The following is a 140,659-nucleotide window of genomic DNA, read 5'->3' on the forward strand; positions in this document are numbered from 1 at the left end:
AGCAGGGTCACGGACGCTCTGTACACGTCCCTCTGGAAAGGAGGGGAGGGACTGCCCTCTGTAGGGGGCCATCTGGTCTCTGTGCAGCGCTACTATCCTCCCCCTAGGAGGCAACTGCACCCTGTAAACAACCTCCCCCACTCGCTCTAGGACGCTGCAAGGCCCCACCCAGCTGCTATCCAGTTTAGGACACCGTCCCTTCTTTCTCTTTGGGCTGTAGACCCACACCAGCTCCCCAGCACGGAAGTGCCTCCCCTTAGTGGTGATGTCATAATTCCTCTTTTGGCGCAGGCCTGCCTTCGCCAGCTGCTCCCGGGCGTAGGAATGTGCAGAATCCAGCCGGTCCTGCAGCTTCCTTGCGTAGTCCCGGCCTGGTGGTGCTTCTGGCGCGTCCGGGGGCTTCCCAAAAGCCAACTCTGCAGGAGTTCTCAGCTCTCTCCCTAACATGAGCAGGGCAGGCGTACATTGGGTGGAGTCTTGCACTGCCGACCTGTAGGCCATGAGGATAAGGGGAAGATGGTAGTCCCAGTCCCGTTGGTGTTCTGAGGTAAGGATGGCTAGCTGCTGGGCCAGCGTCCTGTTAAACCTTTCCACCAGTCCATCGCTTTGGGGGTGAAGTGGGGTGGTGCGGGTCTTCTTAATCCCAAGGCGGTCACACATGGCAGCAAATACCTTGGACTCAAAGTTACGCCCCTGGTCACTGTGGAGGGTCTCTGCTGTTCCAAAGCGGCTGAACATCCCCTCCACTAATACATCAGCGACAGTCTCAGCCTCCTGATCTGGGATGGCGTATGCTTCCGGCCACTTGGTAAAATAGTCCATGGCCACAAGAACATAGCGGTTTCCTCTGTCTGTGCGAGGAAATGGGCCCATGACGTCCACAGCTACTCGCTCCATTGGAGCCCCTGCTGGTTGCTGCTGAAGCTGAGCCCGGGACTGGTCCTGTGGCCCTTTGTGTGAGGAACATGCATCACAGCTGCGGCAAAAGTCCTCCACATCCCTCCGCTGTTGACCCCAGTAATAGCCCTGGCGGAGGCGGCGGAGAGTCTTAGAGACCCCAAAGTGGCCGGAGCCAGTGCGCCCATGGCAGGCTTCCAGCACCGCTGACCTCAGCGACCTTGGCACCACAACCTGCCACCTCTCCTCCCCCGTGGCAGGATCCTTCCAGGCACGCTCCAACACCCCCTCCTTCAGCCTGAGAGCTGCAAACTTGGCCCATAGCCCCCTGGTACAGATGGAAAACCCAGTGACCTCATCCCAAAGGGGTTGCTCCCCCTTCTCCAGCCACTGCAGGACCGGCAGCAGGTCTGTGTCTTGTTCCTGCCGTGCCCTCCACTCCGCTGCATCCACCACCAGAAGAGCCCTGCAGGCGAGCTGTGCTGCTCCGTCTATTGTCGTGAGTTCCCGCTCTATTTCCTCTCGCTTCTCACAGTAACGGCAGCCAGCTGCAGCACATGGGCGGCGAGAGAGGGCGTCTGCGTTAGAATGGTGCGTCCCTGCTCTGTGCTCCACAGTGAAATTGAAGGCTTGGAGCTCCTCCAGCCAGCGAGCCACCTGCCCCTCTGGCTCCCTGAAAGACATCAGCCACTGAAGGGCAGCATGATCAGTTCTGATAACAAATGCTGTGCCGCACAGGTAGTACTTAAAGTGTCTCACCCCTGCCACCACAGCCAGCAGCTCTCGTCGTGTGACACAGTAGCGCCGCTCACTCCTGTTCAGGACCCGACTGAAGTACGCCACCACCTTCTCACCTTCCGGCCCAACCTGCGACAACACAGCTCCCAGCCCCACATTACTTGCGTCAGTGTCCAGGACAAAAGGCAGGGTGGGGTCAGGGGGGGCGAGGACTGGGGACTCTGTCAGCGATTTGCGGAGGGTGTTGAACGCCTGCTGACAGTCCTGGGTCCAGATGAAGTCACGGTCCTTCTGCAGCAGGTGGAAGAGTGGTGCGGCTATGGAGGAAAAGCCCTTCACAAACCTCCTGTAATAAGACGCCAGTCCTAGGAAGCTTTTGAGCTGTTTCTGGTCTGCTGGTGTGGGCCACTCGGTAATGGTGTGAATTTTTTCCTCCAAAGTGCTGATGCCCTCACGACCCAGCTTGTGGCCCAGAAACTCCACCTCCCTCCTCATGAAGTGGCACTTGTCGGGATGCAGCTTCAGGCCTGCAGCCGCCACCCTCTCCAACACTTGTCTCAGGGCATCCAGGGCAGCATCAAAGGAGCTCCCGTGCACTAGAAGATCATCCAGGTAAACCAGACACCGTTGCCGTGGGACGCCAGCCAGCACACTGTCCATAAGCCTCTCGAAGGTCGCAGGAGCGTTGCAAAGACCAAAGCTCAGGACTTTGAACTGCCATAGTCCCCTGTTAGTGCAGAAGGCTGTCTTCGGTCTGGATTCCGGGGACAGTGGCACCTGCCAGTAGCCACTCCGCAGGTCCAGGGTGGAGAACCAGGAGGACCCGGCTACTAAGTCGAGAGACTCATCAATCCTGGGAAGGGGGTAAGAGTCCTTCTTCGTCACTTTGTTGAGTGGTCTGTAGTCCACACAGAAACGCATCCTAGGACTTTTTTTCTTAGGCACCATCACCACCGCGGAGGCCCACGGGCTATCAGATGGCTCTATGATGCCCGCCTTCATCATTTCACACAACTCTCTGTCTGCAGCCTCCTGATGAGCCAGGGGCAGGCGGCGGGGGCGCACTTTAATAGGCTGGGCATCCCCGGTCTCAATGACGTGCTCTACCAAGTGTGTCAAGCCAACATCACTTTCTTTCAGGGCAAAAATGTCACTAAACTCTTTTAGTACCTGCCATAGACTCTCTTGCTGCTGTGGAGTCAGCCCCTCACAGTTCTTTGACCAGATACTCCTCACTGCTGAGAGCCTCTCCTCCTCCTCCGCTCGCTGTTCTGCTGGCGGGTCTGCAGGGGTCTCTGCGGTGGAGGTGGACGCCGCGGCAGATGCTGTGCAGACCGGGGGGGGAATAAGCGGCACCTTCTTCCCATCAGGGAGTGCGAGGAAGCCTTTGCCTAAGTCCAGTACACCACCAATGGCTCGTAAAAAATCCAGCCCAAGGATGCAGGCGTCCTGCACGTCAGCCACCCAGGCAGCATAAGACACACCGAGGTCCCCCACCTTGAACTGGAACACTCCCCTCCCTCTCATTGGGGCCAGATCACCGGTCACAGTCTTAAGTTGCACATTAGTCGGTTGCACAGCAGCTCCGGGTGGGACAACATCGGGTCGGACCAGCGTTGCATTGGACCCCGTGTCCAGCAGGGCCGTACAGGACACCCCCGCAATCGTCACTGGAACATGGCAAAAGCCGCCAACCTGGGTCCAGCCCACAGCGATGGCCGCACCAGGTGGGGGTGGCGGTGGAGTGGGGATGTCGTTCTCCCAGGCCCGTGTACTCCCGCCTACACGGGCCCATGGGCGTTTCCCTGAACCGCTGCAAGCTTGGGGCACTGCCTGATGAGGTGTCCGACTTGTCCACATCCCCAGCAGCTCTGCGGTCGGCGGTGTGGGCCAGCCCGAGGGGAAGGCGACTGCAGCGAAGCCGCCTGCACCAAACTGCACAGGCCCGCTGGCGTCTCCGTCTGTTCCACAGGTGCTGACACAGCCCTCACCACGTGTGCGTCATCAGCGCCCCCAGAGGATCCCGCAAGCATCTCCCTCTCCAACGCTAGCTCCAGGGCTGCACTGAGTGTGGCCGGCCGAGCAAGCTGAGTTTGCATACGGAGCTCTTTAGGGCTCAGGGCCTGCAGGAACTGGTCCCGAGCTAACTCCGCCTGCACTGATGGTGGCATGCTGTCATACGCCCTCCGGCAAAGGCACTCGACTTCATGGGCCAAAATGCGGAGGGGCTCACCTGGCAATCTGCGTCTGTTGTGGAACTCTGACCTCAGCAGCACTGGTTGGTTATACTGCCCGAAGCGCCTCTGAAGTGCTCCGACCAGAGCATTATAATCTCCCCTCTGCTCCTCGGTTAGCAGCAGCAGGCATGCAGCTGCATCCTCACACAGGCACAAAGCCAACTGGAGAGCTTTATGTTCCTCAGACCAGCCAGCTGCAACAGCTAACAGCTCGAACTGTGCGATAAACACTTCCCATGGCGTCTTGCCGCTGAACTTAGGCGTTTTTATATGCGCTGCAGCTTGCTGGGCGCCGCCATGTTTGTTTACATCACGTGACGGCGCGCCAAGCGAGGTCGACTCCTTCCCGCCGGAATCGCGGCCGCTGTGCGAACAGTTCCCGAGCCTAGTCAAACCTGGAGAAAATCCAGCCTCGGCAGACAGCCGCAGCGCCGTTTCCCTCACTCCATGGGCGGGCGAGCGCGGACGAACCTCCCTCTCCTCCGTCTCCTTCTTAATCCTGCCCGGCAACATCCTCGTCTCGTAACGGCAAGCGTCGCCAGCAACAGGGTGTCGGGCGTTCTGGGGTTCTTTTTTCTTTCTTCACTTCTGACACCAATGTAACGTTCACAAGAACCAGACGGTTGGGTCTCAGTTCGTCCGTTTATTCGGCACATAAGCAAGCGGGTTGCTAACTCAGGGGAGAGCGCCCTCGTGCTACACCTCTCTTCAGCCTGGCACCCACACAACACAGAACCCAGGTCCCCCCTCCCCTTCCTCCACACCACCCTCCCTACTTCCTGCAGCACAACCAAACATGAATCTTAAAAGAACAACAACAGTGTGCAAAGATAACCAACATGTGCAATAACACTTAACCATCGTTACAGTAGTTTATGCACATTTCTACTGTCACAGAGCAATTCCAGCACGAATTTAAGTAGGTATGATGGAGTGCCTCTCAACGTTACCCTTCAGAGTATGATTGTAGCCCATATTCATGAAGCCAGGATGGTTTGCCACTTCATTTTACCCGATAAAGTATGCTTGTAGGTAACATTCACAAAGGTAGCATGGTTTGGCACTTAATTTTACCCGTCAGAGAATTTTTCTAGCTGTTATTCACAAAGGTAGGATGGTTCGCCTCTCAATTTCGTGTTGTACGCATGCGCAGAAACAACGGGTAGGATGATTTGTCAGGTAGGATGGATTCCCAGAACACCACTTCCTCTGGAAAAACGGGACACATTACATCAGAAAAAGTGTATTGATGAATGACTATGAACACGGTGGTCTCAATGTTTTGGATTTTACTACTCTAAACAATACATTTAAGATTAATTGGGCGAAACATATCCCTAAAAATCAGGTCTCCATCTGGAATTTTATTCCTCACTACATTTTCTCTAAGTTTGGGGGTCTAAGTTTTGTCTTAGGTTGTGATTGTAATATAGATAAGCTTCCAGAAAAGCTCTCGATGTTTCACAAACAAGTTCTATTAGCTTGGTCCCTTATATATAAACACAACTTTACACCCCATACGTATTCAATTTGGAATAATAGGAACATAGTGCATAAAAATAAATCATTATTTTTTTCTAGGTGGGTTGAGAAACAGATTGTTTTAGTGAATCAGCTGTTTAAGCAAGATGGCGCCGGTGTGCATGGCTGACCGTCTCCGACCACGTCTTCGCCTCGGCGTTGTACTTCTCGTTGTTTTATCTTTGGTTTTATGTTCTCTAGGTGATTGTACACTAATAACTTATGACAGAGACACGCTCCTGAATCTTCGGTTTTCCTGTTCTCAACGACCTGACTGCCTTGGGACCGCCGGTGCCGCTATCCCCCTGATGCCTGTCTCCCCTACCTATGTGACCTATCCTCCTCTTCCCATGCTCCGTAGGAAACGCTTCAGGAAACGGGGTAGGAGGAGCGGCGTCCGTGTCCGCGTTAAGGTTTATATCAGAGCCATGGCTATGGACTTCCCTTCTACAAGCCGTGAGCTATCCTGTTTCTTCCACTATCTCAGCAGCCACTCTGCGGCTAGACTGCTAACCCACCGTTGGATTTGCTCCGTCAGCCTTCAAACCTACCCTGCTCGCCCAGTGGCTTACCACTCTGCCCGATTTTGGATAACACCGCCTGGCCGCGGTGTTCAACATAACAACCTTTGCTCCTTGCGACGGGCTACTACAAAGGTCCTGGCCCCCCGGATTCGGATGGCCTTATTTAATGTCAGGTCTCTTTCAAATAAGGCCTTCCTCCTAAATGACTTTTTTCTCACCTCGGGACTGGATGTCCTATTTCTAACGGAGACCTGGACTTCTCCGGGTGAGTTCATCCCCTTCTCTGAGCTTCTACCTCCTGACTGTGCCTTCTTTAGCTCACCTAGGCTAACTGGTAGAGGTGGTGGCTTAGCCTCGGTTTTCAATAATAAACATGATGCACGGCTGCTATCCTCTCCAACCTATTCCAGTTTTGAAGTTCAGCTATTGGAACTGACGGGCTCTCGGACCACTTTGTGTGTCGTGGTCTATCGTCCGCCTAAATATCATAAGATGTTTATCTCTGAATTTGCTGATTTTTTGGGATCCGTTCTTTTTAAATATGATGCTGTTATTGTTTCTGGAGATTTTAACATTCATGTTTGCTGTATGAATGACCAATTGGCTAAAGATTTTCTTGTGCTGACTGATTCTTTTAATCTTATTCAGTGGGTGAATGAGCCTACCCATGTTCAAGGCCACACCCTTGATTTGGTTTTTTCATTCAATGTGGACATTTGCATTAAGGAAATCAGGAATACTGGTCTCTCTGATCATTCCCCGGTCATCTTCGATGTAGACCTGGGTGATACTGGACAATACCTAAACTCTCCTCTTTATCCTACGCGCACTATTAATGCTAATACTGTGGTCAACTTTATTACGTCTTTTGTTAACTCCCCATTTAGTATGCTGGATTGTTCTTCCCCACACACACTTGAGAACTCTACTAATACTCTTTTAACCACCTGTTCCTCGATTCTTAACATTGTTGCACCCATCAAAATGAAACGCCCTAGAACTTTCTCACAATGCTGGTTAAATGATTCTGTTCGTGCCCTACGACGTATATGTCGGCGTGATGAGAGGAAGTGGAGGAGTGATAGACTTCAGTCTTCTTATGATATTTTACGTATTAGCCGCTCGAAGTTCCAAACTGCTGCCAGAACGGCTAAAGCGGCTTTTCTCTCTAAAATTATTACCACTAATGGTGATAATCCACGAATTCTATTTAAAATTTTTAACTCTGTGGTGAACCCCCGTCCCTCTATGCCACTGCTGTCTTCCCCGGGTCTTTGTGGAAAATTCTCAAACTATTTTTTAGATAAAGTTTTATCCCTTAGATCTACTCTTCCTCTGGTGACTGATTGTATGTCTACTCCTGATTGTTCGGCCACCTTTTATCAATTTGAACCCGTTTCTCTCTCCACTCTGAAGCGTCTAATTGATAAATTGAACAATACTAACTGTGTACATGATGCTCTCCCATCCCGTATTGTTAAGGATTGTTTCAGTGTAATTGGACCTTGTTTATTGTCCATATTGAACTTCTCCTTGCTTTCTGGCTATGTACCTTCAGCTCTCAAGCATGCCATAATCCAACCTGTTCTAAAAAAAAGGAACCTTGAGCTTAGTGATTTTGCCAATTTTAGGCCAATTTCTAAGCTTCCCTTTCTGGCTAAAATACTTGAGAAGGTGGTTCTGCTCCAACTGCAGACCTACCTTGATGAGAATAATATAAATGATAAATTTCAATCGGCCTTCAAACAACATCACAGCACAGAATCAGCATTGCTTCGTGTTTTCAATGATCTCCTACTAATGGCTGACAACGGACGCCCCTCAGTCTTAGTGCTTTTGGATCTATCATCGGCATTTGACATGGTTGACCATAATATCTTATTAGCGAGACTTGAGCACACTGTAGGCATCAAGGGCGCTGCCCTGGATTGGTTTAAATCCTATCTCTCCAATCGGCTCTCTACGGTACATCTGGCTACATCCTCTTCCTCGGCTGTACCTGTTTGCTGTGGTGTCCCCCAGGGATCTGTGCTGGGCCCTACCCTTTTCTCATTATACTTGCTTCCTTTAAGTGCCATCTTTGAGAAATACCATATTGCTTATCACTATTATGCAGATGATATCCAGCTCTATTTTGAGCTAAACGACGATCTTGCTCTGTCTCTGAATAGCCTCCGAGAATGCATGTCTGAGGCCAAGAAGTGGTTGTTGTCGAATTCTCTTATCCTTAATGAGAAGAAAACCGAGATTATGATTTTTGGTAGTAATGCTCTTCGTGCCAAACTCCGGGATGCCTTTGGTTTTCTTAGTTGTTCTCTCTCTGATACTGTCAGGAATCTAGGTGTCTTATTTGACAGCTCCTTTTCACTTGACAAACAAGTGTCTGCTGTTGTCAGATCTAGTTTTTACCAGCTTCGTCTTATCTCTAAGGCTAGGCGCTATATCCCGCATAAAGATCTCGAAAAGCTCATCCACGCCTTTGTAACGTCGAGGCTAGACTATTGTAATTCACTTTATTGTGGTCTCCACTCTTCCCTTTTACAGAGATTACAGACAGTTCAGAATGCTGCAGCTCGCATTCTAACCAAAACCAGCAAGTTTGCCCACATTACTCCTGTCCTTGCCGATCTGCACTGGTTGCCTGTCAAATATCGTATTCAATTTAAAATTTTGTTGTTTACTTTTAAAATTACTAACAACACTGCACCCAGCTACCTTAAGGACCTTTTAAACCCTTATGCTCCTGCCAGGGCTTTAAGGTCATCGTCACAGTTACTGCTGGCTCAGCCCAGATCTCGACTTAAGACTAGAGGTGATCGATCGTTTGCTCTTGTTGCACCTGTGCTTTGGAACAATCTCCCGATTGGCATCCGGGCATCTGATTCTATTCATTCTTTTAAATCACAGCTTAAAACATATCTTTTTAAACTTGCCTTCTCCACCTTTTAATTGCTGGTTTGTTTGTTTGTTTGTTTGTTTGGTTGCTGTGACCTATTGACCTCTTGTATTAATTCCCTCCTATCTTTCTATTGGTGTTTTTTATTATGGTGGTACAGCTTTTATCTTGCTATTACCCATGTGCTGTAGTCATTCTTATTGGTAGCTTTTATCTATGAACATAACTCCTTATTTTTATTTATCCGTTATCAATGTTTGAACCTTTTATTGTTTTATGTAAAGCACTTTGGTATGCCCAAGGCTTTTAAATGTGCTCTATAAATAAAGATTGTTGTTGTTGTTGTTGTTTAATCCTAATGAGCAGCTTATGTCCTATTCAGAATTCTTAAACACCTATAAATTTCCAGCCACACCCAAAGAATATGCCATATTATTTGATGCAATACCTACGGGTATTATAATGCTTTTTAAAGGTATTCAACCTTGCATATCATTGTTTCTCTCCCCAACCCTTTAGATTCACACATAGGAAGAATCTGTCTAACAAACCACAGTAAAAGTAATAAGAATATTCGTGCTTTGTTCCAGACAGAATCTCTAACTGTCCCACATGTGGTCTCTTATTGGAATTCCTTTGTCAGTGACATTAACTGGAAAAGAGTATGGACAATTCCTAACAAGTATCTGGTAACGAATAAAGTGAAGGAAGTCTCATTTAAAACACTGATTTATCCTGCTAATCATTACATGACGAAGTTCAAAAGGGACATAAATGTGAGCTGTGGATTTTGTGGAAGCCATCCTGAGACTGTGCAGCACCTCTTCTGGATCTGTTCATGCGCTGGAACATTTTGGAAAGACTTCAGTAGATTCATTGCTGGACATCTCTACAAAGACTTTACTGTGAAACGGGACAATGTTGTATTTTGTTTCTTTTGAAGGCAAAAAAAAGAAGTTTACTTTATAATAAACTTGTTAGTTATCTTAGCTAAATTTTATTTTCACAAATGCAAATACAGTAACAAAAAACCTAATTTTAAACATTACTACAATGTTTTATGTTACATAAAATTGATTCGTGGATCACTTAACAAAAAGGCTGTGAAAACTATTACTGTTTGTAGTAATTACAAATTATTTTTTTTTTATAATTCAAGTATTTATTAGATTTTGCATTTTATGACAGCAAATACAGAGATGCAACAACCAAAAGCAAGAAGCAAACAAACAAAAACAAACAAGATAAATAACTAAAATAAATAAATAAATTTAAAAAAAAACACAACGAAACAAAACAAAACAAGTGAGGTTTTAACATATGTTGTATTAAGCTCAAATGTCCAAGTCAGGTAGACATGTAGGTGCAAAAATTGTCCCACTGTTCCAGCGCAGCTTCCGTCACATGGTGTATTTTTCCCAGCATCTTTTCGCATGCAACATTCCCAATCATTCTGTCTTTCCACATTTTAAGCGTTGGAATATGAGAGTCCTTCCAGTGTTCCAAAATGACACGGGCACATGTTACCAATGCAGTACTTAACAGGGACGTGCAGAGGGGGGGGGGGGGGGGGGGGGCTAGAGGGCAGGGATGTGCAGAGGGGGGGGCTAGAGGGGCTTGAGCACCCGCCCCTTTCCTGATGGGTGCCCATTTTTTATTTATTTATTTATTTTTTATGTGTGTGTGCGTGCGGAGTCCTGTCTGTGCCCCTCAACAATAATATTTAACTATTAATCACAGTTTTGCTAAATAAAAGGATCTGGCTTGCATCAGTCACATGATCACATTTAACCAATGATCGCCCTCGACGGCAGAACGCGCTGGTTACGAGCCGGGAACGAGCTCACAAAGAGCACGCGCATTTTTAGCGGTCCGGAGCTGTAGGAGAAACACAAGTTAACTCAGAGACACAGACTGATGCGACACAACCAGTAAGTAGGTGTACAGCGTACACTGTAGTGTGTAGCACCCAGGAGTATCAGCTTATTACGTACACGTTGGTAAGCTGTCTTGTTGCAACTGACGAACTGAAACAAACGAGCGTGCTGTGTGTGCAACAGCGCGACAAACATTACCTGTCCTTTTATTAACTGCACAGGTAGTGCTGGTCACAGCTGCTGGCTACCTGTGTAAGGCTGTCATGGGTCTGTAGCTTTGTCCCCGTTTTAGGGAACATATTTAGTTTTAAAGTATTTAGAAACATATTTAGTTTTAAAGTAAGTTTCCGGGCTTTTCCTGCCTTTCTGGAGGGATTATATTTCACTAAAAACGATCTAATATGCATGTCCACATAATTGTCCACATTATTATAATTATAATATATTAAAAACACACGCTGTATTTTAAAGAACATACATTAAGAGGCAGATTATATTAGATTTATATTTTAAATAAGACAAAAGTTGGATTTTACAGCAGTAAAATGATTGTATCTCTACAGTTTAAACATGTAATAAGCTTTGCCCTGCACAGAGTGGATAGTGAAACAAATGGAATCATCATAAATACATTATTTCATATTTATTACTTCCCCCTCCTCATTGCTTTATTATTGTAGCTCTAGTAATAAATAATAATGTAAGGATTCTGGATCAGCACTGTGATGCCCATAGTATATACAGTATTCTGAAGAAGGTCTAAAATGTCACTGTGTGTGCGTGCATGTGTGTGTTTTATTTAGATGGATTTTTAAAAAAAATATTACTCATGATATAACATTGTGCAGACATGGCTGGTAAGGACACGAGGAGGAAACAGCAGGAGCTGTGTGAGGCTACTAAAGGCAGGGCTATAACATTTTTCTGTCATCATTTTATTATAGATTAAGTGCAGGAGTTGTTAGGTGTGGATAATTAGATTATAGTTTATTGCAATAGCAAGTTGTGCCTTGTTCTCACATAGACAGCAAGTGCAGAGTGATATATGAAATGATGGAAGGAAGAAGAGAAGCAAAGAGTGATTCACAGGCAGAGCCTAAATTATTTCTCACAGTTTTTTGTGTCCTTATGGTTCCAAGCGCTGTCACCAATCTTTGCATTTTGTTATTATCTCATGACACTTGTTTAATCAGCTACCATCTCTCCTGTGGACTTTTTAATGTCTACAGTCTCAGATCAACACAGCCCTGCCCTTCCCATATTAGATTCTTGATGAATGTGTGTTGTTGTTATTCAGCCTGGTTCAATGTGCCCCTTTTTAACTTTGAGCACCCGCCCCTTTAAACCTCTCTGCACGGCCCTGGTACTTAACACTCTAAACTGGTGTTTACTTAATTGTGGCACCTCTCCTTTGTCTCCTAGTAAACATAATTTAGGTGATCTGGGTAGGTTACAAAGTGTCCACCCCTGCAAATAATTCAGTACAGTGTTCCAAACTGGAAAAACCAGCGGGCATTCCCAGAGGGCATGTATCAGAGTACCTTTGGCTTTTTGGCATTTCCAACACAAGTCATCTCTACCAATCCCCATTCTATACAGCCTTGAAGGAGTATAATAGTATCTGTTAAGAATTTTGTATTGAATAAATTTTCCCCTGGCTTCCCTAATGTATAATCCATTGTTCGACAATATAGAATCCCATGTATCTTCATCCATTGTACGCCCTAGATCCCTTTCGCATACTTTTTTCAGGCTCTTATTTATATTGTTTTTAATCCATGGGCAAATATTATACCATTTCGCAGCTGTGCACAGAAATGGGGGTAGTAGCATGAAATTCTCTATCGAGTTACTTTCACATGTTATTGTAACTCCTCCTTTTAAACAGTTTCTTATTTGCAAATACTTCCAGAAATGACTGTTACCCTCTAAACAAAACTTTTTTTTAATATCCTCATACGACATGAAAACACCCCCTTCAAATAGGTCACTAACAGTTCTGATACCTCTTCTCAGCCATTGTGTCCAATAAACAGTCTGCTTACCAATTTTAATTTTAGGGTTATACCACAAGGAGGCATACTTCTGTACATATGGCACAAGTTTGTATTTCTTATGCCCCTCCAACCACACCATTTTCGAAAATTTCAAAATAGGGTTTTGCGTCTTACCGTGATTATTCACTTTTTGTGATAAAATATCAATTGGTGTGAATGGAGATGCAAGCTCTTGTTCTATTAAAATCCAGTCTACATTATTTTTCCCTGCCCAATGTTTGCCTAATCTAGCCATTTCAAAAGAGATACTATAATACTCTATATTGGGCAGGGCTAGTCCCCCTTCTTTCTTAGATTGGGACAGTCGATTTATGTTAATACGGGGTTTACCACCCTTCCAAAGAAAATCTTTTATCATATTATTGTAGCTTTGCAACATCCGTCGCGGGATACACATAGGCAGCATTCCTGTATAATAGTTGATGAGCGGTGCCACAACCATTTTAACTGTGTTCACTTTTCCCCACAATGTCAAATTTAGTTTACTCCATTTACCCAAGTTTTTATTGATCTTGTTTAATAATTTTCCCGTACTGTTAGCCATAATATCCTCAATATTGGGGTCCAATTCAATTCCAAGATATTTCATTCCCTTGTCCACCCACTTAAAGTTAAAGCCCGATATAAAGTTATGACTGCAAGCCTGGGAAACTGGCATCGCCTCTGATTTATGCCAATTAATTTTGTACCCCGAAAACATTGAGTATGTATTAATCACCTCTAATAGTTTTGTGATAGAATTAGTTGGGTCTTGGTTTAATATCAGCACATCATCTGCATACAGGAATAATTTGTGTTCTCTGCCTCCCCCAAATACACCTTTAATCTCTGCATTTTCTCTGATTTGAATAGCTAATGGCTCTAAAAATATTATAAATAGCAATGGGCTTAAATTGCATCCTTGACGTGTTGATCTGGAAATACTAAAAAAAGGAGAAAGTACCCCATTTGTAAATACAGCTGCCTCTGGACCAGAATACATGGTTCTAATCCATCTGCAAAAATTGTCACCTATTCCAAACTTTTCCAGGGCTGTGAACAGAAAGTTCCACTCCACCCTATCAAAAGCTTTCTGTGCATCTAAAGATATAGCCAATACAGGATTTGTGTTATTTCTATTCAGCCACAGCAGGTGTAGTAATCTCCTCATATTATCAGAAGCAGATCTATTCTTGATAAACCCTACTTGATCTTGATGAATAATTTGTGGTATCACAACCTCCAACCTTGTTGCTAAAACTTTGGATAGAATTTTGCAATCCACATTGATTAAACTTATTGGTCTGTAATTACCTGGATCAGTTAAATCCTTGTCGCCTTTTGGAATTAGTGATATTACTGCCTGACTAAAACTTGCAGGGAGTCGTCCAAATTCAAAGGCTTCATGTAATACTTCAGTTAGAAAAGGACATAGCAAATCTATAAATTTATGGTAAAATTCTGCTGGGAATCCATCTATTCCTGGTGACTTCCCAGCTTTCATTGCACGGATAGCTTCTTTTACTTCTACCTCAGTTAGTGGAGTTTCCAATTTGTCCCTACCCTCTTGTGAGATTTTTGGTATTTTCATTTTATCAAAGTATGTACTCAGCAGATCCATACTTACTTTGTTATCGGACGTGTATAAATCTTGATAAAATATTTTTAAAATTGTGTTAATCTCTGAAGAAGATGTAACTAATTTATCATCCTTTTTAACTGCCGTAATAACATTCTGATTGTCCATTTGCTTAAGTTGTCTGGCTAATAGCCTGCCTGTCTTTTCACCATTCTCATAGAAATTAGTTTTAAGACGAAAGAGGGCATACTCTGCTTTTTTGTTATAAATTTTATGAAGATCATATTTAAGCTGGCAAATCTCTTTAAATTTATTATCATCAAATTTTCCTGCTAATTGTTTTTCCAATTTACTTATATTTTCCTCCAAAGTTTTTATCTTTTCCTTATCTTCTCTATTTTTCTTAGAACTATAGCCTATGCACTTTCCACGAATAAATGCCTTCAAAGCATCCCATACAATAGCCAGCCTGTCCGTAGATCCAACATTCACCTCTAAAAAATATCTTATATCCTCTTTTAGGGTTGATGCAAATTTTTCGTCCTGCAATATGCTTGAGTTTAGTCTCCACCTACCCGTTCTGTTCTTTTCGACATTTAGATTTATGTGCAATTCTACTGGTGCGTGATCTGTTAAAGCAATCACACCAATGTCACAGTTTACTACTAAATTGACACATGATTTAGAAATCAAAAAATAATCTATTCGGGAATATGTCTTATGCGAATGAGAGTAAAAGGTGTATTCTCTTTCCATAGGGTGAACAAGCCTCCAAATATCTACCACACTGAGATCTTCTTTTAAAGCATCTATCGCTGTCCCAGTTCTAGTACTTGAAGTTGCATTAATGGCACTTCTATCAATATATTCATCCATCACATTATTAAAGTCTCCACCTAACAAGATCTGGCCCTTCATGTTCCCTAGCATCTTGTTAACCTCATCCATAAAATTAGGTTCATCCCTATTTGGGGCGTAAATATTGCACAGAACAACCTGAACTCCATTAATGAGAGCCTGCAGAGCCAACACTCGCCCGTCTTCATCCCGGCTTTCCTTCAATAATACAAAGTTTAGTCTTTTATTAATGAGTATCATGACACCACGACTCTTGCTTGATCTTGAGTTATGAAATACTTTCCCAACCCAATCCCTTTTTAATTTCAATGCTTCATTTTCATTCGCAAAATGCGTCTCCTGGATGTATGCAATATCAGCATTATGAGACTTGAGGTAGCTAAGCACTTTTTTTCTTTTGACTGGTGTGCCACAGCCATTTATATTCCATGACACAATATTAACGTCCACATTCCCCATGACTATGCCATGTTAAGGTATCTATAAGCCTTATATCTTCCAACCCATAACCATTTAACCTGTGCTGATAACCCTGCTTGAACCAGAACATAAGTTTAAACAAGAACAGTACCTCACCTATAGAATCTCTACCAAAAAAATAAAAAACAACGAACATAAAAAAAAGAAATAGCGCCGTCCAAAAAAGGAACATGACAGCGCAAAAGCCCCGTGGGCAAAACTGTCTCTGGTCCGTGATGGTCCCGTGGACAGTGAACTGCTGTCCTCCTGCTGTCCCGTCGACACCCCAGGGAGCCCGCCCCCGTCTTATGAAATTATTAACGATGCGCTCCCATGCACGTAATTTAGCTTATTAACCCCTTACTCCACCACTTCCTGAAAGTTCTCACGCACGAATTTCTGGGGAGAAAAGCTTCCTCTGCGCCGCTCGCTCCGCGGTCATATCTTCATAAAATGACAAACGACAGTTCTCCCACAGTATTCCTTTCTTCTGTTTAGCGGTCATGATAACTTTTTGTCGTGCAGTGTAACGGAGAAATCTCACCAGCACGATTCGAGGTGACTGACCAGGTCCCAGGCGTGGTCTCGTACTTCTGTGGCATCTTTCCAGCTCATATTCCTCCCAGCTCATATTCCTCCCCTCGTAGACCTAGGCCATCCGCGAGTATCTTCATCACATAATCATTTATGCTGCCACCACTTTCCAGACCCTCTTCCAGACCGATAAGCCGAACATTCAGTAATTACAAATTATTGAATGTATGTAATTCTTTGTATTACACCCCCTGGCATATGTTAATTTTGTTCTGGTTGTATACATGTTCTGTATACTGTTTCTTAATAAAGTTTAATAATTGAAAAAAAAAAAAAAGGATTCCCAGAACACCTGTTGTTGGGTGAAAGCTAGATTACCGCGTGTGTGTGTTTGAGAGTGGGATCGGTAGAGGTGATGTGACGTCATCCTCTGAGCCGCGCCGCTCTCCGTAGTCACGTGGTCGAACACGGAAGTGGCGTAAACACGAGGAGCGGCGCAGCACAGTCGGTCCAGAAGGTTCAGCGCTCACCTGTGCACGTGTAAGAGGCTTTGATGTCATGGCGGAGTCGGCGTGTGTACCTGGGCAGTTTGATGACGCGGAGGAGGACAGGTGAGTTCGTTTGTTTGTTTTGATAATGCGCTGTAAACAGTGAGGCTGTACCTGGCTAAATCACCATGGTAACGCGTCACCACTCCATAGCAGGATTCAGTCTTATCCAGGTAAGCTCAGGTGTAGCCTGGGTTTCAGCAGCTGATGCTCTGATGCTTTCATGTGTGAGCTTTTCTGTCGCGGTTACTGACGCACCTTACACACACACACACACACACACACACACACACTCAGTGTAAGTCTCCATGGCCGTACTGTTGGTGTTTCAGTCCCATACAGAAACCAGCCTCTCACCATCAGGGCTTCTTGTTTCAGGCCAATATTTGCAGGTAAAATTCATTAATATTTACTACATAAATACAATCGACAGGCTTCAGGGCACAAGAACAGAACCACAACTTTAACCCACAGAGGAGCTCTGATAGCTTCACAGAGGGGACCAGTTCACAGCTCGGGCCTCTGCCTTCCTGACCATCGGGGCACCAGGGCTGCCTCCTCTTTCATCATTACATCTTGTTTGCTGTATGAGTAACTTTCGCAGAGATTTCAGCAGCTCTGACTGTGTTTTTGTTGTTTGTTTGTTTTTGTTCTGCAGCGTCAAATCAGTGGAGCTGACTCGCATCAGTGATGCACTGCCTTCATCAGAGCAGCAGGATTTCAGTGAGGAGGAGGATGAGGATGATGATGAGGATGAGTGGGCCTGGAGCTCAGCAGCAGATCTGGCCAAAAGATATAACCAGGCAGCGGGTGGCTTTCAGGTAAGACAGGAAGTGAGTAGAGGTGGAAGAACCAATAGCCTTCCAGGTGTAAAAGGAGATCAGCTGATGATGTATGTGTTGAACGCCTGATTATGCAACAGAGGAGCTAACAGAGGAGCTAACAGAGGAGCTAACAGGGACTAACAGAGGAGCTAACACAGGAGCTAACAGGGACTAATAGAAGGACTAACAGAGGGGCTAACAGGGACTAACAAAGGAGCTAACAGGGACTAATAGAAGTACTAACAGAGGGACTAACAAAGGAGCTAACAGGGACTAATAGAAGTACTAACAGAGGGGCTAACAGAGGAGCTAACAGGGACTAATAGAGTGGCTAACAGAGGGACTAACAGAGGAGCTAACAGGGACTAATAGAAGGACTAACAGAGGGACTAACAGAGGAGCTAACAGGGACTAATAGAAGGACTAACAGAGGGGCTAACAGAGGGACTAACAGAGGAGCTAACAGGGACTAATAGAAGGACTAACAGAGGGGCTAACAGGGACTAACAAAGGAGCTAACAGGGACTAATAGAAGTACTAACAGAGGGACTAACAGAGGAGCTAACAGGGACTAATAGAGTGGCTAACAGAGGGACTAACAGAGGAGCTAACAGGGACTAATAGAAGGACTAACAGAGGAGCTAACAGGGACTAATAGAAGGACTAACAGAGGGGCTAACAGAGGAGCTAACAGGGACTAATAGAAGGACTAACAGAGGGGCTAACAGAGGGACTAACAGAGGAGCTAACAGAAGGACTAACAGAGGAGCTAACAGGGACTAATAGCAGGACTAACAGAGGAGCTAACAGAGGAGCTAACAGGGACTAACAGAGTGGCTAACAGAGGGACTAACAGAGGAGCTAACAGAAGGACTAACAGAGGAGCTAACAGGGACTAATAGCAGGACTAACAGAGGGGCTAACAGAGGAGCTAACAGGGACTAACAGAGTGACTAACAGAGGAGCTAACAGGGACTAACAGAGTGGCTAACAGAGGGACTAACAGAGGAGCTAACAGGGACTAATAGAAGGACTAACAGAGGGGCTAACAGAGGAGCTAACAGGGACTAATAGAAGGACTAACAGAGGAGCTAACAGAGGGACTAACAGAGGAGCTAACAGAAGGACTAACAGAGGAGCTAACAGGGACTAATAGCAGGACTAACAGAGGGGCTAACAGAGGAGCTAACAGGGACTAATAGAAGTACTAACAGAGGGACTAACAAAGGAGCTAACAGGGACTAATAGAAGTACTAACAGAGGGGCTAACAGAGGAGCTAACAGGGACTAATAGAGTGGCTAACAGAGGGACTAACAGAGGAGCTAACAGGGACTAATAGAAGGACTAACAGAGGGACTAACAGAGGAGCTAACAGGGACTAATAGAGTGGCTAACAGAGGGACTAACAGAGGAGCTAACAGGGACTAATAGAAGGACTAACAGAGGGACTAACAGAGGAGCTAACAGGGACTAATAGAAGGACTAACAGAGGGGCTAACAGAGGGACTAACAGAGGAGCTAACAGGGACTAATAGAAGGACTAACAGAGGGGCTAACAGGGACTAACAAAGGAGCTAACAGGGACTAATAGAAGTACTAACAGAGGGACTAACAGAGGAGCTAACAGGGACTAATAGAGTGGCTAACAGAGGGACTAACAGAGGAGCTAACAGGGACTAATAGAAGGACTAACAGAGGGGCTAACAGAGGAGCTAACAGGGACTAACAGAGTGGCTAACAGAGGGACTAACAGAGGAGCTAACAGGGACTAATAGAAGGACTAACAGAGGGGCTAACAGAGGAGCTAACAGGGACTAATAGAAGGACTAACAGAGGAGCTAACAGAGGGACTAACAGAGGAGCTAACAGAAGGACTAACAGAGGAGCTAACAGGGACTAATAGCAGGACTAACAGAGGGGCTAACAGAGGAGCTAACAGGGACTAATAGAAGTACTAACAGAGGGACTAACAAAGGAGCTAACAGGGACTAATAGAAGTACTAACAGAGGGGCTAACAGAGGAGCTAACAGGGACTAATAGAGTGGCTAACAGAGGGACTAACAGAGGAGCTAACAGGGACTAATAGAAGGACTAACAGAGGGACTAACAGAGGAGCTAACAGGGACTAATAGAAGGACTAACAGAGGGGCTAACAGAGGGACTAACAGAGGAGCTAACAGGGACTAATAGAAGGACTAACAGAGGGGCTAACAGGGACTAACAAAGGAGCTAACAGGGACTAATAGAAGTACTAACAGAGGGACTAACAGAGGAGCTAACAGGGACTAATAGAGTGGCTAACAGAGGGACTAACAGAGGAGCTAACAGGGACTAATAGAAGGACTAACAGAGGAGCTAACAGGGACTAATAGAAGGACTAACAGAGGGGCTAACAGAGGAGCTAACAGGGACTAATAGAAGGACTAACAGAGGGGCTAACAGAGGGACTAACAGAGGAGCTAACAGAAGGACTAACAGAGGAGCTAACAGGGACTAATAGCAGGACTAACAGAGGGGCTAACAGAGGAGCTAACAGGGACTAACAGAGTGGCTAACAGAGGGACTAACAGAGGAGCTAACAGAAGGACTAACAGAGGAGCTAACAGGGACTAATAGCAGGACTAACAGAGGGGCTAACAGAGGAGCTAACAGGGACTAACAGAGTGACTAACAGAGGAGCTAACAGGGACTAACAGAGTGGCTAACAGAGGGACTAACAGAGGAGCTAACAGGGACTAATAGAAGGACTAACAGAGGGGCTAACAGAGGAGCTAACAGGGACTAATAGAAGGACTAACAGAGGGGCTAACAGAGGGACTAACAGAGGAGCTAACAGAAGGACTAACAGAGGAGCTAACAGGGACTAATAGCAGGACTAACAGAGGGGCTAACAGAGGAGCTAACAGGGACTAACAGAGTGGCTAACAGAGGGACTAACAGAGGAGCTAACAGAAGGACTAACAGAGGAGCTAACAGGGACTAATAGCAGGACTAACAGAGGGGCTAACAGAGGAGCTAACAGGGACTAACAGAGTGACTAACAGAGGAGCTAACAGGGACTAACAGAGTGGCTAACAGAGGGACTAACAGAGGAGCTAACAGGGACTAATAGCAGGACTAACACAGGGGCTAACAGAGGAGCTAACTGAGGAGATGAGTAGTTCCTTGGAGGACTGTTTCTGTGCAAAGCTAACTGAACCTTGCGTTATATTAACATAATTATAAAATGATAGATAGATGGGAATACAAATATGTCTGTGAAGGTTCTCATGGGAATACAAACTTTAGTCTATCTTTGTTTATACAGCTTGAATCAGAATAAAAAGCATAGAAATAAAAACAAGTCTCTATTTCCTGTTGCCTACATTGTAGAGGGGGACTTTGTCTCCAAACAGGAATATGTGTACAGTCAGAGGTTAATGTGGATTCAGCAGGTGGAGGAACCTTTAAATCAGCTGTCATGTCTCAGTGTGGGGGAAAGACTGAAAGTCATTTCCACTGAGAGCTCCAGTAGTTTCTTAGCGTGCAGGCTGTGATCAGCTGACCTGCTGCTCTCTGTGGATGTACACACCTGGATTCATCCAGATTTGAGCAAATGTAAAATTCATATTGTTGAGTCGGGGTTCTTTCCATTTTAATTCATTACTTAAACATTTAATTATTTAATGGGCTATTTAATTATTTTTGGTACTCCTGGCCCTCCATACCTTGGTATAAGCTAACTGTGAGCATGAACCCACAGCCACTGTGCAGCAGTCACACACTCTACTGTAAACCCATCAGTGCAGCGAACTCACCTGTTCATCCTGCAGAGGATTCTCATGCAGCCTTTAAATGACAGTCTGCCTCAGTTTGATTAGTAGCAGGTTTATGAACAAACACAATGTGACAGATTTAAAACCACGAGGACTTCCATGTGAGCTTTAAATGAGCGTCCTTCTTCCTCTCCTGTCCTTCTTTCTAATCTGTCTCCATCTCTGAGTGAAGTAGCTTTCTGTCTTTTCTCTCCCTGTCAAATACAGCAGCTGGACCTTTAGCTGCAACACACTGTGAGACAAACTGCATGTTTGTTGAGCTGATAAGTGTCAGCTAATAGAAATGAGCTGACAGCGTTGCTCCTCTTCTGTAGTGCTAGCTCGATGCCAAAGAGTGTGTGTGTGTGTGTGTGTGTGTGTGTGTGTGTGTGTGTGTGTGTGTGTGTGTGTGTGTGTGTGTGTGTGTGTGTGTGAAATCAAATCAAATCACTTTTATTGTCACATCACATGTGCAGGTACATTGGTACAGTACATGTGAGTGAAATTCTTGTGTGCAAAATACAATAATGTAAACAAGCAAAATACAAGAATGGCTACATCTGAAACTAATAAATATATGTACAATATATAATAGTATATGCATTTCTGGATGTGTATACTAAATATTTTTCTACATGTGTGTGTACATATATTTTACAAATTAAATAGAGTCAACAATAAATAAAATATATAAAATATACAGAGTGAGACATGTGCAAAACAGTGGCGTTACTGTACAGTATGGAGTGCATAATGTTAAAGTTCCAGTAGTGAAGCTGAGGTGTCTATGAAGTGTTCAGCAGTCTGATGGCCTGGTGGAAGAAGCTGTCTCTCTTTTTTTTTTTTTTTTTTTTTTTAAATGACATCAGAAACAGCAGTATGCGACATTACGTGATGGCAGAGCTTCAGTTCATCCTTTGTCATTTTTTTTTTTTTTTTTTTTTTTTTTTTTTTAATAAATAGGACAGGGGGAATGAATGAGAGAGAGAGGGGGAGAGAAAGAAAGAAAACCAAAGGGGAGAAGAGACGGTGAGAAGGGGGGGGAAGAGAGAGAAAGAAAAAAAAAACTCCTGGGTCACCTGTATGGAGAAAAAACAAACAAACAAAAACAAACAGAGGAGACAGCAAACAACAAAGAGCAACATAATAATAGAGAAAACAAAGCACCATCACAATAAACTAGCTAGTCATAGATATCAGTATTTACTAAGTAATAAACGATATTGTGCAGCACGCAAGATAGACAGCGCACAGTGTGCTTTGAGGCAGCAGCCAAGAAAGCTTTAGTCCGCGTCTGTGAATACCCATGTGTGCATACCTGTGTGGATCAGCATGCTTGCATTCCAAAGGTTTCTCCATGTAATGATCTGCTAGGGAGTGTGGGGGGGCCACAGCCCCGTCCTCCAGGGTGTGAAGCGGGTATGGAGGAGATCAAAACTCCAGACATCCAGAGGCCCCCAGAACACAAGAGACCATGGAAGACCAACAGAGGGGCAGCCGCGCCACTGTCCCAGTAAGAGCTGAGGAGAGTCCCAGATGAGGGCTCACTCAGCAGCCGCGGAGCAGAAGTCAGGGGGAGTTGCAGTGACGCGCCCGTGAGCTCCGCCGGCCCCCAGCTGCGCCTGAGTGACCGAGCCCTAGGCCGAGAGGCCGGGGGCACCCCACCTCCAAAGGGGCCCGAGCGAGCCCCAGGCCCCAGGCCCCGACAAGCGGCCGCCAAGGAGTGAGCCGGTGTGCACCCGGACGCCCACCCCCAGACACAAAGAACCACCAACACACCGACACCTGAGGGAGTCCGCCACCGGCAGGGGAAGTGGTGGTGGGTGGAGATAGGCCTCCAAACCTTGGAGGGCCTGAGGTGTCCCCAGAGAGGTGGCGTCTGATACCCAACCTGACATATAGACACAGACATACAGGCACACACAGACACAAACATCCATTCCCACCCTCATGCTCTCATATGCACTTACTCCACACTCAACCAACGTGGAGACAGACATAAAGAGACGCTGTACACACAATCACACTCCCCAAGCGTACTCTACAAACCGGGTCTAGGTACCCTTGCCCCTGGAGGGGGGAATTGCACCCAGACCCAGGTGGTGTTACCCTTTTCCCTGCGGTGGGGAGAGGCAGACCACCCCGACTCCGCAGCAGCAGGGAGGCGCCACACCCCAGACCGCAGTCGGACGGGCAACTCCTCCTACTAGCCCTCCCGCTCCAGCAGGCCGCAGAGAATGGGGGTGGGAGAAGACTCCAAACCTCCCTCCACCCGCTCATTGTAGTGTTGATGCATATGTGTTCTAAGGTGCAATTAAAACCCAGGAGGGCATGGAGCTACCTGCCAAGGAGCAGCAGGTAAGCGCATAGTCCCTCCTGCTAACCCTCAATGACTAAGTGTATTTAAAATTGAGAGGTGGGCAACGACATCAGGGGTGAGGTATACACCCTGATGGTGATTTGGACTCCGTGATTGTGCCCACCCCCAAGATCCTATATGTATGTGTGATGAGAGTGTGAATAATGTGAATGTCTAAGTTGTGGGATAAAATTGAGGCAGAGGCAGCCAGAAGGGGACGGGGGGGGTAGCCTCCTCTGCACCCTGGTGACATACCCCCACTCCAAGGCCCTGCATGTGTGGGTGGTTGTGGAGGAGCGGGAAGAGGGAGGCAGCTGGAGATGGGGAGGGAAGGAAGGGAGGGGCAGGTAACCCCTCCCTGGGGCCAGCTCCCCCGCTGACCCCAGTAGGCACTCCCACCCTCCGCGACCCGCCAGGGAAGGGGGGCCCAGGCCCATCAGACCGGGGCCCAGTGCAGTAGCGCCCCCCGGCTCCACAGAGCCCTGGACAGTCCACCCAACCCCACCACAGAGAAAACTGCACCCACCCCACCAACCACACATCTTCCAGACTACATAAGACGGTAAACGCCCAGGCTGAGATCTTCCTCCACCTCTCCTGTATCTCCCCCTCCTGCAGAGAGTTCCTAAGAGAAGAAAGCTCCTGCAAGATGTGACCATCCCCCCCACCAGTTGAAGAGCCCCCCAGGCGGCTCGATGCACCGGCGGCACCCTGCTCCAGGGCCGGGCCCCCATGCACCCACCCGCCCACAACCCCGGCAACACACCAACCAGGACCCGAGCCCCCGAGGCCCAGCCCGGGCCCCAGCCCAGAGACGGAGCGCCCCCAAAACCTCACGCCCATCCCGGACCCACCCAGGGGCAGCCAGGTTGCCAGGTCAGTAACCCACGTCCGTCAGCACAGACCCTCCCCTAGCCCCGCTGCACGCAGCCGTGAGGAAACAGTCACCTGAGAGCCAACAGAGCCCTCAACCGGATGTGACCGCTACCCCGGGTTGAGCCCCCCAAGGAAGATGCCTCCGGGGAACCCCCCGACGCCCTAAGCCTGTCCCTACCCCCTCACCAATCACAACAGTGAAGGCGGGACCAAACTATGACCCCCCACCCCCACTAGGTGATGGAGCTGATAAAAGGGGCCCAGAGCAATTGATCTAATGTGGTGGCAGAGGCTGTGTCAAGACTAATGTAATCTAATAGATAATTTCTATATTGGTTAGAATTAAGATTATTTTTATTTTTCCAGTTCATGAGGACTGTTTTCTTGGCTATGCATAGGGCAGTGAAGATCATATGGGCTATATTCTTTTCTGAAGTGACATTATCTAAGCTGCCCAACAAACACACTAAGGGGGAGGTTGGAATGTTACATTTCAGACATTTTGATAAGTCTTCACATATCTCGCGCCAAAACTTTTGCACTGGTGGACAGAACCAAAGAGCGTGGATGTAATTGTCTGGTGTATTGCCTTGACAGTGTGAGCAGTTGTTGGAAGATGTAAAGCCCATCTTGAACATCCGATGACCTGTATAGTGCACTCTATGAAGTATTTTGTATTGTATTAATTGCAGACTGGGATTTTTAATTAATTTAAAAGTTTTTAAGCAAATCTGAGACCAGAAGTTTTGGTCTAGGTTGACTGATAAATCTGCTTCCCACTTTGCAGTAGGAAGGGATATTGATTCATCTAATTTAGAAAGTGTTCTGTATATTTTAGATAATAATTTGGGGGATTTAAGAGTAAGAAAATGTGCCGCACTTAGTGGTGTTTGTAATTCAACTTGACTGAGGTTAAATTTCTTTTTTACTATGGATTTAATTTGTTGATATTCTAAAAACCTTGTCTTGTTGATCCCATATTGTTCAACTAGTCTGTCAAATGGAATAAATTCTGTTCCCTCTAATATATGTTCTAAGTATTTAATTCCTTTACAACTCCATTCTGGGAAATTAATCATATTATTGTTTTGTAATATGTCAGGGTTATTCCAGATAGGTGTACGTTTGCATGGGATTAATGAAGACTCCGTTATTTTTAGAAACTCCCACCATGCTGTTAGAGAAAAGCTGATGTTGATACTTTTAAAGCATTCATGTCTTTTGATGTTTGAGCTAATAAATGGTAGGTCTGAAATCTCTAGATCCTTGCATAGTGCCTGTTCAACATCTAGCCAGGGCTCAACTAAGAAGGTATGTTTTAACCATTCTGAGATGAACTGAAGCCTGTTGGCTAAGAAGTATTGGTGAAAATTAGGCAGATCTAATCCTCCTCTATCCTTGGTTCTTTGTAGCGTTTTTAAGCTAATACGCGGGGGTTTATCTTTCCAAAGGAATTTGGAAATATATGAATCCAGAGATCTGAACCAATCTTGTGATGGTTTGTTAGGGATCATCAAAAATAAGTAATTTATTTTTGGCAAGATCATCATTTTTATAGTGGCGACCCTTCCCATGAGTGATATGGGTAAAGATTTCCATCTAGTCAGATCGCCTTCTACTTTCTTTAGAAGTGGGATGTGGTTTAGTTTAGTTAAGTCTGAAAGCTTAGGAGAGATATTAATACCTAAATATTTAATATTTCCGGATTGCAGTGGGGCAGAGGAAGAATTATGGAAGGAGCAGTTAATGGGGAGAACTGTAGATTTTGGCCAGTTAATTGAATAATCTGAAACTCTTGAAAACCAGTTTATTAAAGTAATTACCTCAGAGAGGTTGGTTTGTGTGTTTTGCAGAAAAAGCAACACATCATCCGCATAGAGACTGATTTTATGTTCTATGTTCTTACATTTTATGCCCTTAATTGTTGTAGCCTGTCTAAATGCTGCTGCTAGAGGTTCGATAAAAATTGCAAAAAGTGAGGGGGAGAGTGGGCATCCCTGTCTGGTGCCCCTCAGGAGACAGAAGCTGGAGGATGTCTGGTCATTTGTTCTGATATGAGCCGTTGGGGAATTGTATAATATTCTTATCCAGTTTATGAAAGAGTTTCCAAAACCAAATTTGTGTAAAGTTGCGAATAAAAATTTCCAATTAACTCTGTCAAATGCTTTTTCTGCATCTAGAGATAATATTATGGCTTCGATGTTTTTATCGTATGAGTAGTCTATTAAATTAAGTAATCTACGAGTGTTTGTTGAGGAGTGCCGACCTTTTATGAAACCAGTTTGGTCAGGATGAATTAAGAGGGGGGTCATTTTCTCTAATCTCTTTGAGAGAGCTTTGCAGATTATTTTAAGGTCTACATTTAAAAGAGAAATTGGACGATAGCTTGAGGGAAATAAAGGGTCTTTGCCTGGTTTTAGCAGGAGACTAATGTTGGCAGAATTCATATTTGGTGGTAGTCTGCTGTCTCTCAGTCTGCTGGTACGGGACCGGATGCTGCAGAACCTCCTTCCTGATGGAAGCAGTCTGAACAGTTTATGGCTGGGGTGACTGGAGTCCTTGATGATCCTCCCCGCTTTCCTCAGGCAGCGCTTCCTGTAGATGTCTTGGAGGGAGGGAAGCTCACCTCCAATTATCCGTTCAGAGCACCGCACTACTCGCTGGAGAGCTTTGCAGTTGTAGGCGGTGCTGTTGCCGTACCAGGTGGTGATGCATCCAGTGAGGATGCTCTCAATGGCACAGTGATAGAAGGTCCTGAGGATGCGGGGGCTCATGCCGAATCTTTTCAGTCTCCTGAGAAAGAAGAGGCGCTGCTGCGCCTTCTTCACTGTTTTGTTTGTGTGTACTGACCACGTAAGATCCTCAGCCAGATGTACACCAAGGAACCGGAAGCTGCTCACTCTCTCCACAGCAGCGCCATTGATGGTGATGGGGGTGTGTACTTCTCTGCACCTCCGGAAGTCCACTATCAACTCCTTTGTCTTTGCGACGTTGAGGGTGAGATGGTTGTCTTGACACCAGTGGGTCAGGGCGCTGACCTCCTTCCTGTAAGCCGTCTCATCACCGTTGGTGATAAGACCCACCACTGTAGTGTCGTCCGCAAACTTCACAATGATGTTGGAGCTGTTAGTGGCTGTGCAGTCGTAGGTGAGAGTGAGTACAGGAGAGGGCTCAGTACACACCCCTGTGGAGCACCAGTGTTCATCTCCTCCACACATCACTCACTCACTTGGACACTAGAAGGGGGAATTATGTTAAAATGCTCTTCATAGACTACAGCTCTGCATTTAACACCATAATTTCCTCCACACTCACCACCAAGCTGGAGCATCTGGGACTCAGCTCATCTATGTGTCAGTGGATCTCCAACTTCCTAACTGGCAGACCACAGGCAGTAAGGATGGGCGGACATGTCTCAGCCTCCACCACTCTCAGCACTGGAGCCCCCCAGGGGTGTGTTCTGAGCCCCCTGCTGTACTCTTTGTACACATATGACTGTGTGGCCACTACCAGCTCCACCACCATCATCAAGTTTGCTGACGACACCGTCGTGGTGGGCCTGATCTCTGATAACAACGAGACGGCCTACCTGAAGGAGATTAGGAATCTGGAGAACTGGTGCCAGAGGAACAACCTCCTTCTAAACGTCAGTAAGACAAAGGAGCTGATAGTGGACTTCAGCACTAAGCAGGAGAGGAACTACCAGACCCCCGTCATCAACGAGTGCCCAGTGGAGAGAGTGGACAGCTTCAAATACCTCGGAGTTCACATCACGCAGGACCTGTCATGGTCCTGTCACATCAACACCGTGGTGAAAAAGGCCCGACAGCGTCTCTACCACCTCAGACGCTTGAGAGACTTCCAACTGCCCTCCAAGGTGCTCAGGAACTTTTACTCGTGCACCATAGAGAGCATCCTGGTGGGAAATATCTTAACCTGGTTCGGGAACAGCACCATGCAGGACAGACGAGCTCTACAGAGGGTTGTGCGGTCAGCTGAGCGCACCATCCGCTCCGAGCTCCCTGACCTGCACTCAATCTACAGCAGGCGGTGCTGGACCAAGGCCAGGAAGATCGTGAAGGACCTCAGCCATCCCAACAACAGACTGTTCTCTCTGCTGAGGTCAGGAAAGCGATTCCGCTCCCTGAAGACCAACACAGAGAGACTGAGGAGGAGCTTCTTCCCGCAGGCGATACGGTCTCTCAATCACACCACCACACAGTCCTGACCCACACATACAGTTCTTACACACACTGGACTTTCTGGACTTTGGTTTTGCACAACACTGGACATTATATTCTTCATTTCCAGTTAATACTTGTACAGCTGCTGTTATTGTGTATATATTTATTTATATTTAGATTTCTTCATACATTCTTATATAGTTCTATATTGTGTATTGTGTATTTTGTTGTACAGTTATTTTATTTTCAACTTTAATTTATATATTTTATCTTATTCTTCCCAGTTAAATTTACCCTTCATTCTAATTTGTGTTGTACAGTTATTTCATTTTTAACCTTAATTTATATTTTATTCCTTCCTAGTTAAATTTACCCTTTTTAATTTTTCATATTTATTTCCTATCTTATTCATAGCCTTTTCCTTTTTTGTTTTCTTTAGGTCACGAGCAGTTGTCCAAGCATTTCACTACATATCGTACTGTGTATGACTGTGTACGTGACAAATAAAATTTGAATTTGAATTTGGGGGATGAGGTGATGCTGCCCAGTCTGACCACCTGGCGTCTGTCAGACAGGAAGCTAAGGATCCAGCTGCAGAGGGAGCTGCTCAGTCCTAGATCCTGCAGTTTCCTGTCCAGCTTCGAGGGAACGATGGTATTGAATGCTGAGCTGTAATCTACAAACAGCATCCTCACATACGTGTCTCTCTTCTCCAGGTGTGACAGGGCAGTGTGTAGTGTCAGGGCTATGGCATCATCAGTGGACCTGTTGTGGCGGTATGCGAACTGTAGAGGGTCCAGTGAGTCGGGTAGTGCAGAGCAGATGAAGTCCCTGACCAGCTTCTCGAAGCATTTGCTTACGATGGGGGTCAGGGCTACAGGTCGCCAGTCGTTCAATGAGGAGATGGTGGAGGATTTGGGTACAGGGACGATGGTGGCCATTTTGAAGCAGGCTGGGACTACAGACAGAGAGAGGGAAAGGTTGAAGATGTGCGTGAACACTCCAGCCAGCTGAGCCGCGCATGACTTGAGGACGCGGCCGGGAATCCCGTCCGGACCAGTAGCTTTGCGTGCGTTCACCTTCCTGAAGCACTTCCGCACATCCTCCTCAGACACAGTGTGCGCACTGACGTCATCCGCGGTGCGCACACTGTCCGGTCTCATGGTGTTCGCTGCGTCGAATCTAGTGTAGAATACGTTAAATCCTCACACAGAGAGGCCGTGGTCTGCGGTGTGCTGGTTTTCCCTCTAAAGTCTGTGATCGTGTTTAGTCCCTGCCACATACTCCGAGGGTTGTCAAACTGTTGCTCCACCCTGTCCCTGTACTCACGTTTGGCTGCTTTGATCGTCTTCCGGAGTTGGTAATGTGCGTGTTTGTAGTCCGATGTGTTCACGGAGGCAAAGGCGGTGTTCCGTGCCGCGCGAACATCTCCGTTAATCCAGGGTTTTTGATTTGGGAAGGATTTAACTGTTCTGGCTGGGACGACATCTTCCACACATTTCCTGATAAATCCACAGACTGAGTCTGTGTATTCATCAATGTCTCTGGCGGCCACGTGAAACATTTCCCAGTCCGCGTGATCAAAACAGTCCCGCAGCGCAGACTCCGATTGGTCCGTCCAACAGTGCACCGCCCTCCGGGTTGGAGCTTCCTGTTTCAGCTTCTGCCTGTAGGCGGGCAGGAGCAGGATGGAGCGGTGATCTGATTGGCCGAATGGGGCGCGGGGGAGGGCTTTGTACGCATCCCGGAAAGAGGTGTAGCAGTGGTCAAGTAGCCGGTCTCCACGAGTGTTGAAATGGATGTGTTGATGGAGTTTTGGTGAGACTTTCTTCAGGTTTCCCTTATTAAAGTCTCCGGCTGTGATAAACGCTGCCTCTGGGTGTGCGGTTTCCTCGCTGCTGATCGCGCTGTACAGTTCCCTGAGTGCACGGTCAGTGTCGGCTTGTGGGGGAATGTAAACAGCCGTAATAATCACTGCTGTAAATTCCCTCGGTAGCCAGAATGGCCGGCACTTAATCATCAGGTACTCCAGGTCCGGTGAGCAGAAGGATTTGACCGGGTGCACGTTCGCATAATCACACCAGCTGTTGTTGATCATGAAACACACACCACCGCCTCTGCTTTTCCCAGTAAGATCCTGTGACCTGTCCGCGCGGTGCACAGAGAACCCCGGCAGTTGTATTGCGGAGTCCGGTACTTTGTCCGATAGCCAGGTTTCTGTGAGGCAGATCACGCAGCAGTCCCGCATCTCTCGCTGGAATGAGATCCGTGCCCGAAGCTCGCACAGCTTGTTCTCCAGAGACTGCACATTAGCCAGTAATAAACTGGGTAACGGTGGTCTGTTAGTGCGCCGTCTCAGTCGAACCAGAACGCCAGATCTTCTCCCTCTGCGTCGGCGTTTGCGGCCTCCAGGGCCAGAGAACAAAGGCGTCTCAGGTGAGATGAATGGGGGGTCTGCAAACGGAGCGTCCGTGTTGCAAAACTTGAACTCCGGAAAGTTATAAGAAAGACCGTCTTTTATGTCCAGTAAGGTTTGTCGGTCGTACACAAGGAGACAAGTGCTGCTCGTGAAAAAATAAAGGAAAAGTAAAATTAAACACAGAAGAAAGCCGTTGCTTGGGGGAGCTCGCGACGAGGCTGCCATACTCGGCGCCATCTTGTTCTTGTATCTCAAATTCAAATTCAAATTCAAATTTTTTTATTTGTCACGTACACAGTCATACACAGTACGATATGTAGTGAAATGCTTGGACAACTGCTCGTGACCTAAAGAAAACAAAAAAGGAAAAGGCTATGAATAAGATAGGAAATAAATATGAAAAATTAAAAAGGGTAAATTTAACTAGGAAGGAATAAAATATAAATTAAGGTTAAAAATGAAATAACTGTACAACACAAATTAGAATGAAGGGTAAATTTAACTGGGAGAATAAGATAAAATATATAAATTAAAGTTGAAAATAAAATAACTGTACAACAAAATACACAATATAGAACTATATAAGAATGTATGAAGAAATATAAATAAATATATACACAATAACAGCAGCGTGATTTAAGTAATGAAGTGAAACAATGTCCAGAAAGTCCAGTGTGTGTGTAAGAACTGTATGTGTGGGTCAGTACTGTGTGGTGGTGTGATTGAGAGACCGTATCGCCTGCGGGAAGAAGCTCCTCCTCAGTCTCTCTGTGTGTGTGTGTGTGTGTGAGACGTTATAACCTGAGTTATTTTTGTGCACAGAGTCTCCGACTGCAGTCCAACAGACAGAATCCGTCCAATAAGAAGCTGCCGTCATCAACGCCATCTGACAAAGCTCTGAGGAAATATGAACACAAGATCAACCTGGGTAAGAAACACACACACAAAATGCAGATTTTGGTCCTCACAAAGATAGCTAGACAGGAACATACTCACACACAGCTTTTTAGTTTCGTGAAGCTCTTAAACGACATCGATGTGGCATTTCATCCGCCTTTCAGAGCGACCTGTCTGCTCACAGCTGATTGTCAGTATTGATTGTATTGATTGATCACCTGCACCCAACGGCCTGCTATAAGCCGCTGTGGAGGTCTGGAGCCAGTGAAGCATCATCGAGTCTGCGTCTCTGGTCCAACGTCGGTGTAGGCTTTGTAGTTATGATCAGGAATCGATTGAATCGACTGATCGTCTTTGTTTTCCGGCAGACAAACTGAACTACGCAGACTCAGTGATCAATAAAGTGACGACGATGCAGAAACAGAGAGAAGCCGACACGTGAGTGTGAGAGCAGCTGATGATGCTGCCATCAGCCGTGGTGTTCCTGCTGTGACTCACATCCTGATTGGCTTCTCTCCACAGGTACAGAGTGAGGGACAAATCAGATCGAGCCACAGTGGAACAGGTGAGTTCCTGTAGCGGCTCTGGCCTACAATCTAGAGCACCTCGAGGCGACTGTTGTTGTGATGCGATGCTACCACTTTTACTGAGTTCTTTAGGAAAGAAATGCCAGGAGGTGAAAGATAATCAATAAGGTGAAGATCAATAAGCAGCTGATGCTTTCTTCTTCTTCAGGTGTTAGACCCTCGAACTCGAATGATTCTCTTTAAGATGCTGAGTCGAGGAATTATCTCCGAGATCAACGGCTGCATCAGCACCGGGAAGGAGGTCAGACCATTCACTAATCGCTCGATCAATGCGCTGAACAGTTACACGTGCGCTGATCAATACTCGTCCCTCTCAGGCAAACGTTTATCACGCCAGCACAGCAGCCGGGGACAGCAGAGCCATCAAGATCTACAAGACGTCCATCCTGCTGTTCAAAGACCGCGATAAGTACGTCAGCGGGGAGTTCAGGTGAGTCCGGCACCACAGAAGAAGAGCGCTCAGGTACACCACGAGCACTTCCTGTTGCCTCCAGGTACAGCAGGAGACTCCTTCAGGAACAGTTTGTCCTGTTGGACAAACTGGCAGGTCCTGATGGAATACATGGAAAGGTTCTCAGAGCATGTGCTGACGAACTGACCGGAGTCTTCGCTAAAATCTTCAACCTTTCCTTGTCATCAAACACCGTCCCGCCCTGCCTCAAAACCTCCACCATCATCCCCATCGCCAAGAAGACAGCTGTGGCCAGCCCAAATGACTACAGGCCTGTTGCACTTACGCCTGTAGTGATGAAGTGCTTTGAGAGACTGGTCTGTCAGCACATCAGGGCCGGTCTGCCTCCCACTCTGGACCCCCACCAATTTGCCTACAGGACAAATCGTTCCACCGAGGACGCTATCACCATAGCGCTCCACACTGCGCTGAGTCACCTGGAGCACCGAGGAAGCTATGTGAGAATGCTCTTTCTGGACTTCAGCTCAGCATTCAATCATATCATCCCGGAGATCCTGGTCCAGAAACTGTCTCACCTGGGACTCTCCACCCCCATCTGCCTCTGGATCAAGGACTTCCTGACAAATAGACCACAGTCTGTCAGACTCGGCCCCCACCGGTCCAGCACCATCACACTCAGCACCGGGTCTCCACAAGGATGTGTTTTGAGTCCCCTCCTGTTTACGCTCTACACATCCGACTGCTCCCCTACCCATCTCTCAAACACCATCATAAAGTTCGCAGATGACACCACAGTGGTTGGACTCATCTCAAGGGGGGATGAGTCGGACTACAGAGATGAGGTCAACAGACTGACTGAGTGGTGTTCAGTTAACAACCTCCAACTGAACACCACGAAAACTAAAGAACTTATCTTGGACTTCAGGAAGGGCAGAGCAGACCCGGCCCCACTTTACATTCACGGGAGCTGTGTGGAGAGGGTACACTCCATGAGGTTTCTGGGCGTGCACATCTCTGATGACCTCTCCTGGACTGCAAATACTACAGCGGTGGTTAAAAAGGCCCAGCAGCATCTTCACTTTCTGAGAGTGCTCAGGAGGAACAACCTGGAGGAGAGGCTGCTGGTGACATTTTACAGAGCCACCATAGAGAGCATCCTAACGTACGGCACAACAACATGGTATGCAGGGTGCTCAGCTGCAGACAGGAAAGTACTGCAGAGGGTCATCAACACAGCCCAGAAGATCACTGGCTGCTCTCTGCCCAGCCTGGAGGTCACTGCAAACTCTCGGTACCTCAGCAGAGCTGGCAATATCATCAAGGACCACTCTCACCCCAGCAACCAACTGTTTGAACTATTACCGTCAGGCCGACGGTACAGGTCACATAAAACCAGGACAAACAGATTCAGGGATAGCTTCTTTCCCAGAGCTATCACCGTAGTAAATAAGCACAAAAACAACTGAACCTATTCCATACCGTCACTGTCATTATATTATGCTGCTATTCATACTGTCATTATATTAATGCTGCTATCCTGTATATATTGTACATACTATTGTTTGAGTACTTACGATTGTTTTTTTGTACTTTTTATATTTTACATTTATATTTATTATTGAAACTTGCACCAAGGGAGTGGCACTCCAATTTCGTTGTACTCTGTACAATGACAATAAAGGCTATTCTATTCTATTCTATTCTATTCTATTCTATTCTGCAGGTTCCGTCATGGGTACTGTAAAGGAAACCCCCGGAAGATGGTGAGAACATGGGCAGAGAAGGAGATGAGGAACCTCATCAGGTCAGAACCTTTGTAACCACACCCAGAACCAAACAGAACTGGTTCTGACTGGTAGAACCCAGTAAAGCCTGTGTCAAGCGTTAGAGATGCTCTTACTGATAACATGGACCCGCTCTGATTGCATAACCTGTTAAAAACATGGAACCTGTCCCGTTGTCAGAACTTGTTCGGATTGCTAGAACCCAGTAGAACTCGTGTGTGTGTTTCAGGCTGCAGACGGCGGGAATCCCGAGCCCAGAACCTCTCCTCCTCAGAAGCCACGTTCTGCTGATGGGGTTCATTGGAAAAGACAACGTGTAAGTATCGGTCCGATTAATAATCGATCACATCAGCAGAGTCTTACGCTGACTTTAAGGTGATTTTACAGGTTTTTTTGACACTTTTTATTTATTTAGGAACATTTTTATGCAACAAGATAAAATAGAAAAAGAAAAAACAGAAACAGTATGAGGTCATGGGAAGATAACATACGCCCGTACATACATCTGCACATCCACACATACATACGTCAGCAAGTCTGCATTACTAATTCTATGCATCAAAGGGTGCTGCCACAAGCTGTAAAGTCCAGCCATTTTCTCCATCGTCTCCTTCCCAAATCTCCCTGCAGTCGCAGAGTGAAAGTCATACATTCCATCAATTTGACGTCTTCCACTATAGAGGTAAAAAGTGTTACAGTGGGAGGATCTCTACAGAGCCAGCGTTTTGTTGTGGCCTTCTTCGCAGAAGCCAAGAGAACTTTCAGAAGATAAACATCATCTGCAACTAAATCGTCTGTAAAATATCCCAGATACAATGAGGTAAATGTACGAGACACGTGGAATCCCAACACCTCTGAAATTATCTTTATAACTTCCATCCAGAAGGGTCGTATGAGTGGGCAGGACCAGAATATATGACCGTAATCAGCCACGTCTTCCCCACAATTCCTCCAGCAAAACGCAGGTGTAGCACTGAATTTAGACTTCTGTTTAGGCGTTATGAAATAGCGTATAATGTTCTTCCAGCAGAAGTCCCGCCACATGTCGTGGTAAACTGTGTCTCCCAGATCCGTGCCCACCCATCTTCTGTAATCACAATGTCCATTTCTTTTTCCCATTTCTGCTTTATGTAAATCGTTGAGTGCCCTTTGAGCTTAGTCATACATTTGTACAATTTACTTATCAAGGCTCTGTTACTCCCAGAGTCATAAGCATCAATGAAAATATTAACAATCGAGAAGTCTCCACGGACACAGCTCTTCAGTCTTTTGCCAATATAGTCACGGAGTTGCAAGTATCAAAAAAAGTCTTGTTTCTCGAGGTCGTAAGTCTTGCATAGGGTATCAAAAGCCATAATTTTAGATTCTACAATAACCAAACACCCAGCAGTGATTCCATGCCACACCCATGGTTCAAATCTACTATCGTGGGAAGCAGGTAAAAAATCAGGGTCATACGCTGGCCACCTCAGAAGTTTTATCTCTTCCTGGAGTTGTGTTCTCCTTTATTCATCGCTGTCTCTTTCATTCATGGGACAGTCCAGCCCCTCTGCTGAAGAACGCCTCACTTTCGGAGTCGAAGGCTCGGGAGCTCTACCTGCAGGTCATACAGAACATGAGGAAGATGTTTCAGGAGGCTCGACTCGTCCACGCCGACCTCAGCGAGTTCAACATGCTGTGAGTTGACTCTTTCAAAGTAAACTTCCTGTGGACCCTTCGGTGTGTTTGATGTATTTCGGCTGTCTGCAGGTATCACAACGGAGACGCTTACATCATCGATGTGTCGCAGTCGGTGGAGCACGATCATCCTCACGCCCTGGAGTTCCTGCGGAAGGACTGCAGCAACATCAATGGTGAGAGGGGTTCTTTCAGAATAACAGGTGAAAGTGAAGAGCAGGTTCTTCTGAAGATGTCGTGCTCTGGCCTCTGACTGCGCTGTCTTCTTTCCCAGAGTTCTTTGTGAAGCACGGCGTGGCTGTGATGACAGTCAGGGAGCTCTTTGACTTCATCACTGACCCGTCCATCACCAGCCAGAACATTGACCTGTACCTGGACAAGGTGCTAACAGCTGCACGGGTCATGTTTTTGCAAGAATGTGCAGAACTTGTTTGATTGACACTTATCGCACTTCTCTCTGATTGTTCAGGCGATGGTGATTGCAGCTGAGAGGACGTCGGAGGAGCGATCGAGTCAGGATGGTGTGGACGAGGAGGTGATGCCTCACAGCTGCTTACACTGATGAGTTTGCCCTTTCTGAGCCAGTCTCACTTCTGACCTCTGACCCCTCAGGTGTTTAAAAAGGCCTACATCCCCCGTACTCTGACTGAGGTGAGTCATTACGAGCGTGACGTCGACCTGGTGAGGACGCAGGAGGAAGAGTCGGCCATCAGTGGACAGAATGACAATGTAAGACCACGAACTCGATGATGCTGATGATGGTGATGATGATGCCGATGATGATGAAGGTATTTTGTGTCTCTCAGATCCTGTATCAGACGCTGACAGGGCTGAAGAAGGACCTCTCTGGAGTTCAGACGGTACGTCACACGTCAGGCGGCCCTTAGCGTAGCGTGGGCGTGGAGTATTTTAGGAGGAAGGTCTTGCTCTGTGGCTGCCATCTTAAAACCCCTCTAGGCAGTTAAACAGCTCCACAGCGAGGAGAGCTGATCAGATCCTGAAAGGGCCTCAACAGCTCAGGTGATCTCACCTGTCTGGTGTCTCCTCAGGTTCCCGCTCTCCTGGAGGACGACTGCTCCTCCTCACAGGAAGAGGAGGAAGAAGAGGAGGAAGAAGAGGAGGAGGAGCAGCAAAGTGAGGATGCTCAGATGGACAGAAAGGTGAAGCAGCAGCAGCGGTGTTCGGGGTTTATCTGTTTGTGCAGCTGGCTCTTCTGTTCGACAGAAGGAAGGTTAGAATTAGCTAAGACAGCTGGGGCGAGTGTTTCGCCGTCAGGTGCAGCTGACTGTGGGGTGTGTCGACACCCTGCTGGGTGGGCGGAGGTTTGCACACCCAAGATTGTGAAAGCGACAACTCGAGATTGAGACGATGTCCACCAAAAATGTCTAACGAGTTTGAAGTGACTGTGAATTCAAGGTCAGAGGCCAGTTTTCTGATGTCACCTGGGATTTTACAAACGATACCGGAGCTGAACGTACCAGCAGGCTAGGAGGGGTTGCTCCGCCCACTGCCAGCAAGGTTAAACTGCTGACAGCCTGAAGGTCTGCGGCGCCTCCGTTTGTCAGAGAGAGGCTGAGCGTGTTTACGGGTCCAGCACTGATCAATGGCAGATGATGATCAGTTTTTGCTTCAGGGCTTCGTTTGAACTCGTAGCGCTCTGTGATCGTCATGGAAACATGACTAAAAATAGACCTGCAGTAGAAGCGTGTCTATGAGTGGCGTGTGACAAGCCCACAAACACACTGATGACACGGCAGCAGCAGTGATGTCATCATTTAATGAGTCTGTCTACACACGGTGAAGAGCAAAGAGGCGGAGCTTAAATGGCACGTAAATACAATCAAAGGGTGTTTCTGAGAAGTGTGAGTCTTCTTCTCCTCTTCAGTGTTTGCCTCCTGCGTGTGGAGCAGCCAACGCTTTGTGGCACATGTACAAACACAAGGCCGATTACAGGCGTAGCTGGAGGAGTAAATAACAAACGCACATACAGAGCTACATACAGGAAGCAGCAGGAGCAGGTTACTGCTCAGAAAACGTGGTTCAAACCGTCTTTCTGAGCACTGGGAACTGTCATGTTATTAATAAGAAGATGGCTGCTGCAGCAGGTCAGAGGTCAAAGTGTTGTGCGCGTCGTTCCTGACGTCACGTCTCGCCATGTTTCCTTTCAGGAGAGGAAGAAGATGGTGAAGGAGGCTCAGCGAGAGAAACGTCGAACCAAAGTACCCAAGCACGTGAAGAAGAGGAAGGAGAAGGTGGCCAAGACGAAGAAGGGCAGATGATGAGTGCCTCCTGCCTCAACCTCCACCTAACAGCCAATCACCAGCGAGCAGAGCTGAGAGCTGCTGCTAGTGAACTTTATGAACAACAGAAACTTTATTTGTACAAATTAACAGAATAAAGATTTTTTTCCCATGATGGTGTTGTCTTTGCAAGAGTCATGTGACCAAACTGCTCTCTGATTATTCATTGGTTGAAGCCCCACCCCCTCGCTGGGTTTGGTCTATAAATAAAGTCCTCCCCACCCTCTTCCTCTGACTCCTCCCCTTCTGCATCGATTAGTCATAAGTGGTGAGAGCTGGATTTGCCATGGCGAAGGAAGATGAGTCATGTGCGGGAACAGTGTTGGGAAAACTTAAGCCGCTGTGAGATGAGCTGGATCAGCCTGAATCTGTGATCCGGATTCACCTTGGACCCGCCCCTCCGTCCAGGTGAACTCGGACCTGGTTTGTGGATCCAAGTTGACCTGCTGAGGCTGATTAAGGTGATACTCAGGTGCTTTAAAATGCAGTCTGACATCATTTGATGACTGGATCTCAGTCTGCCATCACATGTGAGCATGAAATGTAATCATATTACAATTGGGCTGTCTGCTTTTAAAGCGTAAACTATATGCCAGCTGTAGCAGAGCCTGTGCTTTAAACTCAGTCATGTGACAGGGCTGTCAGTGTTTAGCCCCTCCCTTCAATGACGCCTCTTTACACCTGAAGGTAAAAAAAACCTTTCAGATAGGACTCGGAGGTCCTACAGGAAGTCCTTCCTCCGGCTGTCATAAACACTACACTACCCATAATCCTCACACTCAGCTAATTCTCCCTAAACAGTCTGAATGGCCCAGAGGAAGCCCTCTATAATTCTGCTGCTATGGCACCAGCCATGAAGCACAGACATGAAGAGAAATGCACTCTGGGAGTCGTAGGCTGAACCTCCAGAGTCTGTCTGCCCCCAAGCTTCTCACACACAGGCTGTATCCAGTGTTGGTCAAGTTACTTGAAAAAAGTAATCAGTAACTAATTACTGATTACTTCCCCCAAAAATTAATCCCGTTACTTTACTGATTACTTATTTTCAAAAGTAATTAATTACTTAGTTACTTAGTTACTTTTTAAAAACACGATTTACAACCTGAATAGGTGATAAAGCGATAGATCTTTCAGCCCAATATTACTTTTTCTGCATAATCCATCATACAAAATGTAATCAAATGGAAAAGTCTCTTTTTTTTAACTTGTTTTATTAGTTTTAATCTTTTAACTTTATGCATCAAGCAAAAATGTAATTATATGCAACATTCTCTGACTGGAAGAAATTAGTTTAACATTTAAACCTATTTTCTGCACATAATATAAAATATTTTTTGTGTTTACACTCAGTCTTTCAAATAGATGCAAGTAAAACACAGCAGAAAATAAATAAAGTCAAAGAATCAGCGGTCCTGTTGCTCTATTTTCACCTGTAAAGCGGGAGTGGTGTAGGCGGAGGGTTACCCTGGTGCAGGTGTGCTGCAGCGGTCAGTTGAAGAATCCGCGAGTTTCTCTGTGAGTTTCTCATTACCTCGTTGCGCACTCGGTGCTTGTTTGGAAGTTTAGGGGTTTTTTCGCTGCAAAAAGAAGTTTTCTTCCCACGCACAACGGACACTAATATTTTTGTCACTTTTTATGGAATCAAACTCAAAGTAAGGTCAGTACTTCCACGCTTTAAACGCTGCACGCTCATACTCTCTCCCACAATCGATATGTGATCCATTGTTGATCTGCACACAGCTGTTGTCACTAGCGGCGCACTCGCTTACGTCACTGTCGTGAGACATTCTCGCAAAAAATCACAGTTTTAGTAACGCAGTAACGCAGCGTTCCTACGGGAAAGTAACAGTAATCTAATTACCGTTTTTGCAATAGTAATCCCTTACTTTACTCATTACTTGAAAAAAGTAATCAGATTACAATAACGCGTTACAAGTAACGCGTTACTGCCCATCTCTGGCTGTATCCCAATTCAGGGTCTGCAGCCTTAAAGTACGCAGCCTCAACGATCCTCAAGGGCCGCGTACTCAAAGACCGCCAAGGCCGGAAGTGCTAGGCTTGTGAAATGGGACGGTCTAGCCTCCGTTGCGCTGCCCAGGTTGCCTAGCAACCATGATACTAACAGCTGGAAACGTGTCATACAGCTGTGTTTGACAGAAATGAAGGAGAAAATCTTTTGTTCATTTGTTTGTTTCTACATGATCTTTGATCATTCTCTGTAGGATTAAGCTCAGCTATTGAACGGCGTATATTTTAAAGTAAAGGCTTTAAAACCAAGTTAGTACAAACGTCACTAATGTCACATAACTTTGCCGACATGTGGCCAACAGTAATGTTTTAATGTTCTTCGTTATTAAATATTTGCACATAAATAAGTGACATAATATTCAGTACTTAGTTTACTAAGTTACTCTTCAGCCGATGTGCGCGCAAAGTTGATTGGGATATGCCAAACGGTTCTGCCTGCGGAAAAGGAAAAGTTTTCAGAGGTCTTAGACATCGCTCATCGAGTGGGGAAACCAAAACAAAATGACCCGAGACCCAGAGGGATCATCATCCGGTTCATCTCAAGGAGAATTCGTGATCCGGTGTGGAAAGCTGCCAAGAACAATACTTTCCTTCAAAATAATCATCTGTGGTTCACTGAAGACCTGATGAAAGAGGACAAAGAAAAAAGACTGAAGCTGTGGCCCATTATAAAGAAAGCACGTACATATATATATAAAAAAAACAAACACCCAGCACGCCCCTGCAGGCGGTTTATCCTTCAAGCTCGGGTCCTCTACCAGAGGCCTGGGAGCTTGAGGGTCCTGCGCAGTATCTTAGCTGTTCCCAGGACTGCGCTCTTGTGGACAGAGATCTCCGATGTTATTCCCGGGATCTGCTGGAGCCACTCGCCTAGCTTGGGAGTCACCGCACCTAGTGCTCCGATTACCACGGGGACCACCATTACCTTCACCCTCCACATCCTCTCGAGCTCTTCTCTGAGCCCTTGGTATTTCTCCAGCTTCTCGTGTTCCTTCTTCCTGATATTGCTGTCATTCGGAACCGCTACATCGATCACTACGGCCGTCTTCTTCTGTTTGTCTACCACCACTATGTCCGGTTGGTTAGCCACCACCATTTTGTCCGTCTGTATCTGGAAGTCCCACAGGATCTTAGCTTGGTCATTCTCCACCACCCTTGGGGGCATCTCCCATTTTGACCTCGGGACTTCCAGGTTATACTTGGCACAGATGTTCCTGTACACTATGCCGGCCACTTGGTTATGGCGTTCCATGTATGCCCTGCCTGCTAGCATCTTGCACCCTGCTGTTATGTGCTGGATTGTCTCTGGGGCATCTTTACACAGCCTGCACCTGGGGTCTTGCCTGGTGTGATAGACCCCAGCCTCTATGGATCTTGTGCTCAGAGCTTGTTCTTGTGCTGCCATGATTAGTGCCTCTGTGCTGTCTTTCAGTCCAGCTTTGTCCACTGGTAAGATTTCTGGATATCAGCCACCTCCTCTATCTGCCGGAGGTATTCACTGAGCACTCGGTCAGTTGGGGCCATCTTCCCAATGTATTCTTGGATGTTCGTTGTCTCATCCTGGACTGTGGTGCTGACACTCACCAGTCCCCGGCCCCCTTCCTTGCGCTTAGCGTACAGCCTCAGGGTGCTGGACTTGGGGTGAAACCCTCCATGCATGGTAAGGAGCTTTTTGTCTTTATGTCAGTGGCTTCTATCTCCTCCTTTGGCCAGCCTATTACCCCAGCAGGGTACCTGATCACGGGCAGGGCGTACGTGTTGATGGCCCGGATCTTGTTCTTACCATTCAGCTGACTCCTCAGGACTTGCCTGACCCTCTGCAGGTACTTGGTGGTTGCAGCCTTTCTAGCGGCCTCTTCCTGGTTCCCATTCGCCTGTGGGATCCCCAAGTACTTGTAACTGTCCTCTATGTCTGCAATGTTGCCTTCTGGTAGTTCAATCCCCTCAGTTCTGACTAACTTCCCTCTCTTTGTTACCATCCGACTACACTTCTCCAGTCCGAATGACATTCCAATGTCATTGCTGTATAGCCTGGTAGTGTGGATCAGTGAATCGATGTCTCGTTCACTCTTGGCATACAGCTTGATGTCATCCATGTACAGGAGGTGGCTGACAACTGCTCCGTTCCGTAGTCGGTATCCGTAGCCAGTCTTGTTAATGATCTCACTGAGGGGGTTCAGGCCTATGCAGAACAGCAGTGGGGACAGAGCATCTCCTTGGTAGATCCCGCACTTGATGGTGACTTGTGCTATGGGCTTGGAGTTGGCCTCTAGTGTTGTACGCCACATCCCCATTGAGTTCCTGATGAAGGCTCTTAGGGTCCCATTGATCTTGTACAATTCTAAGCATTCCAGTATCCAGCTGTGGGGCATTGAGTCATAGGCCTTCTTGTAATCAATCCAGGCAGTGCACAGGTTGGTCAGTCTGGTCTTGCAGTCTCGGCTGACTGTCTACCAGTAGCTGGTGTTTTGCGCCTCTGGTATTCTTGCCAATCCCTTTCTGTGTCCCGCTCATGTATTGACCCATGTGCCTGTTCATCTTAGCCGATATGATGCCTGACAGGAGCGTCCACGTGGTGCTGAGGCAGGTTATTGGTCGGTAGTTGGAGGGGACCGGTCCCTTCTTGGGGTCCTTGGGGATCAGGACCGTCCGACCTTCGGTTAGCCATTCCGGGTGTCTCTCGTTAACTAGCAGCTGGTTCATTTGTGCTGCCAGTAGGCATGAACCATGTCGGGCCCTGGTGCTGTCCAACTCTTCATACTGGAGACCCTTTCTTGGATATCTGCCACTGTGATGGTTACTGGACCCTGTTCAGGGAGGTCGCTGTGGTCTGCCCTCAGATCCACTAGCCACTGAGCATTGCCGTTATGGGTTGCGTCCTTCTCCCATATGCTCTTCCAGTATTGCTCCGTCTCCAGCCTTGGTGGTGCTGTTCTCTTATTATTGTTCCCTTGCCACTGAGAGTACACCTTTGCTGGTTCTGTGGAGAACAGCTGGTTTATTCTCCTGCCTTCTATCTCTCTGGTGTACCTCCTCAAGCGGCTGGCCAAGGCTATGAGTCTTTGCTTGGCAGTTTCCAAGGCCTCAGGTATGGACAGCTTGCTGTATTTCTTATGCACCTTCTTTGTCGCACCTTTCTGCATCTCCGTTAGTTGGCTAACCTCCCTCCGTGCTACTTTGATCTTGCCCTCATATTCGTTGTGTACCCACTAGTGCTTTCAGGTTAATCTCGTTGAAATGACCCTAACGCCACAACACGGCAAATCTCCGTTAACGAGCTACCGCCGATCGCCCCGTGCATGGGGCTAGACGGCCAACACGTTAACGAGCTAACTGCGCTAACACACTAGTTCCCACCCATGTAATTGAGCATTGCATGGCACATCCAACATACTGTTTTACTTTAGTCCATGACTCGCTTACCTTCAGGGTCATACGTCACATGAAAACCAAAATAATTCCAAACGCCAGATCTGAATGAGGGTGGGGGAGGTCCATGTTGTAAGGAGAGCTTAACTTCTGTCTCGCTAGCTTGCCCTGCGCTCTTCCTTCTGACGATGCTGTCTGTGTTGAGCGCTTAGTGAATCTGCGTTCGACTACTCCGCCTAGGCTGCACTGTCGACCCTAGGCGGAGCAGTCGAACGCAGATTCACTGAGCGCTCAACACAGACAGCATCGTCAGAAGGAAAGTTGATAAAATAAATTACAAATTTTGTATTGTTCGATACATATGCGTACCGAACCGAAAGCACTGTATCGAACAGTTCAATATCGATACGAATATCGTTGCACCCCTAATATTAATATATATATATATATATATATATATATATATATATATATATATATATATATATATATATATATATATATGTATATATATATGTATATATATATATATATATATATATATGTATATATATATGTATATATATATAAATTATATAATTATGTAATTATATAATAATATATTAAATATTAAATATATTAAATATTAAAGTCAGTCATATATACAGTGGGGCAAAAAAGTATTTAGTCAGCCACCGATTGTGCAAGTTCCCCCACCTAAAATGATGACAGAGGTCAGTAATTTGCACCAGAGGTACACTTCAACTGTGAGAGACAGAATGTGAAAAAAAAATCCATGAATCCACATGGTAGGATTTGTAAAGAATTTATTCGTAAATCAGGGTGGAAAATAAGTATTTGGTCAATAACAAAAATGCAACTCAATACTTTGTAACATAAACTTTGTTGGCAATAACAGAGGTCAAACGTTTACTATAGGTCTTTACCAGGTTTGCACACACAGTAGCTGGTATTTTGGCCCATTCCTCCATGCAGATCTTCTCGAGAGCAGTGATGTTTTGGGGCTGTCGCCGAGCAACACGGACTTTCAACTCCCGCCACAGATTTTCTATGGGGTTGAGGTCTGGAGACTGGCTAGGCCACTCCAGGACTTTCAAATGCTTCTTACGGAGCCACTCCTTTGTTGCCCGGGCGGTGTGTTTTGGATCATTGTCATGTTGGAAGACCCAGCCTCGTTTCATCTTCAAAGTTCTCACTGATGGAAGGAGGTTTGGGCTCAAAATCTCACGATACATGGCCCCATTCATTCTGTCCTTAACACGGATCAGTCGTCCTGTCCCCTTGGCAGAAAAACAGCCCCATAGCATGATGTTTCCACCCCCATGCTTCACAGTAGGTATGGTGTTCTTGGGATGCAACTCAGTATTCTTCTTCCTCCAAACACGACGAGTTGAGTTTATACCAAACAGTTCTACTTTGGTTTCATCTGACCACATGACATTCTCCCAATCCTCTGCTGTATCATCCATATGCTCTCTGGCAAACTTCAGACGGGCCTGGACATGCACTGGCTTCAGCAGCGGAACACGTCTGGCACTGCGGGATTTGATTCCCTGCCGTTGTAGTGTGTTACTGATGGTGACCTTTGTTACTTTGGTCCCAGCTCTCTGCAGGTCATTCACCAGGTCCCCCCGTGTGGTTCTGGGATCTTTGCTCACCGTTCTCATGATCATTTTGACCCCACGGGATGAGATCTTGCGTGGAGCCCCAGATCGAGGGAGATTATCAGTGGTCTTGTATGTCTTCCATTTTCTGATGATTGCTCCCACAGTTGATTTTTTCACACCAAGCTGCTTGCCTATTGTAGATTCACTCTTCCCAGTCTGGTGCAGGTCTACAATACTTTTCCTGGTGTCCTTCGAAAGCTCTTTGGTCTTGGCCATGGCGGAGTTTGGAGTCTGACTGTTTGAGGCTGTGGACAGGTGTCTTTTATACAGATGATGAGTTCAAACAGGTGCCATTCATACAGGTAACAAGTGGGGGACAGAAAAGCTTCTTACAGAAGACGTTACAGGTCTGTGAGAGCCAGAGATTTTCCTTGTTTGAGGTGACCAAATACTTATTTTCCACCCTGATTTACGAATAAATTCTTTACAAATCCTACCATGTGGATTCATGGATTTTTTTTTCACATTCTGTCTCTCACAGTTGAAGTGTACCTCTGGTGCAAATTACTGACCTCTGTCATCATTTTAAGTGGGGGAACTTGCACAATCGGTGGCTGACTAAATACTTTTTTGCCCCACTATATATATATATATATATATATATATATATATATATATATATATATATATCTATATATATATATATATATATATATCAAAGTCAAAAGTCAAAGTCAACTTTATTTGTCGATTCTGCCACATGTACAGGACATACAGAGAATAGAATTTGCGTTACTCTCAATCCCTAGATAAATAGCAAATGAACATTTAAATATATTTAAATATAAAAGTGATTAAAAATGCAAGTAAAATAATTAAAAAGTAAAAATTTAAATAAATACAATTTTACATATAACAAGAAAGCTATACAATATACAATATAATGGGTAAGTGACATTGAGTGTAAACCAGGCAGAGTAGTGCAAATAGGCAAATAGTGCAAATGGAGATTTAGTAATGTACGGTAAGAGAAAGTGTAACAACAAAGTCTTATGAGGTAATGGCAGTCCAATGCTCCACAAAGTAACTGGTAACTGGTGCAGGCCAGTGAGTGAGTCAGAGAGAGTGTGTGTGTGTGTGTGTGTGTGTGTGTGTGTGTGTGTGTGTGTGTGTGTGTGTGTGACAGAGTTCAGTGAGACCGTGGAGGAGAGAGGGGAGAGGGGGCAGAATCGGGAGGGAGTTAAGCTTCCTGACAGCCTGATGGATGAAGCTGTCCTTCAGCCTGCTGGTCCTGGCCTGGAGACTCCGCAGTCTCCTCCCCGACGGCAGCAGCTTGAAGAAGCTTTGCATTGGGTGCGTGGGATCAGCCGCCATGCAAAGGGCTTTTTTAGTGAGACGGGTGCTGTAAATGTCCTGGAGGGAGGGGAGAGAGACACCAATGATCCTCTCTGCAGCCCTCACTATGCGTTGGAGGGTTCTATGACAGGACGCATTACAAACTCCAAACCACACAGTGATGCAGCACGACAGGATGCTCTCGATGGTGCCTCTGTAGAAAGTGTGCATGATGGGGGCTGGTGCTCCTGCTCTTCTTAGTTTGCGGAGAAAGAAGAGACGCTGCTGTGATTTCTTGGCCAGTGCTGTGGTGTTGTACGTCCAGGAGAGATCCTCTGTGATGTGCACACCCAAGAACTTGGTGCTGCTCACTCTCTCCACAGACGCTCCGTCAATGGTCAGAGGAGCATGTTGGGTGTGCATTCTCCTGAAGTCCACAACAATCTCCTTCGTCTTCTCCACATTCAGAGAGAGATTGTTGTCAGCACACCACGTGGCCAGGCGTCTCACCTCACTTCTGTAGTCGGTCTCATCCCTGTTGCTAATGAGACCCACCACCGTTGTGTCGTCCGCAAACTTGATGAAGAGGTTGGAGCTGTATGATGGAGTGCAGTCATGGGTCAGCAGAGTGAAGAGGAGGGGGCTCAGCACACATCCCTGCGGGGCCCCTGTGTTTAAAATGATGGTGCTGGATGTATTACTGCCAACCCGTACTGCTTGAGGTCTTCCGGTGAGGAAATCCAACAGCCAGTTGCACAGTGAGGTGTTGAGCCCCAGCTGGACCAGTTTTTGAGTGAGCTGTTGGGGGATTATAGTGTTGAATGCTGAACTGAAATCTATGAACAGCATTCGAACATATGAGTCTTTTTTGTCCAGGTGTGTGAGTGCTGAGTGGAGTGCAGTGGAGATGGCATCATCGGTTGAGCGGTTGGGCCGATACGCAAACTGGAAGGGATCCAGGGAGGGGGGCAGGACAGTCTTGATGTGTTGCATGACTAGTCGTTCGAAGCACTTCATCAGGATGGGAGTAAGTGCAACAGGACGGTAGTCATTAAAGCAGGAGGGAGAGGACTTTTTTGGAACCGGAATGATTGTGGTGGCTTTAAAACATGTGGGGACGACAGCCTGGATGAGTGATATGTTGAAGATGTCTGTGAAGACATCAGTGAGTTCCACTGCACAGTCTCTCAGTACACGACCAGGAATGTTGTCAGGACCCGGAGCTTTACGTGCATTGATCCTGCTGAGGGATCTCCTCACGCTGTCCGGTGACAGAGTCATCACCTGGTCACCAGGAGGGGGTGGGGTCTTCTGTGCAGTGGTGCTGTTTTGGACTTCAAAGCGAGCAAAGAAAGTGTTCAGCTCGTTCAGCAGGGGGATAGTGCTATCACAGGTCTGTGGTGGGGGCTTGTAATCTGTGATGGTCTGAAGGACCCGCCACAGGCTCCGTGAGTCTCTGCTGTCTTTGAAGTGATGAGATATTTTCCTGGAGTACTGTCTCTTAGCCTCTCTGATGCCACGGGAAAGGTTGGCCCTAGCTGTCCTCAGGCTCGCCTCGTCTCCATCTCTGAAGGCAACATTCCGAGCTTTCAGCAGCCTGTAGACCTCTCCTGTCATCCATGGTTTTTGATTGGCCCGGACAGTTATGGTTTTCGTGACTGTTACATCCTCAATACACTTGTTGATGTAGGCAGTAACAGTCTCTGCGTACTCCTGGAGGTCAGTGGTGTTGTTATAGGTGGCAGCCTGCTTAAACATGTTCCAGTCTGTAGTATTAAAGCAGTCCTGTAGAGCCTCTGAAGACCCCTCTGGCCACACTTGTATCCGCTTACGAACCGGTTTGGTGGTTTTAACGAGCGGTCTGTAGGCAGGCATTAGCATGACAGTGATGTGGTCTGAGGCGCCGAGGTGGGGGAGGGGAAAAGCTTTGTAAGCTCCTCTCTGGGTGGTGTAAACAAAGTCCAGTGTGTTATTTCCCCTTGTTGGAAAGTCTATGTGTTGTTGTATTTTTGGAAACACGCACTTTAAGTCTGCATGATTGAAATCCCCAGCCAGGATGAGAAAAGCATCAGGATGGGCTGTCTGCTGCTCACTGATGTGCTGGTACAGTTCATTCAGTGCCTCATTCCTGTTGTTGACATTGGAGGAGGGAGGGATGTACACAGCGCACAGGAGTATGGCTGTATATTCCCTCGGTAGATAGAATGGCCGGCACTTAATAACCATTAACTCCAGCACTGGTGAGCAGTGTTTGCAGACCGCAACAGCATCGCGACACCAGGCATCATTGATGTAAACACAAAGTCCTCCCCCGCGGGTCTTACCTCCCGCGACGATGACTCTGTCAGCACGGTAGCATGTTAGCTGGTCGAGCTGAATGGCGCGGTCCGGGACACTGTCGCTGAGCCATGTTTCCGTGAACACAAAAGCACAGCAGTCCTTTACATTCCTTTGAGATGAACGTAGCAGTCGGATGTCGTCCAGTTTATTTTCTAGCGAGCGTACGTTGGCCAGAACAATAGAGGGGATGGCGGGTTTGTGTGGGCTAGCCGCTAGCCTAGCTCGGATGCCACCGCGCTTACCCCTCTTCTGCTTCCTCTCACACCACTTGAGGCGCATCCATTGTGGGCGAAGTGCGGGAGTGGGGGTCGGTGATTGAGTAGGCCTTCGGAGCAGACCCAGATCTTTCAGCTTCTCGGTGTCCACAGAGTTTAACTTAAAAAGTTTGTTTCTGCTGATGTCGAGAAGAAGTGTTCGGGCATATCCTCGCTTGCACACAGATAGACGCGACAAAGACTTACAAAAACACTGCAACTTGCAGGACGAAAAACACGAAAAAGTAGTTTGTTTGGGAGAGAAGAAGAGAGAGAGAAGCCGCTGCGTGTGCACGCGCCGCCATGTTGGATCAATTATATTATATATATATATATATCCATCCATCCATCCATTCGCTTCCGCTTATCCTTTTCAGGGTCGCGGGGGGCGCTGGAGCCTATCCCAGCTGTCATAGGGCGAGAGGCGGGGTACACCCTGGACAGGTCGCCAGTCTGTCGCAGGGCCAACACACAGGGACAGACAACCATTCGCACTCACATTCACTCGCACATTCACACCTAGTGGCAATTTGGATTAATCAATTAACCTATCCCCACAAGCTGCATGTCTTTGGACGGTGGGAGGAAGCCGGAGTACCCGGAGAGAACCCACGCAAACACGGGGAGAACATGCAAACTCCACACAGAAAGACCCCGGCCTGATGTTGGAATTGAACTCAGGACCTTCTTGCTGTGCGGCAACAGTGCTAACCACCGTGCCACCGTGCTGCCCGTTAAAGTCAGTCATATATATATATATATATATATGAGACTGACTTTAATTATTACACATTTGCACATAAATAAGTGGCGTCATATTCAGTACTTTTGACAGTTCACTCTTCGGTCGCTCCATCTTATTGGGGAAATTCCACATACATAAATGTAAATTTCAAAACTCAACCCCATCATTTAATTTGTTTTTGATTGAAATTGAATATTACTTAAACTCTCTTAAATTAACTTCAAATAAAAAAGGTTTATCATTGATTGAAATTCATTCAGAAATGTTTAACGAATGAGCTGTCACAACTTTCAAGTACAAAGTTGTTGTAGCACCCTCAAGGATTGACGTACACACGATGTAGTTATAAAACAGGGTTTATTCTGGTCTTGGCAACCTGTGAGAACTGCTCACGGACAAAACAATAAAACAAAAACATCACATCAAAATGCGCTCTTGTACGTAGTGCCAATCAATCAAAAATCCTTAATTACAGAAAATAAATATTTAAAATACACAAACCTCGTGAGCTGACATCCAGGAGGTACTAAATAGTCCTTTATGGCCTTATTGCCTTATCTTCCATCGTCTTTGTCAATTATTTCCACTCTTAAACGATATTTTCTCCATGTGTGGAGCTAACTGTGAGCTGCAGCATGCAGACACCATGTGCGCTAGCAAAAGAAAAGTGGCTGGGTGGAGACCCAAACAGCAAAGCTGTACCCTACACAGTTCACCACCAGAGGGCGTAAAGGAACAAAATCCAGACATACAGCTTAACAAATATCAAATGCAACAAACATCAAATGCAACAAACATCAAATGCAAAAGACCGTTACAGTTGTTATGAAGTCTGTCACATTCCCCCTTTTTTCTTTTTTATCCTGTATTTATTTATCCTTCTTATTTCATTGTGCTGTATATTGTTACTTTTATTTGCCTTGTATGTCTACTGTGCAAACTGAACTGGAATGACTGACTGTTGGCTTTATAAGTTTAATAAAGTTTGGGAAAAAAAAAAACCTCTGGCCGCTCCCTTCTGCCGTATTTTGCGGCAAAATTCTCCACACCCACCGCTGCGCTATGAATTGTGGGATATATGGGACCATGAAGCGTGCACCGGACCACGCTTGATATTTGGGGAAATCGACGGCGCATTTGGAGTATGCATTTGAAGTACACTTCGAATTGGAACAGCCGTCGTCGCGTGGCGGTGACGTAACCGCACTTAAAATGCGTACTTCCAGCGTGCAGACCCTGAATTGGGACACAGCCACAGTGTGCTGTACTCTGTTCCTGATGCTGATTCTGAGCACGCTCAGTGTTAGTGCATGAGGTTGATATGAAGGGGAGGAGCCTGGTGCTCCTAGCAGAGCTAGCATTGGTCAGCTGTACTGCAGGTGGTGGGAGGTGAGCTCTGATTGGCTGTTTGTAGCATAAAACAGGAAAAAGCTGAGGTGTTTGCAACAGTTTTCTTCTTCATGTCACAGGTGTGAACACTGCTCCTCCTCCTCCTCGCCGTGTGTTTCAGTCTCTTCTTTCTTTCATCTTTTGATTTGTTCTTTTCTCTCTGGTTTCATTGCTTTCTCTCCTTCTCTTCGTGTCCTCAGTGTTGCTCCTCCTCCTCGCCAACACCGCTCGCTCACAATGGCCGACTGGACCGACTGTCTGAATTTCGGCATCTCCATTGCCAAACAGGCCAGTAAGGTAAGTGACACAGCAGCCAATCACAACACAGCACTGAGGTCACAGGTCATGGTGTGGCGTTTTTAATTGTAACAGGTGCTTCTGGTGTGAATCCTGATTGGACGGCTGCTCAGTCAGCTACAGGTGATGATGACACTGCGGTTCAGCAAGCGGTCAGGTTTCCTAGGAACATTCAGGAATGTCACGGAGCAGAGTTTACACACACAGGCGCGCACACAGACACGTGCATGAACGGACACGCGCGCACACAAACGTTTGTGTGCCTTTACCTGCGTCTTTGCTACCAGGTGGTGCTGACAGCGTTCCAACAGGAGAAGGAAGTGAAGCTCAAAAGCTCTCCGGCTGACCTGGTGACAGAAACGGACCAACGAGTTGAGACGATCATCTTATCTGCCATCAGGAGCCAGTATCCTCAGCACAGGTTCTATTGAGTTCTACTGTCACACTGTCTTTATTTTGCTTCATTGTGTCACAGTCGACTAATGAATCCAGCATGAACTCTGGGGAGGGACCCGTTACACAAACTGGATTCAGATTGGACGCCCAGGTTGTAAACTGTTTTAAAGTCTGCCTAGTGACGGCGGGCAGGAAGTTAGCAGGTAGATGATATTACACCTGTGACCTCAGGTTCATCGGGGAGGAGTCTGTGGCTGCAGGTGAGCGTGTAGAGCTGACCGATCTCCCCACCTGGATCATTGACCCTATTGATGGGACCGTGAACTTTGTCCACAGGTGAGTGGCTCCGCCCACATTATGAACTCGCACACATACGGTGTCCCCAGTTTAAAACCCCACAAAGGTTTGAGAACCTGAAAACATGAAGTCTTAGGACCGTCGTTGCCCTCGGAGAACGCGAGGTAACAGAGGTTAGAGCAGTGCTTCCCAAGGCCCCCCTTTATTTTAAATTCTTACACCCCCCCCCCCCCCCGCTTTGGGAAGCACTGCGCTGACAGATCCTTTGCTGTCTTTCATCAGGTTCCCGTTTGTTGCCATCTCCATCGCCTTCACTGTCAACAAGCAGGTAGGCTGAGCCATCGGTCTCCGGGGTCGGGGGTCAGAGTGGTCCGACTGACTCGTACTGCTGTTCTCAGACGGAGTTCGGGATCGTGTACAGCTGTGTTGATGACAAACTGTTCCACGCTCAAAGAGGAAGAGGGGCATTCCTGAACGGAGAGCCACTGCACGTCTCTGGACAGGAAGGTGACATCACACAGGACACCATGCTTGTGTGGCGTGCATTTAAGGTGGATCCGGCTTCACGCTGACCTTTGTCTCAATCAGATATCAGCCAGTGTGTGGTGGTGACAGAGATTGGGGCAGAGCGTGATGACCTTGCGTTGTCCACCATGACATCCAACATCTTCAGACTGCTGAAGCTTCCTGTGCACGGGTAAGGCCCTGCCCCCGGGCCCCCCTGCCCCCCCTGGCCCTGCTTTTTGAGCATGCTCAGTGCACCTGCATTGACTCTGAGGTTTGAATCCTGATTTTCTTTCTTCTTAATTTCATTGGTGTGCTGTATAAATAAAGTTTGAATCAGCACACCAATGAAATTAAGAAGAAAGAAAATCAGGATTCAGAGCGCTTCATTGATCACTGATTGGATCCATCACAGAGCAGCTCGAAGTGCAGCAATAGCTGAGAGGTCAGAGGTCGGTCTCGGGGTTGGTGTGGTGTTCAGGTCCAACCGACCTTCCTGTGGGCTTCACACCCAAAGCTTTCTTAAAAGATGTGAAGGTCACATGACCTTTGCATGCTCTCTGACCTGTTGGCACACATGTACCGACCTACTTTCCTCTTTGAACGAGCCTGGAAGAGACCACAGCTCTTTCTGCATTTTGAACTTTTTTGTTTTTTCGCGTTTGTGTTGACGTGTTGTTGCTTGCGTGTTTCAGAGTGCGTGCACTGGGCACAGCAGCGGTTGACATGTGTCAGGTGGCGACAGGCGGTGCCGACGCCTACTATCACATCGGGATGCACTGCTGGGACATCGCTGCCTCCGCCATCATTGTCCGGGAAGCTGGAGGAGTTGTCAAAGATACAGACGGTCTGTATCTGCCGCATGATGTCGTGTCACCTTTTTTAGCTGCGAGGCGTCGTCTAATTGGTCCGTGTGTCCTCAGGCTCAGAGTTTGACATGATGTCCCGAAGAGTCATCGCCGCCAGTTCCGCCGCCGTAGCCAGTCGCATTGCTCAGGTGATCCGGCCGTTCCCCTGTAGCCGTGACGATGATGACCAACACAGGTGTGTGTGTGTGGGGCGACCGGTGTGACCAGACTGTAGGTCAGCTGACAGGAAGTGTGCTGCTGCAGACGATAACGTATTGAAAGCGATTAGTGACACTTCTGTGATCAATGAACCAATAAAAATCTGCGTGCACATTCCTGTTCTTGATTGGTGAGCTTAAACCTTCTGAACACACGACTGATTTAGACTAAACAAGTGTGAGCTCTCAGATGACCGTGGTGATGTCAGACTTGCTCAGGCCGATCATCAGACGGAAGGCGGAGCTTAAGACGGAAGGCGAAAGCCGTTGTTAACAGGAAGTTTTTATTGAAAGTGTGTTTAGCAAACTGATATGCCAGTGCTGAAATCAGCACAATGAAATCTCCGTGGAAAGCACATCGCTGTGAGTTGCTGAGGGTAATTCTGCAGCGTCATGTCGGAACACCTCATCCACATCAGGCAACATCTTCCCTGGGAATGTGATCCAGCTGTTCACATCCTGTGTGCCACAGAAGTGTGAGGAGAACCCCGCTGTTATGCTGCAGCGTCTCCGCCTTCCCCTCGCCAGTTTAAAGCCTGCTTCATCTGTGACGGTGTATTCATGGGGCCTTTCCAGGTTTCTCTAAAACAGACGCGCAGTAGTTTCCTGTAGGTGACACAGAGACTTTACAGTAGAGGCACTCCAGATTTATGTACATTACAATAATGTTTACAGTTCAGTAAAAGCAGCAGAGGCTGCAGTAACAGGACAGACATGGATTACAATAGCTGACTAAATATCATCAGTGATGATTGTTCTTGGTCTTCTTCATTCCCCTCCTCTTCCTCCTGTGCCTCGCTGTCTGTCCACTGTAGATGCACCTGTGCGCTCTGAACTGGCTCTTATCCTGATCACCTGTTGCTGTGGGTAACAAACAAATACGCTTCATTCACTGTTTGTTTCACAGTTTAAGCAGGATGCCTGTAATCACCTTCATCACCACCAGCATCATTGTTATCACCTCCACCAATCAGGCTTGAAAATGCTGAGCGATGCTAGGGAGTTAACCTTCTTGATACTGGTTCAGAGTCGGCCATTAAAGTGGCGAACCGTGTCTGACGTGGAGCGATACGGTCGAGGATGGAACCTGTCTCTCTTCCACAGCATGTCTTTATCCTGTCTTCCTTCTCTCACCCCAACCAATCACAGCAGATGGCCCCGCCCCTCCCTGAACCGGAGGTTTCGTCCTGTTTAAGGGAGTTTTTCCTTCCCACTGTCGCCAAAGTGCTTGCTCACAGGGGGTCATATGATTGTTGGGTTTTTCTCTGTATGTATTATTCTAGGGTCTACCTTACAATATAAAGCACCTTGAGGTGACTGCTGTTGTGATTTGGCGCTGTGTAAATAAAACTGAATTAAATGGAAAATCCTGATTCACACAGATGTGTAGTTGTGAATGGGAGAAGGCGTTTCACAGCTCTCAGTGCCAGACATGGGTACTCCTTTGAGACAGGACTCCAGCCCAGGTCCAGTTTGCCCCACTGCAACTTTAGAGTGCTGTCGGTGGAAACTTCCCGAAGCTGGGATTCCAGATGTGAGGGCAAAGCAACATCATTTTCCGTGGTATTCACAGAAAATGGGTCCATAAATCCACACATGCCCTTCTCAGGGATCATCAAATGACTCTGTCAGTTGTGAAAGGTGCTGACGGGCTGAGTCACTGACCTTCACCTGAGGGGAGTTTTCTGAGGTGTGGGACAAAAGTGGAAAGATGTCCATCGTTTTCTCCTGGGCCCTCTTAGTCCACAAAGCAAGTTTCTCTCTTGAAGTGAGATGTTCAGCAGTGAGAAAACGTCACAGAGGTAGACAAGCTCAGCTGTGACCTTTGAGTTGGCATGATAATGTCTAAGAGGAGACTCCTTTCTTCTTTGTTTTCTTTTCTTTTCTCCGTGTGATAAGAGAAGACCTCGTTCCTCAGTTCAAACAAACACTTGAGGACCAGTCCTGTCCCATCTCACCTCACTGTGGTAGAGCAGCTGGACATGATCTGCTTCCATGTCCTCACAAAACATCTGGAGTTCACAGCATTGTTTTCAATGAAGTTGATTGTTTTCACTTCCATCATCTCGTGGAACTCTGGTCACATCGTTTCTAGCTTCTGGTGCACGATCAAGAATCAGCATAATGACGCCCTGACAGCTGCCAGTCATTGAAGCTGCAGCATCACTGCACACCAGTTCTGCCAGTCCAGGTCATTCTCAGTGAAACATCCTGAGTGTTGGTAGCTCTCCAAAACAGTCCCAGCAATAACGAACAGAAACCAGTGTCAGGTGGCAATGGTGACATCAGTGGACTCGCCTAGTTGCAAAGAGACAAATGGACTCTTTTTATTCTTCCCAGAAACCGATGCTGTATGTCTCAGGCCCTGTCTGTGATACGGCAGCTCAGTGTCGTTTGTCACTTTCATCTTCATCTTTTGTTTTAAGAACTTCTCCATATCTAACTGTAAATGGCAGACAGCGTCTTCTTCTGCTTGCTTATTGAGCTGATTAAACACCTCTCACCAAGCAGTGGGGAGCTGTATTGTAACTGAGATTTTCATGGGTGAGAGTAGTCCCCGGTGTCTTTGATTAGTAACTTATGATATCACGCGGTCCACAGGTGTAAAACTAAACTCACGGTGTGGCTGGCGGCCCATCCATGGTTAAGAATCACTGCCCTGCACCATTTACTGATCACAAAGTTATATCAATTAAAATAAACATATCCACCATCTCTGAACCTGCTACTAACTCTGGTTACTGGAAACCCAATAGCTCACTATTAAACAATAATCAGTTTCAGACAGAAATAAAAGACTTGATCTCCACGTTCTGGACAAAAGATACTGATTTTAGAAGGAACTGATAACTTTGTAAATTTGAAACATGGTTGTTAAAAAGTTCAAGGAAAGCCTAAGAGGCTAATATTGTAGCAAATATTTTCACTATTTCCAATAAAAGACCAGAAACTTTATTAGAGGAAGAAGAAATGGAATTGGCAAATCTTCAAGTTAAATTAGACGACCTGTCAGAAAGCGATGGGAGCTTTGAAGATGAATCTTCTCAAAAATAACAAATCACCAGGAACAGACGGTCTATCTGCAGTTTTATCAGGTTTTTGCTGCTGAGCTGGGCCCGCGTTGGGACTGCCCTCTCTCATTCGCAAACCCAATAAAGATCGTTTACTTCGAGATAATTGGCGCCTATTTGTCTGCTTAGTAATGATTACAAGACGTTTGCTCTAATTTTAGCAAAGAGGCTCAAAATGGTCCCGAGCTCCCTCATAGATGAACACAATCAGGTTTGTGGCTAACAGACATAACCAACAATATCAGATCAGTGCTGGACATTTTAGACTACTGTCAACTTTTTGATGACAATGGAGTCGTGTTATTTTAGGTTTTTGTGAAACACCAGTTCACAGTCCTGACATAAACTTGGCTTTGGAAGTGACTTCATCCGCAGAGAGACTACAGAAACGCTAACAGCTCAGTGACACTAGCTGGTGGAACCTGTCCTAGATCTGATCTGTCGACAGGCATCAGGCAAGGATGGCCTGTTTCTCCGTACCTCTTTTTACTAGTCGCCCAACTCTTAGCAGACCATATTAGATCCAGTAAAATTCAATGTATTTCTCTGCTGGACAGAAGTCTGATCATCACTCAGCTGGCTGGTGGTACTACCCTAACCCTTATTCTGAAGAACAAAAACCAAATGTTGCAGCTCTGGAGTCAGTGAAAGCGTTCTCTGGAGCTTCTGGCTTAGATCTGAATATTAACAAGTGTGAACAAAGTGCTGAAGTCTTTATTTTGGAAGGACATCTTACAGAAAACTACAGATCTACAAAAGAAGCCTGACACAGTAAATATAACTGACCTGATTATGGCCAAGTTTTATATACATAAGTGTACATTCAGAGGCACTAACCCTGCATTATGTTCTCTAAAGATGAATTCAAACAGCACATTCAGTGTGTTCAACCATCACAAAACCTGAAGGCAATTAAAGCTGTGGAAGCCTCTTTCTCTAGTCTGTTATCGCCCCCTAGTGCGAAACAACCCTGCTGTAAACTGCTCTTTGCATAGAATTATTTTATTTTACTTGTTTATGTTTGTCTTTTTTCCTCCACTACAACATTCATGAGTGTGACCACGAAGAGCGTTACTTTACATCATTCCCTTACCTTTATTTCTCATATCAGTGTCATATCATCTTTAATGTCACCTGCCTGGAGCTGGACTCTCTCAGGGTGGTGTCGGAGAGGTGGATGCTGTCCAAGATAAAGGTGATGCTGGCGAATACCTCCCACACACTCCATGACATGCTGGTCAGCCACAGGAGCACGCTCACTGAGATACCCATAATGCACCATGGAATGACACAGGAAGTCATTCCTGCCCATGGCCATCTCCCTGTGCAACTCCTCCATCTAACACACTGTGAACACTGCAATAGTTACAGCCTTTTCCACACGCTCTTTTCTATTTTACTGTAATATTCCTGTCAGTGTTCTTGATGCTTATTTATAATCACCTCTGTCAATCCTTGATGTACTGAGCCTTCTCCTGTACTCACTCTCACCTACGACTGCACGGCCACTAACAGCTCCAACATCATTGTGAAGTTTGCGGACGACACTACAGTGGTGGGTCTTATCACCAACGGTGATGAGACGGCTTACAGGAAGGAGGTCAGCGCCCTGACCCACTGGTGTCAAGACAACCATCTCACCCTCAACGTCGCAAAGACAAAGGAGTTGATAGTGGACTTCCGGAGGTGCAGAGAAGTACACACCCCCATCACCATCAACGGCGCTGCTGTGGAGAGAGTGAGCAGCTTCCGGTTCCTTGGTGTACATCTGGCTGAGGATCTTACGTGGTCAGTACACACAAACAAAACAGTGAAGAAGGCGCAGCAGCGCCTCTTCTTTCTCAGGAGACTGAAAAGATTCAGCACGAGCCCCCGCATCCTCAGGACCTCCTATCACTGTGCCATTGAGAGCATCCTCACTGGATGCATCACCACCTGGTATGGCAACAGCACCGCCTACAACTGCAAAGCTCTCCAGCGAGTAGTGCGGTGCTCTGAACGGATAATTGGAGGTGAGCTTCCCTCCCTCCAAGACATCTACAGGAAGCGGTGCCTGAGGAAAGCGGGGAGGATCATCAAGGACTCCAGTCACCCCAGCCATAAACTGTTCAGACTGCTTCCATCAGGAAGGAGGTTCTGCAGCATCCGGTCCCGTACCAGCAGACTGAGAGACAGCTTCTTCCACCAGGCCATCAGACTGCTGAACACGTCATAGACACCTCAGCTTCACTACTGGAACTTTAACATTATGCACTCCACACTGTACAGTAATGCCACTGTTTTGCACATATTCAACTCTGTATATTTTATATATTTTATTTATTGTTTACTCTATTTAATTTGTAAAATATGTGTACACACACACACACACACACACATTTAATATTAACATTTAGTAATGCATACACTCTTATATTGTACATATATTTATTACTCTCAGATGTAGCCATTCTTATATTTGCTTGTTCTTACGTTATTGTATTTTGCACACCTCTGTTGCTTGTGAAGCTCGCACACAAGAATTTCACTTGCATGTACTGTACCAATGTACCTGCACATGTGATGTGACAATAAAAGTGATTTGATTTGTTATTTATTATTGAGTGATTTGTATATATTGTGCTTTTTCTTAAATCTGTAACATATTGTATTGTTAAATAGTCTGTTTCTGTTACTGTACTGGAGCAACTGTAAACCACATCGTTTCCTGAGGGATTAACAAAGTATGCTGATTGTGATTCTAACATTGCTTATCTGGATATGTACAAGATCTTTGATCTGTAATGTTCTGTGTTTGAAATAAAGTACGGAGCTACGGCTGTGCAGGTACCATAAAAGTACCAGGTACTATGACCTAATGCAAAACCCTGAAAACCGTGCCACGCCAGTAGGTAGTAGTAGGCTTTAGTGGTGTATTTGTGTGGATGCCTCAAAGGCACACTGTTGAGTTCCTGTTTCTCTTTATTCTTTATCCTTTATTATTCTAGTTGCTCCGTTTCTTTGCCGCTTAACTACTCCCTCAGTTTTCAGTCGATTTTCACCATTCAAACTTTAAACTGTTCTGCTATTTCTGCTTTCCACTGCTATATCTTTTGGTGATGATAACTTTTATACTTTTTGAGATATTCAGCTTTTTATGCCATTTTTTGGCCCATTTTGCTGACAGGTACCACATTATCAGTGTGATCACTAGTTTTGCTGCTGAGTCGCGTTTTAGCTCAGTGAGATGAGCAGCCGTTCTCAGAGTAGGAGGCGCGGGTTCGAATCCCGCTTATGGCAACATTTTCTTCAGTTAACACTTCAACTGTTTAAACTTTTCCACACAAATTTCAGCTTTTTCACCTCTTTTCAGCACAATTTTCAGGTTCCTTATCTCTTTGTTGCTGAACATTCAGCATTTTCACCTCTTTTCTGCGCATTTAGCTTCTTCTGCACAGTGCACGTTTTTTTCCTCTCATCATATCTTTGTTTGGGACCAGAACTGGTTTGGCGCAGTGGGATGCGCAGCTGCTGTGAGATCTGGTGGCAAGGGTTCGAGCACTACATGGGACAGATGCTGGACATCTCCCCTGCTTGCATGTAATCTGCTTTCTTGACAGTCTTCAGTGTAGTCTTTCAAATAAAGCAGAGTTCAGCTTCTACACCTGTTTTCAACAGATAGCTGTCCTGCTGTTTTCAGATTCCACTACACGGCGTTCACACTGCATTTTCGCAGGAAATGCAACCTTTTCTAGTGTTGTTGTTGTGACAGTCAATGTCCAGTAGGAGGCGGCAGCGCTCAGTCGTAGAACGTAGAAGAAGAAACCCGAAAGTGGAGCTGCTAACCCGTTACGGATTACCTTCAGACCGACCTCGAGAGCCTCAGGTGCGTTTTCAGGGTTCGCGCTGTTCCTCTTTACTTGTTTTCGAAACGTCTCGTTGATCCGCCGCCTTACTTCCGGTTTTGGAATTTGTGGCGGGAATCAGCGGCGTAGTACTTCCGTTCAGAAATCAGCTGATTTCATACGGCGCGGCAGTGCCGGTGGGCACGCGCACGGAAAAGGTGTCGGCGCGCTTGACACTTCGTCACGTGCCACCAGGTAACGCTCATTGATAATCAGTATATACTCGGTTAGTGACCGTAAACTCGATGAGAGGACGCGCTGAGACAGCCACTTAGCGGTCACCTGTGGCCAATTCAGGACCCGCTGTGATAGGTCAGGATTGGTGTTACTGGATTATCGATCCATCACCTCCCAGATTGATGTTATTGATTACTGATGTGGTTCTTATGATGAGGACTCTGGGCATTCCTGGTGCATTCCAGAAGTCCCTCATGTCTCCTATTCCTGACGCTCTTCCTTGACCTCGATGAAAACGTCACTGAGGTCAAAGGTGAGAAGGAGAACTGCTGAGGACTCAGGAAAAGGGAAGAGGCGTGCACTTAGAACCGGAACAACCTTACACTTTTTTTTAAAACTTTATTTAACAAACAATGAGTATACAACATACGAACAGATGAAGTATACAAAACAACAGAACATGAACACACAAAGCCAGGGGTAAAGAAAAAGGTAACAATTATAGGAATACACGCAAAAATTCACATACATATATTGTTTTGAGCCTTTTTGTTGGTGGAGTCTGATATTGATTGTATGTACATTTCCACATCCTTAAAATAATGACAGAAATATGGTGTTTTAGTAGTAAACTTACATTTATGGATAAAAAATTTAGCTAAAAGTATTAACAAATTTATCAGAAAAAAACATTTATCATACTTCTTGGGGAACTTAAAGAAACATGAACAACCTTACACTGGTGTCTCTTTAACAGGAAGTCTGGCGTGTTGAAACTACAATGTGCAGAAGACGAACTACAAAAGGCTGGTCTAGCTTCACCACAGTGTGTGTTCTTGTTTTATGGAGGTCATAGAAACGATAACAGTCTGTAAAGCATATCTTTCTGGTGTTTTAAAGGAGGAGGAACATTTTCTGCAATACTGCTAAAATGATGATATTACTAAAACTTGTGTCCCAAAACTCTTCATCAGTGTCACGCTGAGCGTTCAGAGGCGAGCCCACTTATTGGTCCTCAGTAACTGTTTCCATGAAACAGCAGAAATGAAGTGAACTCAGCTTCTGTTTCTCAGCAGTGCTGTAATCTGTAGTGGAATACATTTTAAAGTAACCTTCCCAACACTGGACATTACTAACGATCACTGATCATACAAGCACACTTTGATCAGTTCGTATAGATCATAATGTTGCGCTCATACAGCTTTCTGTGTTCTTCATGTGACGCTCAGGGTTCAGCTGTGAGTTTCACTGCTGCTGATAAAAGCTGTAAATAAATATATATACAGGTTCTGAATGAAAAGAAAAAACACTTAGAATGGACATTTACATGATCTGCTCCGCTTTGGCTACTGCGATTATGTTTTCATGAATGGTCGGATGGATAACGAATTATGGGACGCCATTTTCTCCTCCCTTTTCATAAAGACGGTCCAGTGTCTCCTCTGCTAAAGGAGGTCATAAAGGAAGCATTGAAGCTGCTTCCCCTAGTGTATGGACAACTGAAGCGTATGTCAGTGAGGAACCTTCCTGATCAAAGTGGAATATTGGAACACACCTCACGCAGTCTTTCCTCTTTCCACAGGAAGTTCCTCCTCCAACATGGCTGACCCCTGGCAGAACGCCATGGACCACGCTGTCGCCGTGGCACGAAAAGCTGGAGAGGTCAGTCGTCATCTTCCTTTTTCTTTCCCACCTGAGACTCACCTGTCAGGGCCTACAGGTGATTTCATTATGAAACAGAGGAGTCTCAGGAAGTTCATTCTTTTCACCTGAACGTCACTCGCCCATGTGACCTTCAGGGTCAGCTGACGACTGCTTGACAGTGAGCCGCACGGCCGTCACGACTGCAGAATCCGCTTCCTGCCATTTCTTCACTTACTGAGCACGCTCCAAAACAGAGGGGGTGGAGTCACTTTCTTCTTCTCTGAAACGTTCTGAGCGCAAAGAGGAAACAAAGGCTTTTATCTTGAAATCTCAGGTTAACCCCAGATGACAGACTTAGTAACTGAAACTATTGGCTGATCAGCTTCTGATTGATAAGCTATCAGTGCATTGATCAGGAGTAAATATTGATCAGTTATTGGTGCATTGATCAGGTGGTGTGTGACGCTCTGCGTGGTGACAGGGCAGTGATGACGAAGAGTTCGGTGGTGGATTTAGTGACGCAGACCGACCAGAAGGTGGAGCAGCTCATCATCCAGTCAGTGAAGGAAAAGTTCCCCACCCACAGGTATGAAGCTCCACCCCCTCTGTGCATGTCCAGTCGGATTATTGATCATCAGTTTACAAAGATAAGCGTTATGATCAGATCCAGATGTTCAGGGATCCAGCTGTGTGCTGCTGAGGAGTAGCAGAGATGACCTGCTGGAACATCTCTGGCTGCCGTCTCGTGGCTCTTCCTCGTTCAGCGTGTAACGGCTTCACCTGTTCTGTGCGATTCAGGTTCATAGGGGAGGAGTCAGTGGCTGCAGGTGAGCCCTGCGTCCTCTCTGACTCGCCCACCTGGATCATCGACCCCATCGATGGCACGACCAACTTCGTTCACGCGTGAGTTTGCACTCTCTGACATCATCATTGCAGCTTCTTTGTTTCCTGTGGGCGCTCAGAGATAGTGCTGGGCCATACTGTTCACGGTAGCACCGGTGTAATGTCGGGCAACGATAGGAAAATGAAAGATGGCGATAGAATATGGGTAAAACGCGCATGCGCAGTGCCTTTGTTTTCATACGCACATGCCGGTGTCGTGCCAAACTCGGTATCCCCGACAGAATTAGTTTCCCCTGCGTCGGGAGCACACGCTGGACTGTCCAAATCACGGACAAACAGTATCCCACATTGTTGATTTTGTTGATACTCCTGACATTTTTGAGATCTTAGCTCTTTATACAACGAAGTTATAGTGGGATACAAATAATATCAGGCTGATCCTGCCACAATTTGTTCCCCCTGTGTAACTCACGGACAAACAGTGTCCCACATTGCTGATTTTTCGTTCACAAACACTTCTTATTATGACGCATTACTCCTGAAACTTTGGAGGATTTATCTCTTTATATAGTGAAGTTACAGGAGAATAAAAATAGTTATCAGCCAAAATGTTAATGGTTTATTAAAATAATCCCATCTGATACCCCGTGAGCAATAAATATATCATTTTCTGTTGTAACCCTCAAACTGAATGGTAATGTAACGATGCTAATTTTTCACAAAATGAAAACATCAGTACTTCCTGCTCCCAGCACAGGGGAAACAAATTCTGTCGGGGATACCTTTGGCACAACAACGGCTATCGTAGGCGGAGCCTCGCGGAGTGATACGTGCTGTGCTTCAGCATAATGTTACCGTGTTGTGTGTGTTTAACCTCTTTTTAAGTGTTGTGGATGTTATACATGGTTATGCTGAGGACGTGTCGGCCAGTTTCCACTGGAAATGCTTTTTGGTTAAACTGTCAGCGAGGAGTTTGCACTGTTACATTTTATATAACTTTAATGCAGATAAAACAGCTGCTTGTTGAAGTGAAAATACATTGATGGGTTTTTGCACTAATAAAGTTGTGGAGTTGTAAAGCATTTTGTCTCGTGTCAGTTATATCGTTATCACAAATTTTCAAATGTATATGGTGATAAATATTTTTGGCCATATCGCCCTGCTCTACTCAGAGAGTGAGGCGGGGTCTACGGCTCTTCTGATCGATTACCTCCAGATCTGAGGTTTATTTGGTCCAACTGACTCAGAGGGAATCGATCAGAGAGTCACTGAGAGATCGATGAAGGATGATCAATGTTCAGCTCGAGCCGTCCCTCAGCGGGTAGATCGATGATGTGATCATCATGAACGTTAGGATGAACCTTTACTTTGAAGCAGATGACTTCCTGTTTGGCTTGGTGTTCGGCACACTGAATCAGCTCATTTAAAACGCTGATGGGCACTGGTTACCGTGGTGACCTAACAGGTAAACAGACCTGCTCTGCAGGAACACGTATGACGGTGCCAACACGTTAACTTCCTGTGTCTGTTTCTCCTTCACAGGTTTCCTTTTGTTGCCATTTCCATCGGATTCGCCATCAACAAACAGGTCTGAGCCCACATCAGCACCATCCTCCTGACCTTTGACATCAGCAGCGACATCACAGGGCTGCAGCCCTGACTTTAGTAGTCGATTAATCAGATAAGAAATCCTTCTGTCTTATTAATGAGCAGCAATAAATACTGAAAAGTGAAAACGGGGCCGCTAACCCCACGCAGATTTTTCTATGCGTTTGCACCTTTCGTCCACACGTAAACGGCGTTTTCGGTCACTGAAAACGGAGATTTTTAAAAACTCAGATTTTGCGTTTACATGTGGACGAGGAACACAGAGAAAACGCAGCGTCAAAGGTGTGCGCCTCGTTTGACATCACACTGTGCGCCATGTTTTTGTGAAATGAATTTCTACAATGGCAGACTTGGACAAAATACTGTTAATTTTACTCTCTGCAGAGTTTACATGCTTACAAACAGTTACTGTCCCTCCACACATAGGACTCAGTTCTGCTTCTATGCCCCGACTTTGTTTACTCTTTCCCACCTAGGCTTCTGATTGGTCAACATTCCTACACGGTTAGGAATATATCGCCAACTGCTGCTTTGGCATGTTCCTAGCTGCGTTTTCCTTCATTTTTGCGTCTGTGGAAGGGATTTAAAAAAAGAAAAGAAAACAGAAAATCTCCGTTTTCAAAAATCCCCGTGTACGTGCAGACGTAGCCTCAGGTGAGCCTCGGTTACTTGAGCCCGGGTCTCATCCCTCTGGTGGAAACTTTTCAGAGTGGCGCCATTTCTGGTTTTATCTTTCTTCAGTTGAGCTTCGCCCTGGCTCACAGGCGCAGCATCACCACTGTCTGCTTCACCTGGGAGTGTTTCCTTAGGTGGAGAGGTGGCGTGGCTGTTCCCACACACGCGTTAGCAAGCGATGGTGCTCCACCTGCTGCAGCATATAAAATGACCAAAAGAGTAAACGCGGCACCTCACCTGCTCCTGACTAGGTGAGGTGCTCAGCATCTGTTACCATGGCGATTTGGCAGCTAAAAAGAGAAAATCAGAATCAGCATACTTTATTAATCCCTCAGGTAATGTGGGTTACAGCTGCTCCAGTACAGAAACTGCTACAGATTTAAGAAATAGCCCTAATATATAGAAATCCCTCAATAATAAATATCAAGGATTAACAGCAACATCAGAGTAGAAAGAGCGTGTGCAAAAGGCTGTAACTACTGCAGTGTTTACAGTGTGTTAGATGGAGTTGTACAGGCAGATGAGTGTGGTGCATTATGGGTAATCTCAGCTTCTCACTGAGCGTGCTCCTGTAGGTAGCACGTCATGGAGTGGGTGGGAGGTATTATCCATCATTGTCTTTGCCTCTCTGACACCACCCTAACGAGTCCAGCTCCATCCCCACAACATTACTGGCCTTGCGATCAGTTTACTGAGCCTGCTGGCAAAACGTCAGCGCTCTCTAAACACTAACAGGTAGCTTCAGGTGTTCAAGCCACCTGAGGATGAGCATGAACGACCTCACCTGTTGACCTCACAGCGGCCTCTACTCTTCTTCCCCTCCCTCAGGTGGAGTTTGGCGTTGTCTTCAGCTGTGTGGAGGACAAGATGTTCACGGCGAGGCGGGGAAAGGGAGCATTCTGTAACGGCGAGCCGCTGCAGGTGTCCCGGCAGGAAGGTCAGCGCTCAGCGAATCGATAACCAATAAATCAGTGACATCACTTATGCGGGCGGTCGATCACCTGTTTGTTTATCTGTGTGTGATGTCATCAGCCGTGGAACAGGCGATGGTGGCCACGGAGTTTGGATCGGACAGAGACGCCGACGTTGTTGATAAAATCTTCCAAAGCCTCCGAAACATCCTCTGCCTCCCTGTTCACGGGTAAGGCTGCCGCCACGTTGACATCACTGCACGCTTGTTTTCCCATAGCTGACGTGTCCATCCGTCTCAGGGTGCGCGGGGCGGGTTCCGCCGCCATCAACATGTGTCTGGTGGCGTCGGGCTGTGTGGAGGCGTACTACGAGATCGGGATCCACGTTTGGGACGTGGCTGCCGCGTCGTTGATCGTGTCCGAGGCTGGCGGCGTGCTGATGGACGTCGATGGTAAGCTAACCCATCAACAGCACATTTCCCTGCTCAGGTGTTTCCAGCTAACGGTGTCTCCGTGTTCAGGTGGCGACGTGGACCTGATGTCCAGGAGGATCATCGCCGCTAACAGCAAAACAATCACAGAGCGACTCGTCAAAGCGATCGTCCCCTTCAGTCTGCCCAGAGACGACGCCACACCACCGAAGAAGAGCTAAACACACACTGACAGGTGTGAGGAGCACACCTTCCTGTTTGGAAAGTTTAAATAAAAGTTTTCTATGAAAGCACCCGCGTGTTTGTGTGACTGACGGCAGGTCACCATTGTTAAGGTTCAAAATACTGGGGATGGAGACAAGAGAAAAAACCACAATAACAACACTGGTCCGGCCGGGTTGAGTCAAACGATTTTAATGAACACACGCGGGAGATGGACACTGTATGCAGACAGCCTCAGATCTCAAAATGGTGGAGCATTAATCAAACTCTTATAGCCTCTGGTGCCTCCACCTTATCATAAAAGCCTAAACATTCACATGCTTTTCTCTCACACGGCGCCTAAGCTACGACCTTGGCTCCCCGTTTATCTGCTCCTGCTGAGTTGGGGCAGAAAACTCCAGTATATTCTGTTCTCTATAAAAATATTCAAACAATTTTTTATTTTTTTTTAATGTTAAAACTCAACTTCCCATGGAAACGGAAGACAGGACGCCGAGGTGTGTTAGGACAGCTTTTATTCATTAAACTTGGTTAAACAGGTAAAGTGCAGCGAACAAAAACAGGATGCTCAAACTCCGCCTCCTGAAGTCTGCTCAAGACATGCTAACAGATGCTAAAACTGGCAGCTTCCATCGTTAGCTTGTTAGCTGAACTCTGATTGGCTGCTCATATTTGGTCCCTAATTAGTATATTTGTGCTGAGCCAATCAAAACACAGGGCCGCCCTGTCATAGCAACTGATGGGTGTAGTGGGAGGTCATACTTTAGGAGTGGGTGGAGTCAATCGCTTAGCAGCACATGAGGGGGCGGGGCTCCAGCAGGCACGGTGACGGGCAGAGGACAGAGGTTGTTAATGCGTTTAACCGGAGAGCAGCGCTGTTTCCTGAGAGGAGTGCAATTGGTCAGCGTCTGCAGAGAGACAGAATTCTGCACTGTGATTGGCTGAAAAGAAACATGGTTGAAACAGCGCATCAGACTTTCAAAATAAATCTCAGACGTCATTGTTGATGACGAACAACACCATCTGGTGATGTCACTGACCATGCGGAGGCGATGAGTGTAGAGTGGCTCTGGCTCCTCGGGTTTTCTGGTCGGAACGGTAACATGCCAACGCTGAAGCTCCGCCTTTATTTCTGCCAGACTGAAGAGGACCGCTGGGTCAGCATGGTAACGGTTAATCAGCTCCACCAAACGCTCCTTATAGTGTGACCTGTCAGGAGAAAGGGGCGAAGCCTCTAAGACCACGCACATCTGGCAGAACATCTTTACTAGGAGCTGTGGTCTTACTGGCAGTATCCTCGGTGTTCAGGTAACGCAGGTCGACCACAGGGCTCCTCCCTCTGGCTGCCATCGTCTCTCAGCTCCAGCACTGGACAGGATGCTGGAACGGGAACACACCTGTCAGTGACTCTAGGACAAAGGAGATGCCAGGTAGACAGGTAGAGGTCTCACCTGGCAGAGCGGTGTCAGGTGAGCTGACCTTGGGCGGTTCCAACCAGGAGGGAGACACTCTGTAATGCTGAGACAGGAGACAGCACACCTGTAAAGTACTGATCACAGAACAGCTGGGAACACCTCAGGTTGATCTGCTGGCTCTCACCTGCAGCAGCAGGTGGAGGCGGGTCAGACTCCAGTCCCTCAGGTAGTACAGGCAGTCTCTGGGGTGGTGAGCATGAAGACCTTTGCTCGTACAGTCTGCAGAGAAGCCACAGGCCTGCAGAGGTTAAACAACACAGGTGTCAAGTCTCTAACACACCTGTCTCGTGCACCTGGCCACTTCGGTGCTGGAAGCCGAACCATTTTCTTGTTAACTTCAAAAACATTAAAGAACTCAAATTATCAGCACGATGAATAATCAGAGCAGGTGCCTTTACTCATAATCAGACCGTTTATAAGGTGAGACGCTGTGATTGGCTCGTTTGATAACGATGTAAATATGAAACCGAGGAACAACTTTCAGTCGTCTAACACTCGTTACCCACAATCCATCTCTCTCTGACCAAACACCTGGAGCTCCACTTACACACAGCACAGCTGGAACTCACCGAGCCCAGAACGAAGCGCTGACTGCAGCCGCCGCAGAACTGATGACCGCACTGACTGCAGGTGAAGTGGAGACACCCCCCTTTGGACAGGCTGAAGACCAGCTGGCAGTTTGGACACTCTGAGGACACAGAGGGAAACGTTAGACCAGGACGGACCAGGCTGAGCCTTAGTGCGACTAAACCTCATTCGTCCAGGTGGGGAAATCGCTGGTTTGAGCGAGGAGTCGAGTGAAAAGACGTAAGGCCATCTCAGAGTTGAGGAGGGGGCCACCATCCTACCTACAATGCTGTGAATGCAGCCAACTCTCGTTGAATGGGACTCTTTGATCAGTGGGCGTGGCAATCTGCATATTACTAATGATCATAAACTGACCTCACAGCCCACTGGTCATTCAGTGGGCTGGTTTCAGCCATTATGTAAATATAATATATTTAATATAAGTCTGAAGTCTACACTTCAGACTGTGTGGCCACCCACGGCTCCAACACCATTGTGAAGTTTGCTGACGACACAGTGGTGTTGGGTGCCATCTCCAACAACGATGAGGCGGCCTACATGGATGAAGTGAAGAATCTGGCATCGTGGTGCCAGGACAACCACCTCCAGCTGAACGTCAGCAAGACCAAGGAGCTGGTGGTGGACTTCAGAAGGGGTCAGCACAGAGACTACAAGCCCATCATCATCAATGGAGCTCCAGTGGAGAGGGTGCAGTCCTTCAAGTATCTTGGTGTCCACATCTCCTCAGACCTGACATGGGCTGCCCACATTCAGGTCCAGACCAAAAAGGCTAGGCAGCGCCTGTATCACCTACGACAACTGAGGAAGTTCAGGGTCTCTCCAGAGATCCTCAGGATTTTCTATACAGGCGCTGTGGAGAGCATCCTCACACAGAACATGACATCGTGGTTTGGGAACAGCTGTGTGAAGGACCAAAAAGCTCTCCAGAGAGTGATCCGTACAGCAGAACGCTGCTGCAGGATTGCTCTCCCCCCGCTTCAGGACACCTACACCAGGAGATGCCGGACTAGAGCAGCGCAGATACTGAAGGACCCGTCCCATCCTGGCAACAAACTGTTCCAACTTCTGCAATCTGGTAGAAGGTTCCGCATCTTCCGGGCAAGGACAGAGAGACTCAAGAGGAGCTTCTATCCCCAAGCCATCCGTGCCCTAAACACACACACCCGCCCTCTCACATCATCTATAATTGACTGAGTCAGGACTCTTCCAGACACTAAACCAAGGCACAATGTACATTTCAATTCCTTTCATTTTAAATATGTTTATATTGTCTATCCTGTAAAATAGTCAGATATCTATTCATATTAATGTACAGAATTCACCTGCTTGCTGCTACTACTGCACATTCACCCAGTGTGTGTGTGTGTGTGTGTGTGTGTGTGTGTGTGTGTATATATATATATATATATATATATATATATATATATATATATATATATATATATAATGTTCTTCCTCTACACCCCCCCCCCCAATTTTTTGCACATGTCGAGGAGCGTGTCAGGCTACATTTCACTGTGTGTTATACTTGTATAACTATGCATGTGACAAATAAAGAACCTTGAACCTTGAAACCTGCAGTCAGCTGACACTGAAGAAGTCACCTGATGGTGGAAACGTCCAGAAGGACACAATCAACATTTGGACAGTTTGTAAACGGATGTTCTTATACTTCATTCACACAAGCACTTTTTCTGAGCTGTTAGCGTTAGCGTCTAACATGCATCACATTCACTCTCCGATGAATGCGTCGCAGAGCAACATGGTGTCCAAGGATATTTGGCATGCAGACTACGGGAAAGCCAGGAATCAAACCACCACCATTCAGTCAGTGGATGACCTGCTCTACCGCCTGAGCAGCCACCATGTCCTCTGTTCGTGGATGCTAAACGTTAATGGAACAGCTGGAGACCAGGACAGACCAGGTCCCGGCATGTCAGCTCAGAGCCCCCAGGCATTGCTTTCTGGGTTTTTTGGCGAGAACACCCACGCCGATCGTTGACTGGACCGGGTCAAGTCCTCTGAGCGTCACGCTTTCGGTGATTGAGGGCCTCGTGTGTTAGTTTGTAAACAGCAAGAGTAAAAAAGCCTTCAGTCACATGCTGACTGCTTCCACTTCTACCTGCTTGCTTATAACCACCTGAGTGATGGGGTGAAACATTAGGTTCAGGTCCTGCAGGAGGCCCTCAGAGTCTCCTGGACCTGGTTCTGGGTTCGTACCGATGCTGCTGTACAGCTGGGAGGTGCTGTGAGGGTCTGGCTGGTTCTGCTGCTGCCACACTTGGAACTGCTCACAGGACAGACCCTGATGCTCGGGGGACCACTGCAGAACACAGGGACTGTGGTCAGGACCCGATCTGAGGCTGGTTCACCTGTGTGTGTGCGTGAGAGAGTGTCTTACAGGTGATCTGCACTGAGAACAGGTGCTCTTCTTACAGCTTGGACAGTCCATCCTGAGGCGCTGGGCCTCGTGCAGCATCCCGAATGAACACTGAAACACCAAACAACAGTCGTCTCAACAAGGTTTATTCTGTAAGGTCAACGGCCCACAGTAATACAAAGAAACCCAACGAACAAGCACTCAGCGACAGCGGGAAGGCAAAACTCCCTTATAACAGGAAGAAACCTCCGGCAGAGCTCAGGGGTTTGGTTGGGGGTCGGGGGAGGAAGAGCCAGAGATGAATAATCACTAATGATTAAATACAGAAGGGTGTATAAACACATGTGAGTGAAGAAGAAACACCCAGGGTTGGATCAGGTGACCCTGAAGCCTCCCTTATTTATGCTGCTATAGGTCTAGGCTGCTGGGGGTTTCCCATGATGCACTGGGTGTATGCTTTAGCAAAAAGGAAAGTTTGAAGCCTAATCTTGAAAGTAGAGATAGTGTCTGTCTCCTGAATCCAAACTGGAAGCTGGTTCCACAGAAGAGGGGCCTGAAAACTGAAGGCTCTGCCTCCCATTCTACTTTCAAATACTCTAGGAACAACAAGTAGGCCTGTCGAGTCGTTTGGTACTGGGCCGCGAAAGTTGAGGCTCAGGTGTGAAATGTATAGTTTTCAGGGTTTTTATCGGTTTTCAGCGTTATTTTGTTATCGTTTTGATCGTTAACTCAGTTTTCCTGGGTCTTTTCACGTGTGTTATGAATAAATCTTCTTTTTTTCGGTACCGGTACTAGTTTTATTTTGTAGTATTTATCCGCGACACCTTAAAGGCCGGTCCGTGAAAATATTGTCGGGCATAAACCGGTCCGTGGCACAAAAAAGGTTGGAGACCGCTGCTCTAATGGTTAAGATTTTATTTGTCATGAAGTCATGGCTCAGGACAGGCTCTGACAGCCACGCTGCAGAGACAAAAAGTATCCCACAGCGGGTCTGAGGACCGAACGTCACGCAGCAGATGATCACAGTTTGTATCGATACTAGCAGCGGTATTCATTTCTTGCTTCTGTGAGCTTCTGGACTGCGAGGCTCAGATCGTTCGGGTTCTTACGTGAGCACACCAGCAGAAGTTGGGCATCTCCTGCAGAGCTCGGTCTCTGAGTTTCCTCTGGAACAGCTCGTGGACGTCGGCAGGCAGAAAGTGGCGGATCTACACCGACAAACAGACACGTGTCAGAACTGGTCATCGCCACGTAAACTAGGCCGGAACGCACCTCACCTGTGTATCCAGCAGGTTGAAGTAGTCCATGGACTCTTCCAGCCCGCCCTGACCTCTGACCTCCGGTCGGCCACACTGAGGGCAGACCAGCTGATCGACATTGCGCTCCTTAATGGCCGTTGTGAAGAACATCTTGAAGCACGTCTGACACAGGAAGCAGGAGCAGTGCGTCATTGTGATGATCTGCGGGGAAACACAGAGAGAGAAGAAGAACATCAGCCGGCTGCGCGCGCTCTGATTGGCCGGTTCAAACCTGTGGCTCACCTTGCTGAAAGACACCTGCTCTTGACAGATGGGGCAGCTGTGGCTCAGGAACCTGAGAGCTGATGCGAAGTCTCTGTTGATCTGGACCGCCTCCAAGACATCGGCCAGACTGAAGCTCCGCCCCTCCATCGCCATCAGAGACAGAAAAACCGCCGCCTGGTCCGGAGGGAGCCGCGCCGCCATCCGGGACACAGACTGGAGAAGCTGCCGAGACGCCAGAGTCTGGCTCACCTGGTCCGCTTGTAACTGAGATCTCTGAGGACGCTGTAGCTCGGGTGCTGCGGCGGATGGCCGTCTCGTAACTGGACGGCGTCGCTCTGCTTCTGATTGGACAGATCGTGCAGACGAGTCTCCATCTAGCCTCAGCTCACCCATCATCCTGCTGAGGGGTTCTGTACCTGCGGGAACCAGAACCAGGTGGGTTCAACTTTTCTCACGTTCACCTGGAGCTTGTTCGTGTTTTCTGAGACTCACCTGAGGAGGAGTTTAGGAAGGGGTTGGTGTGGCGGTTGGAGGTGAGAGGCAGAGCACTGAAGTCAATCCCCAGCAGTTCATCGGTGTATGACCTCGCTGCCCTCACCTCCCCACTCTGCTCACGCTGGCTGGAGTGGGCGGGACTTTGGAAGGTGACTTCAGAAAGTTGGCGACGCTGCGGGGAGGAGGAGGTGCAGTTGTGCAGGGGACTTTGGAGGCTGCAGAAGGAGAAACCACTCTCGTCAGTCCATCTACGTAACCGAAACACTGACTGAACACACAGTGAGGAACTGACCTGTCAGCTGACACCTGTTCACCTGCAGGGGGCGGAGTTTGCACAGGGCACCTGCTATAAAGGGGGGTATCCTTCTGGAAGGCCCGCCTCATCTCTGACACGAGTAGTGACAGGTTGGACACGCCCTAGCAATAAGTGGCATAAACATAATGTTTAGAGTGTGTTTTAGCTCCACCTTCTGCCTGTGTGGAGGCTCCACCTTCTTAAACATGTGTTTTCAGGTATATTTTCACTAATAGTTAGTTTTCTGTTGGGTCAGACCTGTCCACTGAGCCAGCTGACTCAGCCCCACAGAGCATGCTCAGTACATCTTACCTCAGCCCAGTTTGTGAGCGCGTCCAGCCTGATGTTCCCGGCAGCGTCCACGCACGGACAGGTCGGGTTTATCACCATGGAGACCGATGGGCAAACATAACAGCGAGGCCTCGATGATGGGTGCGTCTCGTGGAGCCAGATGCATACTGGGATATTATACTCACTTCCTGTATAAAAACCAAAGCGCCAGCTTGACCTTCATGATGTCACTACAAACAGTAAACAGACAACATGGCCGACAGCTCGGAGGCTCACCTTCGTACTGAACAGGAAGTGTCCCGGCGAGAAACAACAACTTCTTCTTTTGTTTATTTGGGAAACCTGAAACACAAACTCTTATTCTGAAACAGGAAATCGCCCTGATTTACCAAGCCAAGTCTCAATATGCGTACTTGTGCGTACTCGTGATACGTCATCAGTCGGAGACCAAGTACTGTTCCTATTTAAAGTACGCATCAAGCCGAGAACGCGAAAAAGTCCCGGATGTGTTCTCGCTCCGCCCGTTTTATCGAGCGTGCATCGGTGGTGACTTGTGTGGACTTGGTACAGTTAAATATCCCAGAATGCATTTCGTCCAAAACTGAAACGCGGCAATGGCGGACGAGCGCGGCTAAAAACTTTTAAATATTCCTCTTTCTGGGTCACAAAATAAACTTTTAAGTTATTTTCAGGCGAGAATGTAGCTGTGTAAGCTTCAAATATCTGCTCGGTTTATCAAGATATCATATTTCCGAACGTGCGACGTTTCGGAGACGTCTGTGACCCGCCAGCTCCATAGCAGACAGCGAGGTCGAGGATCACTAGAGCCGGCGAGAACAGCGGACTCCCGGCACATCGTTCCCCCCCCCGTGGTCTTTCACTACTCAGGTTAAACATGATATACAAGTCTCTCAGGTAACTTCAAAATGTCAATTTTTTGGTTTATTTCAGTGTTTTACTTGCTCCTGTGTTTTGGCTGAGATATGTTTCAATTCAGGAGGAAAGTTTTTCACCAGCATGTTAATATGTGGAGATTCTGAAGGCTGTTTCAAAATGATCAGATTATAATTTAAATATTTGTTCAGTTCTCTTCCAAACCCCAGCAGCTGTCTGTAATGTTTGAGTGTCCACTAAAATAAAAGTGTTCTAACAGCTCACCTGCTTTTTATTAAGGCATGCATGTACACTGATTTTATTAATAGAGATTTCGCTACTCAGGTTAAACACGATCTATAAGATACTTGGATCACTTCTAAATACTAATGTTCGGTTTATTTCAGTGTTTTATTTGTTCCTGAATAAATCAGTTTGGCTGTGATTGAAGTTAAGCTTCATAACATATTAATCACAGTTAAATTAAGAGGCTCCAGACCTGTGATATCATCAAGTACGCTGGCGGTCCAATTGTACAAATCGCGAGAGAACGCGATCACGGACTCGTGCGCTTCAGAGTTGAGAAAGGGCCTGACAAAATAAAACAACAGGAAGTCATTTCTGAGGTACTCACAGTAAAAATCAACGTAGAGACGAAGATCAGGGAACAGAGACTGAACCGAGTGAAGGTCACACAGGGTCTCACCTGGATGCAGGTACCCACACTGAGGAAGACAGTGAGGAAGAGGAGGATTAAACCACAGTGATAAGGATGCATTAGCCAGGGTGAGGAAGAAACATTAGCTAGAGTAAGGAAGAGAAGGAAAGATGAGCCAGAGTGAGGAAGAGGAGGAAGAGACAACAGCCAGAGTGAGGAAGAGACAACAGCCAGAGTGAGGAAGAGACAACAGCCAGAGTGAGGAAGAGGAGGAAGAGACAACAGCCAGAGTGAGGAAGAGGAGGAAGAGACAACAGCCAGAGTGAGGAAGAGACAACAGCCAGAGTGAGGAAGAGGAGGAAGAGACAACAGCCAGAGTGAGGAAGAGACAACAGCCAGAGTGAGGAAGAGACAACAGCCAGAGTGAGGAAGAAACATTAGCCAGAGTGAGGAAGAGGAGGAAGGATAAGCCAGAGTGAGGAAGAGGAGGAAGGATAAGCCAGAGTGAGGAAGAGGAGGAGGAAGGATAAGCCAGAGTGAGGAAGAGGAGGAGGAAGGATAAGCCAGAGTGAGGAAGAGGAGGAGCTTGCTTTTAGCATGTAGCTGCCGAGCTAACCCCAGTTGACCGGCTAGCAGCAGCAGAAAGTTATCAGACTTATAAAGTTTGATTTTGAAGCTCAGGGGCAGCTTCACGGTCTCGTTCTCACCTCCGTCAGAGTGCGGAGCTCCGCCTCCCGCTCGACCTGCGGCATCTCCCCCACAAATGCCTCTCAGAAGCGGGGAAGAGCTTGAACATCCAGCCGCTCCCACAGTCACATGCTAACAAGCTAACTGACCCGACTGGAAAAACAGACGCGCCCTCTTCCGCCCACAGAGTTTCAGAGTAAAGGCATAGCCTCGCAGCTGGAGGGTTACTTTATTTAAAAAGGCTCGTGGTTTCAGTGAATTGATCAGTACATATACTTTATTGAGCAGATACATATACAGGAAGTTTAGGCAGCACGTGACCACACAAAGACTCAAACTAAAGTTTTCCATTTTTCTCTCCTTTCTTTGAACTAAACCTTTTTTCTCCACAATGTAAACTTTAATTTAAACCCAAGCTTTATTGACACTGATGTCTGATCAGCCTGATTGATTGAAACCGTCTGCCGCAGATGAGTCAACTGTGGGCGTGGCCTCAGACGGGTGTGGCCCTCCACTCTTTGCCCTCGGTCAGCGCTCTTGGCTGGTGGATGAACACGCTGTACCGGACGCCCTGATTGGCTGCCGCCCGCACAAAGCGGCTGTTTGCTGTCATGGTAACGGCCCTCAGCCAGTCTCCGGTGCCAAAGATCATGAGTGAACGGCGGTTGATCTTGGCACTGGGCGTGAGGTGCAGAGTGCGCTCCGACGGCTGGTCATCCACCACGTGGAGACGGGCCAGCAGCTTCTGAGCGCGCTCCTTCTCACCAGGCCCGCCAAGCGTGTTCAGAATGACCTGGAAGTCGTGGACGGCGGCACGGCAGGCAAACAATTCCTTGCCCTCCATAAAAGCGTCGAGCTGCGGAAGCACCTGCTGGCGGCATTCCTGGGCGGCTTGCTCTGTCAGCACATGCTCCCTGAAAGCGAAGTGGCACCGGCCGTGGCTGAGCGATGACACGTACGTGATGAGTGTCGTGATGTCCAGATTCACCCGCCGGCACTCTTCCACATGCACTTGTGCTGGGAACGCCAGGCTGGCCACCACTGTGCCGCGGTCAACCCGCGTGAGCTCTGACGTGTCCTCCTCCTCCTCGTCCACCTCACCATCCTTGTCTTCCTCAGCTTGTTCCTCCTCCTCCTCCTGGTGCTGCTCTTCCTCCTCCTCAGTTGCCACAGCATTCACAGCCACGATGTCACCGCGGACGGACACGCCCATGTCCCGCAGGTGGTCAGCCATGGGGCTGGAGACGCCGTTGTAGAAGGCGAAGATGACGTGCGGGTGGCAGTAGTGTACAGGCTGCTGGCGGCTTGCCTGCAGGAAGTCCTCGGCCTGCCGTATGATGCTCTTGTCGCCATACTGGCCCCGCCCCTGCCAGATGTTGTGAAGAGCCTCCGCCTTCCTGCCCACTGCCTTCACCCAAGTGTGTCCCCCGTTGGCGACCACATCAACCACCAGGGTGCGGCGGTGCCCGGCAGAGTCCTGGTAGGTGAAGACGTGCAGCAGCGCTGTGATGTCATCCAGACTCTGTGCAGAGTCCACGATGGCTGTCAGGTGGGTGAGGTTGGTGCTGTGCAGGTGAGACTCCTTCACGTGCACCTCTCCTGCCTCTACCCGCTGCAGGAAGCGCAGCTCGGCTCGCAGTTTCCCACACAGCTTCTGGTGACCCTCGACACCCAGACACAGCGTCTCCGCCCGCTGCAGCAGCTGCTGGGCAGAGCTAATCCTCTGTTGGAGCACAGCCTGCAGGGACATGGCATCTGCATCACACCTGAGGACACCTGAGGACAAAGAGCGTATCAGAGAGGTCACTTCCTGTTTGTAGCCAAGATAACGACTCCAAACGAATCATTCAAAGTGCATCTTCCCGATTCACCTGCACAGGTCAGGAAGATCACCTGCAGTGACAGGAAGTCAGGTAGCCAGTGACTAAACCCAGTCTAACCTGTTTTATGATGTCATCGTAAGTGTTTATTTCACTCTCTGTTTACACCCAAAACCTTTGTACGGCGCCCGTCTGACGAGACACCACCTGCTCCGCCTCGTTTCACCTAGCACCGATATCGCCATCCTTCTACGCTCACCGCCTGTCACGGTTGGGGACAGTGGGTTTAAAAGTAAAAATTTTTAGTTTGTTTTTGTGACATCGACTCATTGAATCTGTTTTAAATGTATTTTGATTCTCAGCTTAAAGCTCACAAAACTACTTCAACAACAGCAAACAGCAGGTACACGCATTCCACACAAAGACGTTCACAGACGGGCTGAAAGTCGACATCTGACAGATTCTGCAGGTTTCCTCACGCTGAGCTAAACTGACTGAACCAGCAGCCAAAGAAGATCCAAAGTACGCTTCAAACATCCTCATTCATCCCCTCGGAGTTTGGCTCTTACTTCCTGCACAGCTCTCTAGGGCTGTTCGATATAACGATATATATCGGATGATGATATAAAAACATCTCTCGTTTTACGCTATCGTTTGTTTCGTGGTGTCGCAAAATAAACTGTTTACAGTAATATTTTTTCATGGCTTTGATGTCACTGTAGATGCTATATTAATTTCTTAAAGTTCTCTCTTTCTCTTATTTATAACCACCCTACAGACAGACAAGCGCTTGTTTTTATGCGTTGTCGTTAGCAACAACAACGGTACAACCATCGCGTGTCCGCTTGTTTATTTTCCACATACACCTTTCACAATAAAGCTCAAGATCCTGTTGAGACTTTTCAAAATAAACTGAATCACGTGAAAGATGCAGTGTTTACGGATGAGAAGTAAAAAAAGAGTCGCCAGGTGCTAAAAAAAATAAACCTTAGACTCAAACGTTAGAGCAGGCTTTTCCCCGCAGCACGCCGTGTAATAAATACTCACAAAGAAAACGGCGGCTGTTACAACTTATGTCTAAAAATGTATCGTTTCATGCATCGGTTAAAACACTGGACTCTAGAAGCCCAGCTGGAAACACTTCACGCAAGTCGAGCTGCCCGAGATTCACAGAATATGTTACATTTTTGTGATTTATATCGTTATCGGACGACAGATGATTTATATCGGGATATGAGATTTTGGTCATATCGCACAGCCCTACAGCTCTCTCTCTCTCAGTGTGCTCACACACCAGTTTACCATCAAAGCTCTGCTATCATCATGAACCAGTCGCTGCTGTGTTCAGTGTGTCGGCCTCTGACGTCACAGCCCCATTTCTGCTCTACAGTACTGAACACACGTAAACCTCAATGACTGCTCAGCTGTGTCTGTAATCAAACCTCTGTAACTTTGCTTCCCTTCAGCAGCACCAGTTCATGTTCACATGTTGATTCATGGTTTTCTTCAGTTTTTGTTCTACTGCAGAATATTTTAAGGTCATCTGCTATAAAAAGCCAGGCCAGGAACATCTGCTTCATGTTTTATCCTCAGTTACTTTGACACAAAGCTGTGATGCTCACCTCTGATGAAGTCTCACAGCTTTGTTTGTATACATGGATATAACTGATAAATGAATTATAATATTTCTGTCTGAGGCTAAATTGAATGAGGACCTTGTGAATCAGAACTGCAGATTGTAGAAACCAGCGATACGCAGACCTAGCTTTGGGGCACAGAGCTTGTACTGCTGCCATAATCCCAACTCTACCCTTTGAGTGGATTACACATGAAGTCTGATGACGTTGTCCTCTTATTCAAACACTACAATGAACGAAGCAGCTCTCCGACCACGTCACAATTGAGACACATCTGTCGACTTCAGCTAACCTGAACAAACATGAACCCTCTGCAGGGTCGCGCCTTCAGCATCACCCCATCAAAGGTCGGGCAGTTCTCCAAATTCTTCCTCACCTCGTGACTAACCCATCTATACTGTACTGTAAGCGTTACTCACAGAGCTCTTCCTAAAGGTCAGAGGTCAGGAAAGTTTGATGACGTCAGCTGTTGTACAGCTGCTGCATGCTGCTTACACAGGTGTTTATATCACACACGCTGCTGATCCGGTCTATTCACTACTGATAATTGATCGCTGTCCCGTGCGGCTTGTTCTTCTTGAAGCTACCCACGTGATCTGAATGCAGGCGATATTTATGAGGTGCTCTGATTGGACAGCTTTGGGTTTTCCTTTACTCGACCCTTAAAGCTGAAGTTTGTACAGGTATGAACTCACCTGTACAAACTCGCATACCTTTGAACGTTAGCTATGATGCTAACATGACGTCAGCCCGGTATTAAACGTTGATCTGTGACGTAATTCATATATATATATATATTTTTTTAAAAAGTCCAGAAGCTAAAAGGAAACTTTGACGTTACTTACGGCAGCAGTGACGTGTGCGCGGCAGAAATGTGCTACCTGCGAGGCTAATGCTAACGCTAACTGACAGCAGTTTTTTCCTCTGCGGCTCTGCTCAGCTGGCAGGAAGAGCCCGGCCGCTTCCGGCAGGATTTTCAGAACAAAGGCGGAGTTCAAACCTTAAATAGAAAATAAGAGCTCGTAATAAGAGAGGCTTGCACAGACCAGGTTCCGGTCACTGCTGCTGTTATGGATGTGATCCCAGGTGATTACCGGTGCTAGCGCTTGATGCAGTGTTTTGATTTTGTTGCCACTCGTACCTACAATGCAATGCGCGAAAGTCACGTGGTCTGTCAATCTCTATAAACGCTGTACTTTCCACAGCGCTTCCTGCTGCTTCATTTCTTTGTCAGTTGGTTACCTGGTTACCATGGAAATATGCATCCATCCATTCTGATTCGCGGCTGAAGCCTATCCCAGCTGTCTTAGGTAGAAACACCCTGGTCAGGTGTTGCTAGCACAGAGAGGAAGACAAACATTCACACCTGTGGGCAGTTAGCCACTCAGACACGGGAACATGTTAACCACACACAGACAGACCGCGGCCTGACGGTGGAATTGAATAAGCGTAACCTTATTGATCACTTCAGCATCTACAGGGCACTGATCTGTGAAAATGATCAATAAAATAATATTGTAATACAACATTATCAACTGAGTTTGATCAATATTTTAAAAACGTGTTAAAGAGCAGAACTCAAACTATTGACCACAGGTAAAGAGGAAAAGAAATCAGACGTTTATTTCATGAGCTGATCAGTGCCAATCAATCAATACGAAACAAGGTTTTATTGTAAATATTTCAGTCAAAGAAAAACAAATAGGCAGCTAATAAATACTGTTTATTGATGAGTAAACACGTGATTGGCTGAAGGGAGATTAAGGCACATCAGACTGTGAGGTCACTTCCTGTTTCTCACACACACACACACACACACACACACACACACAGCAGAGGGTGGGGCCCAAAAGCAAAGGCGTGACCGGCTGATGATCACAAATCAGAATATCGATCAGTCGATTGATATCACACAGAATTTCTGATCAATGCTGTGAGCATGCTCAGTCTGGAAGAACGTCTAATCAATATTCTGATCAGTTATCTGTGTGTGTGTCGCCTCGTTGTCCAATCCTCTAAGTGCTGTGATTCTGTCCAATCAGGAGGCAGCGGAAGGTCACCTGACCAGAGGGGGTGGAGTCATAACCTTGCATCAGCTCTTGGCTTGTTTCCTCTTCTGAATGAGCTCAGCGAGGATCTTATACCGGATCATGCACTCCTCCTGTAATCGATACACACAATCCGTCAGTCACCATTGTCAAATTTTAGAAAAATACAAGTTTTTAAATTTTACTAATTTCAAATTATTTAAATCTGCCTGTCTAATATACAAAGTTATACATGGCCTGGTGCCTCCACCAATGAGTGATTTTATTAAACAAAAGTCTAGCAGTGTTGCCGGGTCTCGACTGACTCGAGCCACTGTTAGAGGTGATTGTGAACTGGCACTCAGGCGGACCACCTTTTCACAGATGCTCTGTCATATCAGGGAGTGAGCTTCTGGAATAGTCTTCCACTGTCAGTGAGGGAAAGTACAAGTCTACCCATTTTTAAGAGTCACTTAAAAGGGCGGCTGAGGGACACACAAACATGTAATCATGTTTAATAATCATGTTTTATATTGGACGGGAAAAAGAGTTAGTGTATTACAAAAAGGGAAACAACTGTTAGTGCAATGGGTGAACGCAATATCACGACGGTCAGGGCATGTGCAATACTGGGGTTTGTGCAATATAATTGATGTGTTTCCATTATTGTTATCTGTCCTCTGTGTCCACTCTCCTTGTCATTGTTTGTTCTAGTATAATGTGATCACTGTTTTTGTCCTTGTCACATGACCTGTAAATAGTGTCTCTGTATGTTTTTACTAACTTGTGTTTAACACCAACCTGCCAGAGGGTCTGCAGATGGAAATTAGCCCAAGGCTGTAATCTGGCATATTTACATTTGTTAAAATGTTCATTAGTTATCTTAGTGAACTTCTCAAACCACATACTCCTGCTAGAACACTCAGATCTGCCACTCAACTACTTCTGACCCAACCCAGATCTCGACTGAAGTCCCGGGGTGACCGTGCGTTTGCTCTGGCTGCCCCGGTACTGTGGAATACCCTTCCTCTCGACCTCCGCGCATCTGATTCCATTGCACTGTTCAAATCACGATTAAAAACCCACTTATTCAATCTTGCCTTTCCCTCTAGTTAATATTTCTTTTATGATTTTATATCATGCACTTTTATGCTCATTTAAATTCTTGTTTGCTCTGTACCTGTTGCTTTCCTATGTATTAGTGACAGTTATCTGCTTGCATATTTAGTACTTGCTTTGGTCCTATTTCTATTATCCTCCTCCTATACTCTATTTTACTTGTTAAGCACCTTGGCATACCCTTGGTTTTTAAGTGTGCTTTATAAATAAAGTTTATTATTATATTATTATTAATATGTATTGCCCCTCTTTCTAAAAAAATAAATAAATAAAAAAAATAAAAGTTATTGATCGCCTCTCAATCGCTTGTCGAAAGTTCGCCCGCCCCCACCTCACCTTGCTCTTTCCCGGGACCACCTTGGCAATGCGGTCCCAGCGCTCGGGCGTCCCGCGAGGGAACTGCTGCAGAGCGAGTTCCAGCAGTTTCTGCTGGTTCTGAGTCCACACGGTGGGCTCCGCCTGAGGCTCCGCGTCCTCCTCGTCCACCGTCGCCGGGTCAAAATCTCTCTGCCGACGACCTCTGACCTTCACCCCCCCCCCATCCGAACACTTCCTGTTCCTCCTGCGAACCGTCGGTGCCTCCACCACCTCCTCTTGTTCCTCCTCACAAGCCTCGCCCTCCCTCTGAGTCATCATGCTGTCGTCCACATTATGTGACTTCACAGGAAGAGGAGGCGCCTTTAGCTGCGACAGCTTTACCAGACCTGAAACACGAGAGAATCGGAGTACGACTGATGAAACCGGACAGAACCGACAGTAGAACCAAAGAATAGAACGTGACTGTCCTATAAGGAACTTGGACACATATGGAGACGACTGACATTATCACTGGTGTCAAAAATGTAACAACATATTTTTACAGCGTCTTATTTGGTCATCTACAAACTTTGTTCACGGTAATCAGTAATCAAAGCTACGCCACAGAAACACGACCTGGAAAGTTTATCGACGTTGAACTGCAGCGACATTTTTGTCCAGAAGGCAAGCTGGAGGTGGGCGGAGTTACCTGAGGTGTGGCTCACGCTGTCTTTCATCTGTTTGACTTTAGCCGTCACCTGTAGAAGAAACAGACTCTGTTACAGGAAGCAGAGAAGGTCCAGGAGAGTATGTCCCTGTTAAATGACGCCTCTCTGTATTTAATTATTAGTGATTATTCATCTCTGGCTCTCTTCCACAGCACGTCTTCCTCCCCCCGCCCCTCCCTGAGCCTGGTTCTGCTGGAGGTTTCTTCCTGTTAAAAGGGAGTTTTTCCTTCCCACTGTTGCTCATAGTGCTCATGGGGGTCATATGATTGCTGGGTGTTTCTCTGTATGTATTATTGTAGGGTCTACCTTACAATATAAAGCGCCTTGAGGTGACTGTTGTGATTTATGTGTAAATAAAACTGAATTGAACTGAACTGATTGGAGAAGATGATGACAGGACAGCCTTCACAGCAGAGTGAAGACCAAACACACTTACATCGCTGACAGATCGACCCAGCTCATGAACAATCTTCTCCCAGCGGCCCGGAGTTCCACCTGGGAATTTTACCATCAACCTGCTAAGGAGACTCAGCTCGTCTTCAGTCCAATCGGCAGCCTGAGGACAGACAAAGAGCGTTCACAGAGGCTGGATCGCGTTTAACAGAACCAGAACAGGTCCTCTTTAACACCTGATGTGAGCAATCAATACGCGATCAATAACCTTCTTCTTGGGGGCTCTGCGGTCCTGCAGCCAGTCGTCCATCTGCTCCTCGATGTCCTCGATAGATGTGGCCGGGTCATAGCTCTGGGTGTGGTTCTGGTTCTCTGCCGATGGCTCGTAAATGGGAAACTCCACCTTCGGCTTCTTTACCTTCGGCCGCTTCTCTCCTAGGAGGACGGGTCAGCGATTACTGATTGATTACTGATCACTCTGAAGGCAAACTGGCAGCTTGAAAACTGATTATTGATCAGCTGTTCTTACGTGGAGCCACTTCCTGCTCAGCTTCAGCCTCTCTCTGCTCCTGCTTCATCTGCTGATAGTCCTCATAGTACTGCTTCACCTCCTGCAACAGAGAGACTGGGTCAGAACCAGGAGCACCAGAGCCGGGACCAGAAGGGATTTCCACTGCTACGTCATCAGGCTGTGGGACAGGAAGCTTTCATATTTCCATGGATACAGCTCTATCTTGCAGCTGTCACCTTTTCCCGCTCTGTGCCAAAGATCGCCACATTAACCAGCTCAAAGCGTACCGGTACCGAGGGTGTGTTCCCGTTACATCGGTTGTAACAGGAGTTACAGGCTGTGTAAGTCCCGGCGTGTGTGGCATCCACAGGAACCTCTGAATCTCAGCTACAAGCTCGTATGAACTGTTTCTACGAACACCAAAGAGCGAAAACAACAAACAGTTAACGGTCACATCATTTCATGAAATGTCCATAAACAAGCAGAACAGAGCCTCGATAGCACGAGCTACCCGAGCGAACAGTACATTTTCTGAAAGCAGAGATTTCACAAATTCCTAAACTGCGAGTTTCGTCACGCTCCAACGAAGATTTACCGAACCAGCCGCAGAAGCAGACCGCTCATGAAGTCAGACTTTTCCTGTTGCTTTCACAGAATAAACATCCAGCTTGTTTCCTTAATAACTCAATCTCCCACAATGCCTCAGAGCCGTTTCCTGTTAAAAAAAATATCCAGTTTTCTGCCCAGTTACAGACATTTGATTGGACGAGGATCTTAAATTTAGTAACACGTGTACTTTTCGTGTTGCAACTTCTGATTGATGGAACTGACGTAAACACGACAACGATACCGTGATTCTATTGGCTCAACGATTAAAAAGAGGTGTCAATCATGCAAACCGGCCAATAGAAGCCAGAGTTACAGCCGCTGAGAGTGGAGGCGACTCTTGACAAACACTCAAACCAAACATTTTTAGGTGTGTAAATAAACTTCCATCATTTCTGCTTTCATCTCTAAATGTAACTGACAGATGTGCCAAACGCTTGGTTATCATCAACAGTAATCTCTCACTGCTTCACAGCACAAATCTTTGCACAGATGATGAATATATTTCCTGTCGACTGAAGCATATTTTCAAAGAGGCTCTATGCAATAAAATGCAAAAATCAATGAGGCGACCTACTTTCCTGTGTCCCAGCCTCTTTGACACCGTAACATCTGCTGTGATATTTACAGCTTTGTAACTGCAGAGAAACACTCCACTGATTTCAGCAGGAAGCCCAGGAGGGCCCTCGGGGCTCAGCTGGTTCTGTGCTGACGGTCGTCATCTCTGACGGGGTTTCATCGACCAATCGTATCACTGGAAAATAGTGTCATCATTCCTGGAAGATCCCACTGTGGTTAGAGCATTAGGGTGTGAAGCATCTGACACGATCCTGCTACAGTTTAATTGTTCTGGTCCTAAAACACCGGCTGAGCTGGGGTCAGATCTGCTCTGAATCCAGAGCGTTAAACTTTAAAGAATCCCTCAGATCACAAATGTGACCCTGATCAGTGTGGGCACATCTCACAGCTGTGGATTCAAACAGGCCAAACTTTATTGTTATAGTGGAGCTTTTCCTTCCTCAGCGCTGCTCAGTCTGCAGTCGCTCTAATTACATCTAGCTTTGTGATTGGCCCAGACTGCTGCCATACCCGCGCCCCCTCACGTCCTGATAGGCAGAGGCCTTGTGGCTATGGCTTACTGAGGAGACCAGCCCACTCTTACCTGCATGGCCTGGGGGAGGTTCTTAATGGACAGGTAGATCCAGATGCTGAGCTTCAGAGGGAGGATGTCCTGCCAATGAGGTCGCTCCTGGTCTCTGAAACACACACACACACACACACATCAGACACACACACACACACAAAGGAACTCCACAGGTGATGATGTCACACCGTACCTGTCAGCCCGCTCCTGACTGACACACCTGAGCTCCTCTGCAGGTTTGGAGTTCAGCTTCTTCTTCTTCTCCTTCTTCTTCTTACTTAGCAGCTCATCCTGCAGACAGAAGACCGGCCCTCATTGGCTATTTCTATCTGCTCCTTTCGGATTGGCTGCAGCAGATATACCATGACCTCGCTCTGATTGGCCAACTCACCAGCTGTTTCTCCAGGTAGATGGACCAAATGACGGCGTAGTGCCCCACGGTGAGGATGACGAAAAGGAGGAAGCCCAGCTCGACGTTGCTCATCTTCCTCACCCGTCTGTAGTAAAACACCGGCTGCCTCCAATCAGGGAGCCCGTTCAGCAGGATGTCATCATACCTGAGGAGTCACACACCTGTCAGAACGCCAAGCTCTGATTGGCTCTCACTGACTGACGTAAACAGATGTAAACACTCACTTGCGGCGCCTCTCCTCATCCTTCAGGACTTCATAGATGGCCACCAGCTGCAAAGACACACACGCTAACAGTCATCAGGTCTCACGAGTGTCGTTTGTGCTGCTGTTGTGTTTAAGGTTGTTGTTGTTTGTCGTTGTTCCCACCTGTCTGAACTGTGTCTCTGCGTTTTCGTCCTTGTTCTTGTCGGGGTGCAGAATCAGGGACAGACGGCGGTACGCCTTCTTTATCTCTGCTCCCGACGCCTCCTGAAGAGAGACAGAGGTCAGAGGTCAGCGTTGGACACCTGAGACCAGGTGATGTTTGCTCTGTCAGCAGTGAATGAAGGCCCGTGTGATGGTGTAGAACACGACGCTGATCTGCTGCTGAGTCTCTGTCACGGGGCTCAGGAAACACAGCGGCGGCACTCGGAGCCTGTGGCAGAGAGCCCGGGTTAACGGAGACGGCGGACAACCACCGTGGCCACAGACATCATCTCTGATGGCATTTGAGATAACTAAGAGAAAACCTGCACATGATGAACTTCCTGTGACTCGTCTTTATTTGAACATTTACTTTCTCGCAGCTGATTCCCACCAGGGTTCCTGTGATGTCACAGATGTTGAGCACCTGCATTAGAATCAGTCAAAGCTAGATAAAGGCACCTGCTGACCAATCAGAGAAGGCCTCTTCAGCCCGTTTATTAAAAGAAGAAGAAGAGTCATTGTGGTTTTTTTTCATCGCCCTTAAAAACACCAACTTCCTCTGAGCAGCTCAACGCCGCCTGATGTCAGAGTCCGCCGCCGTCTGCATCACAGAGCAACCTGCTGCTGTGCGAACTGCACATGCTCAGAAACACAGCATTACATTAATAAGCAACCAATAACGGACCAATAACAGCCTCCCCACCCACCTGGCTCCACCTGCTGCAGGTTCTATTGATCAGGTTAAAAAACACATGATCAGGTAACATCTGGTCTGATTATCGATCACCTTCTCTAACGGATCTATCAGCTGTGATCGTCGCAATAATCTTTCATTATGACAAGAGTTAACCAGACCCGGCTCGGACCTGCTCCACGTTCAGGAACTGGTAGAAGGTCTGCGGGATCTCCTCCACCAGGTCCAGCAGCTCCAGGTCCTCGTCCCATGCGCTAAGAGGGGGGACCGCGGAGACCAGCAGGGCCAAGCAGACCAGCAGGAGCCCCATCCCCGAGGACCCGCTCCTGGATCCGGCTACAGAGACCATAGAGACCCGGGCACCCGATCGCTTCGACAGCCACCTCACACGGTCCGGAACATCCGGCTCTTCTTCTTCGTCTGTGGCGTTCATGGCTGCGAGGAGCAGCGCCCCCGCGCGGGCCCGCTGCAGCTCCGCGCGCCTCTTCAATCACGTGATTATGCTCCGCCCCGTTGGAGTACTGACGTCATTTCGTTTTACCCTGTTGGAGCTTCCTCTTGTTAGCAGAGCTGCTCTGTGCAGCGTTATGGCATAATAATTTTAAGGGAGAATAAAAAGTCGACACACATATCTCATTCCTGACGGAGGACTCTACCACTACACTTCTCCAGTCCATTCACAGAGTCGTTGCATGGCAAGACATGGATAGGAAGTGGGCGGAGCCTTTTACCGTCATTTTATTACGACGCAAAGTACAAACACCTGTGGACACACAATCCAACACCCCCACTTGTACACAGGTTGGGGAAAAACAATCCTCCGGAAAAAACATCTTACATTCCAAACACAAATACAGAGAATTTTTCTAACTTAGACTTTGAAACTGGTTTCGTCATCATATCTGCTACCATTGACTCAGTTGTTCAGTAATCAATGAGCACTTTCCTTTCATGTACAGCTGACCTTATAAAATGATATTTCACATCAATGTGTTTACATCTTTGTCTGTTCACTGGATTTTTTGACAAAGCGATTGTTCCCTGATTGTCCTCCAATATCATAGGTATTTCATACTCAAACTCATCAAGATCTTGAATCAAATAAGTCAAATACATACATTCCTGAACTGTTGCTGCTAATGCCATGTATTCGGCTTCACGGCCCTGTTTCAGGAAGCCGGTTTAGTGGAAAAACTGAGTAAGTATACCCTGAGTTAACGAAAACTCTGGGTTTTCGGTTTCACAAAGCGAGTTCAGCTGCAGCCTGAGTGAGTCACTATGACGACACACTCCGTGAAGCTAACCTGCCCCCTAGCAGGTTTACTACAACTAACCCTGACTGTCTCCGCCCCTTTGTCGGAAACCTGACAGTAGGAAGTGTCGGACATGGCGTGCCCCTTCCTTGAAGAGCCAGTAGATCGTGAAGCCCAAATTCTCCGCAGAGCTCTCCGCCGGGAGAGAGTGATCAGAGCGCGTTTGGACATTTTATCATTTCCTGATGATTTTCTGTGTGAACGTTACCGTTTCTCAGCACAATCTATAATTTATTTGAATAACATCCTCAGGCCATATATTACGCATGTGACACATCGCGGACATGCTCTCAGTTCATTGCATATTATTTGTATTGCACTTCGGTTTCTTGCAAACGGGAGCTTTCTGTATAATATTGGTGACGCTGAGCACGTTTCCAAGGCTACCGTCTGTCGGGCAGTCAGGAATGTTACAGTTGCACTGAAACGTCTCCTGTACTCGTCTGTGGTGTTCCCCGGTCACAGACCCACAAGATTTATCAAAGAGGGATGCCACAAAATTGCAGGTATCAGGATGAACAAAACTTAATTTATGATGTGGTGATACTTGGACTACTACTTAAATTGCACATTTATTTTCAGGGTTCCCAGGCGTGATTGGCTGTACAGATGGCACTCACATTCCAATCATTGCTCCTTCAGTAAATGAAGGAGACTATGTGAACAGGAAGTCTTTCCACAGCATTAATGTACAGGTACATAGTTCCCTGTAGCATGTCAAACTAACAAATTATTTCATTATAGTAATGGATGCTAATTTGTGTTCTCTGCACTGTGAAGATCATATATGATGCTGCCAACATTATCACAAATGTGGAAGCCAAGTGGCCAGGCTCTGCCCATGACTCACAAATATTCCGTGAATGTACACTGAGCACAAAATTTGGACATGGTGAGTTGAGAATACTTTAAAATATATAAAGACCAATTGCTTCAGGGACATTTGAACTGAAGTGTATCCTTCTGTCTTAGGAGAGTTCACTGGCTACTTGCTTGGTGATAGGGGGTATCCATGTTTACCCTATTTGCTTACCCCTTACCCTGACCCTGAACCGGGCCCACAGCAGCGATATAATCTGGCTAATTGCAGGACAAGAGCCAGAATTGAAATGACTATCGGAATGCTTAAGGCCCGGTTCCAGTGCCTGCAAAGACTCAGGGTCACCCCAGAAAGGGCATGTGACATTATTGTGGCATGTGTGATTCTTCACAACATTGCCACAATTAGAGGAGAACACTGTCCTTCTGAACCAAACATCAGCAGTGATCCAAACCATGAACATCCTGACCCTCCCACGGACATACAAGATGGAAGAGCAGTCAGAGACACCATATGTCACAATCATTTCTTTTGACCCATCACCTCAACATGTTGAAAGAAGAATAAACAGATTTTTTGTTCAACTGGCTTTATTGGTCACCTGTGTTTCCTGTACACAAAGTATTAAAAGATGTAAACCTCATAAAGTGTCTCTGTTGCTTCCTCCTCTGTAACAGCTGTCAATGTTTCTTCATTATTTTCCTGTAGTAAAGAAATAGACAACATTGCTGTTCTACTGTAAACTCATATAATCTGTGGAGTATTACTCACAACTGCATGTTGGTCTGGCTCAACAGGAGGCTGCACCAGATGCAGTACACCATCACCATCAACTGATAGAATATGAGGTTTATACAGGTCACTTATAACTTACAAGGGACCAAATGGCAATTAACAAACATACCAAGCACCTTACACTTCATTGTCATTATGCTCTCAAAGACAACCAAGGCTGAGGGAAGGCAAAATCAGTAGGAAAATAACTTCACTACAAAATAATTCATTATGGTAAAGAGTTTATCAAATGAATGTGTCGCACTGCAAAGGTGACTGTGAAGAAAGGATGTATGCACATCATGTATTATTTTGAATTTACCCCTTATGTAGGCACTTGTGTCTTGCGGGGTTATTGCCTCAGAGGATGTCCCCGCAGAGATGCCTTCGGCCACAGGGCGCCCACTGTTTTGGCTGAGGGCCAACTGCTCAGCCTCTGTGAGTGGTGGTGGTGGAGGACCCCCACCTGTTTTTCGGGCCTCCGCTTTTTTTCTGTTGGCTATAACGGGCCACATTTGAGCATACAGAGTAAGCAAATATGTACTTGTAATGTGCTCAGATAATTTCAATAAGTGCTTACAGAAAGAAAATTAATGTAGCCTCTAACTGCAATTGATTTACATGGGACAAACAGACCAAGCACTATGGCTCATAATACAATTACACCTCACCTGTTTGGACTATATTTTTATATTTCATTTTTACTTGCTGCCAGGCACGTTTGGGGCCTGTTGGGTTGCACCTGCGCTCACATCACATCACAAAATAAAATGTATAAAATAACAAATAAAATAACATATGATAAAATAACGTGTTAAATGGGTGGAAATCCCTCGATCAATGTTTAAATTAACACTCACGCATTGACTCTGTCGGCTATGTTTTGCCATGCATGCTTTTGCAGCTGTGGCTGTGTTACTTTTTTCCGCGGAATTTGCATGTTATCGGCATATGCTGCCATCAGAATTTCGGCCTCAAGCGCTGTGAAATACATTGACCGCGCCTTCTTTCCCTCCGTCTCCATGGTGACTCGCTTAATCTGTGCTCCGCTTATCAGGGCTTTATGTATCCTCGTCCGCGCGCTTCACTTGGGGTTAAAGCAACTCCGCGTTGACTGAACTAATTGTTATCAGCCTTTCTGAAACGGAATATTCCGAGTTGGACAGTTCGGGGTTACTCAACCGTGAGTGTCGTTTTTCACTCTGAGTTTTCCAAACCGGCTTCCTGAAACAGGGCCCACATGTTGATAGTGCTGTAGTTGTCTGCTTTTTGGTTTTCCATGATATCAAAGGACCATTTTCATTTAGGCTTACACAATAACCTGTCATACTGCGTCTATCAGAAACATCGGATGCCCAATCTGCATCACTGTATGCTTGTAGACCTAGTTTTCCACTTGAACATTTCCTAAAACACAGTTCTTTTCCTCGACTACCTTTTAGATATCTCAGAACATGTTTCACTGCTGTCCAATCATCAACAGTTGGCGCATTGAAATGTTGTGACAGTTTGCTGACAACATAGCTTAAATCAGGTCGCGTACAATAGCTCAGATAAATAAGACATCCTACCGCTTCACGATATCTCCTCACATCTGGTAATGTCTCGGATTTATCAGAATGAGTCCATTTCTGTTCACAGGGTGTTAACCTTGGCTTACAGTTTTGCATGTTAAATCTCTTTAAAATGTTCTCAATATATATTTTCTGTGACATTTTGACACATTCTTTTTCTTGAAGAAAATCTATTCCTAGAAAATGGTTAAGTTTCCCCAGATCTTTCATTTGGAATTTAGAAGAGAGCATTTCTTTCACGCCTGAAAGCACATTTTCATTGTTAGCTGCAATGAGTAAATCATCCACCCACACTATGATGATTACTTTTTCACTTTCAGTTTCTTTTGAATACACACAATGATCAGCAATATTTTGTCTAAATCCACAACTGCTTAAATAGTCATGTAAGGTTTGGTTCCAGTTACGACCCGATTGCTTCAGCCCATAAAGTGATTTCTTTAGTCTGTACACCAGTTTATTAGTCTCACTTGATTCTGTCTCAAAACCTTCTGGTTGTTGTATATATATTTCTTCATTTATTGGTGCGTGTAGATAGGCGGTTTTTACATCCATCTGGTGAACCAACATATCATCCTGAACCACTTTCTGCATCAAAACTCTCACACTCGATAAGTTAGCAGTCGGTGAAAAAGTCTCCTCATAATCAACTCCTTTTGTTTGACTAAAACCTTTAGCCACAAATCGAGCTTTATATCTGTCTGATCCGTCTGAGTTCTTTTTAACGGCATAAACCCATTTACCCCCCACTGCTTTCTTACCCTCTGGTAAAGTGGTTAAAGTAAATGTGTCATTCTCCTTAAGGGATTGAATTTCTTCATTCATCGCTCTTTCCCATTCTTTTGACTCACTTGACACAATAGCTTCGCTAAATGATGTGGGTATTTCACACAACAATCTGTAGCAATAATCAACACTGGTTTGCATCTGTTCATTTTCACACTCTTTCACATCCGTGATATAATCACTCAAATAATCAGGTCTCTTTCTGATTCTGGATGGATAACGTGTGGCTCCAGCATCTACTTTATCATCAGTTTTAACCTCGGACTCAGTTTGACTGCTTTCACTACCATCTGGAATATCCTCATCCTTCGTCTGTTTGGGTTCACCATCTTTTCTGGATTCATAAACCTCATCTTCATACATCTGATCACTCTGTGTTTGTTGATCCATTGTCGCGGGATTTAGTATTTTTATCAATCTGTGCTTTTCAACCTTCCCGGTTTTTGGGAAATAGATCAAATATGCTGGACTATTTTTGTCATATCCCAAGAAAACACCTTTGTCGCATCTTGGATCCAGCTTTCCCCTATTTTGTTTATAAGCATAGCACAATGATCCGAATTTTTTCATTCTAGAAAGATCAGGTCTTTTTCCAGTTAACATCTTATACGCTGTCTGACCTGTGCGTTTGTTAAAACATCGGTTCCGAATCACTCCCGCGGTTTGTACTACATATGGCCATAAAGACTTTGGCAATTCGCTCTCAACTAACATGCATCTCGCCATGTCAAAAAGTGTACGCCAGTTCCTCTCTGCTGTTCCGTTTTGATGAGGCGAATATGGCGCCGAAGTTTCCTGCCTAATGCCGTGTCTACTTAATAAATCTCTGAACTGTCTGCTTGTAAATTCAGTTCCATTATCAGAACGAATGCACTTGATTTTCCCATATGACGCCACCTCTGCAATAAATCTTTCAGTTGCTTGAGTTGTATCACTTTTGTGTTTCAGATTATATACAAATGTTGCACCTGAATAATCATCAACAAACGACAAAACATACTTAAACCCTTCTTTAGAGTTTGGCGTAATCGGACCAGCTAAATCCGTATGTACCAACTCTAATGCTGCCCTGGCCTTTTCATCTGGTTCTCGGTTCCTAGTTTGAGTAAACTTCCCTTGTATACAGGCTTCACATTGCATATTTTTGTTGATTTTACCCTTAATTTCCATTCCATCAACGACATTTTGCAGATTTTGAACATCCTCATAATTACAGTGTCCTAGAATTTCATGCCACGTTTGCATATCAAAACATCCATTACATTTCTCTTCAAACTCTTGCACAGTGTTTATAAAGAACAGTCTCTCGTGTTCATATATAGGGAATTTTGTTCCATCAACATGTTTAAGAAAACTGTCCCCGTGTTTGAAAACCACAGTGGCTCCGTTACTAGTAGCTGCTTTTACTGACAAAATGTCCTGTGGAAACGATGGAATGTAGAGTGCTTGTTTCAATGTTACCTTGTGACTGCGTCCTTTACTGTCAATCATACTTATCTCAGCATCTCCTCGCCGCTTTGCAGCTCCTCTGCTCCGCCTTCCGTCAGCCAACTCTACACAATGAGCCTCGGGTCGAAATGTGTCATCAAAAGTCTTAAAACTCTCGATCTTCGTAAAGATATGTGACGTCGCTCCCGTATCCACCAGTAGCTGGTTATTCAGCATCTCTTGGCCGCCGTCCGGGACCCTCTGGGGTTCGGAGCCCGTCCTGAACGCGTAGTCCTTCTCCACAACCCCTCTCGCTTCATCCCGTCTTAGCTTCCTTCTACAGGTCGCATCTTTGTGTGTACTACTCCGGCAAAAACTGCACCATACTCTGGATCGGCACGTTCTTGCAGTGTGTCCCTTTAGTCCACATTTAAAACACACAATCTCATTATTCTTTGATCTTCGGTCATCTGCTCGCCATGAAGTAGAATCCTGGTCTAATTGCACTTTTGTCCTCATTACGTTGTCATCAGTTACAGCCGCACGCATTCTCTCGGTTTCTTCATAACTTCTGAGTTTTACTTTAAACTCTGAAAATGTGATTTTTGCTTCGCTCTGTGTAACGTGCACAATCAGGGGTTTAAACGTCTCTGGTAGACCTCTCATTATCATTGCGATCAGAAGTCCATCAGTTAATGACTCACCCGCATTTTTTAACGCTGTGATAATTGCTTCTGCTCGGATAATATAGTCCGTCACACTTTCATTCTTTTCATTTGTGAGAGAAGTAAGTTCGGTGTACAGACTTATGATCCTTGGCTTGCCCACTCCTGCATAATGACCTCTCAAAATTTTTAGGGCTTTCCGTCCGTCATCAACTGCATCTCTCATAACTAACGATAAACTTTTGTCATCCAGAAATTGTATCAACTCTGCATATGCTTCTGCATTTTTGTCATCATCTTCACCATCGGCTTCTTCATCACCCTCAGCCTTTAAGATGACATCTTTCAAACCTTGTAGTCTGAGATGACCAAGGAACTTCGTTTCCCATATCTCATATTTCCTTTCATCTCCATCAAACTGCAAACGGGAATATCGACTGCCCGACTCTGCCGTGCGTCTGCTCATGATGCACAAAAACGCTTACTCACTCAACCGTGCCAAACTTTTAACACCTGCCGGTAACTTGCGGTTTCAGGAAACGCTGCCCTTCCTTTGGCAGTTACAGGATCTCTAGGATCTCTTTACTGCTGCTCTGGGCCCATAACCTGTTAGCAGAGCTGCTCTGGGCAGCGTTATGGCACGATAATCTTAAGGGAGAATAAAAAGTCGACACACATATCTCATTCCTGACGGAGGACTCTACCACTACACTTCTCCAGTCCATTCACAGAGTCGTTGCATGGTAAGACATGGATAGAGAGTGGGCGGAGCCTTTTACCGTCATTTTATTACGACGCAAAGTACAAACACCTGTGGACACACAATCCAACACCTCTAAACCCATGAGAGCGATATAGAAACATTTAGCTTTACTCCGGTCTCGTGGAAACAAGTCGCTCGTTTCTGACGGCGTCTGATCAAAACGACTGACTGAGAGACTCGCTCATCTGAAGTTCTCAGACTTTCAGCACAGAAACAGAAAACTACAATTTGTTCCTCACAACAAGAAAACTTTGAAAACCATTCATATTTGTAATATTTTTAATGTCTTTATTTAATTATTTGGCGTCACTGTATCTCTCACTGTTTTTCCCCTTTAATCGGTATTTCTTCCTATGTGTTTAATTATACACACCCATCTTTGTCTGTATGATAATTTTACACTACAGTTGTATGATGCTGGTGGTCGTTAAAAGTTTCTGTTGAAATAAAGTTGGAGGTAAAAAAAAGATGCATTATATCTGTAATACTTGGTTTGTTCCAGCAGCGACTCACAGTCACTCATTTCAGTTTCAGTGGACAGCAAACACTCTTTCCATTTAACATACCAGATGTTTTTTGTATGGTGGAAAGCATCTCTGTGCCCCGCCCACTAAGCTTGTCACACGTGAGCACACGTGAAGAACCATCAGTGGTTCAGTCTGGACTCATCAGAATCTTAAAAAAAAATAAATCAAAGTGAGTCACAAACTAAAAACATTTTTGCTGAAAAGTTTTTCCTCCAAATTCAGAGTTGTGCATACGTCACAGGACGACGTCAGCATGGAGAGGCTGAGCGTTTGGGACGTGTTACAGCAGTAAAAACAGCAGCTGCAGTTTTCATAAATTCAGTTTTATTTCTGTTGTTACACATTCAGGCTTACAAAATAAAAGCAGCACCACTGGCAAGCTTTTATTGTGAAATAGCAACAGCAGGAAATATTTCACAGTAACTACGTAAAGGTCCAGTCAGGCAGCTCAAGCTCGAGCTGGCTGGTTCCAGGTCCAGCTGCCGGTACTTCTACAGGTTCTGCTCTGGTTCAGGGTGCTCAGAGCTCCTGGTGTGAGGACTAATCCAGTTCATATGGGCTAAACAGACCACACACCTGTTGCCGCAAGGCGTGCACTCTATGAGGCACCACCTCCCTCGCGGTCTTTGTAGAGTTCTGCAAGCTTCCGAAACTTTGGCCCCCACTCACTCAGGAAGTGGTAGCTCTGCTCCGACTCCAGCGAGGTTAACGAGCTAAACGAGCTCAGCGACACAGCAGCTGACCCGCTGCCCTCCAAAGCGTACGTCTGCACAGAGTCAAAGGGTGGTGCCGTCATGTCCAGGTTGGCCTCCCGGAGCCGGTCCTCGATGAACTCCTGGAACAGTTGGTGTTTATCTTCCCTGGATGGCGGGGGCTCAGGGGCGGTGACATGGTAGCTCCGTTTGGTCTCGTTCAGGTGTCTCAGCGTGAACATGTCGAAGGCCTCGGTGTCCTCCTCGCCACCGCCCTCATCGTCATAACAAACAATATTCTCACGAACATCTCGCTCATCGTCAATAATCAGAGGCTCCTTCCTTCTGCGTCTGATGGCCCCTGTTACCATAGTGACACCTAAGGGCAGACGAAGGGGTGGAGTCATCTTAAAAAGTTTACAAGGCAGAGGTGATGGCGGCAAAGTCAAGTAATTTTAAATGAAGTTCTGCAGCACGACCCTGGATGTGGAAGTTTTCATCTTCCTGAAAGTGACATGGGTTCAGAATTCCACACACACAATATCAGAATCCTACTTTACTCCTTGTGTGATATTTGTTGTTGTTCTCTGCACTGGTAGAGTTGTTTGCTTCCCTGCTACAGACCAACGAACAGCTTCCAGCTATCTTCATAGATAATTGGCAAGCCTTCTGGAGGAAACCTGGTCTTGCATCCATCCCACTTTGGATGGAGCAGCTCTTATTTCTAGAAATATGGACAAATTTATTAAACCCCCCAAAATATGACCAGAGTTGGGACCAGGAAGCAGAGTTGCAGTCTTACACGCCTCTCTGCAGCTTCTCTCCTCCTGCTACCCCCCAAACCCATCTCCATAGAGACGAGCTGACAAACAGACAAAATTCACAATTAAACTATTACATTAAAAGGTCGTCTGTTGTAACCCTTTCTATGTCAGAAATTCTCCAAAGACCACTACAGGTTTTCTTATGCAGCGTCTGACTGGCAGCTGATTCGATCGTTTTCACAGACCCCACCAAACCCTGACAAGATGGTACAGGTGATGCTGAGAACAGCTGGTCGGGGTAATGTTCCTGGCAGACACGTGAAAGCTGAGCCCGTCAGTGTCCCAATGAAGTCATCATCATTTATAGAGCACTCCACAGCTGACACAAAATGCTCTACACTGGAACTAAATAATAAAAAACAAACATAAAATATACCCAATAAAATAAAAAACAGGAGAAAAACTAAAAGCTCGCTGCTTTCAGGTGACTTCAGATTTGGTTCTAGTTTCATCAGTTTGATGATCTACTCCAGCTTCAGCTAGTTTTTTTATTCTACCTCATGGACAGAGGTTCTGGATCAGCTCTAAGCCAACCAGGTTCTACTTCTTGTTTCTGACTTTACTGAGTTTAACTTGAAGAGGCGCGACGTTGTCTCAGGTCATACCCAGCAGTGTGAGGAGACCGGTGAGGAGGACAACAGCGGCAAGGCTGAGGCCTTCTGGCAGCAGCAGCGCTGACATCTCCTGGACGCAGCTGCGACGATTTCCATGAAGATCGCACTCGCAGACGGTGACGGTCAGCGTGTTGGTGCTGCTGAGAGGCGGAGTCCCGCAGTCTGAAATCACCACCGGCAGGAAGTAGAGCGGCCGCTCCCGCTGCAGGAACCCGGCCCGCCACGTCAGGACAGACGCCGTGTTGTCTGAGGACAGACAGACAGATCGACGTCATCACCAGCAGCTTTTAAGGTGGAACACAGAGTGCTATCTAAGGGGGTGCCATGCCAAGCAAAGAACTAAAACGTGTGGGAGGAGCTACAGCGAGAAGCTCATGGATGATTGGCAGCTGGAGATCCTGTGAAGGTTTTTGCTTTGTGGTAATGGGTTAGAAAGAGATGGCACCGCTCAGTGTGTTCGCTGAAACCACGAGGGACAAACACACAAAGACGAGACAACGTGGGACACCAACCGGGCGGTCCGCTGAACCGACAGGTCACACAACTCAAACGGGCCGTCCTCCACACAGTCCTCACTCACAAAGTCTCTCCAAAGGGAATATTACGGCTAACGGGCGGATCCTGTTTCAGTGCAGGTAGCCACCAGTGAACAACAAGGACAGGCGGTGCATGACGTCAGCTTGTTAACATAAAATTCACTGTTGCAGCACTAAAGTGATCCCCTTACACCCAGTTTAAGGGCCCTTATTTTCCTCATGAACCAATGAGTGACAGGTTCCAATGTGACTACCAGCCACAACATCACTGACACAGGAGGCGTTAAACCTTAAATTCAGGCTGGTCCATGTACACCACAGAGCTGCTCTGTTTCATTGAAGTTATCTTTGGTTTTAAGGTGGACTGCACAGTTCTGCTGTATACTGATTAAGGTGGACTGTACCGTTGTTGTCTCTCAGGACGAAGCTTTGGTTCCAGGCAGCCTTGGCAGCCAAAGAAAACAGGAAGTGATGTCCATTCTTAGGTTCATCCAAATCCACGGCGCTCAGCGTCACAATGATCTAAAGGTCAAAGGTCAAACAGAGGCAGAAAATCAGAAGCACATCCAGTCACCAACGCTCATGTGACCTGAGAAGGGACTTCTGGATCCATCTCAGTAACAGATTACAGAGATTTCACAGACGATGCTCATTAAATAACGGATATCAGTGACATCACAGCCACAGCAGCTGTATTTACCTGTCTGTCTACACACCTGCTCACTCGCCTTCTGCTCACTCGCTCACCTTTCTGTGAACACCTGTCTGTAAGCCACAAGTGAGCCTCACCTGTCCCGGCTGGGCGTCCTCACAGACGGATGTCTGGTACTCGACGGGAAAGCTCGGAGCGTTGTCATTGACGTCTGTCACAGAGACCAGAACCACGGCTTTGCCCACCTGAGAGTGATCCACTGAGACAGACACACCTGTCAGATACACCTGCTGCTCGCAGGAAGACAAACTGATGTCATGTGACTTACAGCTCTCTGTGGCGAGCACAGTGATGTTGTGCAGAGCGCTCAGCTCTCTGTCCAGACGTCTGCTCGTCCGGATCACGCCTGATTGTCTGTCAATGTCAAAGTAGTTCTCCACGTCCGACTTCCTGTCGATGGCGTACCTGCAGAGGAGCACAGGTGTTGTCTTTGCGTTTTGGTGGAAATGTGTTTGCAGTGATTTTACCGCCTCGCGTCTTACCTGATGGGACAATTTGAGGCGTCGGGGTCGTGAGCTGAAACCGATCCCACCTCAGTTCCCACCGGCGCTGCCTCTGAAACCGCCATCTGGCTGATGCGGGGGGAAAAACACGGAGGCTCGTTCACGTCCTCCACCTGCAGCCGGACTGTCGCCACGTCGCTGAACGGCCCAGCTGACAGAAAGCGGGTGTCCATGTAGCGATTGGATGCCTCGACGCGTAAAGCGTAGCTGGTCTTGGTCTCAAAGTCCAGAGTCTGAGGAGGAGGGAGGACATGACATCACAGGTGCCTCTGAGTGCAGGCTGTTCTCCCTGGAGATCCGAGTACTTCTGAATATTTAGCGTAACAAAAACGCCACGATGCATTAACTGTTTCTGAAGCGCTGTGGATGCTCCTACAAAGCTGAGCCGCCTGACAGCACACCAACAGATGTTTGAGCTGCACCTCATCAAGAGGGGCCTTCATGGGAATGGAGGCCAGAGCTATGACAGAGTCTGTGCACCACGGTCCAGCTTACAACATTAGAAACGTCACATTGGCAGCAAATAGGAAAAGAACTACAGCGTAATTATTAAGAGAGCTGCGAGTCAGACGAGAACACGGCTCTCCAACGTAATCAGAAGGTAAAAACCTCAGGAGCTTATTTCACCTACAAACTCAAATCAGTTATTTTCTGTATAAAGAAAACTGAAGCTACCAGGATGTTTCTGCCGTCTTACACATCCTGCTGGCGTTTTCTCTGCATCGCTAAAGAACAGAAATTATATCCTGCTGCATTTAGTGTTCATTAACATGAAATTTACCAGTAAGGGAAAGTGACTTTTAATCAAACTGCTGAATGTTTCAGTCACAGCACAGAAGCTGCTCTCATAAATGTGTTAAAAGATGGTCACCTGAAAACAGACCCCGTTACTGTTACACCTCAGTACAGGTGAGAACTCAGGTGTGCTTCTCAGACAGGTAGAAGGCAGGAATTAGCTCCATGCCTCATGGAGGCTCGAGGGTCAGTCCTCCAGTCCATTATGTCATGAATGCAGGGTGGGTTACACAGACGAGTTGGCTCTGTCACAAAAATACCTTTTTGTGGACAGTTGGCACTTTAACAGAGACAAGCCTGAGATGTTTTATGTGTCCAGCAAGACTTGAGAGGCTTATTCGTGTGTACAGGGATGACGATGCTCTACTTACTGGCTTCCTCTAAGGCTGGAAAGACGGCTGCAGTTAGAAAACAGAGCACATCACTCCAACTCCCTGTCTTAGCTTCCAAGAAGTATTGCTAATGGTTTAAAAGTCGGAGGATGGCTCAGGCCCTGATGTATCTGACTTCATATCAGCAGGGCTTTCAGTTAGTGGTGCCCAGATCTGAAACTACACACGGGGAGATGATTTATCTGCTGCCCACCGCTGGAGCCAGCGACACATGGAGGTCAGACTGACCGAAGCTGGAAACCTATCTACTTTTGTTCTCCTTTGTAAGTCATGTTACTGGGTTGAATAAACTAGCGTGGCCATCAGTAAAACGTGGTCATGCGATTATGTGAAGGTGACACCCACATTTATTCTCATTGTGCTGGAACAGACACGACTGCTGACAGAAGAGAACAGAAAGGAAACCTTTATCTGAGCGATGAATCTAAAATCAGAACAATAAAAAAAATGTCATCTGCAAGAGACGCAGCGAGCTAAATTTAAACAGCTGTGAGCAGCTGCCGAGCAGCAGGGACGTCCTCTGGGACGCACACGAGGCCAGTGCTAACGCGATGATGCAACGATCACAGGGACGCGTCCCGAGAAGACTCGGAAGAGTTCACAGTGGACAGAAACATCAGAACCAAAAACTGGAGATTTCTGTGACCTACAAATAATCCAGAACCTTGATCAGGATGACCAGTCCTTCCTGTGTGTGGGGGTCTGTGAGCATCCTGAAGGTTCCCAGTCCATCCCCGTCCAGGATCCTGTAGTCCATCTCAGCGTTTGGACCCGCGTCCGCATCCAGAGCTTTGATCTTCGCGACCACCGCTGACACCAGTGTGGATTCTGGGACGCTGAACTGGTAACTCTCTGTGGGTCACAGAGGATGAAGCCTGAATGAGTGCCTGCAGCGCCCCCTTCAGTTCAATTCAATTCTTTATTGTCTCTGGGGAAATTAGTGCAACAGCAAGCGCAGTCACAGCGGGGTATGTGTTGTGAACAGGACCCAGAAGCAGGGAGAGGTCAGGTGAACAAAAAAACGAGCCTTTATTTGGCTGGTGGCAGGAGATAAACATGAAAACTATGAGAGACTATGGTGGGGATCACAGATGACCTGACAATGAAACACAGAAAACAGAGGACGTAAATACACAGGAGGTGATCAGGGGAAGTGGGGACACATGGGGAAACAGCTGACACAATGGCTGTGTCCCAATTCAGGGTCTGCAGCCTCAACGATCCTCAAGGGCCGCGTACTCAAAGACCGGTAAGGCCGGAAGTGCGAGGCTTGTGAGATGGGACGGTCTAGCCTCCGTCGCGCTGCCCAGGTTGCTTAGCAACCATGATACTAACAGCTGGAAACGTGCCATACAGCTGTGTTTGACAGAAATGAAGGAGAAAATCTTTTGTTCATTTGTTTGTTTCTACATGAGCTTTGATCATTCTCTGTAAGATTAAGCTCAGCTATTGAACGGCGTATATTTTAAAGTAAAGGCTTTAAAACCAAGTTAGTACAAACGTCACTAATGTCACATGACTTTGCCGACATGTGGCCAACAGTAATGTTTAATGTTCTTCGTTATTAAACATTTGCACATAAATAAGTGACATCATATTCAGTACTTAAAGTTTACTCTTCGGCCGCCCCTCATCCGCCGTTTTTTTCGGCAAAATTATCCACACCCACCGCCGCGCTATGCATTCTGGGATATGGTGGGCCACGAAGTCTAAACCACCACGTCCTTAAAATTCAGGGGAATGAAGGACGCATTTGAGGGCCGCATTTCGAGCAGCCTTTGAATTGGGACAGCCTTCGGCGCGTCGCTGTGACGTAATCGGCCTTAAAATGCGCCTTTAAGGCTGCAGACCCTGAATTGGGATACAGCCGAGGTGGAAAGTCACAATGAACAAGAACGCACCAGACTCTTTCAAAATAAAACAGGAAACATGGAGACGTAGACATGACAACACAATACACAGCCCTAAAACACATGAAAGACAAGAAACAGAATTTAAAAAACTCATGAGACAGATGATAATAATGGCAAACCAAAACTCAACTAAACCTTAAATAAGAATAACAAAGGAACTTATCATACAACCTTAACATAAGAGACTCAAAAATACAAAATAAAGCACTGGGTCAGAGAGGCAGCCTGTGACCAGTGCAACAATGAGAATAAACAAAACAATAATAAAAAGCCACAAGACATTTATTTTCCATTAAGAAGACAGGTTGCAGTCGGGATAAAAGAAACCAGGAGTCTTTGGTCGTCCTCACAGGTACTCTAAAACAACGGCCAGAGGGCAACAAGTCAAAGTCAGTGTGAAGTGGATGGTTCAAACGGTTAACAGAATGAGCCTTCCTCAGCACATGCTTGTTACAAATGGTCAAAAGTCCGTCTTGCCAAACGCCCTGAGAGTTCGCTGCAAGTTTTTACCCAAAGTCCCAACCGATTCTTGTTCTTCAGAGTCATGTTACCAAACCAAGCAGATAAATGATTCAATAAAACTTCTGTAAAACAAGGACAAAATTTCAGATAAGACATTAAAAGATCTCATTTGCCTTAAAAAGAACAGTTTTTGCTGAACTTGTTTGGTAGCGGCATCAGCATGAGGCTCAAAACACAGTTTGTGGTCAAGAACAACCCTAAATACTTGTAACACTCCGCAATCTCAGGACATCATGTTGGAATAAAGTCACGACGCTCTGCAGGCTCACTGTTAAAAATCCAGCAGGCAGAGGGAGGAGCTGTGATTTCTAAAGAAACTCTGTTAGGTTTGAATCCAGAAGGACAGGAAAAGGAGAGAGTCAAATATCAATGAACAGGTGTTAACAGGATGCTCTCAGGTGAGACTCACTGCGGGGGAAGCGAGGTGGGTTGTCGTTGACATCAGTCAGCATCACAGTGACCGTTGTGGTTCCTGACAGACCTCCCATCTGACCAATCATGTCTTTGGCCTGGATGACCAGCAGGTAATGGTCCCGCAGCTCCCGGTCCATGTCGGGCAGGGCTGTACGCACCACACCTGCAGACAGGTGAGACATTAGCACAGTCTGAAGGTGAGCATGAGCGCCCAGATGACAAACATCGGAATGTGACATAATCAACATGACGCATTCATAATTGATCCACATGCTGACATTAAAAAGGTCACAGGTGTTGTGCGGCGCCGACACAAACCGATGTGAACGTGACATCATGTGGCCTCATTTACACACAGTAAATAAAGCGGCTTCAGGCGAAGAGGCCGAAGCTGCTTTAATCCGCTTTAATCTGCTGCAATCTGACTACATCTGATGTGTGAAGCAGCAAAGGAGGATTCAGAGAGGAGGCGTGACCGTGTCACCTTCAACACGAAGGTGGTTACAGACAACTCTGCAGCCAAACGCTCATGGGTAAAGTCAGTCATGGTCTGTAGCAGTTTAATCCCAACTGGTCGTGGCGTCACCAAGTGCTCTCTGCGTTTCACAGCCACACGCTCACCTGACTTTGGCTCCACAGAGAAATATGGCTGCCCCTGCAGGATGCTGTAAACCAGGTGGGCGGAGTTTCCATAGGTCGGATCATCGGCGTCTGTCGCCACCACGGTCAACACAGACGTACCTGTACAAAATCAAACTTTATTCAAACAGGGAGTGCTGCCGTCTCGTAGAAACGCTGTCAAACCTAAATTTGGATTTGCTCCAACTAGTGAATTCTGAGATGGTGTCTTCATAAAACAAACCAAGGGACTTAACTGAAGTCTTAACGTTTCAGGATCAACACTAGTGAGCATGTGCAATGGGACCAACAACAGGAGACTCACCTGGAGGACAGAAAACCTATCCAGGTGTTTCACAACAAGAACCTGCTCAGCTCTGGTTTGTACATTGCCTGTTCAACCTCAGACTTTCACATTAAAAGCCTGCATGACATCAGGTTTTCACGTTACAAGCAGAAGTCTATGAAAATGGCTTCTGCTTGCTGAATCGCTGCTGATCTAATTCACGTTCAGCTGAGGTGACTTCAGTGCAGATAGAAACGAGTGGACTGTAAAAAAGCTAACTACACTCACACATGAAATCTGCCTGTTCACACGGGACTATGTGAAGACAAAAGCTGGTTCTGGACTCACCTACAGGTGACCTCTCAGCCACCCGGGCCACATACGGTCCATCCAGGAACTTGGGCTCGTTGTCGTTGATGTCCTGGACCTTGATGATGAACTGGGACTCGGGTTCGAGCGGCAGGTTGGTATTTCGGTCTCGAGCCTGAGCTCTCAGTGTGTAGTACGCCTGCTGTTCCCGATCCAAGCTTTTGGTGGTGTGTATGTCTCCGGTGTCCTCATCAATGGAGAAGATGGACATTGCTCCTTCGCCGCTCAGGACGTACCTCACCTGTCTGTCACCTTTATCCAGGTCAGAGTGGAGCTGCAGGAAACCAGTTGAGTACAACAAATATTTCTTATTGTTATTTTCGAGAAAATGAACCTTCAAAGGTGGAGCTCGCCGTGAAACAAAGCAAATGTGCCCGTTTCACTTTAAATAAGCATCACCTGTTTCACTGTTTTGACCTTTGAACTGCACAATCAACAAACTGGTGTTTTTATGCCACATTTCTTACTACAAGCCTGACTCAGTGCTGCTAACATTCACACAGTACAATGGACAAGTAAGAGCTCAGTATACGCCAGGGATTAAACCATCAACCTCCCAGTTAGGAGACGTCCCACTCTTACTCCTGAACCACAGCCACACTGTACCAGGTTCACCAGGTACATCCATCCACACCATAAACTCAGAGTGGAGTTCCTCCTGATGTCCTTTAGTTCCCTCACTCTGTTCCCTTTCGTCTTTGGGCTTTCTCCAAATGAACGCTTTCCAAATACCAGTTTGATATCCGATGTTCTTGGAAAAGTCCTAATCCAGTACCCAGAAGAACTTCCTGATTAAAGTTTGTCATATTTTTAATCCACTTTAGATTCAGTAGAATTACCGCTAGTTTTATGTTTCTTAATTTTTTCCCTGAAGAATTTTGTTTATTCATTATTGGTTTCTGTTTGGACTTCTGGGTCTGTGACATGCTTAAAGTTCTCATCCAAAACAAAAGTATGAGCTATGAACTGCTGCTGGGAACAAAAACGAGTTTCTGTTCTGGTTCAGAGACACTTTAAATCTGCTGCAACAAAGCTGCACAGAAACATCTCCTTCGCACCGACACATCTGAACCCCACATCTATGATGCAGAGCCAGGACGTAGGCCCGGACCGGTACGGGCACCTGCACGGGCACCTGCACGGGCCCTGGGCCTGGAGCCGTCATTTAAACTAAATCTGTAAATCTACAGTTCGTACCTTTCCGATGTAGAGCGGCTCGTCTCCCGTGTACTCCTCCAGGACGAAGAACTGGTTCCACACCCAGCTTCTCCTCCTCCTGCTCTGGGTGGAGTAGACACCCGCTCCCCCTCCTCGTGTTCTTGCTGACACCTGAAGGAGGGCCGTGGAGTTCAGCGTCATTGCCCCGCAGCCGGACGTCTCCCACAGGGAAAGGATGATTACAGTGAGCATGCTCGGGAGACGCAGAAAGCTCATCTCTGAGGTTAACAGGCGTGGCCAGCAAAAAGATGTCAGTGGCAGGAGCTGCTGGTGGGATCGTTTGAGCCAAAGAGAATGAAAGTTTACGGTAAGCACCTGTCCTCTCTTTTAATATTGATGATGTCATTAAACTCTATCAGGGCATGAATGAGTTCTCAGCTCACTTTGAATTTTTAACAAAATCCTGAGACAAATGAATCAAAATGTAACTCAGTCATTTTCCAATGATCAGTTTGGTAACATTACTGCGATGTAAATGAGCTCAGTTTGAAGGATTTATCTCAGAGTGCTGCTGCAGAGCATCTCTTTGTGTTACCCTCTGAACTTTTTATGAAGCAAACGTACAACGTTGGAGAAGTGTGATTATAGAAACATATTTTAGCCCAGTTTAAAGGATTTTGTTAATCTGAAGCTCCTCTTCATCCCGTTAAATCTGCTCCAGTAATCTGAAAGCACTCTCCTCACTCTTAAATCTGCTGTTTTTGCCAACTCTGACCTTAAATACACAAACCAGCAGTCTTACCTTCCAGCTGCTGATCGGACCGTCCCCTGTGGATCTGTAGGTTATTGACAGCAATTGCATCAGATGACGATGACTGATTATTGATGAAAGAGTAGCAGCAGCTCCGACGCTCTATCCCTCTCTGCCACTCTCTGTCTGTCACACAAACCCCGCTCCCTTTGAGGAGGGGGTGTTAGGCTCCGCCTCATCAGCAGGGGGGGAGGAGTCAAATGACTTGGACCGAGGACGGCAGCTTCTTCATGTGTTGTTTTAATGAACATCTTCTCAATAAGTGCTCCTCAATAAGCCTGAACACTTGTAATGAGGACTTTGTCATTTTGAAGTTTTTACGGGTTTTTGAACCCTGCCGAGTTTCTGTGTTGGACGGAGATGGAGCACAAACGTTATCCCTGCAACTTCTAACCCTCCAGGTTTCCTCAGCTCACCGTCATGCAACATTTTCTCCTCCCATTACAAAAATCTTCATTGTCTGAAACTCCTCCTGCTCCTCTTCCTCACAGTTTCTCGCTGACATTTACAGAGATATTTTTGGAAGAGATCATTTTTAATAGGAACAAGTTCCTAACAAGGATAGATCACAGCAAAGCATTCCTCAAACATGTTCATTTAAGTGCTGTATGTTTGTCCCAGGTCTCTAGAGCAGCTTTGTATGATTCACAGTTCAAAATGATCCTTCTGATACTGACTCTCCACTCAGTTTCTTCTGACTGAAGGTTTGGACAGGTGGGTGGGGCTGCTGTGCCTGAGATGGCCACATAAAGATTAGAGATGGACCGATCCGATATTACGTATCGGTATCGGTCCGATACTGACCTAAATTACTGGATCGGGTATCGGAGAAAAATAAAAAATGTAATCGATCCATTAAATATCACGAAAGCACCTCACAAAACTTGCAACACGCTATAACTCGCCTCAGAACGTTAGCACGTCAGAGCAGTATGCATCACGTGATAGAGCGGCGGTGGCATGCGGGACCTGTGGTGGTCTGGATAGCATGTGGAGCTTCGCTAGCAACCCGGCATTTCATCTCCGACAAAGTTATCCCCGAGAGAAGTAAAGCAAGTGTGTAAGTCCATCTCTGAATGTTTGTAAAGCATTCCTGCGTTAAGCTTAACGAGCGACTGCCTCTCCTGCTGCTACTTCAATCATGAAACTGATCAATGATCAGCTGATCGGCTTTTCTGTCGTGAGTCCGTCTCTCTTGTTTGTTTTTGGCCCACTTTGCACCAGAAAGAGGAAACCAGCGGCTGAACAACAGCAGCACGTTTAAGCTTGATCAGCTGTTGTTAGAATGTATTTAATATTACTTTCTACTCGAGGATCTTTTTCTACAGCTGACGTAACTGTGCAGGGGCGGATCTAGCAAAGTTTAGCCAGGGGGGCCGATAGGGCATTAACAGGGAAAAGGGGGCACAAAGACATACTTTTCTTTCTTATTCTCATTTAAAAGGTCTAGCTTTTAATAAATAATTATCTGACACCCAAAGTTTTAATCTGATGTAAAATGAATAGAAGTCCATTACTGTATATAGTAACTATTAAGTCTAATATACCCTAGTAAGCTATAGTACTTTTTCCTTTGGGAAGGTACCATCTGTGCAGTCTGCAATTTTGTTGAAGAAAGATGTTGAATCTATTTAATATTTCTTGAAAAATAATTGATTTCTGTGCATTTTTTTTCACACTGCATCAAACTAAGGTTGATTACGTCGATTAAGCATCATGAGGTGGAGCGTGAGGGGTGGTTCCCTATTTTTTATTTATTTATTTTTGTTGCTGGGAGTTGGAACCCTATTAGTTAGGTTGCTTAATATTTATGCTAAGTACTCTTTAAAATACCAGAATAGGGAGGATGGTGTAGGTTTAAGTTTATTAGATTGATCAGTATTGCTGAACTATGAAATATTTTTTTTGCATACAGGTATAACAGAATAGCTTTAGTGTAGTTGTTGTTTTAAACTTGAGTATGAACTTATACAAAATGCAGCAAGATATTTAAAAAAAACAGTTTTGTTGATTAAAAAACACTATATCGGATTCATATCGGTATCAGCAGATATCCAAATTTATGATATCGGTATCGGACATAAAAAAGTGGTATCGTGCCATCTCTAATAAAGATGCTGTTACTCTCGCTTTAATATGAAAATCCAGCACTGAAACAGGAGATAGATGACAGAAAGCAAGGAGAAGCTGAACCTCTGACAGACTCTCAGTGAGAATGAAAACTCACAGGGGAGGCCTCAAGTCAAAACTCAAAGCTTAAACACAAAACAATGTTCAGAAAGTTGAATTAAAGGGCATCAGGGCCTGTTATTGATTACTGACTGATGTGTGATTAATCAGACTGTGGATCAAATGACTGAAAAGAGTCCTGAGGTGTGAAGAGATCGTGATGGATGTCTGATGGAGGACTTTCCTTTTTGCTAAAGTTAGGGCTGGATCAGGTGACCCTGAATCCTCCCTTATAATAATAATTGCATTTATATAGCGCTTTTCAAGGCACCCAAAGCGCTTTACAATGCCACTATTCATTCACTCTCACATTCATACACTGGTGGAGGCAGCTACAGTTGTGGGGCAGACTGACAGAAGCGAGGCTGCCATATCGCACCATCGGCCCCTCTGGCCATCACCAGTAGGCAAGTAGGGTAAAGTGTCTTGCCCAAGGACACAACGACCAGGACAGAGAGCCCGGGGATCGAACTGGTAACCTTCCAGTTACAGATGCGCTTCCCAACCCCCTGAGCCACGGTCACCCCTTAGTTATGCTGCAATAGGTGTAGGCTACTGAGGGATTCCCATGATGCACTGGGTGTTTCTTCTTCACTCACTATGTATTAATAGACCTCTCTGCATTGAATCATATCTGTTATTAACCTCTGTCTCTCTTCCACAGCATGTCTTTATTCTGTCTTCCTTCTCTCACCCCAACCAATCACAGCAGATGGCCCCGCCCCTCCCTGAGCCTGGTTCTTCCTGTTAAAAGGGAGTTTTTCCTTCCCACTCTCGCCAAAGTGCTTGCTCATGGGGGTCATATGATTGTTGGGTTTTTTTCTCTGTATGTATTATTGTAGGGTCTACATTACAATACTCTCCACTCCACCTAACTGTAGTAGCAAAGGGGTGGAGTGGAGAGAGAGTGTGGACCCAAATGCAAACACTGGCAACGGACTTAAACTGAAAACACACCTTTTGTTGAGGCAGAAGAAACACAAACACAGCGCAGTAAGATAATGACTACACTGACAAAAGCTAAACAGGAAGGAAACTAGAAACATGTATAAACAACTTTAAAACCTTGAGATGTGAAAACTGAAAAATAGGAAATGCACTGGGAAATACGTAGATGATCTGGCGACAAACAGAGGAACACGAGGGCTTAAACACACAATTGACCCCTCTGAGGGGGTCATATGATTGTAGAGGGATAACGAGGAAATGACACACAACGAGGCTGGGGGAAGCAAAACTGAAAAGTAAAACAGGAAACGTAAGGCAGGCACTCGAGACTGTCAAAGTAAAACAGGAAACATGACACAACTGGGTCAGACATGACCAGTGTTGGGTAAGTTACTTTAAAATAGTAACTTAGTTACATTACTAGTTACTTCTCTCAAAAGTAACTCAGTTACTTCAAGTTACTCGTTACTTTCAAAGTAACTAGTTACTAGGGAAAGTAACTTTGGTTTTACTCAGAATTCTCTTGTTAATGTGTTTCTTCCATAACTTTGCCAGTCTTCTAGCTTGCTTACCTGCCACAGTGCACTGTGCCACCTACCAATAGAAAGGAAAAGATAATGTGCATATTTCCACGAGAGAAATCCCACACCTGGACCGTCATTGACTGCTGCCATGATTCTAGCCTACGTCACAGCGTCAGGTGCGCCTTTTACATCCAACACAAAACCTGCAGTCGTGGTGCTTTGATTGTACTCAGAACTCGGAAATTCTGCCTTCTGAATAGGAAGATGTAGGTAACACCAGACTGCAGATGAGCTGCATACAGGGCTGGACTGGGACAGAAAATTGGCCCGGAGAATTTGACTACAGACCGGCCCGCCATTATAGGAAAAATCATAAAGCCTTTGAATGAAAACAAACGCTGTTGTGACAGTGATGTACACTGTTTTGATGGTATATATGCATCAATCTATCAATCGTTTGTTGTAAGATTCAGATAATTATTTTTTAAAAGCTAGAAATTTTAAATGAGAATAAGATAGAAAAGTATTTCTTTGTGCCCACCTCTCCCTGTTAATGCCCTACCTGCCCCCCTGGCAAAACTTTGCTAGATCCGCCCCTGCACAGTTACCAGCTGTCAGCTACTTAGAAAAGGATCCTGGTGTTATTTGTCTCTCAGAAACAGTTCATAACTTCAACTCATCCATGTGACCTAAAAGGTAAACCTGTTTCTCCATCACAGCTCTGATGATCCAGTAAGGACATCTCCTGGTTTCATCTTCATGTTTCCCTCTCACCAGATAACCAAACCATATCATGACCAGCAGCTTTACAGCTGTGGCTCCAGCAAACATCAGCTGATACTAGAAATTAATATTAAATACATTCTAACAACAGCTGATCAAGCTTAAACATGCTGCTGTTGTTTAGCGCGACATCCGCTGGTTTCCTCTTTCTGGCGCAAAGTGGGCGATAAATAAACAAGAGAGCCGATCAGCTGATCATCGATCAGTTTCATGATTGAAGTAGAAACGGGAGAGGGGAGAATGAGAGAAGAAGAGGCAGCTGTGCAGCAAAGACACAGAATAACTCCAGCTTTGTGCCTTTTTCATTGTAGCTGAATTACGGGACAAACTGTTCCTTTTCACCTCAATAAGAAACGCGTAATATTTTCTCTGAATACCAGACGGGACGGTTGGCAACTCTAATAACTTATGAACAAAATAAAGTTCAACATCATTAACATCATAGCACCACCCAGCTGTATAGAAACTCCGTCATGCTAGCTAGCACGCAGTACGGAAAAAGTCAGCATAACGAAAATAAACTCCACCTAAACTTGGTTTATATCTGACCCAGAGAGACTGCAGGTCATAACTTCTTACCTGGAGTTCAGTTCACACTTGGACCGGCGGCCGCCTCGGGTCTCTTTTCCTTCTGCATCCCCTTTCTCCAGCCCCAGAACGTGTTGCTTTCTCTCATCCACCTGCTGGCCTCCACCACTTGCTAATGTTACTGAATCTGTGGAAGCTCCGCGATAGCCACCACACGAAGTAACGAGTAACGACCCTATCTAAATCCCAGTAACGACTAACGCGTTCCTGATTTTGGCATAATAACTAGTTACCGTGCTCGTTACCACAATAATAACGTAGTTACTGTAACGCGTTACTTAATAACGCGTTAGTCCCAACACTGGACATGACACAAGGAACTCAGGGGAAGCACAGAGACAGAAATTAAGAGACTAGAAACGAAATAACAATGAAATCAAAGACTATTCATAATTCAAAAACACAAAATGCTGGGTCACAGACCCCGGACTGTGACGAATAAGGACTGATAAAGGTCTGAAGGAGCTCTGATGGGCTCCTGCAGGGCCCAGTGTGAAGATGCTTGTTTGACATTTACACCAGACAGCAGGAAATAAGAATAAATAACATATAAGCTGCAGGAAGTCCAAATCAGAGGTGAAGAAGAAAAAACCACAGGGAACTGTTCTGTTGAGCCTCGTTTCCAAACTTCCGTCCTACCTGTGCTCATCACCTGCCTGAATGATCGCTGCTCTTGGTCAGCTGATCAGTTACTGGAAATGAACCAGTACATTTTCCTGAGCTACTTGAGTAAACAGAGAGAGAGAGAAAGAGAAAAGGCTGACTTTGTCTACTGAGTGGGAGTCTGCCTGCAGGAGCTGCCACAAGATTTTATCAAGCTTAAGTCAAACATCACAGGAAGTCTACCACCACGCCACCTTCATCAGCATTATCCTCTTCATCTTCTCATGTCGGTCTCAGCAGTTCATCAGCAGATCAAACTCTGCCGTGGTTCATCTGCAGGTTTATGACATGCAGCTCACAGGACAGCTGTTTATATTTAGAATGAGAAGAAGTGTGTGTTTCCACTTTGAGAGGAACAGCCAGGAACTGAGCGATGACAGTGCTGCACAGTTTAAAGCTTGGTGAGGCTGTGGTTATGCTGTTGTTAAGTGGACAAGCAACTGATATAGGACAGAAAACTGTCTCAGAGGTCAAAGGTCAGTACTGCAAGGTAATAGGTACCTAATGTGAATCTTCCGTTTGTCTAAAGGGGTGGGGGCGGAGCCACAGAGACCCGTGAGTCTCAGGTGTTCTGATCTGTGACAGCCTGCAGCTGCTCTGAGCTCAGGTGTTCACAGGAAGTGAATCAAGTGCTACTGAGGGCAACACACACACACACACACACACACACACACACACACACACACACAGCTAAAAAAAAACACTACCGCATGAAACCATGACATCAGTGAGAGGACAGCTGTTGTCACCAGGACTGCACCGGGCAGAGAGCATGCTGGGAAACATCTCCTCGCTGTGCTAAGTGGAGCGGAGGACAAGCTGATTGTTTCCAGAGATAAACAAGTCCTGCAGACAAACAAGAACTCACAGCTGAGCTCTGCAGGTTTGACTTAAGGACACTTCTGCAGCAGTTCAAACCACAGCAGAGTTACTCAGGTGTCAACAAAGGGTCATACGTCTGCTTCAAACTTAAATTTACACAGGCCCAGACTCTTCAGTTCACATTTATTTGAACAACAAGATCAACAGACACAGAGAGAGGTGACACAAACAGCCAAGAACAGACAGGTCAGCAGGTAAGAACAAGGTCAGTGACTCCATCGTCTGTGCTGATGATTCAGAGATTCATGAAGCAGAGCTCAGAGGTTGGTGATGTTCATACCCTCAGAGCTGTGGACCATGCCTGAATACCTTCAACATGAACACAGCTCATCCACAAACAGCAGAGCATCATCATCATCATCATCACTTTTATTCATAAAGCACAAAGTGCTGTAGATTTGAACTAAATAATAAAATTACATAAGATATAAATAAAATAATTAAATAAATCACACAAAAAAAATTCCATCCATCTCAGTTGACTGAAAACAATTTTCTCTAAAGCCTTGGAAAGTAAAGGCATCTTGGAAACATAATTAGCTAAGGCTGTGTGATCAAGGCAGCGGCTGCACTGCTGCATGTTTGAAATTTGCAGGAACCACAGCAGAGGACACACTGCCCTAGAGCAGCTGAAGCTGGCCTTCAGACTGACACACGACAGTGGACACAATGACATACAACAACAACAACAACAAGCAAGAACAGGAATGAGAACTGTGAAGTGCTTCCTGCTTCCTGTCACAGATTCCCATTGTGAACTCGCCGTGGTCTCCAACTACAGACAAAGACAGAACTGACAGGGCTTCAATGTGTTTAGTGCTTTAAATGCATTTCTGTATAATAACTGTGCTGCAGTAACACCTGTGACAGGTCTGAACCTGAAGCTGGAGGCTGTACTGTGACGCAGGACCTCGTCTTATCCGGATACCTTCAAGGTTAAGCTTGGGGCTTCTGGACTGTGAAGGTGGTTCATTTCTTAACATGGCGATTTACTGATGTTTCCATCACCACCTGCTGACCAATCAGTTCTCCAGAAAATACTGTCGCCATTCCTGGAAGATCCCTCACAGCTCTGTGTGTGAACAGTCGGAGGCTGTGAAGTTTTTACTAGTGTGATGTTTTAATAAATAATAAGTTCATTATTATTTCTGTCAGCAGCAGTGAGCAGCATTAATATCTGCTCCTGAAACAGGTCCGCTGCACCGGCTGAGCTCAGATCAGATTTGAGTTCACTTTGTTCTTTACTGTCAAACAGCAGCGAGTCTGCAGCTGAGAGCGCGCAAAGCTGCGAGGGGAGGTTGTGCAGCCGTCGCCTTAGAAACCAACCGCAGCTCTGAGTGCGCTCAGTGATAAAACCGTTAACCAGAGTTAAAAGGTTTGTTGTGATTAACTGAAGAATTTTTACTGCTATATTTTCATGATCTCTTTTGTCACCATTTGATAACGTGTGGAGCAGGTGGCATTCACGAGGATCGTTTCTGTGGAGGAGGGGTCATGCGACCTGTGAAATGCCCCTTTGTGATTGGTCAGATGCTGGGTTGGAGATCATCATATACTTCAGGAGAACTTACACCCTGGTAAGTTACACCCTGGTAAGTCATCAATGGTGCTGCTGTGGAGAGGGTAAGCAGCACCAAAGTCCTGGGTGTGCGAGAGCCTCAACCCCCATAATGAGCACATGGAGAGCATCCTCACAGCTGCTTCTCTTCCCTCTCTCCAGGACATCTACTGCACCCACCTCACCCAGAAAGCCCTCTGCATTACAGGTGACTCCACCCATTCATTCAACAGCTTCTTCACTTTGCTGCGATGAGGAAAGAGACTGAACCTGAGCCTACCTGGTATTAGGAACAGACTGAGACAGCAGGCGCATCGCGCACCACTGCCCAGTATCCTACTGGCCAATGTACAATCCATGGAGAACAAGCTCGATGACCTAAGAGCAAGGGTCACCTTCCAACGTGACATGAGGGACTGCAACATTCTGTGCTTCACGGAGACATGGCTGACCCCCACCGTGCCGGACCAGGCCGTAACTCCGTCGGATTCATTCTTTGTGCTCCGCGCGGACAGAACGGTAGAGTCGAACAAAACCAAAGGTGGAGGAGTGTGTTTCATGGTAAACAGAAAGTGGTGTGATGCCAGGAGCATTTCTACTCTCTCCAGCGGCTGCTCGCCACATCTGGAGTTCCTGAGCATTAAGTGCCGCCCTTTCTATCTGCCCCGTGAGTTCACCTCGGTCATCGCCACGGCGGTCTACATCCCACCCCAAGCGGACACAGGTATGGCTTTGTCCGAATTACATGATGTGCTGAGCTCGCTTCAAAACAAGGACCCGGGCGCAGCCCTCATTGTAGCAGGAGACTTTAACAAAGCGAACCTCAGACAAGTCATGCCAAACCTTTACCAGCATGTCTCGTGTCCAACGAGAGGGGATCGGATTTTGGATCACTGCTACACGCCATACAAGCAGGGCTACAAAGCTGTCTCACACCCGGCTTTTGGGAAGTCTGACCACAACGCCATCTTCCTCATTCCCCAGTATAAACAAAGCATACGGAGGGAAGAAGTAACCACGAGGGAGGTAAAACGGTGGACTGCCCAATCAGAAGCTACGCTACAGGACGCACTCAACGACGTCGACTGGGACATGTTCAGAGCATGCGCAGTCGACATCAACGAGTTTACGGAAGTAGCAGTATGCTTCGTCAGTATGCTAGCGGAGGAGATTATCCCCACTGCGAGAGTCACCACATTCCCAAACCAGAAACCGTGGATGGACAGATCGATCCGCACTGCAGTGAACGCCAGAACCGCCACCTACAACGCGGGTCTCGCCGCTGGCGATATGAGCGCCTACAAAGCGGCCTCATACGGCGTGCGGCGCGCGGTGAGAGATGCCAAACGCAGGTACCGGGAACGTGTGGATTCCCGCTTCCACCAGGGCGACACACGGAGTATGTGGCACGGACTACGCACCATTACGGACTACAAAGCCAGGGACACTGCGCCGATCAACGCCGACTCTGCATTCACCAACGAGCTGAATCGGTTCTACGCCCGTTTCGAGGTTAGCCAGGCGGCTAATGCTATCTACCGCCTGACTACCGAGATCCACCATCATCCCTGTGCCCAAGAACAGCAAACCCTCATCCCTGAACGATTACCGGCCAGTTGCACTGACCTCGGTAGTAATGAAGGTGTTTGAGAGGCTGCTGAAGAACATCATCTCCTCCTCCATCCCAGACACCACAGATCCGCTGCAGTTTGCCTACAGATCCAACAGATCCACAGAGGATGCCATCGCCCACGTCCTACACACCACTCTCAGCCACGTGGACAAGAAACAGGGTAACTATGTGCGAATGCTGTTTGTTGATTACAGTTCAGCGTTTAACACAATAGTGCCCTGCAGACTGTTCACAAAGCTGAGGGATCTGGGCCTTAACAGCCGTCTGTGTGCATGGGTGTTGGACTTCCTCACTGGCAGAACTCAGGTGGTGAGGGTGGGCAGGTGCTTCTCCAACAGCATCACCATCAACACAGGAGCACCTCAGGGATGTGTCCTCTCGCCACTGCTCTACGCCCTCTACACTTCAGACTGTGTGGCCACCCATGGCTCCAACACCATTGTGAAGTTTGCTGACGACACAGTGGTGTTGGGTGCCATCTCCAACAACGATGAGGCGGCCTACATGGATGAAGTGAAGAATCTGGCATCGTGGTGCCAGGACAACCACCTCCAGCTGAACGTCGGCAAGACCAAGGAGCTGGTGGTGGACTTCAGAAGGGGTCAGCACAGAGACTACAAGCCCATCATCATCAATGGAGCTCCAGTGGAGAGGGTGCAGTCCTTCAAGTATCTTGGTGTCCACATCTCCTCAGACCTGACATGGGCTGCCCACATTCAGGTCCAGACCAAAAAGGCTAGGCAGCGCCTGTATCACCTACGACAACTGAGGAAGTTCAGGGTCTCTCCAAAGATCCTCAGGATTTTCTATACAGGCGCTGTGGAGAGCATCCTCACACAGAACATGACATCGTGGTTTGGGAACAGCTGTGTGAAGGACCAAAAAGCTCTCCAGAGAGTGATCCGTACAGCAGAACGCTACTGCAGGATTGCTCTCCCCCCGCTTCAGGACACCTACACCAGGAGATGCCGGACTAGAGCAGCGCAGATACTGAAGGACCCGTCCCATCCTGGCAACAAACTGTTCCAACTTCTGCAATCTGGTAGAAGGTTCTGCATCATCCGGGCAAGGACAGAGAGACTCAAGAGGAGCTTCTATCCCCAAGCCATCCGTGCCCTAAACACACACACACCCGCCCTCTCACATCATCTATAATTGACTGAGTCAGGACTCTTCCAGACACTAAACCAAGGCACAATGTACATTTCAAATTCCTTTAATTTTAAATATGTTTATATTGTCTATCCTGTAAAATAGTCAGATGTCTATTCATATTAATGTACAGAATTCACCTGCTTGCTGCTACTACTGCACATTCACCCAGTGTATATACTATATGTGTATATATATATTTAAATATATATATATATATATATATATATATATATATATATATATATATATATATAATGTTCTTCCTCCACCCACCCCCCCCCCCCCCAATTTTTGCACATGTCGAGGAGCGTGTCAGGCTACATTTCACTGTGTGTTATACTTGTATAACTATGCATGTGACAAATAATAAAGAACCTAGAACCTAGAACCTACCTGAAGGAGATTAGGAATCTGGAGAACTGGTGCCAGAGGAACAACCTCCTTCTAAACGTCAGTAAGACAAAGGAGCTGATAGTGGACTTCAGCACTAAGCAGGAGAGGAACTACCAGACCCCCGTCATCAACGAGTGCCCAGTGGAGAGAGTGGACAGCTTCAAATACCTCGGAGTTCACATCACGCAGGACCTGTCATGGTCCTGTCACATCAACACCGTGGTGAAAAAGGCCCGTCAGCGTCTCTACCACCTCAGACGCTTGAGAGACTTCCAACTGCCCTCCAAGGTGCTCAGGAACTTTTACTCGTGCACCATAGAGAGCATCCTGACGGGAAACATCTTAACCTGGTTCGGGAACAGCACCATGCAGGACAGACGAGCTCTACAGAGGGTTGTGCGGTCAGCTGAGCGCACCATCCGCTCCGAGCTCCCTGACCTGCACTCAATCTACAGCAGGCGGTGCTGGACCAAGGCCAGGAAGATGGTGAAGGACCTCAGCCATCCCAACAACAGACTGTTCTCTCTGCTGAGGTCAGGAAAGCGATTCCGCTCCCTGAAGACCAACACAGAGAGACTGAGGAGGAGCTTCTTCCCGCAGGCGATACGGTCTCTCAATCACACCACCACACAGTACTGACCCACACATACAGTTCTTACACACACACTGGACTTTCTGGACTTTGGTTTTGCACAACACTGGACATTATATTCTTCATTTCCAGTTAATACTTGTACAGCTGCTGTTATTGTGTATATATTTATATATATATTTATATATTTATTGATCTTATTCTTTCCCAGTTAAATTTACCCTTCATTCTAATTTGTGTTGTACAGTTATTTCATTTTTAACCTTAATTTATATTTTATTCCTTCCTAGTTAAATTTACCCTTTTTAATTTTTCATATTTATTTCCTATCTTATTCATAGCCTTTTTTTTTTTTAGGTCACGATCAGTTGTCTAAGCATTTCACTGCATATCGTACTGTGTATGACTGTGTACGTGACAAATAAAATTTGAATTTGAATTTGAATTTGAATTTGAATTTGAAGAGCCTCCAGGCCAGAACCAGCAGACTGAGAGACTTCGTCCATCAGGTTGTCAGGATGCTGAAGTCTCTCCCTGCTCTCACACATGAACTCCAGACCTGCATCCACCTCTTCCCTCTGAACCCAACATACACACTCTGAACCACCACCACCCTTCACTGACTGCCCCACACCATGTGCACACAAATTCTTGGATTGTGTTGGACTCTATAAGATTTTTACTTTTTTATCTTTATGTTGTTTAGTGTCACACTGAGGGCCGTGGTAACATTGCAATTTCAAATTCCTGTGCATGATCTGTACATGCGGTTTCTGACAATAAAGCTGACTTTGGCTGCGTTCACTCTGCAGGTTTTAATGCTCAATTCCGATTTTTTTAAAAATCAGATTTTTTTATCTGCTTGTTCACACGATAAATAAAATGCGACGGCAAACGCGCTCTAGTGTGAACCCTCAAAGCAGCCGCATGCACAAAAGAAGGCGTCACACACAACACGCTCTGTTTAGACCCAGAGCAAACAATGTTTGACTGATGGCCTTAATATAAAGACTTGTTTACATTTCCCAGTTTTGCTTTAAGTTATAAAGTTTTTGTGTTATCTACATTTGGCCTAATAATGATCCTTATTGCTGTTTAAGAGAGGAGCGGTGCTTCGAAGGATAGTTGCAGATTTCTGTCAGACTCTGCAGATTATACAGTACAAATAAAATGTTCACGTTTCTCCAACATTGTCTTCCCAACAGTTTCACTGGATGGACAGGAAGCGTTCACGATGTCTTATCGAGCGCTTCTCCGGCGCTGATAATTGGCGTCTGTCTTGTGTCAGTGATGTAAAAGATGGATTTAATGCAACGTGACCATCAAACAGCAGTCGCTTTCTAAAACATCAGATATGTATCGGATTCAGCACCACATACAAAAGTGACCCAGATCGGATTTGAAAATATCGGATTTGTGCCGTTCACACTGTCACACCATGATCGGATATGGGTCGCATAGGGTCAAAAAAGTCGTATTTGACGCGCTTTCACCTGCAGTGTGAACGTAGCCTTAGTCTTTAACACCAAAATCTGAGCTCAGACTCTGACACAGTTCAGCTTCTGAACCACGGGACGATCCCGACGCCTCGCTGACCTGCTGGAAACTGTTTTTAAACAAGATGTAGGACCTGATGCTTTCAGCTTCAAAATCGCTAATCTGTCATCTTGTGTTTTGCTCAGTGTTCAAGCCTTTGGTGTGACTGCAGATTTCAGATTATTGACTGTTAGAACGTCTGGATGTTTAAAAGCACAACACCAGCATGAGTACACACACACGCACACACACGCACGCACACACACACAGTCAGTGTAATATCAGGTGACAGTTTCAGAGGTTTGGCATTTCAGAGTGTCCTGCTTCAGCCTAAAGGTTGCAGTTCGGGGTGACACACACACGCATACCATCAGGTGGTTACCAGCTGACAGGAAGTGACATGACTTCATGTCTGGGATGCAGCTGATTAAAACGTATTGACACACATAAATAAATAAACCTTGATAGTGACTGTGTGACATCATCTGTGTCTCTGAAACTGTGAGTCATCACAGATTCATGTTTTCTGCTCAACTGTGTAAGGGTAGGGGATTCAAGACCCTATTGGGAACACTCCCACAGGAATGACTGAGAACCCTCACAGATGGTCAGGTCCTCATGTGTATGCTCTATCTCTATAGTAGCAGCTTATCTACCACCAATTTATTCCACCACTTTTGCACCATAAATCTAAAAGTGCTGTACGTGTTGGTACTAGGGATGTAAGAAATATCTCCATATTTTGTGTTGTCATACTGAATCAATGTTCAAAAGCAGCGTTTTGGTATTTTCATTGAGAATGTCCATCCATTTATTGTTTATTTCTTATTTCTGTGTGGTGCAACCGCTAGTTGTTGGCAATTTTCACCACCTTCACTCTGATGGAACGTCGAGGTTCCTGGCTAGTTTGCCAAACGGAGAAGTAGAACAGTGGATGTGTGACAAATAGTGCTAGCTCACTGATGACTGAAGAGGACAGGATGCAGCAGCCCCAGCAGCTTTTTTGGACAAAAGAAGGCAGTAAAGACTATGACAAGAGCTATGCAGTCTGTAAAATCTGCACCGCCAGGGTCAAATACTCGGGTAACACGACATTTTTGCGAGCACATGTATCTAGACACCAGATCAACATAGCATCAAATGCTAACTTTAAAGACAGGTGATCCCATGCAACAGACAACAGAAGAAGTTCACTTTTGGAAACTAGCAGCAACTTTAGCTCGTGCAACCAAAATAAAGCAGTCAGTACTTGTTTTTATTTGCAAAGACATGTTGTGCTGTGGAGAATAAAGGATCTTGTAATATGATTTGTTATGAAGTAACAGTAGGCTAGCAGCGTTTTGACCACCAGGGGGCAACAGTGTTTTTCTTTATGACCCAGTTCCGGTAATAAAAAGATGACTGCGAGGTCCAAATAGTCTCCGTGGGTCCTTACCGCTTGGAACATCACACGATTAAAACGCCCCGTTACACCAGTCCTTCCCAACTGTCACGGTTTGGCAGGGCAAACCGTGGGGATGTGGGGAAAGGAGGACCCAGGCGCGGTGCTCTGTGTATAAGCAGTGCATTTATTTACAGTGAATGGAACTGTGGTGTAATTGCATTGTACAGTAGATATTAATGCAGCCGGTTAGTGTAGTTAGGCTGACGGCAGCTAGAGGGCGAGACCGGGGAGTTTGGAATGTAATGGTATGGTGTGTGGGGAGCAGAGCAGAAATGGGAAAAAATAAACAAGGGTTATGAATCGTACAGTGGACCCGCGTATAATTGAATAACACGACAGGAACAATAACAGTAAATCCCCGTGCTCTCCCGTGACTCCCGTGTCGTGTCTTCCTTCCCAATAAGTCCGTGTCTTGTGGTCTCTGCTCCCGTGTGTCTGGACTCCCCGTGCTCGCTGCTCTTCCATTTTCCATGCTCTCTCTCTCTCAGAACCAAAACAAGCAAAAACAACAAAATAACAAACCCTCCCAGGTCACAGTCCCAAAGTTAGACCGCGCATCCAACAGCGGTGCAAAAAAAAAAAGAAACCCCCCCACAAAACAGTCCCCGGCGGCAACAACAATAACAGAGTTCAGGAGGCCTACCTCGGGTCCCGTGACAGCAGTAGGACGCTTTAGGGGGCCTACCTCGAGTCCAGTTGTGACAGCCTTGAAGCTCCTGCGGGCAGCCATGGGTCCGGCAGCAGCAGCAAAACGGTTCCGGCGGCCTGGCCCGGGTCCAGTGGCGGCGACGCTGCTCCTCCGGCGACCTGTCCCGGGTCCGGCGGCAGCGGCATGGCAGCTCCGGCAGGCGACAATTTAGCACAACCCATGTTACGTGTCTGCAGGCTGCATGTTTTCTTTCCCTCTCCTTTTGTTTGCCGTTCCCTTAGGTCGCAGACTGCAGGCTGATGTCAATCTAACAAAGCCAATCTGAGCCATGAGCTTCCAAAATATAAGCAGCATATTAAATGCCCGACCAGAGAGGAGAGAACATTAGACCACTGTTACAGCACGATCAGCGGGGCCTATCGCGCGGTGCCCCGCGCTTCACTCGGACTTTCTGACCACGTCATGATCCATCTGATCCCCGCGTACAGACAGAGGCTGAAGCTCTCCAAACCTGTCGTGAGGACTAAAAAACTGTGGAGCAACGAGGCTGTGGAGGAGCTTCGCACGTGTTTGGAGTCTACAGACTGGGACACAATGAAGGCTGCTTCTAACAGCTTGGACGAGTTTACGGACACTGTCACCTCCTATATCCACTTCTGTGAGGACAGCATTGTGCCATCACGCACCAGGGTGAGTTATAACAATGACAAACCCTGGTTTACTCCTAAACTCAAAAAGCTGTGGCTGGAAAAGAGAAAGGCGTTCAGAAGCGGAGACAGGGACTGCTACAGAGAGGCCAAGTACAGGTTCACTAAAGAAGTGGACGTTGCCAAACATCAGCACTCTGAGAAGATGCAGCAGCAGATCTCAGAGAATGACTCGGCCTCTGTGTGGAAAGGTTTTAGGAATATTACAAACTACAAGCCTAAAACCCCCCACTCCACTGATGACTTGCTCTTAGCCAACACCCTTAACGACTTTTACTGCCGTTTTGACGAGCCATCAGGCAGCCTTCACAACTCCAACGACCCCAACAATAGAGGCACTTTGGACACTCATTCCCCCACCTCTCCCCCCTCCATAGAGCCATCACCACCTTCAAACTGTTCACCTGCAACACCCGCCCCCTCACCCCACACAAAAGAGGATTTCACACCACCTCCTCCCACCACAACTCTTCATATTCATGAAGCAGATGTGAGGAAGCAGTTTAGGAGTCTGAATGCTCGGAAAGCTCCCGGCCCAGACGGCGTGTCTCCTGCCACCCTCAGACACTGTGCAAACGAGCTGGCCCCAGTGTTTTCTGGCATCTTCAACTCCTCACTGCAGGCATGTCATGTGCCTGCCTGCTTCAAGTCCTCTACCATAATCCCTGTCCCCAAGAAACCTAGGATCACTGGACTAAATGACTACAGACCCGTGGCTCTGACATCTGTGGTCATGAAGTCATTTGAGCGCCTAGTTCTCTCCCATCTCAAGACCCTCACGGCCCCCCTCCTGGACCCCCTGTAGTTTGCATACAGAGCCAACAGGTCTGTAGACGACGCCATCAACATGGCCCTACACTTCATCCTGCAGCATCTGGACTCCCCAGGAACCTACGCCAGGATCCTGTTTGTGGACTTCAGCTCTGCCTTCAACACCATCCTTCCAGACCATCTCCGAGGCAAGCTTTCCCAGATGAATGTGCCTGATCCCATCTGCCGGTGGATCACTGACTTCCTGACGGACAGGAAGCAGCATGTGAGGCTGGGAAAGAATGTCTCGGACTCCCGGACCATCAGCACCGGCTCCCCTCAGGGCTGTGTTCTTTCTCCTCTGCTCTTCTCCCTGTACACCAACTGCTGCACCTCCACCCACCAGTCTGTCAAGCTAATCAAGTTTGCAGATGACACCACCGTTATTGGGCTCATCTCGGACGGGGACGAGTCTGCCTACAGGAGGGAGGTTGAACGTCTGGTGTCCTGGTGCAGCCACAACAACCTGGTGCTGAATGCCCAGAAGACAGTGGAGATTATTGTGGACTTCAGGAAGCACACAGCCCCACTCCCCCCCATCATCCTGACTGACACCCCCATCACCTCTGTGGACTCATTCCGCTTCCTGGGTACCACCATCACCCAGGACCTGAAGTGGGAGCCCACCATCACCTCCGTCATCAAGAAAGCCCAGCAGAGGATGTACTTCCTGAGGCAGCTGAAGAAATTCAACCTGCCAACACGGACGATGATGCAATTCTACACTGCAATCATCGAGTCCATCCTCACCTCCTCCATCACCGTGTGGTACGCTGGAGCCACTATCAGGGACAAACAGAGACTGCAGCGTGTTGTGCGCTCTGCTGAGAAGGTGATTGGCTGCAGACTCCCATCTCTGCAGGACCTGTACACCTCCAGGACACTGGGGCGTGCAGCTCGGATCTCAGCTGACCCTTCTCACCCTGGACACAGTCTGTTTGACCTGCTCCCCTCAGGCAGGAGGCTCCGGTCCATTCGCACCAGAACCTCTCGCCACAAGAACAGTTTCTTCCCCTCTGCTGTTGGACACATGAACAATAACCACATGATTGTCCCCGCCACTAACACATGACCCTACGCTGTGTCACTGCATCATTTCATGTTTGGCACTGATCACCACCTGCACTCATGTATATATCTTTCTACGTAGCACTCATAATTCTTATTCTCATGTATATATCTCATGTATATCTCATGCACATATCTTTCTTTCTACATAGCACTTTAATTCTTATTGTCTGCACTGAAGCACCGCAGCAATTTCCTAATGTTGTAAACCTCAACATCTGGCAATAAACCCATTCTGATTCTGATTCTGATTCTGATCTGGGGACGTCCAACTAATTAGAGGAGGGAGGCCCTGATTGGACAAACCAGGAGTGAACACCTTGATAAGGAGACTCACCTGTGGCTGGGTGTGGTGCTCTTCCCTCCTTTGAATTGTTTGGCACATGTGTGACGTTTTTCCTGCCGGCTTTCTTTTGTTTGATGATTGTGGTAGGAGTAAAGTGGACTAGGTAAGTTTGGGGACCCCATACACTTACTCACATAGAGTCTTTTTGTTAGAAACACTAGGTAAGTAGGTTGGTGCCACCCATGTAATTTTGAGCTTGTTTTAAGTTAAGGTTCAGGGTCTTTCTCTCCTGTTTGTTGCTTTTCTAGGATAATAGCTCAGCTCAGCTAAGTTTTGGTTTTGTCTTTTTGGTGTTTTTTTTGGCACAACCTAACTGTCCCTTTTCCCCCCACATTTGTTGTTTGAATCTGGGTTGTTTATTTTGTGACAGCGCTGCCATTAAACCTTTTTCATAACACCTGTACCGAGTTTCCGGAGTTGTTGTGTTATCCCCTCCTGCCCTCAAGGAGACGTAACAACCCACTATTCCCAATGTGCTGGCCGTGCAGGACGTGGCCACGCCGGATGTAGACGTGGCAGCCATGTTGCTGGTTGCGGAGGACGTGCTGGTCCCTCTGGCTTGCAGAGGTCTTCAGCGGCCAGCGCGGGCTCGTCCCGCTCTCCGAGCTCCTCAGCTGGCGGCGCATGTCCCTCCTCCGGTGGCGGTGCGGGCTCCTGCCGCTTGCTGAGCTCCGGCTCGCCCTGCTCCAGCTCCGGCTTGCTGACCTCCTCCGGCAGTGGCGCTGGCTCCCCCGGCTCACTGAGCTCCAGCTCCGGCTTGTTGAGCTCCTGCGGCAGCGGCTGAGCAGGTCCGGGTGGCGACGTAGCAGGCGGTGAAGAAGATGGCAGAATGGTGGCTGCAGGCAGATGAGACGACGGCGGCGATGCTACCTGCTGGCTTACACCAGCGTCAGCGTCCACTGCAGACACACAAACAGATGGTGAGGAAAATGAAAAATTGTCTGTATTATTACGTATTACCACAGCCGGCTCTTGAGACGTCCGGGAAATCGGCTGCGGTGAGGAACGCCGGCGGCGCGAATGTCGTTTCCGTGTAGACGTCGGGGCCGGCGTGTCAGGCTGTGAATCCACCAGCTGTCCGGGCTGATGAGTTGGAGAGTGGAGGTGGAGGGTTGAGAGCAGTAAGTCCAGGACAACTGAATTATGGGAATCCACCAGACAGGGGAATTTAAACAGCGTTTCCTGTAGCCGTCTCTCCATGGCGCGACGCAACACTTCCCCGGGTTTCTCCCACCACAATTCACACAGTCTGTAAACTCTGTCCATAACCTCCCTCCTGAGCCTCTCCTCAGAGACAGTTGGGTCAATGCTGGGCGGGATCATTCTGTCGCGGTTTGGCAGGGCAAACGGTGGGGATGTGGGAAAAGGAGGACCCAGGCACGATGCTCTGTGTAAGCAATGCGTTTATTTCAATTCAATTCAATTTTCTTTATATAGCGCCAAATCACAACAAAAGTCGCCTCAAGGTGCTTCATAGATACAGAGAAAAACCCAACAATCATATGACCCCCTATGAGCAAGCTCTTTGGCGACAGTGGGAAGGAAAAACTCCCTTTTAACAGGAAGAAACCTCTGGCAGAACCAGGCTCAGGGAGGGGCAGGGCCATCTGCTGTGATTGGTTGGGGTGAGAGAAGGAAGACAGGATAAAGACATGCTGTGGAAGAGAGACAGAGGTTAATAACAGATATGATTCAATGCAGAGAGGTCTGTTAACACATAGTGAGTGAGAAAGGTGACTGGAAAGGAAAAACTCAATGCATCATGGGAATCCCCGGCAGCCTACGTCTATTGCAGCATAACTAAGGGAGGATTCAGGGTCACCTGGTCCAGCCCTAACTATATGCTTTAGCAAAAAGGAAAGTTTGAAGCCTAATCTTGAAAGTAGAGATAGTGTCTGTCTCCTGAATCCAAACTGGAAGCTGGTTCCACAGAAGAGGGGCCTGAAAACTGAAGGCTCTGCCTCCCATTCTACTTTTAAATACTCTAGGAACAACAAGTAGGCCTGCAGAGCGAGAGCGAAGTGCTCTAATAGGGTGATATGGTACTACAAGGTCATTAAGATAAGATGGGGCCTGATTATTTAAGACCTTGTATGTGAGGAGCAGGATTTTGAATTCTGGATGTATAAAACCCCTGTGATTTTGTGTATATAGACTGTTCCACGGACCCCTCTAACCACTGCTAAGATGGTACATTACTCCCATCCTTTGTTTGTGTTTGCGCTGGTTCACCGTGATAGCGCTGGTGGAGCTGGGCTGTTGTACTGAACATGTGTCGTGCGTGTGCGTGATGATAAGTAAGTGCCTTGTATTTGTTTGTTCTATGGTTGTAACTTATCATATACTTGCCTATGTACATTGTGTGATGCTTTTATAGAGTTTTCCAGCGGTTTGTGTAGCCACGAGACAATGTATATTCACGCTGATTTGACCAAAATGGTGCTACCCTTGTGAACTGAGCTGCCCAAAGTAAAGATGGAGTCTATCCCTGTGCAGCAGCCCATTTGTGTCCACCAGGGGGTGGTGTTTAGTCATTTTCGAATTAGACTTTCTGTTCAACCCTTTCTGTATTATTTAGACCAGCTTGGTTGACTTTAATTGTTTGCTAATTGTAATTTCTGTTATTTTACAGAACCACACACATACATATACTCACACGAATTTACTTCTGGAGATGTTTTGGATTAAAGGAACCCTAATTCTCATTGCTGTGGACCCTCTCTTTCATCATATAAGTCACCTGTGCCTTCTGACCGAGAATAGGAAAATCCTGCTGTAATTTGCCAGTTTATTAAGCACACACATGTCCAGTTCACTGGATTTAACAGGAAGCCAAAACAGGAGAAATCTGCTCTCTCTTTCTAGTCCCTGTCAGGACTCTTGCTGCAGCATTTTGGATTAGCTGAAGGCTTTTCAGGGAGTTTTTAGGACTTCCCGATAATAATGAATTACAGTCATCCAGCCTGGAAGTAATAAATGCATGAACTAGTTTTTCAGCGTCACTCTGAGACAGGATATTTCTAATTTTAGAGATGTTGCACAAATGGAAGAAAGCAGGCTTACATATTTGTTTAATATGTGCGTTGAAGGACATGTCCTGGTCAAAAATGACTCCAAGGTTCCTCACAGCGTTACTGGAGGCCAAGGTAATGCCATCCAGAGTAAGAATCTGCTTAGATACCATATTTCTAAGATTTTCAGGGCCGAGTACAATAACCTCAGTTTGATCTGAATTAAGAAGCAGAAAGTTAGCGGCCATCCAGGTCTTTATGTCTTTAAGACATTCCTGCAGTTTAACTAATTGGTGTGTGTTATCTGGCTTCATGGACAGATAGAGCTGGGTGTCATCTGCATAGCAGTGAAAATGTATGCTATGTCTTCTAATGATGCTGCCTAAGGGAAGCATGTATAATGTAAACAGAATTGGTCCTAGCACTGAACCCTGTGGAACTCCATAATTAACCTCAGTGTGTGAAGAGGACTCTCCATTTACATGCACAAACTGGAGTCTATTAGATAGATATGATACAAACCACTGCAGCACAGTACCTGTAATACAAATTCAAATCAAATTCAAATTTTATTTGTCACGTACACAGTCATACACAGTACGATATGTAGTGAAATGCTTGGACAACTGCTCGTGACCTAAAGAAAACAAAAAAGGAAAAGGCTATGAATAAGATAGGAAATAATATGAAAAATTAAAAAGGGTAAATTTAACTAAGAAGGAATAAAATATAAATTAAGGTTAAAAATGAAATAACTGTACAACACAAATTAGAATGAAGGGTAAATTTAACCGGGAAAGAATAAGATAAAATATATAAATTAAAGTTGAAAATAAAATAACTGTACAACAAAATACACAATATAGAACTATATAAGAATGTATGAAGAAATCTAAATATAAATAAATATATACACAATAACAGCAGCTGTACAAGTATTAACTGGAAATGAAGAATATAGTGTCCAGTGTTGTGCAATCCACATTATGTGTTGTGCAGTGCAAATATGCTTAAAGTTATTTAAGTGATGAAGTGAAAACAATGTCCAGAAAGTCCAGTGTGTGTAAGAACTGTATGTGTGGGTCAGTACTGTGTGGTGGTGTGATTGAGAGACCGTATCGCCTGCGGGAAGAAGCTCCTCCTCAGTCTCTCTGTGTTGGTCTTCAGGGAGCGGAATCGCTTTCCTGACCTCAGCAGAGAGAACAGTCTGTTGTTGGGATGGCTGAGGTCCTTCACCATCTTCCTGGCCTTGGTCCAGCACCGCCTGCTGTAGATTGAGTGCAGGTCAGGGAGCTCGGAGCGGATGGTGCGCTCAGCTGACCGCACAACCCTCTGTAGAGCTCGTCTGTCCTGCATGGTGCTGTTCCCGAACCAGGTTGAGATGTTTCCCGTCAGGATGCTCTCTATGGTGCACGAGTAAAAGTTCCTGAGCACCTTGGAGGGCAGTTGGAAGTCTCTCAAGCGTCTGAGGTGGTAGAGACGCTGACGGGCCTTTTTCACCACGGTGTTGATGTGACAGGACCATGACAGGTCCTGCGTGATGTGAACTCCGAGGTATTTGAAGCTGTCCACTCTCTCCACTGGGCACTCGTTGATGACGGGGGTCTGGTAGTTCCTCTCCTGCTTAGTTCTGAAGTCCACTATCAGCTCCTTTGTCTTACTGACGTTTAGAAGGAGGTTGTTCCTCTGGCACCAGTTCTCCAGATTCCTAATCTCCTTCAGGTAGGCCGTCTCGTTGTTATCAGAGATCAGGCCCACCACGACGGTGTCGTCAGCAAACTTGATGATGGTGGTGGAGCTGGTAGTGAACACACAGTCATATGTGTACAAAGAGTACAGCAGGGGGCTCAGAACACACCCCTGGGGGGCTCCAGTGCTGAGAGTGGTGGAGGCTGAGACATGTCCGCCCATCCTTACTGCCTGTGGTCTGCCAGTTAGGAAGTTGGAGATCCACAGACACATAGATGAGCTGAGTCCCAGATGCTCCAGCTTGGTGGTGAGTGTGGAGGAAATTATGGCGTTAAATGCAGAGCTGTAGTCTATGAAGAGCATTTTAACATAATAATGGACTCTTTGAAGCATGTGGGGATGACCGACTGAGATAAAGAGATGTTGAATATCTCAGTGAACACAGGAGTTAGCTGGTATGCGCAGTCTCTGAGGATACGACCTGGGATGCCGTCTGGGCCTGCTGCTTTCCTGGTGTTCACTCTCTTGAAGGCTCTCCTTACTTCATGCTCGGAGATGACGAGCACGTTTCCGGTGCTGGCAGTATCTTCCTGTCTGCAGCCGTTAGCGCCGCTAGCACTAGCATTGTTGGAGTCCTTAGCTGCAGCCTCGAAGCGAGCATAGAAAGTGTTCAGCTTGTCTGCCAGAGTCACGGCCGCGTTCGTCATACCGGTTGTTGGTGCTTTATAGTCCGTTATTGTCCTTAGTCCCCGCCACAAGCTCCTAGAGTCACTCTGTTGGAGTTGTGACTCTAGTTTCCTCCCGTAGCGCTGCTTCGCCTCTTTCACCGCCCTCCGCACGTTATATGACGCGGCTTTGTACAGGTCCATGTCCCCCGTCGTGAGTCCCGTGTTGTAGGCAGCAGTGCGGGATCTCAGAGCGTCGTGGATGGTTTTATCCACCCACGGCTTCTGGTTGGGAAACGTTGTGATAGTCTTTGTCTCCACGGTATCATCCGCTAGTTTCCCGATGAATCCCACAACAGTAATACCTACAGCATGTTCTAATTGCTCTAATAGGATATTATGGTCGACAGTATCGAACGCTGCACTGAGGTCTAGCAGGACAAGCACAGAGATGAGTCCACTGTCAGAGGCCATAAGAAGATCATTTGTAACCTTCACTAAAGCTGTTTCTGTGCTGTGATGAGCTCTGAAACCTGAATAAAACTCTTCAAATAAACCTCTGCAGATGATCTGTTAGCTGTTTGACAACTACTCTTTCAAGGATGTTTGATATGAAAGGAAGGTTGGAGATTGGCCTATAATTAGCTAAGACTGCTGGGTCTAGAGATGCTTTTTGAGTAAAGGTTTAACTACAGCCAGCTTGAAGGCCTGTGGTACATAGCTGATTATTAGAGATAGGTTGATCATATTTAAGATCGAAGAATTAATTAATGGCAGGACTTCTTTGAGCAGTTTTGTAGGAATGGGGTCTAAAAGACACGTTGATGGTTTGGAGGAAGTAATTATTGAAGTTAACTCAGAAAGATCAATTAGAGAAAAAGAGTCTAACTTAACATCAATGGTACTAAGAGTAGCTGTAGATAATATTACATCTGTGGGATGATTACTGGTAATTTTTTCTCTAATGATAAATATTTTAGCTGTGAAGAAGTTCATGAAGTCATTACTAGTTAACGTTAAAGGGATGGTTGGCTCAACAGAGCTCTGACTGTTTGTCAGCCTGGCTACAGAGCTGAAGAGAAACCTGGGGTTGTTCTTATTTACTTCAATCAGTGATGAATAGTAAGATGTTCTGGCTTTGTGGAGGGCTTTCTTATAAAGCAGCAAACTATTTCTCCAGGCTAAATGATGATCCTCTAAATTTGTGACACGCCATTTCCTCTCCAGCTTACGAGTCATCTGCTTTAGGCTACGTGTTTGAGAATTATACCACAGAGTCAGGTACTTCTGACTAGAGACCTTACTTTTCACAGGAGCTACAGTATCCAGAGTCGTACGTAGTGAGGAGGTGAAATTATTACCAAGATGATCGACCTTTGTTAGAGTAGTGTTCAGATAGCTGCTCTGCTGTGTTGGTACAGGGCATTGGAGATGATAACAGTGGGTGGATTATATTCTTTAACTTAGTTACAGCGCTTTCAGAAAGACATCTACTGTGATAAAGTCTACTCTCCACCGCTGTGTAATCAATCATTGTAAATGTAAATGTTATCAGGAAATGATCAGACAGGAGAGGGTTTTCAAGAAACACTGTTAAATGTTGAGTTTCTATGCCATATGTTAACACAAGATCTAGAGTGTGATTAAAGTGGTGGGTGGGTTCTTTTACATTTTGAGAGAAGCCAATTGAGTCTAATATTAAATGCCATGTTGAGGCTGTCATTTTTAGCATCTACATGGATGTTAAAATCACCCACAATAATTATTTTATCTGAGCTCAGAACTAAATCAGATATAAAGTCTGAGAAATCAGACAGAAACTCTGTGTAAGGCCCAGGTGGACGATAGATGATAACAAGTAAGACTGGTTTCTGAGTTTCACAGCTGGGGTGGACGAGGCTAAGCATCAGGCTTTCAAATGAATTAAAAGTCTGTCTTGGTCTTTCATTAATTAATAGGCTGGTGTGAAAAATTGCTGCCACACCGCCCCCTCGGCCTGTGCTTCGAGGTTTCTGGTAGTTAGAATGACTCGGGGGTGTTGATTAATTTAAACTAACATAATCATCCTGCTGCAACCAGGTTTCTGTAAGGCAGAGTAAATCAATTTGTTGATCAATTATTAAGTCATGTACTAACAGAGACTTGGAGGAGAGAAACCTAATATTTGAAGGCGCCTGTAAACAAGTATTCGCAGACACACCTGCATCCATACACACACACACACACTCATATCTGCAAACAGGGGGAAGGAGGACAGCACTACCAAAAATACATATAATAAAAGATAAGTCCATCGCTGCTCAGGGAGCCTGGGTCACTCCTCTCGCTACCTAGCCTGACCTGTCAGCTAAATCCACATCATCCTCTTCATGCATGTTGTCTTACTCCAAGCTGTATAGGCTCGAAAGCCTACTACCAATTAAGCATATTAGGTGATGTGCATCTCTGTAATGAGAAGGGGTGTGGTCTAATGACATCAACACCCTATATCAGGTGTGCATAATTATTAGGCAACGTCCTTTCCTTTGGCAAAATGGGTCAAAAGAAGGACTTGACAGGCTCAGAAAAGTCAAAAATAGTGAGATATCTTGCAGAGGGATGCAGCAGTCTCAAAATTGCAAAGCTTCTGAAGCGTGATCATCGAACAATCAAGCGTTTCATTCAAAATAGTCAACAGGGTCGCAAGAAGCGTGTGGAAAAACCAAGGCGCAAAATAACTGCCCATGAACTGAGAAAAGTCAAGCGTGCAGCTGCCAAGATGCCACTTGCCACCAGTTTGGCCATATTTCAGAGCTGCAACATCACTGGAGTGCCCAAAAGCACAAGGTGTGCAATACTCAGAGACATGGCCAAGGTAAGAAAGGCTGAAAGACGACCACCACTGAACAAGACACACAAGCTGAAACGTCAAGACTGGGCCAAGAAATATCTCAAGACTGGTTTTTCTAAGGTTTTATGGACTGATGACATGAGAGTGAGTCTTGATGGGCCAGATGGATGGGCCCGTGGCTGGATTGGTAAAGGACAGAGAGCTCCAGTCCCACTCAGACGCCAGCAAGGTGGAGGTGGAGTACTGGTTTGGGCTGGTATCATCAAAGATGAGCTTGTGGGGCCTTTTCGGGTTGAGGATGGAGTCAAGCTCAACTCCCAGTCCTACTGCCAGTTTCTGGAAGACACCTTCTTCAAGCAGTGGTGCAGGAAGAAGTCTGCATCCTTCAAGAAAAACATGATTTTCATGCAGGACAATGCTCCATCACACGCGTCCAAGTACTCCACAGCGTGGCTGGCAAGAAAGGGTATAAAAGAAGAAAAACTAATGACATGGCCTCCTTGTTCACCTGATCTGAACCCCATTGAGAACCTGTGGTCCATCATCAAATGTGAGATTTACAAGGAGGGAAAACAGTACACCTCTCTGAACAGTGTCTGGGAGGCTGTGGTTGCTGCTGCACGCAATGTTGATGGTGAACAGATCAAAACACTGACAGAATCCATGGATGGCAGGCTTTTGAGTGTCCTTGCAAAGAAAGGTGGCTATATTGGTCGCTGATTTGTTTTTGTTTTGTTTTTGAATGTCAGAAATGTATATTTGTGAATGTGGAGATGTTATATTGGTGTCACTGGTAAAAATAAATAATTGAAATGGGTATATATTTGTTTTTTGTTAAGTTGCCTAATAATTATGCACAGTAATAGTCACCTGCACACACAGATATCCCCCTAAAATAGCTAAAACTAAAAACAAACTAAGAACTACTTCCAAAAATATTCAGCTTTGATATTAATGAGTTTTTTGGGTTCATTGAGAACATGGTTGTTGTTCAATAATAACATTATTCCTCAAAAATACAACTTGCCTAATAATTCTGCACTCCCTGTATACTGTGTTCCCAGATGAATCTTGAACAGCACATATAGTTGTTTTTTTCTTTATTTATTTTTAGCTGGTTTGCTAGAAATTGACTGGATTTATTACCATGTTCATTATTTTGTAAGTGTAGTCTTTGTACAAAGATTTTTTATTTTTTATTTTTTTATCAATTATCTCATTTAAATCTAGTTTTGTTTTGCATATTTTGTTCAATGTTTCCTGATCTTGGTGGGACGCGTAGGCTTCTTCTAGTGATTTGATGTTTTTTTCTAATTCCTGAATATTTTTGTTTTCTTTTTTCTTTTTATGTGATGAGAAAGAAATTATTTTACCTCTCATCACAGCTTTCCCTGCTTCCCATAGAACAGAAGCTGATGTTTCGGGAGTGTCATTATAGTCCAAATATGAAGTCCACTCTTTTTTAAAATATTTAATAAAGTCTTCATCTTTAAGTAGTGATGTATTAAATCTCCAGTTTTTTCTTGGCGTAGTATTATTCTTGTGCATTAGTGTTAAAGATACAGGAGCATGATCGCTGACAGCTATAGGATGAATCTCAGTGTCTGAAATGTCGTTCAGCAGTGAGCTGCTGACCAAAAAATAATCCAGACGAGAGTAGGAGTGATGGACATGTGAGAAAAAAGTATATTCCTTACTGGTGGGGTGAAGAGAGCGCCATGCATCGCAAAGACCAAAGTCGCTCATATACTGTTTGATTATATTTGTGGACTGCCAATTACGCTGAGTTCCCGCTGTATTGAGCCTATCCATGTCTTCATTTAGTCCAAGGTTGAGGTCGCCTCCAAGAACAAGTGTGCCATCTAAGTGTTCAGAGAGTGCACTGAAAAAACCGTGAAAGAATGAGGGATCATCAACATTTGGACCATATACACTTGCAATACATAGCTTTTTATCAAGTATAGATAGTTTAATGATTAAGAATCTGCCCTCTGGATCTATAACTGTATCGAGTACTGTGAAATTAATATTTTTATGTATTAAAATTGCTACTCCCCTTTGTCTAGAATTATAACAAGCTGAGAACACATTAGGAAACTGAGGTGTTTTAAGTTCATTCGAACCTCTAAGAGGTCTGTGGGTCTCTTGTAAAAGGACAACATCTGCCTGTAGTTTTTTGAGTTGGTTAAATATTTTTAACCTCTTTTCTCTGGAGCCAGCTCCATTTATATTCCATGTAATGAACCTCAGTGCCCCCATAGATGACTGTGTATAACTAGGGATGTACGCTGTGTGCGTTGCTTAGACAGGTGGAGAGAATACGTCACTTATTCGTAAATAAAGAGAAGGAGAGAGAGAGAAAATGTGTGGCGAGATGCTCCCTGAGTTTGACTATGTGTATGCATATTTACTAATATGAGTACGCTTGGCTTAAGTGTGTGTATCCTAAACGACTGTGTGCGCTGTCTGACTGATGCAAATGTGCTGCTGTTGAGCGCATGACTATGCATGATCGTGCTGTGCGTATGTGTCGAAATAAAGGATGTTGTTTGTGGATGAGTCTGGAAGCAGGTGATCGAAGTAGTGAAAGAAAATAAAAAGAAAGAAACCAAGGACAATGGTGAGCAGCATAAAAAAGAGGGGGGGCGGGGGAGAAGAAAACCCCCCGGAAACATTCCAATTAAACCATTGACGGAGAGTGACGGTGTTCATTCTGCTATGAAATCACACTTAAGATGTGATTGATGTGAAGGATGATCAATGTTCAGCTCGAGCCGTCCCTCAGCGGGTAGATCGATGATGTGACCAGCATGAATGTTAGGATGAACCTTTACTTTGAAGCAGATGACTTCCTGTTTGGCTTGGTGTTCGGCACACTGAATCAGCTCATTTAAAATGCTGATGGGCACTGGTTACGTGGCTGCTAGGGACATTGATGAGTATACAGACTCAGTCTGTGGATTTATCAGGAAATGCGTGGAAGATGTCGTCCCATCCAGAACAGTTAAATCCTTCCCAAATCAAAAACCCTGGATTAACGGAGATGTTCGGGCGGCACAGAGCACCGCCTTTGCCTCCGTGAACACATCGGACTACAAACACGCACATTACCAACTCCGGAAGACGATCAAAGCAGCCAAACGTGAGTACAGGGACAGGGTGGAGCAACAGTTTGACAACCCTCGGAGTATGTGGCAGGGACTAAACACGATCACAGACTTTAGAGGGAAAACCAGCACACCGCAGACCACGGCCTCTCTGTGTGAGGATCTAAACGTATTCTACGCTAGATTCGACGCAGCGAACACCATGAGACCGGACAGTGTGCGCACCGCGGATGACGTCAGTGCGCACACTGTGTCTGAGGAGGATGTGCGGAGGTGCTTCAGGAAGGTGAACGCACGCAAAGCTACAGGTCCGGACGGGATTCCCGGCCGCGTCCTCAAGTCATGCGCGGCTCAGCTGGCTGGAGTGTTCACGCACATCTTCAACCTTTCCCTCTCTCTGTCTGTAGTCCCAGCCTGCTTCAAAATGGCCACCGTCGTCCCTGTACCCAAATCCTCCACCATCTCCTCATTGAACGACTGGCGACCTGTAGTCCTGACCCCCATCGTAAGCAAATGCTTCGAGAAGCTGGTCAGGGACTTCATCTGCTCTGCACTACCCGACTCACTGGACCCTCTACAGTTCGCATACAGCCACAACAGGTCCACTGATGATGCCATAGCCCTGACACTGTCACACTGCCCTGTCACACCTGGAGAAGAGAGACACGTATGTGAGAATGCTGTTTGTAGATTACAGCTCAGCATTCAATACCATCGTTCCCTCGAAGCTGGACAGGAAACTGCAGGATCTAGGACTGAGCAGCTCCCTCTGCAGCTGGATCCTTAGCTTCCTGTCTGACAGACGCCAGGTGGTCAGACTGGGCAGCATCACCTCATCCCCCATCACACTGAACACTGGTGCTCCACAGGGGTGTGTACTGAGCCCTCTCCTGTACTCACTCTACACCTACGACTGCACAGCCACTAACAGCTCCAACATCATTGTGAAGTTTGCGGACGACACTACAGTGGTGGGTCTTATCACCAACGGTGATGAGACGGCTTACAGGAAGGAGGTCAGCGCCCTGACCCACTGGTGTCAAGACAACCATCTCACCCTCAACGTCGCAAAGACAAAGGAGTTGATAGTGGACTTCCGGAGGTGCAGAGAAGTACACACCCCCATCACCATCAACGGTGCTGCTGTGGAGAGAGTGAGCAGCTTCCGCTTCCTTGGTGTACATCTGGCTGAGGATCTTACGTGGTCAGTACACACAAACAAAACAGTGAAGAAGGCGCAGCAGCGCCTCTTCTTTCTCAGGAGACTGAAAAGATTCGGCATGAGCCCCCGCATCCTCAGGACCTTCTATCACTGTGCCATTGAGAGCATCCTCACTGGATGCATCACCACCTGGTATGGCAACAGCACCGCCTACAACTGCAAAGCTCTCCAGCGAGTAGTGCGGTGCTCTGAACGGATAATTGGAGGTGAGCTTCCCTCCCTCCAAGACATCTACAGGAAGCGGTGCCTGAGGAAAGCGGGGAGGATCATCAAGGACTCCAGTCACCCCAGCCATAAACTGTTCAGACTGCTTCCATCAGGAAGGAGGTTCTGCAGCATCCGGTCCCGTACCAGCAGACTGAGAGACAGCTTCTTCCATCAGGCCATCAGACTGCTGAACACGTCATAGACACCTCAGCTTCACTACTGGAACTTTAACATTATGCACTCCATACTGTACAGTAACGCCACTGTTTTGCACATATTCAACTCTGTATATTTTATTTTATATATTCTATTCATTGTTGACTCTATTTAATTTGTAAAATATGTGTACACACACACACACACACACACACACACACACACACACACACACACACACACACGTAGAAAAATATTTAGTATACACATCCAGAAATGCATACACTATTATATATTGTACATATATTTATTAGTTTCAGATGTAGCCATTCTTGTATTTTGCTTGTTTACATTATTGTATTTTGCACAACTCTGTTGCTTGTGAAGCTCGCACACAAGAATTTCACTCACATGTGCTGTACCAATGTACCTGCACATGTGATGTGACAATAAAAGTGATTTGATTTGAATAAAAGTGATTTGA

General features: G+C 46.4%; 8 protein-coding genes across 21 annotated transcripts; 4 read left to right on the forward strand and 4 right to left on the reverse strand.

Annotated features, from left to right (window-relative positions):
- Window positions 1-16,616: 16,616 nt before the first annotated feature.
- On the forward strand, window positions 16,617-38,934 carry riok1 (RIO kinase 1 (yeast)). Its single transcript, XM_080907158.1, has 17 exons — window positions 16,617-16,767; window positions 17,363-17,525; window positions 31,985-32,090; window positions 32,428-32,497; window positions 32,582-32,624; window positions 32,795-32,887; window positions 32,964-33,076; window positions 34,782-34,862; window positions 35,072-35,158; window positions 36,382-36,519; window positions 36,592-36,695; window positions 36,794-36,900; window positions 36,989-37,054; window positions 37,132-37,248; window positions 37,326-37,379; window positions 37,569-37,679; window positions 38,688-38,934. Exons 1-17 carry the CDS (start codon window positions 16,715-16,717, stop codon window positions 38,796-38,798), a joined length of 1,617 nt encoding a protein of 538 aa, XP_080763284.1. The 5' UTR covers window positions 16,617-16,714; the 3' UTR covers window positions 38,799-38,934.
- An 8,782-nt stretch (window positions 38,935-47,716) lies between these two features.
- LOC308413087 (inositol monophosphatase 1-like) lies at window positions 47,717-54,559 on the forward strand. 4 transcript variants are annotated; one of them, XM_080907878.1, is made up of 9 exons: window positions 47,717-47,888; window positions 52,087-52,183; window positions 52,471-52,604; window positions 52,811-52,915; window positions 53,159-53,204; window positions 53,275-53,383; window positions 53,465-53,573; window positions 54,076-54,227; window positions 54,304-54,559. In XM_080907878.1, the coding sequence occupies exons 1-9, from the start codon at window positions 47,851-47,853 to the stop codon at window positions 54,450-54,452; spliced, it is 939 nt and encodes a 312-aa protein (XP_080764004.1). In that variant the 5' UTR covers window positions 47,717-47,850; the 3' UTR covers window positions 54,453-54,559. The 4 variants fall into 4 exon arrangements, with proteins under 4 accessions (XP_080764004.1, XP_080764005.1, XP_080764007.1 ...); XM_080907879.1 differs by lacking the exon at window positions 47,717-47,888 and adding an exon at window positions 48,776-48,877; XM_080907881.1 differs by lacking the exon at window positions 47,717-47,888 and adding an exon at window positions 51,948-51,966.
- A 6,728-nt stretch (window positions 54,560-61,287) lies between these two features.
- Window positions 61,288-67,980, forward strand: LOC308383937 (inositol monophosphatase 1-like). 2 transcript variants are annotated; one of them, XM_080862194.1, is made up of 9 exons: window positions 61,288-61,382; window positions 63,161-63,240; window positions 63,675-63,808; window positions 64,021-64,125; window positions 65,608-65,653; window positions 67,177-67,285; window positions 67,381-67,489; window positions 67,560-67,711; window positions 67,781-67,980. In XM_080862194.1, the coding sequence occupies exons 2-9, from the start codon at window positions 63,178-63,180 to the stop codon at window positions 67,909-67,911; spliced, it is 849 nt and encodes a 282-aa protein (XP_080718320.1). In that variant the 5' UTR covers window positions 61,288-61,382; window positions 63,161-63,177; the 3' UTR covers window positions 67,912-67,980. The 2 variants fall into 2 exon arrangements, with proteins under 2 accessions (XP_080718320.1, XP_080718321.1); XM_080862195.1 differs by lacking the exon at window positions 61,288-61,382 and adding an exon at window positions 61,410-61,596.
- A 429-nt stretch (window positions 67,981-68,409) lies between these two features.
- Window positions 68,410-77,377, reverse strand: LOC308383935 (E3 ubiquitin-protein ligase RNF31). 7 transcript variants are annotated; one of them, XM_080862188.1, is made up of 17 exons: window positions 77,198-77,377; window positions 76,467-76,557; window positions 75,236-75,301; window positions 74,981-75,147; window positions 74,666-74,790; window positions 74,371-74,588; window positions 73,897-74,294; window positions 73,633-73,815; window positions 73,465-73,563; window positions 72,377-72,466; window positions 72,196-72,298; window positions 69,957-70,075; window positions 69,512-69,625; window positions 69,364-69,430; window positions 69,199-69,292; window positions 68,953-69,121; window positions 68,410-68,853 (listed from the first exon to the last, which is right to left on the reverse strand). In XM_080862188.1, the coding sequence occupies exons 1-17, from the start codon at window positions 77,240-77,242 to the stop codon at window positions 68,692-68,694; spliced, it is 2,310 nt and encodes a 769-aa protein (XP_080718314.1). In that variant the 5' UTR covers window positions 77,243-77,377; the 3' UTR covers window positions 68,410-68,691. The 7 variants fall into 7 exon arrangements, 4 of the variants coding, with proteins under 4 accessions (XP_080718314.1, XP_080718315.1, XP_080718313.1 ...); XM_080862189.1 differs by having other exon boundaries at window positions 68,410-68,820; window positions 69,512-69,606; window positions 69,935-70,075; XM_080862187.1 differs by having other exon boundaries at window positions 69,512-69,606; window positions 69,935-70,075.
- An 83-nt stretch (window positions 77,378-77,460) lies between these two features.
- cUnh7orf25 (chromosome Un C7orf25 homolog) lies at window positions 77,461-81,602 on the reverse strand. 3 transcript variants are annotated; one of them, XM_080862193.1, is made up of 2 exons: window positions 81,054-81,072; window positions 77,461-78,953 (listed from the first exon to the last, which is right to left on the reverse strand). In XM_080862193.1, the coding sequence occupies exon 2, from the start codon at window positions 78,925-78,927 to the stop codon at window positions 77,671-77,673; it is 1,257 nt and encodes a 418-aa protein (XP_080718319.1). In that variant the 5' UTR covers window positions 78,928-78,953; window positions 81,054-81,072; the 3' UTR covers window positions 77,461-77,670. The 3 variants fall into 3 exon arrangements, with proteins under 3 accessions (XP_080718319.1, XP_080718318.1, XP_080718317.1); XM_080862192.1 differs by lacking the exon at window positions 81,054-81,072 and adding an exon at window positions 80,927-81,034; XM_080862191.1 differs by lacking the exon at window positions 81,054-81,072 and adding an exon at window positions 81,480-81,602 and having other exon boundaries at window positions 77,465-78,953.
- Window positions 81,603-82,233: 631 nt separating this feature from the next.
- Window positions 82,234-89,419, reverse strand: dnajc1 (DnaJ (Hsp40) homolog, subfamily C, member 1). Of its 2 annotated transcripts, none has more exons than XM_080906744.1 (12): window positions 89,144-89,419; window positions 88,239-88,340; window positions 88,096-88,142; window positions 87,851-88,016; window positions 87,653-87,750; window positions 87,478-87,571; window positions 85,728-85,809; window positions 85,467-85,633; window positions 85,242-85,361; window positions 84,787-84,835; window positions 84,117-84,484; window positions 82,234-82,795 (listed from the first exon to the last, which is right to left on the reverse strand). In XM_080906744.1, exons 1-12 carry the CDS (start codon window positions 89,402-89,404, stop codon window positions 82,727-82,729), a joined length of 1,623 nt encoding a protein of 540 aa, XP_080762870.1. In that variant the 5' UTR covers window positions 89,405-89,419; the 3' UTR covers window positions 82,234-82,726. The 2 variants fall into 2 exon arrangements, with proteins under 2 accessions (XP_080762870.1, XP_080762871.1); XM_080906745.1 differs by having other exon boundaries at window positions 89,133-89,363.
- Window positions 89,420-90,140: 721 nt separating this feature from the next.
- Window positions 90,141-92,406, forward strand: LOC308412412 (putative nuclease HARBI1). The gene is made up of 4 exons (XM_080906746.1): window positions 90,141-90,790; window positions 90,867-90,979; window positions 91,065-91,176; window positions 91,257-92,406. The coding sequence occupies exons 1-4, from the start codon at window positions 90,358-90,360 to the stop codon at window positions 91,637-91,639; spliced, it is 1,041 nt and encodes a 346-aa protein (XP_080762872.1). The 5' UTR covers window positions 90,141-90,357; the 3' UTR covers window positions 91,640-92,406.
- A 4,979-nt stretch (window positions 92,407-97,385) lies between these two features.
- Window positions 97,386-109,012, reverse strand: LOC308412518 (cadherin-7-like). The gene is made up of 12 exons (XM_080906931.1): window positions 108,772-109,012; window positions 108,009-108,293; window positions 106,791-107,085; window positions 106,160-106,279; window positions 105,534-105,701; window positions 103,354-103,541; window positions 101,482-101,735; window positions 101,268-101,404; window positions 101,077-101,198; window positions 100,692-100,809; window positions 99,743-99,997; window positions 97,386-98,692 (listed from the first exon to the last, which is right to left on the reverse strand). Exons 1-12 carry the CDS (start codon window positions 108,829-108,831, stop codon window positions 98,220-98,222), a joined length of 2,475 nt encoding a protein of 824 aa, XP_080763057.1. The 5' UTR covers window positions 108,832-109,012; the 3' UTR covers window positions 97,386-98,219.
- Between the last annotated feature and the right edge of the window lie 31,647 nt (window positions 109,013-140,659).

The sequence above is a fragment of the Rhamphochromis sp. 'chilingali' genome (assembly GCF_963969265.1).
Source record: "Rhamphochromis sp. 'chilingali' genome assembly, chromosome: 16".
NCBI classification, from domain to species: domain Eukaryota; kingdom Metazoa; phylum Chordata; class Actinopteri; order Cichliformes; family Cichlidae; genus Rhamphochromis; species Rhamphochromis sp. 'chilingali'.

Coding starts and splice junctions, on each gene's coding strand:
- cUnh7orf25 (XM_080862193.1), bottom strand. CDS start 78,927: ATGTCCCTGCAGGCTGTGCTCCAACAGAGGATTAGCTCTGCCCAGCAG.
- LOC308412518 (XM_080906931.1), bottom strand. CDS start 108,831: ATGCAATTGCTGTCAATAACCTACAGATCCACAGGGGACGGTCCGATC. Junction 101,405..101,481: donor GCCTCAAATTGTCCCATCAG/GTAAGACGCGAG, acceptor GCTCCTCTGCAG/GTACGCCATCGACAGGAAGT. Junction 99,998..100,691: donor CGTCCTGAGAGACAACAACG/GTACAGTCCACC, acceptor GTCTGTCCTCAG/ACAACACGGCGTCTGTCCTG.
- dnajc1 (XM_080906744.1), bottom strand. CDS start 89,404: ATGAACGCCACAGACGAAGAAGAAGAGCCGGATGTTCCGGACCGTGTG. Junction 88,143..88,238: donor CAGAGACACAGTTCAGACAG/GTGGGAACAACG, acceptor GTGTCTTTGCAG/CTGGTGGCCATCTATGAAGT. Junction 85,634..85,727: donor TGAGCAGGAAGTGGCTCCAC/GTAAGAACAGCT, acceptor CCGTCCTCCTAG/GAGAGAAGCGGCCGAAGGTA.
- LOC308383937 (XM_080862194.1), top strand. CDS start 63,178: ATGGCTGACCCCTGGCAGAACGCCATGGACCACGCTGTCGCCGTGGCA. Junction 67,286..67,380: donor GCAGGTGTCCCGGCAGGAAG/GTCAGCGCTCAG, acceptor TGATGTCATCAG/CCGTGGAACAGGCGATGGTG. Junction 67,490..67,559: donor CTCTGCCTCCCTGTTCACGG/GTAAGGCTGCCG, acceptor CATCCGTCTCAG/GGTGCGCGGGGCGGGTTCCG.
- LOC308412412 (XM_080906746.1), top strand. CDS start 90,358: ATGGCGTGCCCCTTCCTTGAAGAGCCAGTAGATCGTGAAGCCCAAATT. Junction 90,791..90,866: donor GGGATGCCACAAAATTGCAG/GTATCAGGATGA, acceptor ATTTATTTTCAG/GGTTCCCAGGCGTGATTGGC. Junction 90,980..91,064: donor TCCACAGCATTAATGTACAG/GTACATAGTTCC, acceptor TGCACTGTGAAG/ATCATATATGATGCTGCCAA.
- LOC308413087 (XM_080907878.1), top strand. CDS start 47,851: ATGTATTACTGCCAACCCGTACTGCTTGAGGTCTTCCG. Junction 52,605..52,810: donor AGCCAGTATCCTCAGCACAG/GTTCTATTGAGT, acceptor CTGTGACCTCAG/GTTCATCGGGGAGGAGTCTG. Junction 53,205..53,274: donor CCTTCACTGTCAACAAGCAG/GTAGGCTGAGCC, acceptor TGCTGTTCTCAG/ACGGAGTTCGGGATCGTGTA.
- riok1 (XM_080907158.1), top strand. CDS start 16,715: ATGGCGGAGTCGGCGTGTGTACCTGGGCAGTTTGATGACGCGGAGGAG. Junction 34,863..35,071: donor GAGATGAGGAACCTCATCAG/GTCAGAACCTTT, acceptor TGTGTGTTTCAG/GCTGCAGACGGCGGGAATCC. Junction 37,055..37,131: donor AGGATGGTGTGGACGAGGAG/GTGATGCCTCAC, acceptor CTGACCCCTCAG/GTGTTTAAAAAGGCCTACAT.
- LOC308383935 (XM_080862187.1), bottom strand. CDS start 77,242: ATGCCGCAGGTCGAGCGGGAGGCGGAGCTCCGCACTCTGACGGAG. Junction 69,607..69,934: donor GAGTTCCAGCTGTGCTGTGT/GTAAGTGGAGCT, acceptor GCTTCTCTGCAG/ACTGTACGAGCAAAGGTCTT. Junction 69,293..69,363: donor ACCTGACACCGCTCTGCCAG/GTGAGACCTCTA, acceptor TTCCCGTTCCAG/CATCCTGTCCAGTGCTGGAG.